This window comes from Megascapheus bottae, chromosome 5 (assembly GCF_031878675.1).
Source record: "Megascapheus bottae isolate mThoBot1 chromosome 5, mThoBot2.hap1, whole genome shotgun sequence".
Classification (NCBI taxonomy): Eukaryota; Metazoa; Chordata; class Mammalia; order Rodentia; family Geomyidae; genus Megascapheus; species Megascapheus bottae.
The window spans coordinates 59436374-59580552 of record NC_143513.1 but is presented as its reverse complement, the minus strand read 5'-3'; the positions used below and the strand labels follow the sequence as shown (position 1 = coordinate 59580552).

General features: G+C 37.8%; 2 protein-coding genes, 2 long non-coding RNA genes and 2 pseudogenes across 7 annotated transcripts; 3 read left to right on the top strand and 3 right to left on the bottom strand.

The window, feature by feature from the left end:
- Positions 1-4898: 4898 nt before the first annotated feature.
- On the bottom strand, positions 4899-5282 carry LOC150063469 (small ribosomal subunit protein uS8 pseudogene; annotated as a pseudogene).
- Positions 5283-25948: 20666 nt separating this feature from the next.
- LOC150063468 (uncharacterized) lies at positions 25949-46668 on the top strand. 2 transcript variants are annotated; one of them, XR_016535430.1, is made up of 4 exons: positions 25949-26044; positions 26349-26453; positions 44444-44619; positions 46397-46668. It is a non-coding gene; the product is annotated as an uncharacterized LOC150063468 (long non-coding RNA). The 2 variants fall into 2 exon arrangements; XR_016535429.1 differs by lacking the exon at positions 26349-26453.
- A 36532-nt stretch (positions 46669-83200) lies between these two features.
- LOC150063467 (splicing factor 45 pseudogene) lies at positions 83201-84419 on the top strand (annotated as a pseudogene).
- Positions 84420-85450: 1031 nt separating this feature from the next.
- On the bottom strand, positions 85451-117347 carry Cav1 (caveolin 1). 3 transcript variants are annotated; one of them, XM_090333185.1, is made up of 3 exons: positions 117241-117347; positions 115178-115342; positions 85451-87633 (listed from the first exon to the last, which is right to left on the bottom strand). In XM_090333185.1, the coding sequence occupies exons 1-3, from the start codon at positions 117268-117270 to the stop codon at positions 87292-87294; spliced, it is 537 nt and encodes a 178-aa protein (XP_090189311.1). In that variant the 5' UTR covers positions 117271-117347; the 3' UTR covers positions 85451-87291. The 3 variants fall into 3 exon arrangements, with proteins under 3 accessions (XP_090189311.1, XP_090189312.1, XP_090189313.1); XM_090333186.1 differs by lacking the exon at positions 117241-117347 and adding an exon at positions 116970-117046; XM_090333187.1 differs by lacking the exon at positions 117241-117347 and adding an exon at positions 115457-115537.
- On the top strand, positions 104690-120116 carry LOC150063465 (uncharacterized). The gene is made up of 3 exons (XR_016535546.1): positions 104690-104867; positions 118898-119094; positions 119548-120116. It is a non-coding gene; the product is annotated as an uncharacterized LOC150063465 (long non-coding RNA).
- An 11853-nt stretch (positions 120117-131969) lies between these two features.
- Cav2 (caveolin 2) lies at positions 131970-140355 on the bottom strand. Its single transcript, XM_090333184.1, has 3 exons — positions 140045-140355; positions 139500-139687; positions 131970-134438 (listed from the first exon to the last, which is right to left on the bottom strand). Exons 1-3 carry the CDS (start codon positions 140192-140194, stop codon positions 134288-134290), a joined length of 489 nt encoding a protein of 162 aa, XP_090189310.1. The 5' UTR covers positions 140195-140355; the 3' UTR covers positions 131970-134287.
- Positions 140356-144179: the final 3824 nt, after the last annotated feature.

The window sequence follows — 144179 nt, the reverse complement described above, 5'->3', positions numbered from 1 at the left end:
GCCCAAGGTTTCTACTGATTAACCACTAGAAAACTGGAAGTGGTGCTGGGGCCTAAGTGGCAGAGCACTAGCCTTGAGGTGAAGAGCTCAGGGATGGTACCCAGGCCCAGAGTTCAAGTCCCACAACTGACAATTAAAAAAAAATCATTCTTGTTGGAATATTCTTTCATCTTCCTTTCCTATTGCAAGTTTCTTAAAGGGAAGTACCATGTTTTGCTCATCTCCTATTTCCTCTGTACTCAGATGACTCAGTGCTAAATGAATTTCACCTAACACTTGTGTGGACAAAAGTCTATAGTCTTATTTAGAAAAAGAAAACCAAACTTGTCTACTATGTGTAAGAGGGTAGGTATATGTGTGTTTCTTTCAAAAAGCACCATCCTTGAATCGATCTCAATCTTTTTTTAAAAAAAAATGACCATCATATTTTCTATTCTAACCTTTGTATTTCAGCATGTAGACTTCTCATGTCTACCAGGTTTTGAGGAGGAGATACTTTTGTGGTTAGGTAAGCCATGAAATCATTAGAATTAAATTTAATATCTTTTGGGAAAGCAATCTCGGCCTCTTGCAACCAAACAAAATAACCTATAAAGGTTAGACTATTAGTTTTAAAATGGCCTTGATCAACTAGCTGACTTAAAGCACTCTAATGTTTTGAGCATGTCAGTCCATAAGAAAGGGTGAGCCAGGTGGATAGGAAGCACAGATTTTCCTCTTTATGAGTCTAGCCAGGGCAAATGTCTTAGGACAAGTGTTCCATGTTTTTTGAGATTTGAAAAACCAGCAGCTCCAAAAGACAGTTTAAGAGATTATCTTATATTTAGACTTGATATTGTTCTCATTTAAAGGTTTCAGAAAAGCCTGTTTAGGGAATGTTTGGGAATGGTTTTCTGAAGGAAATGTGATCTGAAAGTCAATGGTTCATATTTCATTAGACCTCATGCTTCCTGTCAGCAGTAAATCTCGCACTGGACACTTGTTCATTCCTATGAAAACAGCACTCTTACTTTTATTTCCAGGTTTTTTAAACTTATATTAAGCTGAGACCTCAACCTTATGCTTCCAGACAAAATCTGATTAGCAGAAATAAGTACAATAGCTTAAATTCCCACTTAGCAACTGAAATACATTTATCTTTCTACAGGGCTATGGAAAATATTGTATATTTGGAAAGCTCCTTGAACATAGGAGACATATACAATGAATAACAATGACATCAAAGCATTAGACTTATATTTCTTCAAAACCAAATTCTAGCTACCTTAGTCCTCTTCCTTAGAAGGCTATAGCTTAAAGCTCACTTGGACAGAAAACTCTGCACGATTCCATCTCCAAAATAACCAACTAAATGACAGGATGGAGGTGTCTCCGAAGTGAAAGAGTGCCAATAAAGCAAGCACTCCAGTAGTGCAATTCAGAAATTTGTTATTCTGAGGAGCAAACCCTGTGCCTTGTGCATATTAGGCAAATGCTTTACTGTTGGGATACATCCCCAGCCAGATCTTCATTTTTTGTCACAATATGTTTTATTCACATCAAAACAGTGTATTTACAAACACTCATTTTCACCTCATTCAAAAATTATTTATCCATTACAAACACTCCAAGTTAGAGTCAGAAAGTGCATATAATATGCATTCATACATACTTTATTATTTCATTCAAAGAAATCTGATATGTGTTATCTTTTCTTGGAACATGAATTTGAATAGCTTTTATTTAGCAGTTGCTTTCTTAAATTTAGTCTAGAAACAAATGGCGTCAAACTTGGTGCTAAAAGTCTATCTGATAAAAGTCTTTCCAATTTTATTATTGTCTTTAGATTTAAACAGAGTACACATCAATCATTTTTAAGTTGAAATTGCATTCCAAAACAAAGGCTTTTGCTTTCTTTTTGTTTTAGTAACATGACTGTGGTTATGTTGGCCATAGGACAACAATTACTTACCAGTAGCTCTCCACGCTGGCCAGAGGTATGGCTCAGTGAGTTCCACATTGCTCACTTGTAACATTCATCTGGCTTCCTGCCATGCAAATGGATGTATTAATACATACTTCAGGAGAGTACTATGAAGTTTAATTAATATTTATGAAAGCTTCTTGAGATGGTCTTCTGAAAGATATTTCAAGAGTTAAAATTATATAAAAAGCAAACATGTAAAGTACTCTAGAAATTGTTGCTTAGAAAAGATAAAAAAAAATGCCCCACTGATCTATTAGTCATGTCTGAATCAATGACTTCTGGCTTAATTTATGACTGTACTTTATGGCTAGTGCATAAAGATGACTTAAAGGTACATCATCTCTTTTCACAGTGCAGAAGTCTTTATGAAATTGTGGTCAGAGAGGTTTTTGCAAAGCATTTGTCTGGTGGTTATTCAGGCAGAACATGCAAATCAGGGATCTCATAAGAAGTAAATGTTAGGTGGTGGATGAATTCTTGCTCCCAAGTGAACACACCTCATGGCAGGCACTCTGGTTGCCCAAGAGCTAATTTAAATTTTTCTCTTATATCAATAGAATACCTAACTATGTTTTATTGGACATATGGCCATCATGAATAAAACTCCACATTGTCTGCTTTTCTTAATATGTGGGTGTTGGCCAAGGTAACTAACCTGGCCAATGGGATATGAGTAGAATTGATTTGTGAAACATCTAGATTGCACGCTTAGAGACAGGGGCATGCACCTTTCTCCTTTCTTTCATCCTTATGCTTGGAATACAGATGTAACAATCCTTGTTGATTATGAAAGTGAAGAAAATAACAGTGTAGCAAATTAAAGCAGTGCTGGTCCCCAGACAATTCACAGAGCAGAATTCATAGAAGTCCTAGGAACTGTGAACATGTGAATCTTGGTTAGAAACAACCAACTATATCTTAAATTGCCCTGGTTGCTTCAAAAAGTAAGGACCAAAGGAACAAAAGGACATTGTGTTTGACATGTGGACCTTAGATCCAAACAGTACAGAGCAATGACTCAATATTCAGGTACCCAAGGTTATTGACACAGTGTCAGAGATACAAATTTAAGCACATAGACATAAAAATCTATGATGGGATATACACTCTACTGACATAATGTTATATTTTATAGATCGATATGTACCTATTACATACAAAGTCTCAGCTTAATTTTAATTATGTTTTAAAATTTATGTGCCAGTTATTATATTTAGAGATTCCATTTTTGAATACTTATTTGTTAAAAATGGCATTTTTAATATGATGTAAAAAATCTGTGTTAATAAAATTTTTTAATAAAAAAGCAAGGTAGGGGATGTGACTCAATTTTCAGATCTTATGTCAAATTATGCACTCCTGAACCAGGTCTTTTTTTGAAAAATAAGCTGTCATTTTGGTTATGTTTTCAAATGTAATTTTATTCTAAATTCCTAAAGTATTCATACATTTCTCAGAACTAAGGTGTTGCTGCTATAACGGGTACTTTTTCAGGTGTCATTTTTCTTTATGTCAGCTTTCTGAATTTTATTTTTATTGTAAAGGTGATGTACAGAGAGTTTATAGATACATAAGTAAGGTAATGAGTATGTTACTTTTTGAACAGTTTTTCCCTTTCCCTCATTTTCTTTTGCTTTCCATCTCTCCCTCCCTTCCCCCCCCCTATAATCACTGTTTCTGATTTTGGTACCTGTTGTTTTGTATATGACTTTATCTGATTTAGGGAGGGGAAGGGGAATTATAGAAATGGAGGGACAAAGAGTGAACCAATGTAACAGCAATATTCACTAGGCACTACATTGGAAATGAACTTGTTTCTTAAATTTTTTTTGCTTTCACATAAACAGAAGATACACATTCGACAATTGTTTGATCAAACATTGTATTGGTAACCTTTTACACACAACTGTTATTATATAAAAATTCATATAAATATAGTTCTGTATTCTTACACTAAATAAAGACAAATGATAGTTATAGTATATTCATTCTTCACAACTTTGACCACTAAGAACTTATTTAGAGTGACATTTAATTAAAGTATTACTTATTTTTTTGGACTGAAAAGAATTGTTTTGGCATTCTACCGCTGCTAAACAAATCTCAGAATATAATGACCTAAAATGACCTAACAATGGTTCAGTAGGTGGCAATTTGCTGCTTGCTCTGTATCGGAGGTCAGCCAGTGCTGTAATCAGGCTTTGATTCATTTCCTTGTTGGCTTTTCCACTTCCTTGTTGGCTTGAACTTCCTCCCAACATGGTGGTTACTTTTCAATGGCATGTATTTGAATAGACAGGAAGAGGAAACGTTTCTTAAGGTCTGGCACAGCACTATTTCTGTTCTATTGGTCATTAAGTCATGGTGCCATAAACATACAAAAATGCAAAGGACATGAAATTACCTCATAATTTGAACATGTCAAAACGTTGATGGTCATTTTTAATCTACTTCGGATTAAACACTTTCCAGCTAATACTGAAGACATAATAATGGAAGTAGCTAAGAAAATATACAATATCAGTCACTCTTCTAATGAAAAAGTGATAAAACACCCATAAAAAACCAATAGAATGGATTGAGAAATGCTTTAGAAATGTTTGGATTCTGGTAATCCAGTGACTCTAATGTTTTTGGCTCTTGATATCCAGTATTATATCAGAATATTTTCTTCTTTTTCTTTTGCTAGTCCTGTGGCTTGAACTCAGGGCCTGGGCACTATCCTGGGGCTTTCTCAAGGCTAGTGCTCTTCCACTTCAGCCACAGCACCACTTCTGTTGTTTTTTCTTTGCATGTGATACTGAGGAATGGAACCTAGGGCTTTATACATGGTAAGCAAGTACTCTACCACTAGGCCATGCTCCTAGTCCCATACTAGAATTTTTTCTTTTGGTCCACTGAGGTATTTTTATTTATATGCATGTATTAATCCCTAGAAAAAGAATCCCGGTATTTTCGCTCCTGTGTGTTTCCATCTTGCTTCTTCATGGTCCACGATGCCAGCTGAGGTGGTCAGTACAATGAAGTAAAGCTAATGAGGTGGGGGCAGATTATTCTGCCACTTTTCAAGGTCTTTAAGCTGCACATCAAATCAGAGGCTGATTACTCCACATTTGTTTAACTTGCCTGTGAGGTTCACAACAATTTTCCCAGCTCTGTGATCATCTGTGGTTTCACATCCACCAATGTAGCCATGGTTCATCATCACAGTGAGAAACTGGATGATGACTTTGGAGCACGTCCTGATGAGGACCTGGCATTTGCCTCTCTTCTCAGCATTGTTGATGCTCCTGAGGACATCGAACAGGACGTTCATGCCCCACTGTGATAGCGACACTGAAAGATGGAGGAAAGTCCAGAATTTTTTCGATAGTATGTTGTAGACACTGATGATTGCCTATCCATTGTTCACTGCATTATTCATTTCTAAAAGGTTTCTAAAAGATTTATTTATCTCAACAATGTACCTGGGGAAAAAAAGCTTTGTGTTTTGGGTCCTTTGCATATAAAAAGTCATTAGAGATAGAGTTATGGCCAATGCATTGCAATAAAAATTCATTAAGTATATAATTCCAGGAAAATGCCTTAGGATGATTGCTTCTTTTTCATTATCCATTCTTCCCCCTACTTTCTGCTTGGATTATAATTATAATGTGTACAGTGTGACAAGCTTTGATCAATAGGTGCTCACAAGGAAGAAAGCACCATGCCAAGATTCTGAGGGAAGTCTAGGTTATTGAGAACACTATAGAATCACTATAGCTATCTTATATATCTACTTAAAATTTCTTGAAATATGATATAATAATTCTGTATGTGGTCGAGCCACTGAAATTGGGTTTCTGTCACATAAAGTTAAATCTAATCTCTAACTCAATTAATGCCCTAAAAAGTCAGCAGTAGTTATAATTACTGTTAGATATTAACAATATATCATAGTATATATAAAAACATCAGCAGATTTTCTTTTGTCTACTGTATTTCTGTAAGAATAGAGCTGGTGTTCCTCTAACTTCCCTCTTTCTTATGTTCATGAAGCACGTTTTGGCATGCTCAGTAAGTAAGGGCTCTCAGTGCCAGCAGGAAATTGCAACATACATCTTACCTTTTATCTACAGCATATTAAATATATGTGAGAATGGGCAATAAGGATCACTGACTAAGCTCCTTGTTATTAGAAAAATAAATAAATGGGGTGTAGTAATATGTTTGCTGTGGATAAGTTATAGTTTATTCTTATAACCTCTGAGTTATACTTTTCTATAAGTTTAGGAGGTATACCACATCCTTTAAATGGCTTCAATCAAATAATGAAGTCAAATCAATAGATGGGTATATATTTCAGGCAAAAAGTATAGATTGGAGTGCTTTATTAGAATTAGAAATCATATAAGAATGGCTTACAGATGACAGAGTTTATGTTTTTGTCATGTGACAGTCTGAGTGGGGAAGTAATGGGAATGTGCTCGGTGGGTGAGTGATAAGGAAGAAAGCAGCTGTGGTTCACTAGAATATTCAGGTACCATCTATGTCATTATTATGTTATCGCCTAGAGTGGTATTTTTATCCACTCATCAAAGTTTCCTCACTACCATTTTGTTTTCTTAGAATTCAGGAATTGGAAATAATCAAAGAGCTAGAGTCATCTATAAGGCCATGGAGCAGTGTTTCTATAAGAATCTGTGTAACAGTCTTATAGCTGAATAGTTCTTTGATTATTAAGCCCATATCCTATAGGTAACATCTCATCGAGCATTTGTCTATTGAGAAATATTTCTATTGAATCTCCATGTTCCCAGCAGCAGATAAAAGAAGTCCTATAACAAAACGAAGAGGAAAATGGATGGGAAGTGATAATTAGATGTCTCTTTTACCTTGAATCTCTCAGTTTCTGAGGAGCAACTTCCTCTCATAGAAATAATATTAGACTCTTGGCTTTTAGAAGGGGATGTCAAAGTGAACATTCATTTCTCTGGCAAGCCTATGGACCTGCCTTCAATCAACAATGGCTTTTGCCCTGCAGCTGTTCTTTATACCAGATGCCTTAAAGTCTTATGACTTCTTTATTGTTCACTTCTGGTTCTCATGACCTGTCATCATCTCATCTTATTGACATCTGGATAAACACTTCTTCAATATATGTATTAAAATATCCAAAACCATTATGAGATTACAAAACTTACTGAAGACCAAGAATGGTGGTAGGTGACATGGGATCCCTTCATGGTGGTTTTGGCTCTCCCTCATCTCTATTACCATCTCAGCTCTTCAAACTACTCATATCAAAGCTTATGTGGGCCTCCAGGTTCTTTTCTTCCATTAGGCAAACTGTTTTCCTATTTGTCTTAAGCCTTTGCAGCTCTACTAGATCCAGAGAGGGTTTCACTTTTTCTCCAAAAGTTATTCTCAGAAAATGTTGTTTACTTCTAAAAGGAATTCTTGTACAAACTGTTAAAATAATGTCCCACTTCATTATAAAATGAAACCAACTCCTGCCTTTGTGGTCAAAATGTTGAGGGCATTGTCCATTACATCATTTGATTTCCTCTCTATAAAGCTCCACATCAGAAAGTTTTATATTTCAGTGCCAGAAAAAAACTATGCTTTGCCTAAAGTATACTTCCTCCCTTCTGTTAACAGGAACTCTATAACTTATCATACTTTCTGAACTATGTAACTCAGAGGCAAATTTGCAGTTCTATCATTGCAATTATGTTAAACATACCATTAGCATATTGGTAATTTCCCTGTTGCTTGGACCATTTTATATGCCTGTCATATTGCTCTGTTTTTAGTTATAAGCTATTTCTAATCATTTGAAAAAAGCCTCAATGTACATTAGTGGATATGGTTGTATGTATACATAGTCAACCTATTTGAGATGCTGGGGCAGGAAGATCACTTGAACCTATGAATTCAACGGTAGACTCTGTCTCAAGGTATAAAAGGTCAAAGTCAGCTACTAAGTAAATAAACATTTTAGGGATAACCTAAGGCAATAGCATACATTGCTTTTGCCTTCCTCAAGCTCCAGCTACCTTGGAAAGACAAAATACCCAGTGGGCCATTGACTCATTTCAATTTTCCAAGGGAAAAAAAACAAATCAGTAAACAAGGCCATTTTTATTTATTATTGTATTTTTGTAGTTCTGGGGATCAAACATACGATATTGTGGATGTTAGGTAAGCACTCTCCATTTGAACTAAACTCAGCATCTAACATGTTATTTTTAAAGGCAGAATAGGAATGGATTTCAACGCTACTAGATTTCACTTGTTTCCAGGAGTCTGGTCACTTCTTTCCCTCCAGCTGCAGCTGTAGTAACCAAACCGGTGAGGGCTTCAACTGACTTCAAGAGAGCGCAGCATCCCTTCATATGCTGTACCATTTATTGCTGCAGTCTACTAGGTACATTCTTGCTGATAATGAGGAGGTGAGACTATGTAATCTACTTTGTATCCATACTTTTTGCACCCTAGAAATAAAGAAGAGCTATCAACCCATGGGTGAACCTATGACTACTAAGAGTCAAGTTGATCTCTTCCATATCCTGAAATTCGGAGTTACTGTCTTCAGATACAATCATGTATGTAGATTCTTGGAAGATGGTTTTATGTAAGATCTGAGAATTCATTTCACCTGATGCCCAGTGGTGATCAGCTTGGGAACATGTCCTCATTTTTCAATCTCTTTTGTCTCATTTCTATCATTTCAAGCCCTGGAACCAGCAAGAATAAAAACAAAAACAACCAGCAATAATGGTTCCATTGCAAGAACAATGATAATGATAAAGGGATAGTTAGCTTTTGGGGGAAATATTGGAAGCTAATCAAAAACAGCTGTAGGATCAGCATATCCCATTTATCATGTGAAGTCTATAGTCTTCTCTGTAGGTTTAACAGGTACTGTCAATTTCTGTAACTGCAATATATACTATACAAGACCAGTATTTGATTTTAAGCAAAAGATATTCTCTTGGAATAGATAAAAATGTATATATTAAAAATGAGTTAAATTTCTAACTCCCCAAGAATGTTACTTTATTTGGAAAGTTCACTGCAGTTTTTCCTGAACCAATATGGTTGGCATGTTTATAAGGAGAAGAGAAGGGGCGGAAATACAAATATGCAGAGGGAAGTGCCAAGTAGCACCAAAAGTAGAGATTACAGTGATACATCTTCAAATCAAGACTGCCAGAGATTTCTGGTGAATAGTAGAAGCTAAAAAGAGGAAAGGAATGACTTACCACAGATTTCAGGGATATCATGGTTCTATGAACACTATTATTCCAGGCTTTTGGCATCTAGAACTGTGAAACAATATATATTTCTGTTCATTTAAGCCATCTCATTTTGGCATTTTGCTAGGACAAATCTAGGCAAATTATGTCGAATTTTATTGCATTAACTTGCCAATGGTTTCATTCTGTGGCAAAGGATTTACAATTATAGGCATATATCAGTGGGGTCCACTGTATTACAAGTACCGCCACCTAAGGATCACCCATCAGAAATATAGAGAGCTTTCACTTAATACTTGAACATTTTTAGCTCAAATTATGAAAAACTTTCCCAGAAAATGTTGCCATTTTTTTGTGCGCAAATGTTAAACACAGTATCAAATAGAAAAGATGGCATAATTTGTAAGAGGTGTCATTGTTAGAAAGTTATTTAGGAGGTTTTCTTTTTTTTTTTTTTTTTAAAATTCCCCAAAGGAAATGGATAGCAGAACATACAAGTAAACCAAAGTTTCCAAGGAATTTAAGGAAAAGAGTTAGAGGATAGCTGTTTATTGTTAAGTGAATATCCAAGAAGAATATTTATTAGAATTAACATATCCTTCTAGCAATTCAAGATAAAAATCTTTATTTTTAGTACATATCCCAAAGTAGATGAAAATGTTTTCTAAAAATTGACTTAAAATTGCATTATTGATTTTTACCATGTCAAAAGACATTATTTACTGCAAGTTTACCCAAAGTGAATTAAATTTATAACCTAGATGTAAAGTATGTAGAGGTACCAAATTCAGGAAACTGGAAATTTTTCTTAAAAGGTACTATTCTTTAATAGCAATATTATCCAGACATGCTTCCATTGATGGAAATATTTGGAATATTGCTCTAAATTCATGTTTAATTACTTTTCCTCTTGACAAGATGAAATATTTCATTTTTAATTCTTATGGCAAATCTTTACAAAAATGTATTCAGGGTCCTCACTGTCACAATAAATATGAAAAGTACATCAGTCTTTCTTTAGCCAATAAAAATCTCCAGGCTCTGAGACATTGATTTTTCTGAATGTCAATAATCACTGCCCAGTCATAGATTGGGATGAATGTGTATGACTTCAGCACATAACTAGGGAATTGATTATCTGAGTAAATCCTTGACAAAAGCTTCCTTTGTCAAGATGAGCATTTTTTTCCTTGCCCACAAAAATAGGGTTCCAGCCATGGTCTGGGATTGGAGTCTTTTACTCAGACATGTTCACAGTTACACTTGTTGACGTAAGTTTATCCTGTAATGTTGCTGGGCTTTCAGTGAGAGTAAGAGAGTGCTGAAGCCTGGTCCATCAGCACACAGTAATTAATCTCACAGTGCATAGCTTAAGGTTGGGAAAAGGATGGGAAGAAGAAACTTGGATCTGGAGATGCCACTGATAAATCTGGTATATTTAGCAGCCTATTTCCTCTATCTCAATCTGGCCTGATTTTGGAAGTAGAAGTTCAAACAATGTGTAGGACTGCTGAAAACAAATGATTATACCCAGAGGGTTGGTTTTAGGAGACTTTGTGTAGGGTTTGGGTATGATCAGGAGATTCAATCCGAGGTAGAAACGAAACATTAGATGTTTATATTTAGGGCAGAGTTCCAGTCCTAAAGGGAGAGAAGAAAATCTAAACAGTATCCTGGAGTAAACTACACAGTAAAATCAAGGCAGAAAATTCCATCAGCACAGTAAAAGGAGATGACCAGAGAACCATCTATTATTTGTTTCAATACAGAAACATTGAAAAATATACCATTTTAAAAGCAGATGGAAAAGCTTGAAAAAAAGGAAGTCACTAGTAATAAATAAGAAGCAGCAGCATGAAGCCAAATCTCCAAGAAACAGGGAAAATTATGGGAATTATAGGGATTTCCCAAAAAAATTGTCAAAACTGTCTCAGATCTGAGACAGAAGCCATACCAGTGTGAGATAGACACTGCTTCAGAGTTTGTAGCATACATGAAGTTATGTATGAAATGGAGATACAGAAATTCTACACTTTGGGGCAGGCCTGGGAGAGTCCAGATAAGAAATTGGCAAAGAATTGGAAATCTAAGTTAGCCCTGAGCAGGTGTGAGACCTGAACTTATACCAGCTCTAGAGAGTAAGAACGCCACACCGAAAAATTAACACTGCTCTGATACTCCCTGGAATCTGTGCTCCTCTCAGGTTTTTGGAAGAAACCAGAGTGGAACAACCCTGAAAGGATTGCTTCAAAGCACAGAGAATAATAGAATTTAAAAAAAAATAGAAAAAAAAAACCCTTCATGAGGAAGAGAAGAGAAAGCAGCTGCAAGCATTGAGAGAATTTGTTCCCCAAGACAAGAAGATTATATAATAATCTGAAACACAATAAGTACATTAAGAAGCTTAAGGAGATAATAAGAAAAAAAACAAGAGATACACAGTCATAGAGAAAGAAAAGGAAAACATGTTAATAGAATGTATATTGTAAGTGATCTTAGAAATTCAACAAATTAAATAACAGATTAGGCTCTGCATAAGAGAGGACAAGTGGACTGGAAGGTTCTGACATGCCAGTCAAAATATAACACATCCATGTAAAGAAATATAAAAGACTGATGAAGAAAGGTTATTAGAATATGACCGTCCAGCACAGGAATTCCAGAAGTAAAAAGCTAAAATAACAAGAGATTATATTGTTATAAACTTTCTCAGCCAGAAACAAACAAAAGCCTTGATTTGACAGAATATACTATGATCTGAGGGAAATAATAGCCAATACATTCAAGTCTAGGTTCTTCAAAAGTAAACAGAAAATCTTTCAGAGAGAAATAAGAGATAACCAAAAGGAAATGACAATTAGAGACTGAGGGCAATTTTCTCACAGAAAAACTAGATGTATGGAAATAATGAAATGCATTTGTCAATACTGAGTCAAAATAATCATCAGTTTAGACTTCCATATGTGAAGTATTCTTCAATCATTAGAAGTCGCTGAAAAGGTTATATTGTTAAAGTATTCACACCAAAGCTATAAACAAAGAAGCATCACATTGTATCCCGTGGCTTTTGTGTACCACTGACAAAACATTTGAGAAAAAAAAACTTAAAGGAGGAGCCATTTATTTTGCCTCAGACTTTCAGAGCATTCAGTTCATAGTTGCTTGGCTCATGTGCTTAGGCAGAACATCTTCTGGTAGAGGATCTTATTTGCCTCATGGTGGCTAGAAAGTAAGAAAGGATCTAATTAGAACTTTCCAAGTCATGCCCACAGGGAGGGATTCATTTCCTCCAGCTAGTTTTCATTTCTCAAAGTTTCCATAAGCTCCCACCAACTAGGGGCCATATTCAAACTATGACATAATCCATAAATATGTGTAATAATTTTTTGTTACTTAAAAATGAGAAATGCAAGGAAAAGCTGGGTGCCTGTGACTCATGCCTGTAATCCTAGCTACTCAGGAGGCTTAGATCTGAGGATCATGATTCAAAGCCAGCCGAACAAGGAAGTCCGTATGATTCTTATGTCCAATTAATCGTCAGAAAATTGGAAGGGGCACTGTGGTCAAGGAGCAGAGCGCTAGCCTTGAGCTAAAGAGCTCAGGGACAGGGCCCAGGCATAGAGTCCGAGCCCCAAAACCAAAAAAAAAAAAGGCAAAGAAATTGTTGCTGATTATTGTCATTAGCCCCAAATTTTCTGCCTCTTTGGACTGAATTACACATGCACTACTGCCTACAAAAGTGATGGAGTATGTTTCTCTACCTGTTAATTTTTGATTCAGCAATGTGATATGCACCAGGCAATAAACTAAGTGCCAGGAGACGTCATGCATTAGCCAATAAAATAAGGTGGAATTACCATGTTGTGGTTTCATACCTATGTCTAGGTTTGCTGGTGATTTGAATGTGAGTTTTGTTTGCTCCTGTGTCTTGATATCATTGCATGTGAACATACCTGTTCTTAGGATATGTGAAGAGACAGGAAGAGCAGTGTTAACTCAAACTAAATGTGGAGAGCTGCTGACCATCAGATGAAAACCCCGAGCTCTGTAGTGAATAAGTTTCCGTTTCTTATTACTACTGTAATAACTTCTCACAAATGTAGTGGCATTTAGAAATTAGTCACACAGAGCTAATAGAACTGGACTTTTTGTTCATTAGAGGCTGATTTAATGATGGAGGTATATGCATACAATTCTATATAGAAGTTAATATAAATGAAATAAATCTATGTTATATGGATAAATCTTGAAAGCATATTGTTGAATAAAAAAAGACTTGAAAAGGGTATGATACCAATTGTTGCATGGGAACAACCAAATTCAAGAAATATTGTGTACAGGGTATTTTTGCATAGTGTGTAGTTAAGATGTTAAAATGGAAATACATCCTGGTTGCTGGTGGCTCATGCCTCAGAAGCCTATGATTTGGTTAAAATCATAGTTCAAAGTCAGTCTGGTCAGTAAAGTCTGAGAGAGACTCATTTTCAATTAACCAGAAAAAAAGCCAGAAGTGGAGGATGTCTTGATTGGTACAACACTACTTGTGAGCAAAGAAAGCCAGGCATATGTATAAGGCCCTGAGTTCAAGCCCCAAGACCCTCACACATGAAAGAATGTAGTTCTACTCTGCCTTCATTAGTGTAGTGGTTATTTTTTAGAATGGAGAATAGGAATTAAATCGAGAAGGTTATAAACAGGGATTCCAGGATATCTGTGATGTCCATTACGAAATGATGGAAACTTTTTGAGTAAATTGAGGTCATTTTACAAAGTTATGCTCTTAAATTTTCAGAGATATCCATAGAATTTTATGTAAAAGAAAGATGATTCAAGGAAGATGACATGATCACCAAACTGCCCCAATATGGAAAAGGAATGGAGAATGCCTAAATGACATCCTTAACTATGCTAACTCTGCCTTTCGACACCCAAGTATGGTCCAATCATATTTTGACTGTAGACATTGAATAAGAAACTAGAATGTTCTAGTGGAGGTAGCATGAAGGAGATAACAACAGGAAAATATTAAGAGAAAAACAAAACCATAACTTAGTAGCAAGTCTCCAATAGAGAAGTTCAGAAAATACTAAATCTTCAAGATATATAAAGTAATGGTCCTACGGAGTCAACTATAAATAACAGCATCCCAACTGAGCTCAGCATTGAGGGTAAATCTATGAGTGCAGAGAAGCTAAGGCATTTGCAGGAATCTTTGCTTAGAATCCAGCAAATATACTTCTGATAACAGTCTCTTCTGATTCCAAAGTCCTCAAGTGACTTCTGTGGAACTCAAATTTTCTAAGATGTTATGTAAACAAGGGGTTTTATACTCAAAAATATTAGGATATGCCTTCTGCCATATTCAATTCTTAGAAATTCACAGGCAATCAATAAATGAAAACTTGTAAAAAAAGAAATCTTTGAGGCAGCTTCGCATCTCTCCAAATTATTTGACACCAAAATAAGTTAGGGAAGAGAGGGGAAGGAGTGTCTATAATAGACCTTAAGTGTTTTGTGGCATTCATTTTATTCCTCTGTATTTTATTTACACTATTATTTTTCTTACTCCTTTGAAGTAGCATATTTATAAAAGCTTTTGAAATTTGTTTTTTAAAATTAAATCTTCATTCTACTATTTCAAATCCTATATTATGCTTAAATGTCAACATGGGTTTAATAAAGTAATTACATTTGATTTTATGGGAAGAATTAATGAGGTTTTATGCAAGTTATTTTAGTGTTTCAGAATAACAAGCAGAGCATTTGTAATGGGCATATAGACCATAATAGTCTGGCAATCCTATTTTATGACAATCCTCCCTTTTTAATGTCTAGCATAATGCTTTTGAGCAAACTTGTCAGTGGCCTTAAATCAAACTACCATGTTAAAATATATTGCTGTGTTAAAGCCATTTGCAGCTAGCTATCCATTTAATTGCAACCTATAAAATGAACCAGGCGGTTTAAGTTTACAAACATAACATCTGAGGTGGTGTTAAGATTAGAGCTAAATAACACATGTAGTTTAAATTTGAAGGGCTATCAGTTTAATATACTGCTGAACATCTGATGCTGGGCATGTGAACCTTAATATGCCTGACAATAAATATTTTTCAGCATTTAGAAGCATACCTTTAATTTTGCATATAAGACTCATTTTCACATATTTATTTTTGCATCTTTATTGGAGCATGAGAATACTCAACTTGTATTGTCTCAATTAAAATAGTAATAAAATATTTTACTCTTTGGGATAATTCTTAGCATAAAGTAGCTGATCCAGGACTATTTAGTATGTGGCTGAAGTTTTTTTGATTATTATAATTTTTTGAATTTTATTATAATTCATTCCCCTTGTAAGTCTCAGTGAAAAGAATAAAATGTAGAATTGTTAAATATGAAACCAACTAACATTTGATAAAATTTGTTGTTAGTTTTGTTTTGAGTCTTACAGTTGACTTCCAAGTTATATATATTTTCATTGTAATTAATAGAAGGGTTACATTATATTCATCAGATAGAAGGTGCATTACTTCACAAACATTAATACCCTTTCTCATGTCTTGGTCCCCATTTCCCTCCCCCGACCCCAGCCCAGAAAATTCATTTAGGCATATGTTCTTGGGTCTACTGCTTATGAATAGTGTGACTTTCAGAAGTTGTTTAACTTTTGTTGCCTCTATTTCCTTGTCTTTAAAACAGGAATATTAATATAATTGTGTGGTTATTCATTTAATTGATTTAAAGTGTTTAGAATATATGCAAGCAGGTGCCACAGAAGCATGCCATAGATACTGGCTATTATTAGACAGTAGCTTTGGAATACTTTAAATGATTAATAATATACAACTTCCAATAAAATTTGCAATCTCAGTTATGCAGTCAGGTTGATTAGCCTAGAATAAAAACAATTAATATAGATTACATATTATTTATACTTGCTTATATGCTTTTTTAATGGAAAAATTTGTATAAAAGAAATTTAGGTACATGTTTTCAATTTCAAGGCAAAAGAGTATTGTAATAGGCAGACAATACAGATGCTAAGAAATTTCTCCTATTTATTAAATTGCGTTAAAGTTTGTGATTCATTTTAATTGGTTCTGTTAATAATAGCCTGCCTGTTTATATTTCCTTTACTATTCCTTTTAAACAAAAACTCAGACTTATTTTCATCATATACTTAATAACCATTTTCAGATTCTCTTTATTTCCCTACTGATGGGTAGGCAGAATCAACAAGCATTGGTGGTAAATGAAGATGTTGGTGTGGGCAAGGGCAAGGAATTACACTACTTAAAATTTTTCTCAATCTATTGTATTTCAGCTAATTCATTTGGATATATATATATATGTATATATATCAGTCCTGAGCTTGAGCTCAGGGCCTGAGCCCTGTCCTTGGACTTTCTCAAGGCTAGAGCTCTACCACTTGAGTCTCAGCACCACTTCCAGCTTTTTTCTATGCATGTGATACCGAGGAATTAAACCCGAGTCTTCATGCATGCTAGGCAAGCACTCTACCACTAGGCCAAACTCCCAGCCCCTGTATATATTTTTATACCACCCAATGTACTTCCTCATAAGTTTGTAAGCTAAATCTGTCTTTCACATATAAGGGAAAACATGCATCCTTTGTCTCTCTGGGCCTGACTTTTCTTCACTTAACATAATTTTTTCAAGTCTTTCTATTTTTTCAAAAGGTGTATTATCATTCTTTCTGATTAATGAGTAAAATTTCATTGTGTATATATACCACATTTTCTTGATCCATTTGTCCATTGAGGGGCATCTGGACTGATTCTATACCTTGGTTATGGTGAGTATTTTTAAAATAGCATCTTAAAACACTATATTCTACCATTGATATATTCCAAATTTTACTGTTTATGAAGTTAAATAGTGACTTTATAAAAAAAGACATGGTTTAGAAAACTCCTTGGATTAGGAAATGGGTTGCAATGTCTAAAATATATGGAAAGAACCACAAAATAATTTCTTTCATATATTAAACCTTATGTTCTTTAAGCTGGGAAAGACAAGATATAACTATCAGTAGAGTCCATAGTATTTACCTGCATTATGCACCAAATTGTATCTCTAAAGTTATAACTCTATATGCTGAGGTGTTGAAGATATTATCAGAAAAGAGCTTGGAACAAGAATTGGAAGGGATGAAAAGATAAATTATTCCAATTCTTATAGTTTGTTCACAACTTCAGATTTAAACATATGGAGGCAACCAGACTAGGGGAGGAATTCTAGCCATTCGTTCATATCTGTGGAGATTTGGTCCAGGACCCCCCCAAGGATATCAATCCATAGATGCTTAAAATAGAATGTATAGCATTCTGTTCTGTATACAATTTCCCATTTGCTTTAAATCACTTCTAGATTACTTGTAATAGCTAACAAAATGTACACAGTAGGTGAATTATTGTCATGTGCATTGTTCTGAAAACAATAAGAAAAGATATATATATATATATATATATATATATATATATATATATATGATTGGTATAACCAATCCTTCTCACTGGATCTTTTCTGTCTGTGGTTGGTTGAAATCATCAATGTAGACCTCATGACTAAGAAGTGTGAGCTGCAGATATATTGCAAAGTAGAAATCCAAGGACCTGCCGCTAAAGCACACACAGAATAAAATGAAGTAAGTTATCTAAGCTCTTTAGCATTTAAAAGATTAACTATTTATAGTGATGTAAGTTGCCAGTTTTGAAGCCAAACGATGGGGAGATTATTAAATATATATGTTTGTGTGTGTATCTGTGTGATATTAGAGTCCTATTTTTTTAGATAGGGATGAAGTATGCACACCAAAAATTCAAGTCATGGAGAAATACACATGCTGACTTTGTTGTACGTTGCTAACACAATCAATCCTGACTTAGGTTTTTGTAACCAAACAACTGACATTTACACAAAGTCCCATTCAAGCCCATTAGAAACTTGGAAACTGGATTCACTTCCAGAAGACACTGGGACATGAAGTGGTTTCCCTTTGACTTCTGGAGTACTAACAAAGTTCAAAACTTGTATTTTTAAAAATGGAAACTCAAATTAATATACCCTACACCACTGGAACATTCCAAATTTACTTTTTGTAAACTGAAATAGTGACTTTTCAAAAAGAACATGGTTCAAAGGAACGGTAAGTCCAAGTTCACTCTTTCAAACACTGGAAACTAATTTCCATGTCCAAGATAATGTTTCAAAGAGATTTCTCTTCAGCATGTTTTTTTTTTAGGAGGGCAAGATTTCAAAGAGGAATAATTAGCAAAGCAAGGTAACTGTGATGCTGCCATCTGGAGTTTTCAATTAACATTTCTGACTAATTCTTTGGCGAACTTCCTTATAAATATTTCCTGAATTGAGAAATAATCCTTTAGCACTTTCAGCTCTTATTTTAAGCTCACCAGGGCATGTAAAGCCCTGATGGAGATATGCAACTCCAGCTGAAGGAAGTTAGGGCGTTCTGTTTTTACTATTATCTGTAGCTGCTCATGTTTCTTATATGTCAAATAAAGAAATTAGAAGGGAAATAATTGGCCCCCAATTCTTATAATTCAATGGCTAAAGGATTATATATGCATAAATCATCATGTTGAAATAAACATACTAGACCAAGAGATTCATTAAAACAAATTATTATTGAGAGTTGATTTTTTAAAATGTAGTTTATTAACATGAACTACGGGAAGAACTGGAAAGAGCCTTACAAGTTATCTCTACCAGTCTCTCCTCATTTTACAAAAAGGAAATCTGAGGACCAAGGAAGCCAAGTAACCTTCCTGGGGTCACACAGAAAGTCAACTGTAGAGCTGTGACCGGTGCTCAGGTCTCCTAACCTCCCAGTTATGCTTATTTACCCGGAGTGCTTCCAAGAGTGTTTACCATGCTTAGTCACAGCTTGTCCTTTGATTAATTCTACATTAGCTTTTATTTTGGAGGGTGCAAAAATCACCCACACAGCTCATAGAACTGATTTCTACAAAGTCCTATTTTCTACAAAGCCACGTTGATAGGATTTGTCTCAGGTCAAACAGATATTAAGAATAACGACAAAGCTTTTACTATTTATAACTTAGGCTTATATATTTTTACATGTACATCTTTCTTTTATGTGCCATTCCACAATCTAGGAAGTTCTGAAAAGAAAATTCTTCTTCCATAAAGTTTTGACAAAATCCATTGATGAAATATTGGTGTGAACTTCTGTGAGGTTATCCAGATTTTGTGTGAGCCAGCAAGTGTAACCTCCCCATGCATTCTGTTTTAGTAAAGTAGTAGGTTTACTTGCAGGTGTTGACTTAGACTCTATGGAGATATGTCATTTTCTAGGTCTTATGAAATGAAACCCCAAAGTGAATGCTTCAGGTATAATTTCTCTCCTCCTCCCCTTGTTCTCTTATCTCCCATTACTTAACTTTCCCTTAAGGCCAGACACAGAAACTACAATTCTACTTGCTCAGATATGCTCATACATGCAGAAAAGCCAGAAAAGCAAACAGTATTGTTTTCCCTCATTTTTCTGTGTATGAACTGGTTATATTAAATTACCTGGCTTCCCTGATTGGTTGCAAGTCATGAGAGTCCCACTCCAGAAAAGAAGAAATGCTGTAAGTCAGGTGGTCAGGAAGAATCTGGACAGGATTTTCTGTGTTTTTTTTCCACTCAGTCTGTTTCCATAGTTCATATCTTATTTTGTCCAATCACAACTCTGTACAGATACCCATCAAAATCGCATAGTTTATCTGTAGGTTGTTAATCATGCTATATAAACTATTGTCAAGTAAATGCACAATGCATTTTTCTTCTTAACCCATTTTTTGTTGTTATAGGAGTACTGGCTGAGATCCTTTGTGATGAGAGGAAAGGATTCCCCCCCCCCTCTCTCTCCTTCCCTCCCTCCCTCCCTCTCTCTCTCTCTCTCTTTCTCTTTCTCCCCCCACAGATGACACATAAAATGGCTCCACATAATTGATCACATTTTTAAAAATTTTTTATTTATTTTTTATTGTAATTAATAAAAGGGTTACATGATATTTGCCAGATAGAAGGTGCATTAATTCACATATATTGATACCCTTTCACATGTGTTGGTCCCCAGTACCCTCCCCTCCACCCCCCTGTCTTGGTTTTCCCCCCTTCCCTATCCAATTTCAAATAACCAAATACAAATAAATCCAATATATCAGATAACATTTTTAAACCCTAGGTAATTCTCAATTCTATTCCCAGCAGTTTTGAATAAACAATTGTGCATCTCTAAGGTGATTTTATTACATGAGTGAAGATAATTTTGGCTTCCAACCATACAACTCAAGAAATACTTTATATATGCAGTTTTGGTTCAAAATATACAAACCAAGGGGAATTAAATGAGATAAGTGAAGCATGATCTTTTTAAGAGTAAATCTATAAAATAGGGGAGCTCAGCTTTCTCATGCTCTTGAAACCCCAGGATATGTTCTATGTTCAGTTGTGGTAACTGCCTTATCTCAAGTTTCAAATGCAGTCATCTGCCTCCTTATCCCTTCTCTCTCATTTTTTGCAACTTTTATTTTATAGCCATCTTTTTATGTTTATTCTATGCTATATATCAAATGTTAGCACATATGTGGAAAATGAGTTGAAGATTTTCTACCACAAATCTCTTAGAACTCTGTGTCCTGTTATTTGATCAGAAGTGATTTGATCAGTCATCCAATCTTTGAAGTTTACAATTTACAATGAGTATGCTGAGTAGGCTAGAGTACAGAAATTTGACTATCTAATATAATAGAGTCCTCTTTATTATACCCTTGTGTTTAATTACGGTTCAGATATGTACAATGTTCTGATAATTTGTGCTCAGATTTAACTGACTGTTGAAGCCACAAGTCTGGATTTAGTCCTAGTGTGACCTTAGAAGATAGAGAGAAAGGAGCAGCCTTTGGGACAAAGTCATACTAGTGTTAACCTTTTACATGCAGGAAGTTTCACTTGCTAAAATTCTGATTTTTCATCTACTCTCAGGTGAATACATACATAGGCAACCCTTTACCCTTCAGATGGGTGATTACTGAATAATTTACATTTTGCTTGGTCCTTATTTAGGATTATAAAAGTGAACCTTGTAGATTAAAAAGTTCTACCTTATGGCATGCATCAATTCCATCATAACTCTGGATTTCCCCCCAATTATAAACTCAGTTTATAGACAATCAGGTTAAGTGTGAGATGCTTTTTACAAGAGACACAGAACTTTTTTATATACTTTTTATTGTAATTAATAAAAGGGTTACATGATATTTGCCAGATAGATGGTGCATTAATTCCCATACATTGATACCCTTTCACATGTCTTGGTCCCCATTTTCCTCCCCCCACCCCAACCCCTCATCTTGTTTTCCCCCCTTCCCTATCCAATTTCAAATACCCAAATACAAATATATCCGATATATCAGGTAACAAAGTGAGATACTGTAACAATATGAGATAACCAAGGGACAGTAAAACAGATGAGAGATAACATAGTACCTTAAGAACAACAATCATTCATTATATGGCTTATGTTTCTATATCCTAGAGATCCTTTCATTTAGAGTCATACTATATGGCCTTTTGTATCAAGGTTTTGCTCTATTGCAAATCTCTGCTAGGAGAGCCCAAGGTTTCTACTGATTATGACAAATGAGGGAAACCATTGAGCCTAAGTTCCTTTGAGTCTGGCTTACTTCACTTAATATGATTTTTCTAAGACTTTCCATTTCCTAAAAAATGGGGCAATGTCATTCTTTCTGACAGCAGCATAGAATTCCATTGTGTACAAATACCACATCTTGTTGATCCACTCATCAACTGAGGGACATCTAGGTTGGTTCCATATCTTTGCTATGGTAAATAGTGCTGCAATGAACATTGTTGTGCTGGTGGATTTAGTATGTCCTTGTTTCTGGATGATTGGGTAAATGCCAAGTAGTAGAACTGCTGGGTCATAGGGGAGGTCTATGTTTAGTCTTTTGAGGAACTGCCATACTGCTTTCCATAGTGGTTGAACGAGTTTGCACTCCCACCAACAGTGTAGTAGTGATCCCTCCTGGCCACATCCCCTCCAGCATCTGTTATTATTCGTTTTCCTGATCCTGGCCATTCTAACTGGAGTGAGGTGGAATCTTAGAGTTGTTTTGATTTGCATTTCTTTTATGACCAGAGATGTTGAGCATTTATTCATGTGTCTATATAGGCCATTTTTGTTTCTTCTTCAGAGAAGACTCTCTTTAAGTCTTTGGCCCATCTTTTAATGGGATGGTTGTTACTTTGGAGATTAGTTTTGGAGTGATTCAATTTTTTGAGCTGTTGATATATTTTAGATATGAGGCCTTTGTCTGTTGTTTGGTTGGTGAAGATCTTCTCCCACTCTGTAGGCTTCCTGATTAGTTTACTAGCTATGTCCTTTGCCATACAAAAGCTCTGCAGTTTAATGCAGTCCCACTTAATCCAGCCTTTCTCTGATTTGTTGTGATTCTTGGTCCTTATTAAGAAAGTGTCAACTTGTGCCAAGGAGGCCTAGTGTATCTCCTATTGCTTCTTGTAAAGTTTTCAGTGTGTCAGCTTTTACCTCCAGGTCTTTGATCCATTTGGAGTTAATTATAGTGCAGGGTGATAAAGAATGATCCAACTTTAGTTTTCTGCAGGTGCTTAACTAGTTCTGCCAAACCACTTGTTGAAGAGGCTATCTTTGTTCAATTCTATATTTTTGGCTCCCTTGTCAAAGATTAGGTGGCCATAGGTCTGTGGGTTAATATCTGGGTCTTCAGTTCTATTCCATTGGTCTTCAGGCCTGTTCTTGTGCCAATTCCAAGCTGTTTTGGTCACTATAGCTCTGTAATAGAGTCTAAAGTTTGGTATTGAAATTCCTCCTGTGCTGTTCTTTCTGCTAAGAATTGTTTTTGCTATGCGGGGTCTTTTATTATTCCACATGAAATTTTGGATTGCCTCTTCTATTTCTTAAAGAATGACATTGGGATATTGATGGGTATTGTGTTGAATTTGTAGGTATCCCTTCGCAAGATTGTCAAGGGATAGCAACCCAGGATCATGAGAGGTTTTTTCATTTCCTCAGTTCTGCTTTAATTTCCTTTTTCAGGATTTTAAAGTTTTCATCAAAAAGGTCATTTACATTCTTAGTTAAGCTAATTCCTAGGTACTTTATTTTCTTTGAGGCTATTGCAAAAGCAGTTGCTTTCCTGATTGTTGCCTCATTCCTCTCACTGTTGGCATAGAGGAAGGCAGTTGATTTTTGAGGGTTAATTTTATACCCTGCTACCCTTCCAAAGTTTTGAATCAGCTCAAGGAGCTTGGGAGTGGAGTCTATAGGATTCTTTAAATACAGAATCATGGTGCCGGGAGTTTGGCCTAGTGGTTAAAGTGCTTGCCTAGCATGCATGAAGACCCGGGTTCGATTCCTTGCTACCACATACATAGAAAAAAAGCTGGAAGTGGTGCTGAGGCTCAAGTGGTAGAGCTCTAGCCTTGAGAAAGTGCAAGGACAGGGCTCAGGCCCTGAGCTCAAGCCCAGGACTGGCAAAAAAAAAAATACAGAATCATGTCATCGCAAAGAGGGAAAGTTTCACTTCCTCTTTTCCTATTTGGATCCCCTTTATGCTTGCTTCTTGCCTGGTTAGGAATTCTAATACTATGTTAAAGAGGAGTGGAGAGAGTGGGCATCCTTGTCTCGTTCCTGATTTTAGAGGGAATGGCTTTAGCTTTTCGCTGTTAAGCATAATATTAGCTGTGGATTTGTCATACGCAGCTGGAGGGCAATGTTCCTTCTCTATTGACAGTCTTTGTAAAGTGCCACCAGCTTGGACTGTATTTTATAAAATGGCAAGCAAGTCAAAACTTCACTCCTGACCAAACAGGAAGGAAATCTTAAAGTCTACTGAAAAGATAAAGGATTAGGAATGAGTTCCTAGCCGCACATTCATTTGGCCTCAGACAAGCCATCTGGGCAAAACTTCTTCCATGTGGAAATTTGAGGGCACTTCTGAGCATGTTATGAGTCTGAAAGTGACTGTTACCTCTTTTCTATTTTGGATCTTCACCAGGAGACAGCAAGGTTAATTAATTTCTCCCCAGTGTGGGACAGTATTGTGTTGCCTAGGGAGAAAATATTAAGCATGAAACTGAAACTGCTGGCATAGAAGAAATAAGCTTAATAATAAGCTCAGTTCAAGACACGCTTTTCCCACCCAGTAGCTACAGTCTTGTGACTGCTGAATGACGCATGGAGAGTAGCACAGCACATCACCCGAGCCTTTGACTCTGACTTGGCTAACTGACTCACTGGCTGACTTGGATTCTGAACCTCAGAGGATCCAAGAGAGCAGGAATTCTGATTTTAGGCTAGAGAGGAGCTGGCAGAGTGATTGGGTACCACCTCCTTAGGGCACAGTAAGTTCAGGTCTAGGATAGGCAGACAAGGAGGCAGAAGCACAGGCGTAGAAAGGGTCAAACAAATGATGAGCAAAAAAAAATTATGACAAATAATTATGAGAGATTAAATTCCTTTTAAGGAAAATCTCCTATGGATTGCATCAAATGTAATGAATATTCTTTAAGTAATGTGTAGAGATCTCCATCTCCAAATAACCAGCAAAAAGCCTGTGTTGTTGGCATTGCTATAGTTATAGAGTACCATCCAAGCAAGCTGAGTGTGCATAAGGCCTTTATTCAAATCCTGCAAAAGAAAAAAGCCACACAAATAAATTCTACATTTAGAATTGGGTCTTACTCCAACTTTTTCATTATTTCAGGGTAAGTATACCCACATGCTCCTGGTCTCAAGTATTTCAGATAATAAGTAGTCAACTATATTGCCATATGCTGGAAAGTGCTTTGTGTTTATTAGATCTTTAAATCATCATTACAACCACATGAAATAAAAGTCATTATTTCCATTTTACAGATAAAGAGGCTGAGGCTCAGAGGACTCAATCAATGAGTAATTTATAAGCTAATAAGTTCATAGTCAATTTTAATTTCATACAGATAATGGATGAGAGGGTCTGAGCTTTGAATATAATGTACTTCTATATTTCTTTTGTCTTTGTTTTGAGGGTATATGATACAATCTGTGCAATTTACTCTTTCTATATATCTTATTTTTCTCTTCTCTTTTCCACTTTCATCCATACTCTTCTCTGGTTTATTTCATTCTTTACTTTTCTCTTTCTTCTGTTCTTTAACCATACATCATAGAAAAGGTTGTTGGTGGTTGTGAGAGTAATTTTTCATATTTATTGGAGAAGACAATTACAGTATGTCAACTTTTGTGAACATTCTTAATAAATGATTCTAATAATTTCTCTGAAAAATGTAAAATCAAGATGAAAAGGATTGTTAGAGTCAATTAATAGAATGTTTATCCTGCATAAACTTCTCCATTATACTCTATTAATAATATTTATTATTACCTGAAAGATTTTCAGAGCTATAGGCCAAGGTTGACCATGATAATTATAGTTTTGTTAACTCTTGGTCCCCACAAACCAAAATTGCGATTGACCCTGTCATTGATATACGTGAGAATAAGCAATAGGTTGTTTTCTTCTTTCCTTCTGAGGAGAATGAGAATGATAGCTCCTCCCAAGAACCTTGGAACATCCCTGCCATCACCATTGTGACATGCCCAGTAATGACAAAAGACACTGTACTCTCCTCTGGAATCAGGCCATTCTGGTAAGGTATCTGAACTACCAGGCAAGACACTGGAGGTCACCGTGAATGCTCAAAAAGTGAGGCAAGATTGCCAGCCATAATCCTGTCTGAGGTGACAAATTACAGTTCTACTTAAGATTTTATAGGCTTCATTGCTACTGGAGCTGCTTTCAGTCTTTCATAGTACATTGAACTCAACAAGGAAAACCATCTTTTCTATCCTCTGCTTCCATTTCTCTTCATTCCCAGTTACTTACATTTCTTTAAAGAACTATTAGGGAGACACAGCCGACTTCAAAAAGGACACAGCTGGGTCTTCAAAACACCTAGAAATATTGTTGAGACAAGATGGTCCCAGATGAACGCACTGATATTTTTTTTTTTTTTTTTTTTTACTTTTCCCTCCATGTCCGAAGAGATTTTATTCTGGACCAAAGAATGTATGCCACCAGGAAACTTGGACACAGTTGTAATCTAGAGCACAGGGCAATTGGATGTCAACCTGAAGAATATTCTTTCAGGTAGGCCAGGCTAGATCAATCAGACCATCATTGAACTACAGTTTCTAAGAGGCTTGGAGGATGCTCTTTTTGCTGTAGGCTACTGAGATTTAAGGAGATTTGTTATTCACATTAATGTAAATATTCCCCAAACACTTCTGGTCTCATGCACTTAAGATAATGTATACTCAGCTGTATTGCCATATGGTCTAGAAAGTGCTGTGTATTTATCAGGCCTTTTAATCATCACTGTAACCACATGAAGCAGTTAGGATAATGCAAGTGTTATTTGCATTAATGTGGTAATTAGTGTGCAATTAATGTATATGATAATGTGGCAATAGTGGACTAAATATACCATGTAGCTGCATTCCCTTAATTTTTATCCTGAATTGCCTTCCTTTGGCTTGGTGAAACCAAAGGTAAAAGTCAGTAAAAGTCTTATGTAAATAGGAATTTTGGTGTTTTTTTTTAAAGCTTAACTGTCAGAAATAATAGGGTTCAATATTATGGTCTTAGTAGGATGTTAAAAAATTATTGTGATAGTTAAATATACATCCTTTTCTCCACTCTCTAACCCCATCTTCATTTCTGCTATTAAAAAAAGTTCCATTGTATCTCTAAAGCAGATGGATGCCCTTGGCCATACAAATGGAGGGTCAAATAAGATGACAGAGAAAATAAAGAAACACACAAATATATTTGAGAAGAGTATGTAAAGTTAGAAACTCTTGTACTGCCAGTCTTTGCTTTCTTCTGCTTTTGAACTCTTCTGTGCCAACACTAAAAGGTCCCTTACTCACCAAACTATGGTCTGCAAGCTAAATCAGGCCATCTGGTTTTCTATGATTTTTGAGTTGAGAATGGTTTTTACAGATTAATATTTGTAATTTGATGATTGGAAAATCTAACTTTGAACTGTTAAGTGAATTGTTATCCCCTGAAAAAGATTTATACTCTCCTTATGTAGATCTGCATTCCAAAAAATTATACTCAATTGTTATTACTGTTCTTTGAATCTTGGTAATAATTATTTTCAGTAAAATATTCTTTTTATACAATAATTCATGCATTCTAATTTTTTCTTGGTTCATAAACCCTAAAACTTGAACTACCTAGCCTTTTAAGAGAAAAGGCAAACTCCTACTCTAGTCAATGTCCAATTAGTATACTAAATGATAGTCCCCTGCTACACAGTATGAAGAGGAAAATGGTTATTCAACTCATCTTTCTATTGACCAATAACACTTTCTGTTCTCAAAAAAATTTTAGAGAAACATCCATGCCATTTTTCTTAAATCTCTGTGTGCCTTTTATTTTTCACACAATAGTTTCTTCTAAAAGCTCTGAACAGGAGAGTATGAACAGTAAACCAGGTGCTCATACTGGTATAGAAATTTTTCTTACTGTTATAATAAAATTAATGGGGACCCAGGTTAAATCAGGGAAACATATGCAGACAGCCAAGTCAGGCGTGATTCATAGCACTCAAGTATAAATAGCTTAGAGAGCATCTGAGCTAATCTGCAAGCAATTAAACTTCCTTACTTATATTTCTCATCATCTTAACATAACTGTAGGTAAGGTCTTTTAAGGCTGTGATATTTTTCTAATCACTATTAATATTTATATTACAGTTAGCAATGGTAATTATTAGATATGCTCAATTTTATTTGTTTCTTAATTCCCTTGAGTACTCCAAACAATGCAATATGTTTTGTTTTTATTTTTCAAAGCCTACACCAATACATTTAATGTATAGATTAGCTTTCGTTTGTGGGAATAGTTTTTACTGGGATGAAAGTAAAATATTTTTGCTTTTATTTGCAAATGTCATGGTTAATATTGTTTGAGTTGGTGTTAATATTGTTTGAGTTGGTGAATTTGCAAGATGCTTTCTTATGGATTATATTTTGGTTTTAGTTTTTTTTCCTCTTGATGTTATTATTGGTTTTTGTTATCTTTAAGTAGTTACATGAAGGAGTTGCCATTTAACAAAACCGTTTATACATACAATACATCTTAATCAACGTTTCCCTTTTCAACATTCTCACCCATGCCTAACCATCCCACCCATCCCTTCTCTTACTTTTCTTAATTTTGTAGGGTATATATAAAATTCTTGACTTAATTCTCTCCCTGTTCTCCTCTTCTTTCATCTTTGACCTCACTCTATCCCTTTCAAGTATCTGCTTTCTGGTGTTTACTTTGTTGAACTTTGACTTTGCCTTTATTAGGCAAATTACACTATTTGAGTTCTCCCTTAAATCTACTGTATTTCATTCAGTTAATTCATTGATATTTACCTGCAAGGCATCCAACATATTTACTTAAAAGTCTGCAAGCTAATTCTGCTTTAAACACATAAGGGAAAGCATGTATTCTTTGTCTCTCTGGGCCCAACTTACTCCACTAATGTAGTTTTTTTCCAAGTCTTTTCATTTCTTTTCAAATGATATAAACACATTCTATGCATGAGTAAAAATACATTGTGTATTTTCTTGATGCATTAGTCCCTTGAGGGTCATCTGGGTTGATTCCCTACCTTGGCTGTGGTGACTAGAGCTGTAGTAAACATGGTTGTGCTGGTGGTTTTACTGTATCCTGGTTTGTAATCTTTTGGAAATGTGTTTTGGCCTTTTTATCCTTAATTATGTTCAATTTTTATCAGTACTGGAGCTTAAAGTCAGGTCCTTATGCTTGTAAGACATGACTCTATCACTAGAGTCATGCATCCAGATGCTCTCCCTTTTCAGATATAGTCTTCAATTTTTGCCCAAGGCCAGCCTCAAACAATGATCATCCTCCATTTTGCCTCCCATGTAGCTGAACATCTGTTTGATAATAACAATCATACTTAGATAACATCATTTCCATCAAACCCTTCCATCCTCCATTACCCAGAGCTATAATACAGGCTGGGAACTCTACAAATGGTGCAGAGATTCTGTTTAGGGGACATTGAATGCAGTTGCTAAGACTGTTGGGATATTTCTAAAGGCCTCTAATCTGATTTAACTTATACATTTACATTTTTATGGTTATGTCTTTAAAACTTAGTACATCAGTAATATCTCCCATATTCTTATAGCTTTCCAAAGCCAGTACAATGCCTGCATTTTGTAATCAAATTTTGCCTCTTACATGCTTGTCATTTTTCATGAATTTGTAAAGTGTTCTGCATTAGGTGAAGATTATGAATATACAGATTAGGACATGGAGCCTGACATGCAATAAGTATTCATTAAATGGTAACTGTTATGAATTTTACTTTGTTTACAATCCCTCTGTTCTTTTACAGGACTCCATTGGGGCTATTTACAATGAAACTCCAATGTCTGGATATAAAGCCTAAAAGTGTGTTGTTTATAAAATGCCATATTTTACAAAACGCTTTACTGGTAAAGCCATTAATATCACTCTACACATGAAAGAGAGTTTTTCTGACAATTTTATTATAACCCCTGTAAGGATATATCCTTTCCTGTGTCTGTTTTACAATAAAAACAGGTTATTGTCTAAAAGCTACTTTATTAGAATACTTATTTTTTGCTCTCACTGGTTAGCAGAAATGTTACTGTTTTTTTCCAACATCTTTTATTAGCATCAATTAGTTGTACATGGAGGTGTTGACAGAGTGAATATTAAGTTTAGGGGACATCTGTGGTATTCCTGAAAGCTAGATAGAAAGATCTAGAAACAGCTTATGCATTTTGTATGTGATAGAATCTTACCCCTAATATGAAGTCAGGACTGGCATCCTAGCAACTCTGAACTTTGCTTTATAAACATGAGCTTATGTTGCTTTTCATGAATACCCTGGACTGTGGTTATGATTTAAAAAATCAAATTTTTATAATGAGTGATTGTTGTCCTTAATGTACTATGTTATCTCTCATCTCTTTTGCTATCCCTTGATTATCTCATATTGTTACAGTATCTTACTTTGTTATCTGATATATTGGATATATTTGTATTTAGTTATTTGAAATTGGATAGGGAAGGGGGGAAAACAAGATGAGGGGGTGGGGGTGGGGGGGAGGGAAATGGGGACCAAGACATGAGAAAGGGCATCAATGTATGTGACTTAATGTACCTTCTATCTGGCAAATATAATGTAACCCTTCTATTAATTACAATAAAATATATGAAAAAAATAAAAAATCAAATTTAAAGTGCATTTTCAAAATAGCATTTTCATTCCTGAATTACAAGTTCAAATAATAAGCTCTGTAGGGATGATTCCCTTGGAAATTGCCATTGAGACAGAATTTTTATTATCTTATCGATGACTCTATTTTGAGGAGCAAATGTTCCTCTGATTCCTTTTGATTAGTAGTTTACTACTGCAAAGAGAGAGCAAGTCCATGTGTGGCTTCACCCCCATCTCTGCTGCTTTAGTGAATGTAAATTTGTTCAAGTCTCATAAATTTCATGAATCTCTTGAAATTGCCTCCAGGAAGCAATTTAATTCATTTGGAATTTAATATAGGATATTTATTAATTTAACAATATTTATTTAATTGTACTGCAGTGGGGTTAGGAACATTGAAGTAAAACAAAAATCTTTGAATTGTAGAGCTTTACATGTAGTGTTAGGGTGAGCTGTTGCATAAAAAGTGCTGTGAATGAGGAGGCCAGGGTGGGGGGTAACCCTTAATGACTTTTAAAAAATGGTTCTCCTTGATTACTGATTAGGTCCCAGTGTTATATGGCTAGAGCACTGGCCAGCCAGCTCATACAGGCTTTGAATGTTCCTAGGATTATGATTCCAAGTGTGAGACTCAGATAATATGCCCAAAGTTTGGTGAAAAATAATTGACTGTGCCAGGAGTGTGACCTAGTGGTAGAGTGCTTGCCAAGCATGAATGAAGCTCTGGGTTTGTTTCCTCAGTACCACAGGGACAAAAAGAAACAGAAGTAGTGTTGGGGTTCAAGTGATAGAGTGTTCGCCTTCAGAAAGGCTAAGGACAGTGCCCAGGCCCTGAGTTCAAGCCCCAGTACTGGCACAAAAAAATGACTGGACTGGTAGATGACAGAAACCAAGAAAGATAGCAAAATGGAACTACAAATCTTATGGGATCAGGGCAAGTACTCCCATTGATGGTATCTTCCAGTTTACATTGAGAGGGTTTGGCTGGGAAGTGGAAGGATGTTTCTTGAGGAGGCCAGTGCAATTTTTCATCCATGGAAAGAAGTTCCAGGGTGTCCCCACAGATGGAATAGGAGAATAGCAATAGATAGTGCAGATGTGGCAAACAGTATTTCATGAGTGAAGAGAGAGAGATGATTGGAATAATTAATATCTTGGATTGCAACTAAGGTTTGCAAGAATGTGAGGCACAAGAACAACTCCAGCCCCTTTGGAAACACTGGTAAGTCAATTGAATGGTACTTTTTTTTTTAAGACACTGGGTGATTGGAACCTAGAGCCCAGAGCTTAGTAAGCAAGTATTCTAGCAATGGAGCTATGTGCCTCTATTCCTCAGCCCAGGCCCTGAGTTCAAGCCCCAGGTCTGGAAAACAAACAAAGAAGCAAGAAAACCCTGCTATCATTAAAGACAAAAAATGAAATAAACATCAAAGCTAAAAAAACTGCAAAACAAGAACAGCAGTCAAACTATCAAACTTAGCATAGAGCTAAGATAGTAACCAGCAGCTCGAAGGTTATCTGACTCTGTCATGCTCTGTGCAAACTTCCTGGGATGCTCAAATGGTTACTCTGGAGTGAATACAGAATTAGAGCAGATTTGTGTAGCTCCAAGTGCCCCACATCCCTGCTGACCCTGTGTGTCCTTCAAGTTTATGTAGCCCATGTCGCCCTACTGTTAGAACATCTCTGCTGTGGGCAAAAGCGGAGTCTCTCAGCATCGACTCTGTCTCTATGTTCTAAATTGAGTTTTTCATGTTTCTGTCTTGGTTTTTTTTTTCCTTTAGTCTCTGGAAATGGAAAAAGTAGATTCCATGCTACTCAATCACTAGAGCCATGGTGAGATCAAGGAAACCCTTGTAACTTTCTCCCTCCTCCTATCTTTGGGTGTGATTTGGCCCAGCAGTGATCTACAAAGCTTTTCTCCAGTAGCTTTGGCATGGCAGGCTGCAGAGAAGTAATTTGAGTTCCTGAAGTATTGGCTAATGAATATGCATACTTACCAGTCAGCTCAGGATTTCTGATAATAATAATAATAGTGCGTATGACTCACTATATTCTTTTTATATTGTAATGTATAAAGTGGTTGCAGTTATATTCAATGGAGAGTAGGTGCTTACTTCTCACACATTGATACCCCTTCTCATGTTTTTGTCCCCATTTTCCTGCCCTCTGCCAAATATTTTCTTCCTTTCCCTTTCCTATTTCAAATAAACATATATACAATATGCTAGGTAACAAAGTCAGATATTTAACTATAAAATTAACCAAAGGGCAACAAAAGAGATGAGAAATAACATAGTACATTAAGAACAAAAATCACACTATATAAAACTCTTGTTTCCATATCCTGGAGATCCTTCCATTTAGCCTCATGCTATATGGCATTATGTATCTAGGTTTTGAGCTATTGCAGTCCTCTGCTAGGAGAGTTCTAGCTGTGTACTAATTATTACGAATGAGGGAAAACATTGAGTCTATGGTCCTTTGGGTCTGGCTTACTTCACTTAATATGATTTTTTTCCAAGTCTTTCCATTTCCTTCAAAATGGGCCAATGTCATTCTTTCTGATGGTAGCATGGAATTCCATTGTGCATAAGTACCACATCTTGTTGATCCAATCATCTACTGAGGGACATCTGGCTTTCCATATCTTTGCTATAGTAAATAGTGCTACAATGAGCATCTTTGATCTAGTGGCTTTAATATGTCCCTGTTTCTGGACTTTTGGGTAAATGCCAAGGAGTGGAATTGCTGGGTCATAAGGAGCTATATTTTTAGTCTTTTGAAGAATCACCATACTGCTTTCCATAGTGGTTGAATGGGTTTACATTCCCACCAACAGTGTAGTAGCCATCCCTCCTGCCAGCATCTGTTGTTATTAGATTTCTTGATCATGGCCATTCTGTAACTAAAGGGAGGTGGAATCTCAGAGTTGTTTTGATTTGCATTTCTTTTATGGCCAGAGATATTGAGCATTCCTTCATGTGTCTCTAGGCCATTCTTATTTCTTCTTCAAAGAAGTCTCTCTTTAAGTCTTTGGCCCATATTATAATGGGATGGTTGTTTCTTTGAAGATTTGTTTTGGAGAGATTCAATTTTTGGGGCTGTAGATATATTTTAGATATGAGGCATTTGTCTGTTGAGTGGTTAATGAAAACCTGTTCCCACTCTGTGGGCTTTCTGTTTAACTTGCTACCTATGTTCTTTGCCATACAGAAGCTCAGCAGTTTAATGCATTCCCATTTGTCCAAATTTTCTTTAATTTGTTGTGTTTCTGGGTATTTATTAGGAAAGTTTCAACCTGTGCCAAGGAGACCTAGTGTATCTCCTATTCTTTCTTATAAAGTTATCAGGGTGTCTGCTTTTACCTCATGACTCAATATATTCTTAATGTTCAAGGCACAGTTCTAAGCATTTAACTGTAAGCTAAGTCCTGTAGAGCTTTTTTTTTATTTGCGTATTGTTGTACCTCAAGTACTTAAAACTGTACTTGCAACACAGAAAGCAATCAATATCTACCAATCTATCATCTATCTGTCTCCTATAATCTACCTTGTTTGCTGAGAAGGTTTTGTTAAATAGCTCAGATGGCCTTGAACTAATGATTCTTTTGCCTCAATCTCCTAAGTCCTAGGATTGTAGGGATGCATTACCAACTCTCCTAAATCTTAAGGGTAATGTTATTGACAAACCATCACCACAATCATTCAAAATAGTTCCTATTACTGTATTCACTTTATGGGTGAGAAAACTGGGATACGAGGAAGATCAGTGGCTGGCTGAGATTGTACAGCCAAACAGTGGCAGAGCTAGGTTTTGAAACTGGCAGAACCGCTAGCTTGCCCAAATGTGAAAGCAGTTTACACAGTAATAACCAAAGAAAATTTGGTTGTGTCCAAACAGCATGTCCTTGGATGACCTCAGTTTGGGATGATCTAGCATTGATTTTTAAAAAATTGTATTCTTGCTCCATGCTGAGTTGACTTACTAGCCTTAGTTGATGTTTTTTTTTCTTTCCAAGTCACTAACATCTTATGAATTATGAGCTATTTTTTGTCCCGTAAGAATATACCTCATTTTGTTGATCCAGATGGTATTTTTTGAGACTGACAAAATACAAAATATTATAATAAGTTTAACATCTCATTTTAAAGAAAAAATCTCTCTCTTCTGAAATATCTTTAACTCAAATTGTAGAACGCTAAACATGTAAGTCTTTAGCATTTTCATCTTTGGTCATCCGATGAACATATTCCTACTAAAAAGTATTGCATTCTGAAGCACACACTTGATTTCCAAAAATGTGGAAATGAAAAATTCCATGATATTTCACATTTAGAAGAGCCAAAGGGTATATACCATAGCAAGTGCTGCAAGAAGCTTTATATGTGTGATTTAATGACTCTTCTTCATAGGTAAAATTAAACATTGAGTTTAGCTTGCTCTTGTGTATGGTAGCTGACAACTCAGTTCTAGTACTGCAGAGAATAATATAGCTTTCAGGGCAATCCTGCCATCAGATTTATTTGAAGCAACTCAAAAGGTTTAGTAAAAATAATTTTATCATCCCTGAAATTATCTTAAGAACAAATGGTGGGTACTTATCTGTAGATGAAAATATGAGAGCTAGTGCCTCATGTATTTACATAGTTAACGCTCATCTGAAGGGGAAACAGAAAAATGGAAAAATGTAGAATATAAATAATATCAAGCAGGTGCCGTGGCTGTGGTGTGCAGGGCATAAGAAACAGTGAGTGGCTTAGGATGGGGCTTCTCTAAAGGTTCATTAGAAGAAGTGTTATTTAAACTGAATTTTGAAAAAAAAATCTAGATTTTTCCAAGAGAGTCCAGGTCAGGAGAGTAAAGTGATGTCAGGAGCTGAAGCAATGTTTTATTTTCTCCCTGCATTTTCTTCTTTCTCTCCCAAATTCATGGCTACCGCATACTGTGGGATAATCTCTTTAATATAGTGAGACAGAAATACTGGAAAATATGTAAAATATAAGTACGCAACCAAATGGGAAGCTTATACCAAAAATCCAAATGAATAATAACAAGATTTTTTTTTAACTCAGACAAGAATTCTTTAAACTGGAGTGGAAATGATGGGTCTAGGTGATGGAATGGAAATGGAGAGATTAATCAGTCAGAGTATAGCCAAGTAGAAGAAATCACACAATGATTTGAACAGGGAAATCTCATCTGAAGAAATATAAACTGGAAACATGGGACGCACTGCTAATGGAAAAAGAGAAGTGGAAAGAATACAGAAAGAGCACAACAGGCAAGCATGGTTCTGTAGTCCAGCCATGGTGAAGATTGCTGAGATGCTGTAGCCTAAGGCTAGGTTGCTGATAAAACTTTCCATAAGATTAGCCTCTGTAGATGCTTGGAAGGTTGTCTGGAAGAAAGAATGTGGCAAAACTTGCTAGGAGGTCCCAGCAACTAACTGCTGGGAAGTTGTTTGTGACAAGAATCTGCCCCTGGGAGGAGAGAGCTGAGCACCTCAAAAGCTGAATGCTACTGCAAGTCTTTTACACTAGGTAAGACATAGGAAGGGGACAAGAAAACCTGAACCAAAAGAAGAAGCTCCCTTCTTTCTGGTCCTTCCCTTCACGAACAAAGCTTAACTTTGGGCTTGTGGCAAAGGAGAAAAGTTTACAGGGCCCCACTACAAGACTGGGAATAAGGCAATGAAGGGCAGAGTTGGAGCTTGGAGGCTGTACATTGATAATTAGTGAGTGATTAGTGGAACCTTTTAGACTGATTTCTATAGTCTGACTGTGTGCTCCCAAATTCAATTTCAGTGTTTAAATTGTAACTCCTAAGGCAGCAATATTGGGGTGATTAGGTGACTTGGTCATGAGGATGGGCCCTTGTCAATGGAATTGTTTTTCTTGTAAAACAGACCTCTGAGGGCTACTTTGTCCCTTTCTGTCATATGTGCTCAAAGCAGGGACTTCACAGCAGGTAATGGGATTTTACCAGATACCAAGTTTGCCAGTGCCTTGATTGCAGATTTTGCAGCCTCCAGAATAGTAAGAAATACATTTCTCTTATTTATAAGCTACTTGTTTGATGCTACTTTGTTTTAAGAAATGGGCTAAATGCAATGAACTCCAAGATATGGAAACCAAGGATTTTCTTTGCGGTTGTTGTTTTTAATGTACTATATGAAGTTATATTTTTTCTTTTATTTTTTTCCCTATGGTTTATCTCCTGTTGTCACTGTACCTGATTTTGGTACCTGGTATATTGTATATGTGTTTATCTCAATGAGAGAATGGAAGGAGAACAACAAAAAGGTGAGGTAAAGGACAAAGGGTGAACCATAAGACAGCATGTTGAAAATGGACTTTACACCTTGGGGTGGGGGGTTGGGGAAGAGGTAAAGAGGAAGACACTGGTAGGGAGTAACAATGTTTGATAAGAAATATACTCACTACCATATGTATGTAACTGCAACTCCTCTCTTCATCACCATGTCAAGCAAATTAAATTGAAAAAATATTAAACATTGAAAAAAATGAGCTAAGAAAATGACTTGTTATTATTGGTGTTATTGATGTTGTTTTGTTGTTGATTGCACCATCCAGTTTAGGTGGATGTTTTCACAAACCAGAGGGACATGAACATTGATAACACCAATGTTTTAGGATTAGATGACTAAAAGGTCTCTACAAAAGAAACTGAGAGGAGAGAGTCTAAATGAGGTAGAATTAGGAGAGGATAGTATTATAGATGCCAATGAAAGAAAAAAAAAGACTTAAAGAAAACAAAGGTGAGCAGTTTTTTTTTGATATTTTTTATTGTAATTAATAAAAGGGTTACATGATATTTGGTGAGCAGTTTTTTAAAGAAAGAAAACCAAGGTGAGCAGTTTCAGATGTTGCAGAGTCTAAATGAAAATTAGAGCTGAACTCAGGGCATTATATGGGAGCTATGACCATGAGTGGAATTTTTTATCCCATGCGGCCTAAGTGTAAAGCATAGATAGGGAGTAAGAGAATTGAATCATGTGACTTGAACAAGGCAGAGTAGAATTTTGTAGGATAAAGGGATGTATACAATACTATGCCAGTTTTCAGAGGACTAACTTTAAATTAGGATAAAGCATATGCAAGTGATTTCAATATTACAGTGAACACAGTCAAGAAGTGGCAGAGTCCAATCATGAGCCCAGTCTCTGGGTCAGGTTCTTCTATATTACAGTGAACTTTCCTTGGGTTTGTCTTCCACTGTCAGCAAACTAATTTGTAATTCTTGGTGACAGATAGTCATATCCTATACTGATTGCTCTTCAATTACAAAGGATAAACTTGCTCAATTCAGTTAGAATTTGCTTAATGAATGCATAATGACTAAGAGAATTGAAGAAAACTCCCACATTTACCAAATAAATAGGTATTTGTACTTAAGAGAATGTAACTGTTAATCCAGTTGATTTGAGTATGGTACTAATGAAGTCAAGGTCATAAGTATAATTCTCCCGTGGGTCAATTCACTTTGCAGTATTTTCACACACTCAATCTTAAACTGACTTTTTGACAAAGGAAAATACATACACTTGGTCCCAAGTGAACCAGAGAGAGAAAGAAAAAAATGATTGAGTATAATCCAGTTATTGCTACTGGGGAAACAAAACAAAACAAAAACCCCAAAACCCCTTGAATAATATTACTTAATTCTGGCAGGTTCCTGGCATTATTTATATTTATATATGAAGAATTTCTTATAATTATGGTATATCCTGGTTGAGTTTATTATACCAAAGCACATATTAATATATGTTATATCCATTAAACATAAGGAGACTTAATAGTTTAAAGAAAATAAAAAATTAATTCCAAAAATGTTGAAATTATTTGCAAGAGTTTTCATTGTATAAAAAGGCACCCCTGACTCACTTAAAATTAATTTGATTTATATATATGGAAAATTTTTATAATTCAGTGACATTTTCTGTATAGTGATTATGATAAAGGAAATTTGCTTTGGGGATAAAAGATAAATTGAAGGGAGGATTTTTCCAGTGATTTAAATGATGATGGCTTTTAGGAGCACCTAGGTACATTCTCTGAGTTTGTGCACCCTATGAAATTGGACACCTTAATCCAAGTACAGGTAGTAAAGTCTCTGGTCTTATCTTACAATACCTACAGTTATTGTCTCAAGAAATTAATGAAACAAAGCATCTAACATACTGGTAGAAAAGAAGAAAGAAACATGGTTTAGTGCCATTCTTCTCTTTCCATGTTTTCAAAAGTTGAGTGTGTTCTGAATTGTCAGTAATGTAAATAGAGAAATTATTGTGAAAACAATGGTTGCATTTTTAAAAATAGCTGTATTAGAAGACAAATGATAGACAAATGTGTTAGAGGATCTTCACATGTGAAAATAGAACAATGAAACCCACTAAAAATTGCTCAAGTGAGAAAATGCTTAACAAAGGTTGGAAAAGGGGACAAGAAAGAACAATGGGGTAGAGTTTTATTAAAGCTCATTATATAACACAATAAACCTCTTTGTGTAATCTATATATAGTAATGAAAATCCTTGTTTTGGGCAGTATTGGAATTTGCACTCAGGACTTTGTGCTTGCTTGGCAGGTATTCTACCACTTGAGCCATGCTTCCATCCCTTTTTATCTATCTTACCTTTTGAATAGAGTCTCGCATTTATGCCTGGTTAGATTAGATTTTGATCCTTCTGTTTACCCTTCCCATGTAACTGGGATGATAGGCTCATGGCACGGTATCCAGTTTTTACTAGTTAGCATGGCATTTCATCTAATTTTGATCCCAAGATGTTATCATTTTAATCTCTACATTGGGATTGCTACATTACAGATTACAGGTGTAAGGCACCATACTTTGCATACTTGTTTTTACATTAGCAAAACATATTTCTCTTAAGGGGCTAGTTATTTTTTCCAATACATTTTTATTTTAGTTGGTACATGTTCTCTGTGTAACTAATATTTGTTTGAGAAATAAGGAAGTCCAATTTCCTGTAATAATTTTGCTTTTCCTTTTGGCAGAAGTGAATTGTTTTGCTACAATGTGATCAGCCCTGTAATTTGAATGGTAGCTCCTTCGCAAATAACAAGTCTTCTGGAGTAAGACTTTGAAATACAGTGATCTGATTACACTGATGCTGGAAGTATCATCTTTGTGAATCATTCTGTAGCACAACTTTAATTGCTTCCATGTTGATAAAGAGCTGACTCTAGGCTCAGGTACTGTGTTATTTGCTGGCTATTGTAATATCAATAACCGCTTCAACCAGCAGGAAAATTGGCATCTTTAGAAAATTAATTTGTTACAAACTCTAAAGGCAGGGGGAACATACGAGTTAATGTGAGATGCAGTCGTTGCCAAAGGATCATAGAAAAGAGTCAGCCTTCAACATCTGGATATCCATCTCTCTGTGCTTTGCCGTGCTTCCATTCTACAGCACACAACACACATTGTGCTGACTCTAAGTATCAATTAATCTCTGTTACTCATTTTCCCATTTTTGTGACTGATGTTGCTCTAAGGACATTTAGTACAAAAGAAAATAAAAATATTGTCGGGGGGAGGAGATGGGGACCAATACACAAAATAGATGGAAGAATCCAGATAAAAGAAACCAAAAGGGAAACATTAAGATGAAGAATTTATGTGGTACAATTTGTCATGAGTTGTATTGACCACTAAAGAAAATGAAAAGTTTGTGGATTAATATTTTAAACTCATACCCTGAATTAGAAGCCAGCAAATCAATGCCAGGAACCAACAAATGTACTTAGTAATTAGCAAGAAGAAGTGGATGGGGGTGAGGGGGAGGGAGCTAGTTAATCAGCTTCAGAACCTACCTTGGTTCAATTTTACATTCTGACCGTGCACTTTCAAACTAGTTGTCATTTACTTTTAAAATGCTGGTACCAGGAGTTTTCTGTAAATAGAAGTACTAATTGCATAGATGGAGCCAAGCACACATACTTCATGCTGTGTATATTTATCTTTCATTGTACAGTCCTGACAAACAACCTGCTCCTGCTGGTTCCTACTCTTTCCTTTCTTGGACACAGCATATCTGTTTACTAAGTGTGTATATAGGTGTAGATCTATGTTTCTTTGTGTCTATTTATGTGCATGGATGTGGTATGTGTTTATGTATGTTCTTATATATAAATAATAGCATGCAAATTCAAAAGCACTTTTTCCTGGGTTTTCTAAGGCTTCAAGTCCAATTTTTCCAAATGGGGGGGGGTCTATCATGCTACCCCCAAATGAAGCACTTCTGTTTTGTTACCATCTCATTCTTTCATATAAAGTTTTGCATCTGTGCAGTGTTTTGATTCCCAGGGAAAGTATAAATGGGATGGCCATTACCCAGCTCTGTATCTCCACCTATGCAGGTTCCACCTTGTCATTGAATCACTGAGCTTAACCCAGAGAGCCTTCATGCTAACTTGATCGAATTGCTGATAGTTGGGGATGGGTAATGTCTGATATCAGGTTGGTGCAAGATTGAAAGTGGTGATGAAAATAAAGTCTGTAAAGGGTATTCATAACTATCTCAATCCACCTACAAACATACTTCCAAGAAATTCTTGATACATTAATTTGGTAAGTTATGAAAAGAACCATCAAGATATAGTTTACACACACCATAGACGAACTGGCAAGTAGTCATATTGGACCCTCCTCTGTTCTCCTCTCCCCTGCCTTCTTCTCCCTTTCCCACCCTTCATCTTTTCTCCCTCCCCCTTCCCTCCTTTCCCTTCAAAGCTTTTCCTATCATGGCACCTCTTCTCTTTCTCTCCTTTCCTTTTCTTTAAATTCACATTACTGAGGACGTGCTAACACCTAACATTGTTTTGATAATAAAGGAGAAGGTATTCTTGCCTCTCTATTCCTTCATTAATGGAAAGGTTAAACCTACAAAAAGAATTCATTTGTATTTATTTCAAAAGGAATGCATTTTATCATGATGTACAGCCAGTCAAGATAAAGCTCAGAAGTCAATATCAAGAGCCCACTATTCAAAGAAATCAAAATGTGATGACCACATATTTAATTTTTATTTTGTGTAGGTCTCAGACATCATGGAGATTTCTTTTTCATGTATATGTATGTACTCTTTAAATGAACTGAGTCTAGAATTAATCTCTGAGTTGTGGTGACATTGATACTGTGACACGACTTTCCTCAGTTAATTGTATGTGTTTTTCTAAGTTGATTCTGAAATCACAGGGAGACTACAAACCAATGAACTCTTGTCTAAATCCAGAGAGAAAACTGGGATTTTAAGATATGCTTTTGCTGATCTCATCCTTGGTAGCTGTTGGCCAGTATCCCACAACCTCCAATGAGTAAAGAAGGAACATAGTCACTTTCACATCATGTGCTACTTGCTAGGCAGAAGGATGCAGTTAACCCATATGTCTGTGAAACCTGGGTGACACAATCATCTTATGTATATTCTCATCTAACTGGGACTGCTTAGGCAAACCTTTTTTGTGTCCTCATCTCCCATATAATTAAGTATTATCTGAGACTTTTGGGAGTACACTGGAAGAGGAAATTAAGGTTTAAAACTTAAGTCTCTCCATGTGAACCTAACATGTAATTTGCACATGAGCTCAGTCATGTATGCAGAAGGGACAGATGGCCTCTCTCCCATCAGACGCACTACCAGTTACTGGTGGCTCAAGTTTTGAGTTGCAATTGAGATGTTAGCAGTTGGAAAAAGTTGAAGCTGCAAAGACATTCTCTTTCTTAGTCTTTTGGGGACTGTGTCTCACTATGTAGGTGAAGCCAGCCATAAATTCACAATCCTTTCAACTCAAATTACAAGTCTGCACTACAACACCCTGTGCAAGAAGTGAACTTAAAAACAAACAAGCATACCCAATGCTATGGGCATGGTATTGGAAATATAAACACAACTACATAGACATAAAAATCTATGACTCTATAGACATAATGTTTTATTACATAGATTAATATGTATCTATGACATACAAACCCTCAGCCTAATTTTAACTATGTTCTAAAATCTAAGTGCCAGTAATTGTATATAGAGATTCCCTTTTTGAATACCTGTTTGTTAAATGTGTCATTGAAATATGAAGTAAAAATCAACTGCTAATAAATTCTTCAATTAAAAAAAGAAAAAAAACAAACAAGCAAAAACAGTGGGAGTGCTTTGTGACTCCAAAATTAAAAGTTAATTCACTCTTTACATCTTCTTTTGGCCATTAGTTTTTACCTAGAATGTATCATTTGCTTAGTATAGTGTTATCATAGCATCGTCTGACTTATTTCTCCTTCATTGCCCTAGCAGCAATAGGAAATTGTAAAAACTGGTCTGGAAGGACCTAGAAAGAATAGTTGTGCCTCTTCCCAAACCTAAGACCTGAAGAAATGCATACACAAGTAGTGGGGGATGTGTGCAAACGAGGCCTTGTTCCCAGTTGCTATGCTAAGCTGCTGGTACCACGCAGTCTAACTTATGCAGATGAGACGGGATGGTTTGAAGGGAGCCTTAAACTCCCATACTGTCAATATTTCCAAGTTACTAAGATTAAATGTAAAGAAAAAACCCATAAAATATCAAGTTTTGGAGAGAATGTGAATCAACAGCATCTCTACTATCATGCTATAGGGAAGTAAATTGATAAACCATTTTGGAATTATCTTGTAATGCTGAAGGTATTAAGACTCTATGGTAAGATCAGCAACTATATTCCTAGATACATAACCAAAGGAGATAATAAAGGAGAACAAGAGTGGGGAAGAGAAAGGAGAGGAAGAGAGGAAAAGAGAATAGTGAAAAGAAGCAACGAGGAGAGGATAGGAGAGGGAAGAATAAATGGCTATTAGTGAATGAATAAGCAGCAATGAAAAATGAATTAACTGTATTTATGTAATAATTGTAGATGAATACTAATGAGATAATGTTGGTAAAAAGGAAAAGGACAGTCCCGGTAGTTTACATGAAACTTTGTTACTTTCCAAAATGATTTTAAACAAATATTGATATAAAACAGTAATAAAGTTTCATGTAAACTACCAGGACTACCATACATAATTGGTAATCCTTGTGTCAGGAAAGAGGTGACTAATTTATGGGTTGATAAATAAATAAATAAATAAATGAGAAAATAAAGTAGGCTATGATTGCTGGCAACATGTAACAAATAAGTATTATGCTTTGTCTAAAGATGTACTCCTAAAGCCTATTAAAAATGAACTGAGGGGCCAGGAGTTTGACCTAGTGGTAGAGTGCTTGCCTAGCATGCACGAAGACCTGGGTTTGATTCCTCGGTACCATATACACAAAAAAAGCCAGAAGTGGTGCTGTGACTCAGGTGGTAGAGCTCTAGTCTTGAGAAAGCCTAAAGACAGTACTCAAGCACTGAGTTCAAGCCAGTCCATGGCTGACAGCAGTTAAGAGAAAAGATTAAGCTTTCATATGCTTAGTCTCTACCAAGTTGAGATTTCACAATGTAATAGTTTCAAATGCAATGAACTATACCCAGTTTCACATTTGAAATGGAGCCTTCTTATTTACTACCATTGCCTAGTCAAATATTTTTACATCATAAGTCATGGTTCAATAGATAATGAAAATTATTTGGTGGCCTACCCTTTAGTTTCGTACTTGAAAAGGTATACAAAGTAGAAAGAACTAATGGGCATCACACATGGGGTAAGTAGTAATTTTGTGAGACTAATTATTCTCACATACCTGTATTGAATGATAATGTAAGTAGAAGTTACATGAAATTAAAAAAAATAGTTCGTGTCCAAGTTCTACGAGTCTGTAGTGAATCTGTTTTCTCTTTCCATTTTCACTGCCTCAGCTGTAGACACTCCATCTGAGTACCATGGCCTTCTAACTGATGGCTCAATTGCAGATCATCATCTCTTCAATTTGCCACAGCCAATGGAAGTGTCTAGCTAAAACCTAGTTCTTATCATCATTTTTCTGCTCATATTACCTGTTGAAGTCAAAGGAGATGTCCCACAAACCCTGATGGTAAAAAGTCTACCATATCTAGACAGTCATTTTGGCAGATTTATCTACTACACTACTTCTTGAAGCCTCTGTGTATCACTTACTTCCCATCATTCTTGTAGCATTTCCACCTTTTATAGTAGTAGATCACAAACATCCTGTTCTAGTAATTTAAATTCATGTTCTATGTAAGAGAGTGTTTGGAAACATAAATACTTATTCACATGAAGTATAGAATACTTCAATACAAACTCAGAGATTTACTTACTTATATAAAATATGAAAGCATTCTTAGCAGCTTTATTTATTAACCAGATGTACAGCAATAGAAGAATGCAGACAAAAATCCTTATATATTTAAGTGATGAATTGTTTCTCAACATCAAAACCAAACAAACAACTGGTACATATGACATTGAAGATGAATTGCTGGGCTAAAAGACACAAAAGAGAATAGACTCAATAATTCCATATTCAAGATCTGTAGAGAAAGGATACCACAACTGTGGTTGCTGCTGATGGGCAAGACAAGAATTGGTAAAATTGAAGCACAGTAGACCTCTGGGGTGATATCAACAAGTTTTTGAAGAACTTCAGGTTACACATGTGGATATATTTGTCAAAATTTAATTAATGATACATGGAAGATTTGGGTATTCTGCTGTATGAACTTCAAATCGAGAAGACTCATAAACAAATAATGCATTACAATAATTACCATAACTTCTATAATGCTTGGAAAAATAATATTGATATGTGCCACCTATTTTGAAGATGCACTGCACAAGATGAACAAGATGATAAGGAGAGGAGTACAGAAAAGATATAATTGGAGTACTACGTTAATGATAGAATCCAGGTTGTATAGATTTTAACATTACATTTAAAATTTATCTGTAGCTTGAAAGGGTATATAACAAAAAGGATGCATCAGGAGAATGGAAGTAGTACAGTTTTAAAAGCCTACTAGTTTATATAGTTCCTTATTAGTAATTGATTTTTCTCTGTGATGAGTTTGTGCTTAATATTGCCAAGGAAGACTGCAAGACATGATGTAAGAATAGTCCTTTCAAACAGGCAGGGGGAGGTGTGAACAAGAAAAGGAAAGGAAAGGAGGGAAAAATGCTGGGAGATACATGGTGAGGATGTTGAGAGAAATACATCAGTCAGGGCTCCTCCAGAAAAGCAGAAATAGTCACACACACACACACACACACACACACACACACACACACACTTATGCATATGTATACATACATATCTATACATGTGTATGCATGCATTTACTCATGAATGTATATATGAATGAGAAGGTTTATTACAATAATTGGCTTAGGCAGTTGCTGTCTGAGCAAATCGGATATTATACTTTGAATGTGTCCTCCAATATTTCCTGTGTTGAAAACTTAGTCCACAAATATTAATGATATTTGGAGGTGAGGTGTTGGGTGGTAGTTAAGTTTAAATGAGATTATGAAGTTGGATCCCTCATTCCCCTAAAATAGTATTTGTGGCTTCTTTAGTCTTTAAGCTAGCAACATTTGTGTGTGAACGCTCTCTATCTCTGTCTCTCTCTCTTCCTCTCCCTCCCTCTCTGTCTCTCTCTGTGTCTGTTTCTCTGTCTGTCTGTCTGTCTGTTTCTCTCTCTCTCTTTCTCTCTCTCTTTCTCTCTCTCTCTCTCTCTCTCTCTCTCTCTCTCTCTCTCTCTCTCTCTCTCTCTCTCTCTCTCTCTCTCTCTCTCTCTCTCTCTCTGCTTTGCTCACTTGCTTGCTCACTGGCTCATTCTTATGGTTTTCAGGTTCACACTCTTCCTCTCCATGTGATGCTCCAGCCAGAGTATGAAGAAGCTCATGCCAGATTCATGTCTTGGACATCTCAGTTCCCAGAAACATGAGTAAAGCAAACCTCTGTACAAATGGCATATAAACTTCTCTGTAAACTGTTTTTAGTTATTTTGTTACAGCAATGGAAACTAGACTGAGAGCTGGTCTTCAGGGAAAATAGCAAAACTTTCTAACACTACAGTCCATTGATAAAAAATTTTTTTTAGATTTTGGAGTCTTAGTTAAAGGCAGCTGTGGGAAACCTTTAAATAAATTAATTCTTTTATAAATGTTCACATTTGATTTTTACACAATTACATTGGTTTGAGTGCAAGTGCCACCTGATTTTATTAAAAGGAAGCTATTAAACACAGAAAAACTATACCTATTGGGAAAATAAACTGAAGAAACAAGACAAAAGTTACTAAAAAGGTAAGCTCTAGAATATTTTAGGTGAAATAGCATTTATACTGATAAAGCTGTTTCTTTTAAATGTATATTCACTGACGAATTAAACATATTTCAAAAATCACTGTTCTTTATTTTGCCTAAGGGAGAAATAAGTACAATTTTCTATTGTAATGAAGAATAAAATCAATTTTTTTGTTTTCTTAGCAGATGGCAGTAGCATAGTCAAATCACACAAAATATAGATTGTACTTTTTCAATGAAGTAGTTAAGAACTAATAAGGACCAAATAGTGCCTGGGTCCTGAGTACAAGCCCCAGTATCAGCACTAACAAAGAAAGAAAAAGAAGAAACAAAACGAAAAACTAGGGCTGGGAGTGTTGCCTACTGGTAGAGTGCTTGCCAAGCATGCACAAAGGCCTGGATTCCATTTCTTGCTACCACATACATAGAAAAAGTCAGAAATGGTACTGTGATTCAAGTGGTAGAGTGCTAGCCTTGAGAAAGCTCAAGAACAGTGCCCAGGCCTGAGTTCAAGCCCAGGACTGGCAAGGAAAGAACAAGAAAGAAAGAAAGAAAGAAAGAGAAAGAAACAAAGAAAGGACAAAAGAACAAAGCAGAAAAAGAAAATAAAAGACAATTGAATGTATGTAAAATCCTGTCAATTTTCAGCTTAAAATTAAGGCCTACAATTGGTCAATTTATTTTCTATAAAATAAGTTAAGGTTATAGTAAGTATGACTTTACATTTTATGTAAAATAAAAAGATTTGTATTTCAATTTATATGAAAAATTCTGAATAGTTTCTGGGCACTGGCTATTTTTATAGAGATAAGAAATCATTAGCTACCCAGTCTTCATTGTGTATTTTGAAGAAGAATAAACATTATTGAGCCTTTGGCAGGTGTTTTTACACAGACATTAATTTTTTCTCAATTCTATTTTATAGGCCAGCCTATAAGTCAAGCTATTTCAGCTAATGAAATTTGCTTTGATCAGAAGAGACCCCATCATTCTTCAAAGCACTGTTGTGTTTTGAAATGCAAGCAAGTGCCTAATAAATTGAGGGTTCTGCAGCAGCAACAGATCAAAACAGAATGAAACAGATGTTTCATTAGGTCACATTAATAGCTGACAAAAGAATAACTCCGTATCAATAGGAAGTTCTATACCATGCTAGCCATTGTGGGAAAAGGCCAGAGGGGAAAACTCCTTTTCTTTCTGTCTGTTCTCTGTTGCTTCTTTTCAACCTTCCAGCTTCTGTACCTGTACATTCCTTCTTTCTCTCCTCCTGCATCCATTTCCCAGTTTATCTCAAGTGTTTATACTATGTACACTCAGTGCTAAGCATTGCAGGGCTACTAAAATAATGTTAAAGTGGTAGAGTGCCTGCCTAGCATTCAGGAAGATCTGGGTTCGATTCTTGGGTACCACTATGGTTCATTTTGCCTAAAACTGAAGCACAGACAGGTATAGTGACTGGCCCTTGACTTGCGTATCTAAAAACCCAAGAATACACTCGTTTTGTGAATAGAAATTTAGTATGGTAGTTTCAAGAGCTGGTTTGGTATTGGGACGTCTCAATTTGCTCATCTTCTAAGCAACCATGGAATTACATCTCCCAGCGTTTATAAACAGAATGCTATTTAATAAATACTTCCTGATGATGACCACGAGGGAGTTTTATGGTTGCCTTCTGTCTGAAGTATAATCTGTAATGGAGCAAGAATTTTCCTCATAGGCTATTAGACTCTTCAAGTGAAAGCTGGTAACTTGGACTGTGATGAAAATGAGTCTGTGATGACAGTAATTTAACAAGGAAGTTACTTGGGAAGCCAAATTCCCTTAAAGCTGCTTTAAATTTTACCTTTATTGCCTCATTGCTTTTTACATCTGAGCTTGGCAGTTAATGGTCTCTGTAATAAATTCAAAGCAGAGTGAAATTTCGCTTTTGTGTATCTTACATAGGCTCATCAGGCTGTTATTACTTAGGTCCTGCTTGACTAATCCTCACCAAGTTAATTCTTTCATTTTTTTAAATCATCCAAATAAAAATATATTCATTGGAATTTGTTTTGGGTACTGGTAGCAGAAAGCAATTTACATCCCTTAGCTCAGTTTCTTGTTTGTCACTACTTTTACAAGCTTCTAAAACTTTAAGAACTCCAAATTCAGGTAAGTGACTCATATCTAGAGTCGCTCGTATTGTAGTTACACCCAACTGCATGTTCGGGGCAAGCAGGAATGACCTTAGAAACATTTTTTACCCCATTAGAAATGCTTTAAATCTTCTTCTCTGCTCAAGAAAAAGTCTTCATTTTCAGTTACTCTGTACCTCATAGTAATGTTCAATCCCTAAACCTTTGCCACTTGTTCCATGATTTCTTCCCTGCACAGCCAAGCATGAAATTGGAGGGAGAGACAAGGCAACTTCAGGTCACTTTGCATCTTTCTTGACTTTGTCTGTTGACCTTCTAAGACGATATAAATAGCTGAGACTCCTCTTTGAGGCCTCTCTCCAAATGGAAAAATCTGGCTACTCTCTTTTCACTTTCAAGTAAACTTAATTTTTTAAGATATAAATAGATTCAAATGTACCCCCTCATCCCCCTCTCCCAGCACACATAGCTTTTTTTCCTTCCCTTTATCTTCTTTGTGTCAGTCAGTAGCATGTGAGTAGACAGCCAGTTAAATTTTCAACTTCACCTCAAATATTGACAAAATGAGAGTCCTATTTAAAGAAAACAGCATTACACAATTTAATGAAAACAAGGACAAATTTCTCAGACTACCTTTAACTGATTCTTTCCCTGGAAAAAATCACTGCAATGTTTTGTCTTTATTGGATTTCTACTTACAAACAAGTGCCAAAAAATTACCTTGCAAGCATAAAGTGATGTGTTCAAAACATTTAGCTTGTTTGGTTAAAGATGCAGCACAAATCAAGTTGGTCATTACTACTGCAGTCAACACAATCACCTGGCTGAAACCTGGTGGAGCCAATGGCGGTGGCTCTAAGTCAAGAGAGCTATCACATGCCTGGTGCTGGAAGCATCACTGTGGGTGGTGTATGCAGCATTAAAAAAATCCTGGCTCTGAAGGACCTTTCTGGAGAGACCTGTGCAAGCTTTAATCACAACACATAAATCAAGCAAGCATTAAGATGGGATGCCAAAAAAAATTGTTTGGCATTGGTACATGATTTACCAGAGGCAGGCAGAGACTGGAAAATATCTCAAACAAAAGGCATGAGTGAGGGCGCCAGTTTTTCTGATTCAGGCAAGGTGTAGGGTGTAGACATCTCTGTTTACATAACAGAAATCAGTTCACTGGCCTGATGTCTGGTTTGAGAGAAGTGGATGTTGTGAAATTTGGGTTGTGTTTTTATGACACTAGTCTGTGAAGTTGGTATGTAACTTTTATCTCTGTGAAGTTTATTTTGTCAATATTTGAGAGGGGGATGTACCAACGTTCAGGACAACATAAGCCTACAAAGGGAAAGGCATGGAAAGGAATGAAACATAGGAATTAACAAAATTATAGAATATTAGGGCTTTTGAGTGCAATGGGGCAGATATGATGTCTATCCTTTATAGCCATCAGTCTATCCATGCCCATCTATCAATCCATCCATCCATCTATCCATTCATCCTAAGGAACTGACTTACAATTATAAAAGCCAGTAATTGCAAAACTTTCAGAATAGGTAGGCTGAAAAGTTCTAGAATTATGGAAGATTTGGTATTGAATCTTGAGTCTGAAAGCTTCCTGAGGGAAGAATTCATTCTTCCTCTGGAAAAATCAGTCCTTCCTTTAATAGAGCCTTCAACTAATTGGATAAAATCCACTTTCCAAATGAAGGACATTCCTTTATTTTTTTTCAAAATCCACTAGCTTAAATGCTAATCTCATCTACAAACATCTTCCCAGAAACAATTAGAAGGCAGCCTGTCCCAATATCTGGATATCTTGAGGCAGCCAAGTTGACACATAAACTAACCATCACCCCTCAATTTGCACATTCACTCAACTCCATTAAATCCTATGAAGAATTTGTTGATTATGAATCAGAGTCCTGGTTAATCATACCTCAGTCATAGGCTCACTTTCCTTTTAAGGTAAGGTAAGAAGAGGGAGGCTTTTGTTTTCCACAGTATGAAATCTCAATGCCTTCATTCAGGACTTTCCTTTAGAGGGAGACCATGATGCTCAATATATAAGTGGGATTCGTCTCTTCAAAACAAATCTTCAAAGAAACAGCAATCCCATTAAAAGATGGGCCAAAGACTTAAAGAGACACTTCTCTGAAGAAGAAATAAGAATGACCTATAGAAATGCTCGACATCTCTGGCCATAAAAGAAATGCAACGCTAAGATTCCACCTCACTCCAGTTGGAACGACCATGATCAAGAAATCTAATAACAGATGCTGGTAGGGATGTGGTTACTACACTGTTGGTGGGAGTGTAAACTCATTCAACCACTATGGAAAGCAGTATGGTGGTTCCTGAAAAGACAAAACATAGAGCTCCTGTATGACCCAGAAATCCCAATCCTTAGCATTTACTCAAATGTCCAGAAACAAGGATACTAAAGCCACTGGATCAACGATGTTCACTGGGGCACTATTTACCATAGCAAAGATATGGAACCAACCCAGATGCTCTTCAGTAGCTGATTGGATCAACAAGATGTGGTACTTATACACAACAGAATTCCATGCTGCCATTAGAAAGAATGACTTTTCCCCATTCGTAAGGAAATGGAAAGACTTGGAAAAAATCTTGTTAAGTGAAGTAAGCCAGACCCAAAGGAACATAGGCTCAATGGTTTCCTTCATTTGCAATAATTAGTACACATCTAGGACTGTTCTAACAGAGGATTACAGTGGCATAAAACCTAGAAACATAAGGTTACATAGGATGAATTAATGTACCTACTATCTGGAGAATATAATTGTAGCCCCTCTATACATTACCTTGATAATCAAAAAATTAAAAAAAGTGGGGCTCTGGCCAGCAGAAGGAAAAATGCTAATTTTCATTTCCTGGGTGACCCCATCTTTCAAAAAGTTCCTTATCTGAACTCTCTTTAGTCAGAGACCATCAATGTTGTTCTTTATATACTTGCTTATTTAATAATTCTTGATAAAGTGAAGCATAAGGAAGCATAATGAATCTTGTTTCTGCTTTCTATCACTTATCTTTAGTACAAGGGACCATGCCTGAGACATCATTGGTGTTCAATATATTTTTCTTTGTTGATAGATGAAAATGTGTTTGATGATGGCAGAGTATGGCCTACTTAGGTTACAGCTCGTTCCTAAGAAAAGGGCTATCAAACACTTCCTTCTTTTGAACACTATTGGTTGCTCACACCCCCAATCTTAGCTACAGAGTAGGTTCAGATCTAAAAGATTGCAGTTCAAAGCTAACCTGTACAGAAAAGACTGAGAAACTCTATCTCCAGGTAACTCCAAATTGGAGGCATGGCTTAAGTGATAGAGCAACAGCTATGTGCAAGAAAACTGGGAGAAAGCATAAGGCCTTGAATTCAAGTCCTGATACTCACAGAAAAAAAATCATTCTTGTAGTTTATCTTCCAGAGTCAAGAGATTTAACAGTAGAACACTCATAAATACATACACACAAACAATCTGCATGCATGATATACATATGCTGAATTTGAGTTTTCTGGTGTTTGCTTTTTAAATGTAAAATGAAAGTCAATCCTATATTTATAGGCCTTTATCTTATACTTTGGAGACTTATCTAATCTTTTCTGCTATTTGGAGGGCTTATCATCTCTTGTGCATTATTATCTTCAGAAAAGGGACTGTTATTAAAAGTTTCAAGAGTTACCCAGTCCTATGAGAAAATTTTTTTCCTCATAAGAAAATCAAAAGTCTCAGTAAAACATTGATAAAGCTTTTTCCAGACGATGAGTGTTTTTCACTAAAGAATGTTTTTAATATTTTCCATGACAGAGAATTCCACATCAAAATGTTCCATTGTTGCCCATAAAGGTTTTCCCAGTTCCAGTAGGAACAATGTTCAGCTGACGATAACCTAATAACATGTGCAATGACCTTCAGTCAAAAATTGTAATGTGGGATACTCTTGCACATCTGTGGTTTCATGATGGAATTAGCTCCCCAATATTTTGATGTTATTTTTCTTAGGAGGACCATAAAACCTTGGGGGGGAGTTTGCTTTCTTGGCCCTTCGGATGAATTTGTCAGGTTATTTACTGCACTATGACAAGTCACACCAAACTGACTGAAGGCAAGAGAGCAGCTTGTATGTGCTGATTCTGTGGGTCAGGAACTCAGACAGGGTATGCATAGAGATGACTTCTCTTCTCTTTGCTAATGGGGATCTCATATGGGAAGATTCAGCCAGTTGAGAGTGGCTGAAATGACTGTAGGTCCATGATTAGAGGCTGGCATTATCAGGAAGGTTCATAGCTGGGACTTGAAATCATTAGCTGGTACTCTAGTACCTATGGGTGGCTTGTTCATGTGGCTTGATCGTTCCAATATAGTATCCAGAAAACTTCTTGGAGGGAGGAAAACTACTTACCATTAACTACTTCCCATTAACTCCTTCCCATTACTCCAATAGTTAGTGTTTCTTAGTTTAAAAACTTACCAGATTAGATTTTCAGCAGAGCCAGCAGACCGGCATAGGTGACATGACATAATGATATGTATTGAAAAAGAAGACCAGTGGGTTGGTGAAAATCATTGCCTGAGAAAGTGAAGGGGAGCTTTTTTTTCACCTTGGTAACTATTTCTGTATGAACTTCTCAAAAGGCTACAAAGTAAAGCCTGAGATACGTGATCTTTAAGTCCCTTCTACCAAAATTTTCAGTAGAAGAAGGGAGGGCAGATGCCTTCTTCTCTTGGCAGAATGTAGGGATGGGAATGTGGCAATGGCAGAAATATGACCATGGAATAAGCAGGTCTGATGATGAAGAGGGCTGCTGTTCTCTGGCTGTGGAAAATGCTTTTTTTGTTGCTGTTCATTCTGGCTCATGAATGATAACACTCCAGGTGCTTTGGTTAACTCTGGAGAGAAGTGTTTCTGGTGTCAAATATGTGATTACTCAGGGTTACTATACATTTCAAGTTGTAGCCCTAGAGAAAATAATTATGAAATACCTTATATCATAACTGAAAAGCCACTGAACATATCAAGGAAGGGGTGTGGTGGTGGTGGAGAGTGACAGATTGTTGGTTAGTCATGTCCTGTGGAACACTCAAATTCTCACACACAAAAAATCTGCAGTTCCATAACAAAAATATATTGTAAGAATATAATATCAAAAATGCATTCTCATATAATATGCCTAGCATACAAAAATTGGCCTATATCAAGAAATACAGTTAACATTTTCCATTTCTCATCTCTACCTTCTCTCTTACAGGGGAAATATATTTTGGGTCAGATATTTGAGCTCTGGTTCATTTATTAGCAAGTTGTGACCCAGAGCCAGTCTCCTAACCTTTCTGAGACTTGGGTTCTGTCATTAGTGAATTGATAAGACAAACATTCATTCACTATTCAGAATTATTAAAGCTATAAACACTGGATAAAGTGGTATAAACATTTCTTTTGTAAATCTTCTCCTCTCTTTCTTTTCAACAAAAATCTGTGCCCAGTTTGTAGCTCCAAACATCCAGGGGAATTTCACATGCATTTCTCTCTAGCTTCCTGGTTGGCATTAGCCTTCGAAAGCACTTCTTTCCTACACTAAAATTCCCCCCCAAAGCCTTGACTTTCCACCCATGATCACTTCCTTCCTTTATTCAAGGATCACTCCTGCCAGTTTTGGAATGAGTCCATTTTAGTACCCCTCTTCCTCCCTTCTGCCTTTGTGTTTACTCTTTGACTTCTACCAGAGACTCTAAGTTAAGCTTGGGTTTTTCTGTATCAATAGCGAAGCAGTGGGTGGGGTTGGGACAGAAATATTATCTTCAGGACACTAAAACAAATAGGCGTCTCACATGGGACATTTAAGTCCTCATCCTATGCCACAGTCATATACGTGGCCAGGAGATGAACGTTACCTGGTGATAAAGGCTTCTAATAATCGAAATCCTTAAGTTGAGGGGCCAGGATAGTCCCATTGTTCCTCTGGTGCCAATTTATCTACGGAGAGCACCTCCACTCCAGAATCAGTGTCCCAGAGAGGCAGAAAATCTATTCTGGCATTTACATTCTCTATCTGGAACCCTTGGGGAGTTTGAAGGCTTTCTGGAGTTATACTACAGTTGACCAGGATTCATTTTTAGTGTTCAGTGACACTAATGGACATTTAACCTGTGTCTTTTGTTTTAGCTCTGGTGTAAATGCAATTCCCCCCAAAGATAGTGTGAACTGCTGATTTAGGCAAGCAATCACTGTCTTTCATTTTGTTGTTTGCTCTGGCATTTCCTATGTGTTCAAATAAAATGTTGTGATGCATAAAAGTCATGACATTGCAATGATAGACACTCCCTTGTATGGTAAGTAGGTAATTTCATTATCTGGAAACACTTTCTAATTTTTTCTTATAATCATAGAGCACAGCTATTGGAAAGAAAAATAATTTACACACACACGCACACAGAGAGAGACAAGGAAATTTGCCTACTTTCTTTCATCTTACCTTATTGTGATACAGGAAACATGCTTTACAGGTTGTTTTGGAACTTTCATAGCGAGTAAGAATGATCTGCTGAAAGTCTCTTAGGAATGCAACAGCTAGGACCAAAGAGATATTTTAATTTTTTTACTCTCTACAGGTCAATTGTAACAATAATACTCAAAGGCTGTGAAATAGAAGAGTACTATTTCCTGGAAGAGATGGCTTAGTTGGTGCAAGGAAATTATGTTCTTTGCTTTCTTCTCAGGATAATTTGATAAGAGAATCAGTAACCACAAAGGAATCAACAGGCAAGAGTAATGACCCAAATTCCATCACATTATTTTTGGGTTCAACTACCCACTTTGAAAAGGGCTGGATTGAGTAGATACATCTTAGTAGTAACATGTCTGAGAAACCCTTTTGTGTTCATAAGCATGCTAATGTGGCAGCCATATAGAAAGCAAATTAATTGGCACTGATGCTAACCATTAGCAACTTGGACAAATACAGGCATGAACACTAAAACAAGCATCAAAAGGATAATTAGAATGATGACAGAAATTATGGCTGCTTGAACAGGAAAGAGGAGACTCATGGACATGTGAGGTCCCAAATGGGAGGCAGAGAATAGAAGGAACTTCAATGCGGAAAATTTAAATTGCCTTATTCTGTTTCTCTCCATGTGGGTCACACTGAAGAAGAGGCAAAGCCTTAAGAAACTGTTTGCTTTAAGAAAATATGTTTTATGCCAGGCACCAGTGGTTCACACCTAGCTACTCAGGAAGCTAAGATCTGAGAAAAACCATTTGAAGCCAGCCTAGGCAGGAAACACCATGAGACTCTTATCTCCAGTTAACCATCAGAAAATGGGAAGTTGTAGAGTGCTAACCTTGAGCAGAAAACCTTAGGGTCAGTGCCCAGGCCCTGAGTCCAATCTTGGACCAAAAAAATAAATACTAGTGGCTTACACTCACCTGGAATTGAAGTATTTACACCATGAGGAGTGGCAAACATTACAAAGTGAAAACATTACAACTGGGCAATTGGTACCCTCTGGGGAATGAGTTGTTACATATTAAGTGTTAGAATCACCAGAAGAACTATGTACTGTGATATGAACTTTAATTTGTACAGTCAATAAAAGAATGAAGCTGAAGGAATGAGTCTCGATACCCCCCAATAATTCCCTTCATTACTGCTTGTCGTTCCCCATAAAAGGCTCGAAGGGACCACTGTGGCACCCAGCAATGCCACGGGACTTTAAAACCTCTGGAAAAACAAGCCTTTCAGTTCACACAGTATGATTGTATTCTTTTTAACTATTACTTCCCTTTTCCTAGGTCAAGGAATACAGACATAAAACAGCAGGGCTTCCCTCCCTTTCATGAGATTGTTTTCAAATAGAATGCCAGAGGGATCAGTTTGAGAACACTGGAAATCTGATTCCTATAAATACAAGAGGAAATGCACATAGGAAACAGTGAATGTCTTCACTTTGAAAATGTTCTTAATGGAACTGTGAATTTTTTTCCTCTTGTTGTGATACAGAGTCAGTATTACATGTAGTCATAACATTGTATATAATAGTGATATCCCACCCAAACTTTTCCACTAATAGACTATCATTTGTTTTTCTTTTTGAGACCAAAAATCTTCTTAAGGAAATAAGATTTTGTAGGAAGTTTTAAAGTATGGAGGGAAAGCTATGTAAGAAAAGTTAAACCATCAACAGATTCTCAATAGATTGCTAAAGAGACGGGAGGCATTCAAAGGGTTGGAACCAAGGGCACACTTAGTCCACTTGTTTTTCTTGTGGTACATGTCCTGTTTTCTATAGTTTCTGAAAATGACTCTCTAAGGCTCAGTAGGTTGACAGGAAGGTGGAGAAGAAGTTCAGTTATCTGGCACTAAATGCTTGATGGATGTTAATGATTTTTAGATAGACATTAGTTGAAGGATAAAGATCACAAATAACATGAATACAGCAAAACTTTTCAAGTCCTATAAACTGTTATTACTCACTGTGGAATTCCTATTTTTCTAAACTCAGCACACACAAACCCACACACTGACACACACAAAGAAATGATGTCATGTATATGCATTGGTTTGATATTTTCATCAAAATTGTGGTGGTGCTCTGTACTTTATCTGTTAGCCCTCTTCCCTCCACTTCCCATTTGCTTCAGAATTCCAATAGGTTCTTTTCTTTTCAAGGGCTTCTAATTCGCTCACCTCTTTCCTTGACTTTGTCCTGTGATTTCCCTTGAATAAAGTTTTCATCTTCATAATGAGTGGCAGAGTCATGGCTGACTAGATTGTGGTTCTTATCTCTCTCCACACTGCTTCCTGTTCTCTTCTGTTGCCAAGCTTTTCTCTTCCCTCTGCTCGCCAGCTCCTGACTTGGCTTTGGACACAGTGCTTTCTGCCATGAGCCATTCATATCAGAACCCATCTCCTAATCAGCATTGCGAGAAAAACATTCTTTTTCCTCTGCTTAATTCCTTCCCTTGTCTCTCTTCTTTCAGACTGCTGTATTGTCCTATTCCAGCCGGAGTTAAATCTCCATTTCTTGTCTTCTCCCTTAAATCACCCAAAACAAAGAGGTTTTATGTTTGTGTTGGAGCTAAGACACACCTTACCGACCTTAGGCAAACATCACAAGATGAAGTAAAAAGTGAATTGCCTCTTTAAGAGATGATACACATTTCATTTCTTTCAAATGCAAGGAAGAGTAATTTAAAAATGTCCTGGAATAATGAACAAAGTCAATTAAGCCTTATGAAAAACAAGTGTTATTTCTTTTTAGAAGAGATTCAGAAGAGAACAGAAGTAGGGACTGACTAATTATATTGCTTCAATCAACAGGGACATCCCAGTCAAATATATCCTATCACTATGTCATGTCATTTTGTAACGTGTTGGGAAAATGCATTGCTTTCTTTTTTCCATATATTTTTATTGTAATTAATAGAAGGGTTACATTATATTCACCAGATAGAAAATAAATGCATTGCTTTCGATTGAACACCTTTTCAAGTCTGATGACCTGACACCTAGTGTTAATTTTGAGTAGTGAATTTTGAGTAGGGTTAATTTTGAGGAGCATACATGTTAAAGAGAATTGTCATTTTAAAAAACACACAAAAAAAACCCTACAAAGTTTCTTTATAAAAGTTGTGAGACAATGGAATTCTATGCTGCTGTGAGAAAGAAAGCATTATCCCATTTGTAAGGAAATGGAAAGACTTAGAAAAAAATCATATTAAGTGAAGTAAGCCAGACTCAAAGGAACATAGGCTCAATGGTTTCCCTCATTTGTCATAATCAGTAGAAACCTTGGCTCTCCTAGCAGAAATTTACAATAGAGCAAAACCTAGATACATAAGGCCATATAGTAAGACGCTAAATGAAAGGACCTACAAGATATAGAAACTAAAGCCATATAATGAGTGATTGTTGTCCTTAGTGTACTATGTTATTTCTCATCTCTGTTGCAGTCTCTTGGTTATCTCATATTGTTACAGTATTTTACCTTGTTATCTGATATATTATATATATGTTTATTTGGTTATTTGAAATCAGATAGGGAAGGGGGGGGAACAAAATGAGGGTGGGGTGGGGGAGGGAAATGGGGACAGAAACATGAGAAAGGCTATCAATGTTTGTGAAGTAATGCACCTTCTATCTGGTGAATATAATGTAACCCTCCTATTAATTACAATAAAAATATATGAAAAAAAGGAAAACTACACAGAACTACCCTAGGATCTAGCAATAGCACTCTTGGGCATTTATCCATAATACTAAAATCCAGGATATTGTAAAGACACTTGAAAAAAAAAGTAGTGAGATTGAGTCAGCATACATTACCAGTTAATGTTCATAGTAAACAATGGGACGTGTCGTCAGAAAATTGGATTCTAGTATTGTTCAGCTGGCTCCTATGATCTAGTGAAAATATTTTCTTCCTTGCATTTGAATGTCCTCATTGGTAAAATGGCCGAAATGTAATATATGGAATATCTTATCTATGTCTAGGACTTTACCCTCTCCAGTACCTTTTTGAAATAGAAGTGATATATATAAAGCCTGGGATATGTTCACCCACACCCCCCAAAAGCAGTAAATACAGCATTTTTTAAAGTTGGAGGTGTATGTCTATTGTTTCACTAAGAAAACTTACAGGATAAGTGTTATGCTATATAACACAGATTGGATTATGATCACTTATTTTGTTATTACATATTAGAGCTAATGTCATCTAATAGAGTCTATAATTATACCATAAAATAGCCACTAGCTACAAGTACTACTGAACACTTGGAATGTGGATAATGATACTGTAGAACTTAATTTGAATTTTATTTATGCAACATAATTGATTTGAATTTACAGTCACATGTGTCTAGTGACTTCTGCTTTGGAATACAGATTGACACAGGATGTAACTGAGATTTCCTAATTAATCTGAATTTGTATAAATATCAATAGTGCACTATGATAATCAACTCTATATTATTAAACTTATTACTTCACATTCACCAGTTTCATGTTTGTCTGGGCTCAGTATACATGTGCTTTAGAATTTGTTCTATAGTTATGTTCTCTTGCATGGTTTCAGTTAGGTTTGTTTAATTTGGATATAGGGAGAGATTTTTGCATGTTTTTTTAATTCTTATTTGTGAAATAAATGAAATATACAAAATCAGCAAGAACATGCTTTCGTACTTGGTAAATTTGAATGTTTAGCCCTGGGAAGTTTTTTGTTTTGGAGGGTGGGAATTGAACTCATGACCTTAAACTCTTGCTTGTCTTTTTGCTCAAGAATAACACTCTACCACTTAAGCCACACATCCACATTTCTTAATTATTTTAAATTTATTTTTCTGCATTCAGAAGTCACATTTGGAACATCCTACAAGTCCCTGGAGATAAGAATCTCAAACGGCTTATTTTAAAAGTGAAAATGAATTTATTTTTAAAAAATGGGGCCATATTATTTGAGATTGGATTAGGGAAGGGGGAAAACAAGATGAGGGGTGGGGTGGGGGGGAAGGAAATGGGGACCAAGACATGAGAAAGGGTATCAATGTATGCGAATTAATGCACCTTCTATCTGGTGAATATAATGTAACCCTTCTATTAATTACAATAAAAATAAAATCTATTTATACCTCTCAAAAAAAATGGGGCCATAGTTTGGCCTAGTGGTAGAATGCTTGCCTAGCATGCACGAAAAGCCGGGCTTGATTCCTTGGTACCACATACATAGAAAAAAAGCCAGAAATGATACTGTGTGGCTCAAGTGGCAGAGTGCTTGCGTTAAGGAAAAAGCCCAAGTACAGTGCTGAGGCCCTGAGTTCAAGGCCCAGGACTGGCGAAAAAAATTATGCCAATTCTGGGGTTTGAACCCAGAGTCTGGGCACTGTCCCTGAGCTTTTCTGCTCAAGGCTAGTGCTCTACCACTTGAGCCACATCTCTACTCCTGGCTTGTTTTTTATTTTTACTTTATCCTCAAATCTGTTTCTTGAGTAGCTATGATTACAGACTTGAGCCACTAATATCTGGATAACATTAACTTTTATTTAACTTGTAACGTAGTGCTCTTAAAATCTACTACTCATGAGGCTTGAAGCCAGCCAGGGTATGAAAGCCCATGATTTTTTTTTTTTTGGTTGGTTGTGGGGCTTGAACTCTAGCCTCGGTGCTGTCCTTGAGTTCTTCATCTCAAGGCTGGTGCTACACCACCTGAACCACAATGTCACTTCCGGTTTTTCTGGTGGTTAATTGGAGACTTTTGTGAACAGGTTGATTTTGAACTGTGATCCTCAGATCTCAACCCCCTGAGTAGCTAGGATTACAGGTGTAAGCCACTGGCACGTGGTATCATGAGACTTTTATATCCAATTAACCACCAGAAAACTGGAAGTGGAGCTGAGGCTTAAGTGGTAAAGTGCTAGCCTTGAAAACAAAAAGTTTTGGGACAGCTTTGGGACATATATACACAAAAACTTACTCATGAAATTTTATAGATTTATTTCATTTCCAAATAATTTATTACTGAATATGTTTTCTTTGCTGCTCTTAAAATTAGAATTAAAACTGCCATCTAGTTCTTTCATTTACATATATCTTGCTGTGATTTCTTCCAGTAGATTAACAGAAGAGATTATATGCTACTTCCAGATGAACAACTTCTCTTACAATAATACACACACACACACACACACACACACACACATTCAAATATATAACCTGTAAGAGCTATGTTACTTGGGCTTATTACATCGTTGTTGAAAGCATCGCTAAAGTAAGAGTCATATGCATGAGGAGCAGGTAGAAAGCTCAAATACCTAGATTTCTTAAAATTTTTAATCAAAAAATATTTTTAATAATGTCCCACAATAATATAAAACTTCATACTGCCCTCTAAAATAAAGACTACATTTTTATAAGAATTTTATCATTGTGAGTTAGGTTGAGTTCAACTCCCTAAAATTGATAAGTTTTTTCTGTTCTTAGTTTGAAATAACCGAAAGTTCACACGCCTACTCCTGTTTCTCTGCAGGAAATCTGAGCTATCTCTTCTCCCTTACCACAACAAAGAACTAAAATTTGAAAAAACAATCATTCTTTTAGTATAAATAAATAAGTCTGTATTCAGCAAAGGAGCAAATGTTTCTTGCCACAAGGAATAAGTATTAGTAATGAGGATTGTGCCTACAGATTCTACTTATTTATTTATTAAAAATATCTAAGTAACCTAATGTCAGGGACTCACACCTATCATTCTAGCTACTCAGGAGGCTGAGAGCTGTTTACTGCTTGAAGCCAGTTAGTGTAGAAAAGACAGTTAGATTATCCAATAAACTACTCAGAAAAAGCTGGAAGTGGCACTGTGGCTCAAGTGGTAGAATGATACCCTTGAACACAAAGAGCCCGGGAAACAAAATCCAGGCCAGCCATTTGAGCCCTACAACCAGGAATAACCTAAGCATACATCTTATAGAAATGAATGATACCTATAATTTACTTCTTTTACAGAGTGACTTACAATAAATGCCCAGTAGATGGCAATCTATGCACTAGAATTTGCAGAACATCCTCTTATACAACCTTCATCTGCATGAGATTGGAAGTTAATTTTAAACTATTGCTTCATTTTCAGCCTGAGACACAAATGGAGCACATATCTGATATTCTGTTTGATTGTTTTTAGAAAAGATTTTGACACAATAAAGCCAAGTAAATCGTTTACTTTAAACATCCGCATAACATTGGAATAATAAAGGCAATGAACCAATTTTCTGTACATTTTCTTCATTTGTTAGAAAAGAACAGATTGGGTGATAAGATTCACAGCCAAAATAATGTCCTTTGAATATAGCCGGCAGCATACTAGATGATGTGCTATTTTTCTAGAAAACTAACATTCAAACAACACATGGTGACACAGGAAGAGTTATTGCTGTGACTTAGATCTGGCATCTCCCCTAGACACGCATGTGCTAAATGCTTACTTAGTCTCTTGCTTGGCACTCATTGCGCACTGGAGGAACTGCTAAGATGTTGGGGTCTAGTGGGAAACCTTCAGGTAACTGGGGATTGTGAGAGCCTAGCCTTTCCCCTCCCTCCCTTACACTACCTGGTGGTGATGTTTTGCTCAATTGTGAACTTCTGTCATAATGTGTCACCATGGGTCTGGAGCAATGGAACAAACCCATCATGGTCAGAAAAGTCCAAAATTGTGACCTAAATTGTCTATTATTGTTAGATATTGAAAAGTAGCTGTTATATAGTACAAATTCATTAATGTGTGTGTGTGTGTGTGTGTGTGTGTGTGTGAGAGAGAGAGAGAGAGAGAGAGAGAGAGAGAGAGAGAGAGAGAGAGAGAAAGGCAGAGACACAGAGAGAGACAGAGACAGAGGCAGAGAGACAGAGAGACAGAGCGAAAGAGAAAGCGACAGAGAGATGCACTTTGGCTGTATTACTTAAGGAAAAGGTGCCTTTTGAAGGGGTTTATCTTTTGGGGTTATTCTTTTTTTTAGTTGAATATTAACTTTTATTTTTTAAACTGGTCCAAAAATTAAATACTAATTATACACTGAACAAATCATATTAGATTAAACTGGAAAGATAAAGTATGATACATTCTTGCAATAACAAGTTAATAGTGGGTTTTGGAGTGCATTATATCAACTCCAAATATCAAAACTTTTGGGGTTATTCTTAAGAATAACGAGCCAGATAAAGAACTTACCTCCATTTGGCTGAAGATTGTTAAGGGGAGCAGGGACTGGAGCCATCCTGAATAACTAAGAGTTCCCCACTCCATTGTGGAAGGTCAACAATGGTAAAGCAACCCAGCCATCTTTGCCCTTCTAGGGAGGGGCAACCGGTATCCCCACCCCCCATGAGGTTGGATGGGATATCAGCTTGGGTGGGGGAGGGGCCTGCTTTTTGTGGAGACCTGCCTGATTTGAGGGCCAACTCCAACTAAGGTGATAGGTAAATTCAAACACTGGGCTATAACCCTATTGGCTACCTGCGTGTGGCTGGAGCTGGCTATGGTCCCTCTGTGTATGTGACAATCCCATTGGCCACCTGTGTGCGGCCAGGTTTGACCGCATGGGTTTTGCCCTTAAAAACCAAGCATGAGAATCGCTCCGGGTCACAGTGTCAGCTCCCGAGTCTGCACTGTGTCCCTGGCCGGTCAGTTCACTGTCTATTTCCCCAATAAATTCACCTTTTTATATGAGACTGTCTCTGTGTGGTGGACTGTGGTGGGACATGGAATCCCAACCTGGAGGGATGTGGAATCCACTCCTCCTGACCCCATAACAAAGATCAGACACAAAGAAATGCTTTCCACAAGTTGCTGCATTGGAGGCCCACCTGGGCCTTTGTCAGCCAGAACTTACTTAAGTATGAGGAGTCAAAGACGAGAGATGACTGAGTTAGGGATCAGGAATGGATCTTTCCTTTTCAAAGGGTCAGGAAAGTAACAGCTGTAATCTCTAATAATTGAAATCTAAGTGAGACATGTCATGTTGTAGAAGAGCAGCCTGTACAGAACAAGCAAGAGATGGCACGGTTGGACGACGTGGAGTCTTCACACACATGCCAGTGGTTTGGTTCCGAGTGTTCTTCTCCCCTCTGCTTTTCTCTGGGTTACCTTGCTTTTATCTTCAGGCCTGAGCCTTACCATGGTTATTTCTTCAGTAAATAAATGAATAGCTGATAATGCAGATACAATTAATATACTGAGCTCAAGAATTGGGAGATGCAAAGGAGGCAGTAACTAACTACAGTAGCAGCACAAGGAGGTAAGTACTTCTGCAGAAATGTTAACACATTCTGAGAAATGCCATGGAGTCTCTGTGGCTACCTGCAAGGAGGAAGAGAAGTCAGGGTGAGTACTTAAGAGGATGTTAGGATAGTTTCATTCCTGGGGAGTGCACCCAGAAGAATTGAAATTACGGTTTCTGAGAGATTCTACCTACAATTTAGGGTTTTTTTTTTGTGGAAGGCATTAAAAAAACTTTTAGTTTGATCACCCTCATGCTACCTATGCAAGCTGGGCCTTGATCTTTATTGTTGATAGCTTACATTGGTACTTTTGTGTGGGGTGGTGGGGGGGATCATGGGGCTTGAACTTGGCCTGGGTGTTGTCCCTAAGCTCTTCAGCTCAGGTCTACTACCCTACCCTTGAACTAAGACCTCTTTCCCATTTTCTAGAGGTTAACTGGAGATAAGAGTCTCAGATCTTTTTGTGCGTGAGCTGGCTTTGAACCTTGATCCTCAGATCTCAGCTTCCTGAGTAGCTAGGAATACAGGTGTGAGCCACTGTGCCCAGCTACATTGGCACTTTGTTAGTAGAGTTTTTCTAGCCCTTAAAAGGCACACACTTGGTCAGATGCCTCCAAGGCTGGCGTATTGCCTTGCAGTCCTTTCTCTGATATCTCAGTCTAACCTAGGTTTCCTGCTGACTTCCCAAAAGATAACACCTTCTGAGATATCTCAGTCTAAGCTTCATTTCCTGCTGACTTTCCAAAAGATAACACCTTCTGGCACTGATATCCTGGACAATCTGATACAATGTGTGACCAAATGTATCAGATTATTCAAAACTGTTCGAGTTTTAGAACCCAAATTCTGATATATCCTTGGAAATTCCTCATCACATGCAAATTGAGAGAGCTGGTCACCCTATCCTACCCTCTGTTTCTCAGTGTCTGACATTTCAGTATCAGTCTCAGGACTTTGGTGTGGTTGGTTGTAAATGATTCTGCCCAGGCTTATAAATACTCAGACACGAGTAGTTACAGACAGTGCTAAAAGCCATGTGTAAAATATAGGACACAGGGTAAGGAAAAGCTAAGTATTTGGTAGGCAAAAATAAATCAACACTAAGATGCCCAGAAGAGGAAAATTGATGCTAAGAGCTAGCACTTAAAAATAATGCAGATTTTTTCTAAATTAATCCATTTAATGCTTACAATTTATAAATTAGACATTGTGACTAACAGCTTTAGATTATTGGGTTGGGTATTGGTACTTTTTTAAATATACTTTTCAGGTTATTTTTCATGTGAGTCTGCTAATGCCTAGCTGACTTCCTAATAGCTACTGAAATTTGTTTTGCATAAAACTGAGGGATCAGAAGACCAGCTGAGTTCAGTGAAGTGAAGTGAAGAATTAAAAGCAAAAAAATATAGAACTATAAAGGAAAAGGTCTTCAATGATTCCTACCTGTATAAGCCACATACTTACAGCAACACACTGTTGCTTTATTCCATTGTCTACTCATCAGTGATGAATGAAACTGATTTAGACAAAGTTGGTCAGGACAAATGCCACAGGCTGTTTACTGCTTCTTGATGCTGTGGTAGACCTTGTCTGACTTGCACATGAGGCTGGGTGTACCTACCAGACTGTACCTACACTTTAAAACTGAACTACATCAAAATGAAGCCCGGTCTTTTATAGAATTTCTGCCTACATTTTAAAAATCAACTGCATGATGAAATGATTCTGTATTTAAAGAACCCTATAAACTCAACTCCCAAGCTGCTTGAGCTGATTCAAAACTTTGGCAAGGTAGCAGGGCATAAAATTAACCCCCCAAAACCAACTGACTTTCTATGTACCAACAATGAGAGGAACAAGGTAACAATTAGGAAAGCAATTCCTTTTGTAATTGCCTCAAAGAAAATAAAGTACCTAGGAATTAACAAGAATGTAAAGGACCTTTTTGATGAAAACTTTAAAACCCTGAAAAAGGAAATTAAAGCTGAACGGAGGAAATGGAAAAACCTCCCATACTCCTGGATTGGAAGAATTAACATCGTGGAAATGAAAATCTTGCCAAGGCCTGTCTACAAATTCAATGCAAAATCCATCAATATCCCAATGTCATTCTTTAAGAAATAGAAGAGGCAATCCAAAATTTCATGTGGAATAATAAAAGACCCCGCATAGCAAAAACAATTCTTAGCAGAAAGAATAGCACAGGAGGAATTTCAATACCAAACTTTAGACTCTATTACAGAGCTATAGTGACCAAAACAGCTTGGAATTGGCACAAGAACAGGCCTGAAGACCAATGGAATAGAACTGAAGACCCAGATATTAACCCACAGACCTATGGCCACCTAATCTTTGATAAGGGAGCCAAAAAATAGAATGGAAGAAAGACAGCCTCTTCAACAAGTGGTGCTGGCAGAACTTGTTAAGCACCTACAGAAAACTAAAGTTGGATCCTTCATTGTCACCCTGCACCAGGATTAACTCCAAATGGATCAAAGACATGGAGGGAAAAGCAGATACACTGAAAACATTAAAAGAAAGAATAGGAGATACAGTATGTCTTCTTTGCACAGATTGAAACTTTCTTAATAAGGATCCAGAAACACAACAAACCAGAGAAAGGCTGGATAAGTGGGATTACATTCAACTGCAGAGCTTCTGTATGGCAAAAGAGATAGCTAGCAAGCTAACTAGAAAGCTTACAGAGTGGGAGAAGATCTTCATTAACCATACAACAGACAAAGGCCTTATATCTAAAATATGTCAACAGCTCAAAAAAATGAATCACTCCCAAACTAATCTCCAAAGAAACAACTATCCCAGCAAAAGATGAGCCAAAGATTTAAAGAGAGTCTTCTCTGAAGAAGAAGTAAGAATGCCTTATAGACACATGAAGAAATGCTTGACGTCTCTGGCCATAAAAGAAATGCAAATCAAAACAACTCTGAGATTCTACCTCACTCCAGTGAGAAAAGACATGATCAAGAACAACAAATGCCGTCAGGGAAGTATCCAGTAGGGATCACTACTACACTGTTGGTGGGAGTGCAAACTCATTCAACCACTATGAAAAGCAGTATGGCGGTCCTCAGAAGACAAAATATATAGCTACCCTATGACCCAGCAATTCCACTACTAGGCATTTACCCAACTGTCCAGAAACAAGGACATACTAAATCCACTAGCACAGTGATGTCCATTGCAGCACTATTTACCATGGCAAAGATATGGAACCAATCCAGATGCTCCTCAGTTGATGTGGTATTTATACACAATGGAATTCTATGCTGCTGTCAGAAAGAAGACATCTCCTCATTTGTAAGGAAATGGAAAGACTTAGAAAAAAATCATATTAAGTGAAGAAAGCCAGACTCAAAGGAACATAGGCTCAATGGTTTCCCTCATTTGTCATAATCAGTAGAAACCTTGGGTTCTCCTAGCAGATTTACAATAGAGCAAAACCTAGCTACATAAGGCCATATAGTATGATGCTAAATGAAAGGACCTCCAGGATACAGAAACAAAAGCCATATAATGAGTGATTGTTGTCCTTAATGTACTATGTTATCTCTCATCTTTCTTGGTTATCTCACATTGTTACAGTATTTTACCTTGTTATCTGATATATTGTATATATGCATATTCGGTTATTTGAAATCAGATAGGGATGGGGGAAAACAAGATGGAGGCGAGGGTGGGAAGAGGGAAATGGGACCAAGACATGAGAAAGGGTATCAATGTTTGTGAAGTAATGCACCTTTTATCTGGAGAATATAATGTAACCTTTTTATTAACTATAATAAAAATAGATGAAAAAATCACTCTCTTTTGAGGGCCGAGAGTTTGGCCTAGTGGTAGAGTGCTTGCCTAGCATGCACAAAGACCCAGGTTCGATTCCTTGGTACCAAGTACATAGAAAAAAAATCACTCTGTCTTAAAAACTAAACAAGACAGCTGGGTGCGGTGGCTTATACCTGTAATGCTACTCAGGAGGCTGAGATCTGAGGATCAAGGTTCAAAGCCAGCCTAGGCACAAAAGGACATGAGACCCTTATTTCCAATTAACCTCTAGAAAAAATGGGATGTGTGGCTTGGCTCAAGGGTAGGGTGGTAGCCTTGGGCTGAAGAGCTCAGGGACAGCACCCAGGCTGAGTTAAAACAAAACAAAAGAAAACAAACACAAAAAAACTAAGACAAACCAAGACAAAACCCTTTTCGATTCAACTCCATGTTTTTTGCCTGTGAAAGGAACCACAATGAAGACCCAGATATTGAGGCTTCTGTTGTGGATTTGCAAGAGTTCACCATTCCTGGAAATAAGTATTAGCAATATATGCTTTTGAAATATTTAAAAGGTGATGTAAGCCTGTGAATCAGATAGGAATTTCCTTTTGTTACTTTTCCAAAGAACCTCAACCAGGTATTACGAAAGTAGAAGTGGTCCATACTGAGCAGATGACTCAACCATCCATTAACCTTGGTGTTTGTTACTATATCTGACTGTTACCTGGTGTATTGTATATATGGTTACTTGTTTATTTGAAATAGGGAAAGGAAAGTTGGTAAAAAAGATGATTGGGAGAGTGTGGGATCAGGAAATGGGGACAAAAAAATGAGAAAGGGTATCAATGTGGGAGAAGTAATGCACCTAGTATCTGACAAATGTAACTGTAACCTCTCTATACCTATCCCAACAATAAAATAAAAATTAAAAAAAAGAAACAATGGAGTCTACTGGATAACCATCTTTTTGAACACTGAACTCTGCCTCTCCTGGGAAACAAATTGCATGTAGTAGGCCCAGAACATGAGTTTTTCATTGAGTAGGAGAGGGATGAGAGGCTAAGTGGTTCTGGCTGGCGGACAGTTAGAAATCCAACGTTATCAATCCTAGCTTGGGCTTCAAAGTTGAGCATTAGCAAACTATGACCACTAACTATATTGACCTGTCACTTATTTTAATTTAGTGAAACCAAGTTGTGCATCTTTTTTAAAATATTGTGTCTAACTGCTTTATACTAAAATGACCATGATCACAAGTTGGGCCAAAGACTATATATTGTGCAAAGCCACCAAAATATTTTATTTATTATTTGGCTCCAAAAAATTTTTTGCTGAGACCTGGAGCAAGTTAGTTATAGAATTAGGATGAAATTGATTGAAAAATATACAATATTTCCTGATGTTTTTGAGGTCATGACCTGAAGTCAAACTGGCCCCACTTGCTGGACTTGCATGATGCATCGTGCAATTGAAATTCAGTTTTTCAAAAGCTATTGGCAGTGAGAGCCACAACTGGTATCTAGTTGGCATTTTAAAAGTTTTTCATTTTTCAAGTAGGATTGTTTCCAGAATCCAGTGGAACTTACAAACAAGTACTAGGCGCAGTTTAGTTTTCAGTTTAGTTTTGTGTGCTGGTTTGAGGAGTCTTATTGGTAGGATTCTAGAAAACTTTTCTGGGGCCATGATCTTTTTATTCTAACTGCAAGAATGCTCCACTGTGTTTTTCTTCTTCTCTTCATTCTTCTTGTAGTTATTTTTTAACTGTTAATCCATTGGGCCTTATTTTTCATGTACATGCTTTTTTAAACTGGTGAGTCAGAGCCCTGATACAATGAAGAAAAAAAAAGTTCAATCTCACAGACCCTTGCTATCATGAGAGATGGCACTAAGGTGCAAACATATCCATGCATGAACTAAATATAAGCCTAGACATTTCTGTTGGAGGAGTGCTGCTGCACACCAGAAGCCTCATTCTCTTTTTCCTTGCCCAGTTCATTTTATGCTACTCTGAGGAATCTTTTCTCTCAGGGTAGGGCTGAGGAAACATTCCTGAATTCCCTGAGGGCACATGAAACACAGTTGAACCCTTTGCTGGAGGAAACTAGCTGGTCTCAGTGACCAAATGAAGAGGTGGGGGCATTAAGATACCTTCTCCCAGAATGTCATCTTTCCCAGGCTCTAAACTAATTTGCTCTGCATCTGGGTGGACACACTTTGCTGCTAAGTGCTGTGACACCTGCAATTTGTTTCTTTGTAGACATGAGTTGTGCAATGTTAATTTGCAGATTAAATAGTAACAAGGGTACTCTGATGGGATAAAATCATTAGGGAGTAGGAGTAAAACCATACTATATTTAAACCAGAAAGAGATTATCCAGATGATTTTAAGTTTCATTTGTTTCCCCAAAGGTACAATCTGGAAGTCACAACACTCTGCAATATTGACTGCTTATGACCCTAGGAAAGAAGTTAGATTTCTATTTTGCTGAAGAAAAGGGAGGCTAGAAATCCTGGCTTTGTCGTAAATCATTGTACAATCATGGAAAATTCTTTACAAAATGTGGAACAGTTGGCTTTTCCCTGAAGAAACATCTCTTGGGAGTGCTACCCACCCACCTTCTCATCCTATAGGTTTAGGCCTAAGAAATGTGGAGGAAAAAGAGAAGGAATAAGCTACAGAGATCTGGGGATCATTCTCTTCACTGCTTGCTTCCCCTTTGTCAGAATTTCAGCAACTACAACAGATAAACCCTGAAATTTTGTAGCTCAGATCAATGCAAATTTCTTCCTCACCTAAAAACCAATTAGTGGTGGAAAGTGGAATGGGGATGGGGCTGTCTTCTAAATAGTCCTTTCAAGACTCATCCTAACAGATGCTTTTCCATTTCAACATGTGGGATTTACAGATGTCCTCAGTCTAGATATCCATCTAATAGAGTGGAAGTTCATGTGTAATGTTTTTATGGATCAGGTTTGGAAACAGAGCACATAATGTCTGCTTAAATTCTCTACCAAATGTGAGGCATATGGCAAGTGTTAAGAAAGCTGGGAGAGTCATTCTTGACTGTGTCTCAGAGGGAAAGTACAAGATTCATACACAAAGTAGTCGGTTTCTGCCAGGATCCATTGTGGCAAATATTAATTGTAGGTCCACTACAGGTGCTGACCAAATGATCTCAGCCAAAGCCAGTTCCAACCTAGGGAGAAGCAAAAGTGGTCTTGGGAATTTCAAGTTGGAATCTGGGTTGATCCTTGGCAATGTAATACAACCCACACCAGAGTGATAGCCCTGCTATTTAGATTATAAACCACTCTGTCCAGCTCCTTCCTAAAAAACACTAGGCAGGTATTCAGAAATTGCGACAAATGCCTTGCTTTCAATCATAGGAAAGTAGGGAGAAATATGATTTTTCTTTTGAAACAGTATGTGAGTAATTTTATATTTCTTTCCTTTGTCTAAATAAATCAAAGATGTTCTCAATCCCCATTCATGCTAACTAGTGGGAAGACCAAGCTTTATTATGATGATATCCCTTACTGTGCTTTGTAAAGGCAGTCTTGGTCCCCAAGAATGTAAATTCTCAGCCTTCAAAGCTGGGCTGGGGTTATCCTTCCTGAGCACTGCCATCATAGCCAAAGTTCCTTTGCAACTCCAGTTGACTCTTCTGCTGTCCTGTCACAATCTGAAGCTTTGGGGACCCCCCACACACATACTTTTGCTGTTTCCTAGTCTTAGAGAATGCTCCCCAAGTTCTAGTCTTGCTTTTCTATTCCTTTCATCTTTGAAGGTTTTTCTACATTGACTCTTCCAAGAGCATACAGGAACACAATGTGAACTCTTCCCCTCAGAGGAGTGGCTGGGAGGAATAATAGGCCAGCAATACCTTCAAACATGCCCCTACAATGGAATTTGCTTATGCTTTAGTACCAGAAAATGAACACACAATCAAAATTCTAGCAGTCTGAAGCTTAGAGCTATTTGGCACAGTTCAGGTTTAGGGAGGCAAACTGCATGTGGAGTCATTCATTTGCTGAAAAACAGTAAGTTCTTTTTAAACAATACTTTTTTTAAAAAACAACTACTAGGATATGTGCTCAATATCATCCTGCTGTGTTCAACATAGTAACCATTGATGGTCCAAGGATGATTTCACTTTAAATTAATTGAAATAAAAACACCATCTCATCTACCTTCTAAATGCTGCATACCTAACCATGACTACTAGCTTTCATTGGACAGTCTTAAAGAAAGAAATATTTTGCGAAAACTTTTCATTTTTATAATGGAGACAGGGTATTTTTTATTGGCAGAAGAAATTTTGTTCAATGACACTCTCCAGTTACAAGGTTATAAGATATAAAGTTATCCTTCCACTTAAAAAACCCACAAAGTTTGTGGCTAGAATTATACCAGAAATCTAGAATCCCTGTTATTTGAGAGAGAGCATTAGAGAATCATGGTCTGAGGCTCCCCTGAGCAAAAGCATAGAATTCTATCTGAAAAATGAACTGAATGAAAACAAAATAACTAGGGGTGTGGCTCAAGTGGTAGCATGTTTGCCTAGTGAGCATAAGGAGAAAAATAACCTCCCCTCTCACTCCTTGAAACACACACACACACACACACACACACACACACACACACACACACAGAAAAAGAGAGAGAGAGAGAAAGAGAGAGAGAAAGAGAAAGAGAGAGAGAGACATAACTCTAACAACAAAAAACTTGAAAAACTTGCTATAATTGTAGCCACAGAAAGAAGTTATTGCTGCAACAAAGTATTTTCCATAAAACATGATTTCTATAATAGGGTATCAGGTTTGTTTAGCAGATAGTTATTATAATGACCATTATACTACATTCTATAGAAACAATCATGCCTAGAACTAGGTCTCTAGCTCCCAGCAAGTTACAGTTCAATAGAAATGAGACTAAAGTGTCTCAAAGCTCAGGGACCCAAACAACTTTCTCTTTCTGGGAAAGTTACCAGAGGAAGCACAATTCTTTCATCTGCTCTATCAATGTGCATGCCTTGTTTCTTGAATAACATGGAAAACACTTTAATAATTGTGTTGAATAATGAGCAATTATTGCAATTTTGCATTGATATTTTCAAAGCATTGAGCTTCTTTTGCTCTATTTTCCAAATGAGTGTGGACCACAGAATGGGAACTGTGACAACTACTAAATTGGCTTACCAACACTAATCACAGGTTAGGCAATTAGACTTCATGCCAACCATGTTTCTCATTGCGTTCTGCTGCTTAAAGATGAGTGTGCCTCCCTTCCAGGTGGTGTTGGGGAGAGAGTCATGCTTCATAATGGCCCCATAGTTCGAAGGGTGCCCAGTAGGGATCTTTTGTTGAAACTTCTGGCAGTAGTTGCTTTGTGCCTCTTCTCCCTTGGCATGTTTCATTTAAACTGCACAGATAATGAAATAGTTACGCCCTTTACAGTAAAATAACTCAGTTAGTCTGTGGGCAGTGGATGAATATTAACTGCCTTTTCTGAGTCTTGTATGAAAAAGACATCTATTTTTTGACTGAGTAATGGGAAGCAGAGGGAGTTCTCTGTTGGCCCCATCAATGCTGGGGCCAAGGATTAACCCTCAGGCATTCATGTTTGTTAGTCTGTGAGAAATGCACTCACCCATCACTGCTCAAAGGATGGAGACAAGTCTAGCAAAAGAAGACCTTCATAGTATTGCAAGAACAGGTGTCTGGTGGGCAGGGATTTTCTAGGTTATTACAACAAGGAATTTATCTGGCTGAGTGAGGTACCAGCTCCACTCCCTTCATTGGCTGAATATTACAGAGTTTATGTTCCCTGCTAAACGTTGGCTAAGTTATTTTATTTTGTTTTGAACAATGGAATACATGCTGAGATTTTAGAAACAAGCTTGGGGCTATTTCCATCTCTTTTGGTTCTGTTGTGCCAGAAAGTTTTTTCTGGGTATGTGTTTTCTGACAAAGATACTGTTTCCATACATTTTTCTCATTTTATTGAGGTCCACTCTTCCCCTTGCTAATCAGCCCATGCTAATTGGTTCTGTTCATATACACACTGAATATGCATGAACATCACATCCATTATTTATCATATCATTATTAATAGCAAGTAAGCTACTCAGGCAAATACCTTGTCTTGAAATGAACCACCACTGATTTTATTTCTAATAAGTCTACAAGGAAAAGTTATATAGAAGTAAAAGCATGATTCTGTTGAGACAGACGTCTATCAAGGTAGCTAAGGACTCATTAAAGATTGTAGATATGTGTCTGTGCTTGCCTCTGCAACTATCAGAGAGAGAGCATTTATTGCACTTGTGATACATTTGAAGATTTTTCAATCTTAATTGTTAAAGAGAGACCAGCCGGCCTTTCTTTTTAACCTATAATCATGTTTGTTCCATTTGTAACTTAATTAATGGCCTTGGGTAGATCATTTATCCTTGATGGTTTTCTCTTTCTATCTGTAAAATAGGAATTATACCTCCTTTTCTGCATGGGAATATAGAATGACAATTTTGGGAGTTTGGAAGATTACAGTTTTGTGGAGCTGTAGACTATGTGACATATTTTCCAGTCCCATCTAATTTCTAGTTAACTTCTTTACAAACACAGGAACTCTGCTCCCATAACTGCCATTGACAGGAACCAGAATGGGCAACAAATATGGAACATATCTGTTTATAAGAAAATCACAGTTCATCAAATATCCTGTTAGGGGCCCTAAATACAAGAACACAGAAATTAAAGTAAAACACTATGAAGCAAAAGAATAGGTAGATCTGGCAAATTTTTGACTCAGTCGATGCTTATAAGCACAAGAAGAAATCTAGTTTATAAGGAGGGACTGGAATCTGGATGTGGTGGCTTACATCTGTAATTGTATCTACTTGGAAGTAGAGATCAGGGTAGAGATCAGATTCAAGCCAAGACCCCAACCCAAAGGGAGCACAGAAGACTCCACCTCAACTAATGTCACAGTGCAGTGGCACATCTGTCATCCTAAGTGACCACAGAGAGGCACAAGGGAAGAGAGATAGAAAGAGACAGAGGCACAGAAAAAGACAGAGATAGAGACCAAGAGACAGACAAAGACAGAGAGAGACAGGAAAAGTGAAGAAAGGCTTGAAGAAAATCAGGTAAGTGGACAAGTGGGCTGGTGTGGTGGTAATTAGAAGGCAGAGATTGGAGGACTATAGCTCAAGTCCAGGATGGTCCGTGAACTGCATGGGAGGCAGAGGTGAGAAGATCCTGATTCAAGGAGAGGTCTTTGGAAAAGCATGAGACCCCATCTGAAAGTACCCAAAGCAAAAAGGACCAAGTGCATGGTTCAAGTGCTAGTTTAGCAAGCACAAAGTACTAACTTCAAACTGCAGTACTACCAATGGGGCATGTTAGGCAAGGAATCCTGGGACTTAAGGAAAGGTGAGGGGGTACCGGAAACCTTTTTATTCACATTGCACTCTAAAGATAGGAAGTAGCTGATTTACATAGTGTACTCAGTTGTATGACCTTTCACATAGGTGGCTCTTAAATTGGTTTATGATTTCATTATTGTTTCTTCTCTCTGAGTCCAAAGATTTTTCTGCCACCCAGTGACTTATTATTTGCTTTTATTATTATTTAAGATTGAAGTTGAAATGTGAAAGATCTAAAGAAACTTATAGACCTATATAGAAATGGAAGCTTGATACTTTATTTGTGAGTTGCCTGAGCAATATTTACAGCATCCCAGATATTTGTCTTAATGCCAATAACCTCGCTGTTAAATTCATTTTCTCATCAGGAATGTAAATGACACCATTGTATTTTCCTACTCAGCTCACTCAAGCCATTATTCACTTCTGTTAGAACAAGACTATGAGAGTTTATAAGGATCTCATATATTTTAATTAGTGTTTACTCATAGTTTTGATAGATATTTCTGTGTTTGGTCATCTACTATATAAAGCCTGGACCTTCACAAAATATTATTAAAACATATTTGAGTAGTGATCATGAAATCAAACAACAGCTTTTTTTTAGGATCTAAATTTGTATAATAATATCAAACCAATGAATGCTTTTAAATATATTTTGTAATGAGACTACATGACTAAACAAAAAGTAATTCTGAAGATTAATATGAAAGCAAAGACACTAAAGCAGAACTTGTCTGAGGCAGAGTGGTAGAGGCCATTTCTTCTGTTCTCACTTTTATTCCACTACTGTCAATATAGGAAGTTATATGAGGCTGAGTTTAATAGAATTTAACTGGATTAAACTATGATTTATTGTCAACAATTTTTATATTATAAAAAGTTACTTTTTAAAAAAAGTTACTTTTTCCACAGAAAATAGCAAGATATTAATTCTTCTTGAAGATATTAATTCCTTCATAGATGTTGAGTTTCACTGAATTATGTGAAGACAAAGGCCTTCATTATCTTCCTATTTACTCTAATACCAAATAGCAGTTTTATAAATGCCTGTTGAGGGAACAAAGGAAACTACTTTGTTAATAGAACCTTAGCCTAGAAAATACAGTGTTACATGGCCTTTGGCCATTTGGTCTTCCCCTCTCCCACACTGATGACACATAATGCTGGGAAACGGTGCCCCCATTCTGCATATTTTCCCAAGGGCATGGTGAATTTCTTCATAAAGAAAAACTCTGAAGCTAACAGTCATGAGTATTATACTTATTAGGTAATCTAGAGTAGGTTAAGTAACATCTCTGAGTTTCTATTTCTTGGTCTCTAACACAGAACAATGGCATCCAGTTGATCTAGATAATGACATTTAATGTATAGTATCTTGTTGGTAATATTTAGAAAACATAAATATAAATATACTTAAGAATATATGTCTGATGTATGGCATGCACTCAGTAAACAGAAGCTATCATGGTGTAAAAGCAATACGAAGGAAATATGACAAAGAGAAATAAATCCACTGTAAAAATGCACATGTATTAAGCCAAATAACAAACATTCATGTGCCTACTATGCTAAGCACATCACAGAGTGCTTACCTGTGTTCCATAGTCAACACAGCTTCTTGACTTAGAGCTGGCAAGTAATTAAATCTCACCTTTTCCATGAGGCTGTGAAATATGATAGGTGGGTTAAAGAAATACCCACTGAAAATGAGTGTTGACGAATGCCTGGAGTAGTTGACAAATGCCTGGAGTAGTCATTATCTCATTAATGGTTGGCATCATTTGTACAGCAGTAGGCAGGATATACTTATTTGTTGGCCATTCGTAGAGTGGCTTAGACTGGCAGCTGTTGCCTTGTTTTTGAAAAAAAAAAAGAGCAAGAAATGACTACTTTCTTTCCTGTTGCAAATGCACCACCCTTTGTGCTAATTTTCACATGTCTCTCAGTGGTTTTGTTAAAACATCAGGTAGTTGATTTATTTTTTCCTTTGAGATGTAAATCATTCAACTTATACCATATCAAATCCCTCCTTCAATCTGAGTTTATTCCCCACTTTCTCCATGGCTAACTCTCCTGACTTTTCCTTTATTACATTAAAAATAATTACTCCTTGAAGCCATGTGAAAGTTAGGGTGACTCATTTCATAGTGGAATTGATGAAATCAACAGCTGCTGGAAAATATGTTTCCTCTTAATAACTCTATCAACATGTGTTTGCTATTATTCAAGTAAGAAAAAAATATGAAACATCCATGGAAGTCCTTCCTAAAATTATCTTTGGTGAAATTCATGTTTTGATATAATAAACTGAATGGGTATAGCATAGGACATTTTCATGGAGACCAAACTCATGGAGAAATCAAGCTCCATGGGAGAAGAAAATATAAACTGCAAATGTGTGGTTGGTAATGCTATAATTTAGTTCAGACATGCATAGAAGACCTTCTTTATGACATTATTAGTGGTAAGGAAGACATTTGGCAGCTCATGCCTTTAGAGTTCCTGGGAAAATATGAACAACTGATTATGCATCCATGCAACAAATTTTAGATAAAATACCTGCCTCAGGGAGTCTCAAATATAAAAAGAAAGACTAAAAACCTATAGTCAAAAGGTTGATATATGCATTAAAGAAAAAAGTGAGAGACTAAGCTAACAATTAGGAAGGAGGGTCTTACCCCAGTGAGAAGTGGAAGACCTCTGCAAGGGTTACAGTTAGGCTAAAACCTAAGAGAAGCAGGTATCAGTTTCAGAGGGGCTTCTTCACATGTTCCTGTGACTTTATATAGGGCATGGCATGATGTGTGGACTAAAGATCTGGAGCCCAGAGAGTGAAGATATGTTGGTACAAGATGAAGCAAAAGAATTGAGCAGGGGTTGAATCATAATAAGACTATGTAGGCTTTAGTGAAGGGATTTGATTTTATACTGAATATAATGAGATGCCACTAGAGAGCTTTAAATGTGTGTGTGTGCGCGCCTATGTGACAACTTGAAGAAAAGAATCAGAAAGACCAGCAAGGACAAGACAGTGTTCAAAGAATAGTTACTCGTACTAGCATATCAGTTAAAGACAAATGGGGAAAGAGAGCAAAGGCATGAAAGACATCATGTAGAGGGAATTGACATAATCAGTTAAATAATCAGGTACACAAACTAATGACAGAAAAAAATTCTAGGGGCCCTTCTGGGTTTTGCATATACAATTTTACAATTCAAAATGATATAGATGATCTAGAATATTTGCTATGTGGAAGAAATATCAACAGTATAGTTTGGGATGGGATATGCTAGAGACATCTGTTCCTTGTCAAGAAAAGAAGAGATAGTCTACTAACATGATAGAGAGGCAAGAGAAAGCTTTTGGATGGAGCATCCAGGTATTTCAACCTCCGTGGGTCATGTAAAGGACATTGGTGAAGTAAACTTTTTCACAAAGAGTAACAAAACTGGATGACAAATAACTCTGGAAGCAGACACACTAGAACGGAAGGCCCCAACGTTTATGTTTTCTAAAACAAACATCCTAATTTTGAAAAAAATGTATTAATCACATGCAACAAGAGAAGTTATTCTCACGAAGAACCATTGTAGACTATTCAGATCAAAAGGTTGGAATAACCGAATAAGAGTCACTAAATGATAGCACAGCCACAGCTAGATTGTGTCAGTTAACTGAAAGAATTGATAGAAGAATGCTTCTAGAAAGAAATTTAAAAAATGTAAAAATTCAGAGCAAGAAGGGGATAGAAGTAACAATTTCTAGATATTCTAAGAACTCCTGGAGGATAGAATGCATAAATGGGGAGAATAAATATTTAAAGAAATAGGATATTTTCTAAGGAACAGTCACATACTGAAATTATCTAAAGAAAGCCAAATGAAAGATGTATACGAAGTCATACAGAGACATTATGCTAACAAGTAATATCAGACTTTTCAACAGGGACACTGAGTCAGAGACAATAGTCTTTTAAAAATTCTGAAGAGGAGTAAGCAGAGGTGGGACCACCACCACTGCCACCACTACCCCTGGACCCTGAGCACAGATGGGCCTGGAGCTGGGAGTGGGGCTTGGAGGGACATGTAGTCTCTGACACAGGGGAAGGAGAAGCAGCTCCTGCAGGCAGTGGCTGTGGAACTGAAGTCCCTGGGCTTCCTGCCCTAGGTTGGGCTGGCTGTGTGTTCTTTTGGGAGAGGAGCAGTCCTGAGTGAAGCTGCTGTTCCCAGCTGCCTGATGGGGTATTGTTTTCCCAAACCTAAATTGATTGCAAACCTGGAGCAAGGTGCAGAAGCGTGGATAGGAGAAGTCTCAGAAAAGAATTTTACAGGTGTCCAAGAAATGGTAGACATAATTAAGAACTGCCAGGAAAATTCAGATGAATGCCTACGTGAAGTAGCAGTCCTAAATAGTTATACAGTGGAAGAAAGAGGGAGTTTAAAATGTAAGGCACAGCTGAGTAGGAAAAATCTGGATTCCTTAGGCATGAAGACTGAAGAATTCAGTGAGTATCAGAATATGCTGCTTTATAGTGAGCCTGATGATATACATGCTGCATACACACCAGGTTTCTCTCCTGTAATTGAAGAATCCTTCAGATATTCAGAGCATATTATACAAAAAATTGAGTGTCCTAATGAGCTGTGTATTTTGAATGTGGTGAAGAAGGGAATGTATTAAACTCAGAGCATATTTTTAAAGCAAAATTGTTTTTTGTGTGACAGTCTGCCAATAACCATAATGAGCACAAAGAAAACTATGATCAATCTACTCACCATAGCCAAGCAGTATTTCAGAGAGGGAAGAAAAAACCTGAATATACAGATGTGGAAAAACATACACCCAGAAATCAGCTCTTAGAAGCCATTGGAGGATTCCTACAAAAGAATAGCCATATGAATGCAACAAATGTGGAAAGTCTTTCACCCAGAAGACAGGCCTTAATAATCGTCAGAGAATGCACAAAGGAGAGAAACCTTATGGATGCAAAGAATGTGGAAAGTCTTTCACCAGGAAGGCATACCTTCCTATGCATCAGAGAATACACACAGGAAAGAAACCTTATACATGTAACATGTGTGGAAAGAATTTCACCGGGAAGGATCACCTTACTACCCATCAGAGAATACACACAGTAAAGAAACCTTATACATGTATCATGTGTAGAAAGTCCTTCACTGTGAAGGAAAACCTTTCTAGGCATCAGAGAATACTCACAGGGAGAAACCTTATACATGTAACACATGTGGAAAGTCTTTTTGCCAGAAGATAAAACTTACTACCCATCACACAGTACATACAGGGGAGAAACCTTATACATGTAACATGTGTGGAAAGTCTTTCACCCGGAAGGAACACCTCACTACCCATCACAGAGTACATACAGGGGAGAAATCTTACACATGTACCATGTGTGGTAAGTCTTTCAGTCAGAAGTCAAACCTTACTGTTCATCAGAAAAGACACACAGGAGAGAAACCTGATACATGTAATACCTGTGAACAGTCATTCACCAGGAAAATAGACCTGACTCTCCATCAGAGAACACACAGGAGAAAAACCACACAAATGTAGAGATGTGGAAAGTCTTTCAGAAAGAAGTCAAACTTCATTTTGCATGAGAGAGCACATTCAAGAGAGAAACCTATTTTTTTCCTGTTTATCTGTTGGCTTGAACTTCCAATTTTCTGGTAGTTAATTGGATATGAGTCTTATGGACTTTTTGTGCCGGGAATGGCTTTGAATTGCAATCCTCAGATCTAAGCCTACTGAATAGCTAGGATTACAGGCATGTGCAACCAGAACCCATCAAGTTATTTCAAGAAGTCATACTTCAGTTTGCATCAGAAAACACGCAGGAGAGAAATTGTATGAATGGAACAACTGTGGAATGACCTTTACTAAGAATTCATGACTCTGTACTTATAAAACACACAGGAGAGAGAAATCTGATTTCTCTAAGAATCATGGAAAAGTTTTTTGCCTCAGTGTTTATCAGAGAAGTGACTTGCAAAGAAGGAAAGTAGCAAATAGAACAAATGTTCAATGACTTTAATCAGCCAAGAACACAGAAAGCATCGATTTCTCCACAACTCCCCTAAAGTATCCCACTCTATGTTTGGTCCATGCATTATAATAGTGACATAATACATTTAGTTCAATTTTTGAATGGAAGATGCAATTCCATGTTTATTATATAATTTGAGACAAAGTCAAATCTCTCAACACTTTTTTTTTGGTGGTTCATGGAGGTTGAACTCTGGGCTTGGGCACTGTCCCTGAGTTCTTCAGTTTAAGGCTACCCTACCCCATTCACCTACAGCCCACTTCCCCTTTACTAGTGATTACTTCAAGAAAAGAGTCTCTTGGTCTTTGGTGGTCTTTACTGCCCAGGCTGGCTGTGAAAGTCAATCCTCAGATCTCAGCCTCCTGAGTAGCTAGGATTACAGGTGTGAGCCACCATGCCTGGCTTGTGTTAACAACTTTTATTCCCTTGTTAGTTCCTGAAACATTCAGAGAACATGGAAGGACACACAGTTGGGTATATATTTTCTGTGTGTTGATACAAGTCTTGGCAGCTTGAACTTGGGCCTGGGCATCTTCTTAAGCATTTTTGTTCAAGGTTAATGCTCTACCACTGAGCCACTGCACCAATTATGGTTCTTTGGTTGGTAAATAAAGAGAAGAGTCTTTAGAATTTTGATGAGTAAGCCCAAAATGACTAGTTTTGTCCTTTATTTTCAATTAATCACTAGTGATGTGTTGCTTGAGAATGTTTACTCTTCCCATTTCTTTTCTGAGTTATAATAAAACACCGGTGTGGATGAAAAAAAAAAATTCTGAAGAGATCTCTTGCAAAATTTAGTTTTGAAGCTGTGATGGCTGTGTCACCAGATAATAGATTAGGGCTTTGCTTACTTTCCCAGATTCCATACAAAATCATAAGGCTTTCAAATGCATGTGGGAAAAGCATTTCAGGGTATCTCACAAAATGTGAAGTCACAAGGTAAAAAAAGTTTTAGTAAGGATTAGTAACAAAGTTAAAGGAAGGAGAAAGAGGAACCTCTCCTGTTCCTCAAGAAGAAAATGGAAATTAAAGACTCAAAATGGGGAATGCCCTGCGGACTCGACGGAGAGTCAGCTCCACCTCGGGCCTTCAGCCTTCGGGCGGCAGGGGGGACTTGGGCGGAGTGCGGGTGGGGTCCCATCCGCCCGGAAGGCCCGCATTAAACTGAAAAGATGTCCCTGTATGATGACCTAGGAGTGGAGACCAGTGACTCGAAAACTGAAGGCTGGTCCAAAAACTTCAAACTTCTACAGTCTCAGCTTCAGGTGAAGAAGGCAGCCCTCACTCAAGCAAAGAGCCAAAGGACAAAGCAAAGCACCGTCCTTGGCCGTGTCCTTGACCTGAAGAGGGGCGGTTCCTCAGATGACCGGCAGACTGTAGACACACCACTGAAGGACCCTGTTCCCGGTGGGTTTTCTGCAGGGAAAGTTCTCATCCCCCTAGCTGAAGAAGATGACCCTATGTTTCCTAACGATTACGAGAAAGTCGTGAAGCGCCAAAGAGAAGAGCGCCAGAGGCAGCCAGAGCTGGAAAGACAGAAGGAAATAGAAGAGAGGGAAAAGAGGCGTAAAGACAGACATGAAGCTAGTGGGTTTTCAAGGCGGCCAGATCCAGATTCTGATGAAGATGAAGATTATGAACGAGAGAGAAGGGAAAGAAGTATGGGCGGAGCTGCCATTGCCCCACCCACATCTCTTGTAGAGAAAGACAAGGAATTTCCCCGAGAATTTCCTTATGAAGAGGATTCGAGGCCTCGGTCACAGTCTTCCAAAGCTGCAATTCCCCCTCCCGTGTATGAAGAGCCTGACAGGCCCAGGTCTCCCACCGGGCCCAGCAACTCCTTCCTTGCTAACATGGGGGGCACAGTGGCGCATAAGATCATGCAGAAGTACGGCTTCCGTGAAGGCCAGGCGCTGAGCAAGCACGAGCAGGGGCTGAGCATCGCATTGTCTGTAGAGAAGACCAGCAAGAGGGGCTGCAAGATCATCGTGGGGGACGCCAGGGAGAAGGGACTCACGATGCATCCAAGAAGTCGATTCCAGTCCATTAACAGAGATACTTAAGTGCCTTACTGGAGTGGTTCTGCTGAGGAACATGGTCGGTGCAGGAGAAGTAGATGAAGACTTGGAAGTTGAAACCAAGGAAGAATGTGAAAAATTTGGCAAAGTTGGAAAATGTGTGATATTTGAAATTCCTGGTGCCCTTGATGATGAAGCAGTTCGGATATTTTTAGAATTTGAAAGAGTTGAATTGGCAATTAAAGCTGTTGTGGATCTGAATGGCAGGTATTTTGGTGGACAGTGGTAAAAGCATGTTTCTACAATTTGGATAAATTTAGGGTCTTGGATTTGGCAGAGCAAGTTTGATTTTTAAGAACTAGAATCATTCCTGATGATCTTCAAATAAGCTACTGACTGAGCAGAGAGAAAGGCCTCAGCTCCGTGGCTGCTGGACACTGAGAGTCTTGGAAGGACTTCTAAGGGACCTATTGATTGATCCTTTTTTTATTTGGTGGGTTTTTTTTAATATAGTATAAAAATCCTTTTAAAAAAAGACTCAAATGGGAGCTGTAGCCTGCTGCCTTTATGCTTTCTGAGCTGAGAAAATACATGTCCTTAAGTTCCCTAGTAACCCCAACCAGTAGACAATTCTTCTAGAGGGCCAAGATGGATGTTGCTTATCATAATAAAATATGGAGATACTTCCAGGCTTATCTGAATAATAAGTGAGCTTTGGTATCCCCCCCCCTTTAAGATAAGCTTCTCTTCTGACTGTTGCTATGCATTTTCAGAGAGTTGTCAGATTATCATTATTATGCAATGTTTCAAAGGATAGGACAGCTTGAAATAACACCTTTAGGCCTCCAAGCCCCTGTGACTTAGCATCTAGAAGGAGGTACTGCTTCTCAGCCACTTTACTTACTGGTTTGAATACAAAAGAAGGCTGACCCTCCTTCTGGTTTGCCAGTATCCAAGTGGTTTTTCCTGCAATGAGTTCAAGTAGAATATTGGCTTTTTAAGGGTCTGGACCTGGACGGCCTATGGCATGGAACTATACTACCAGTCAGTTTTCTTGGAGCTCCAACTTTACAAGTGCAGCCAAATTCTTCTTGTGAATCTCTAGTCCTCTGTTTTAGTTGAGATTTCTGTCTTTATTGCTCTCTCTGTCATGACAGTTTTGTTTCTCTGGAAAACTTCTAGAATACAGAAATAGTGTGTGTAAACTTTTTCCAAGGACAAGGAAACAGATTACTTAATAAAAAGGTTCATGAAGGCACAACAGAAATTAAGGCATTACTTCCTGAATTTTGTACACAATAGGCAAATGCTCCCAACATACACACCCAAACACACACACAAACACACACATTTGGGGAAAAATTAAGGGAAAAGTGGACTTTTGCTGTTAAACACTTTTATTGTGCAGATTTGTAATTTTTTATAGGATGTGCAGGATAAAAAAGTGTAAAAGATATAAGTAAGCATATAAAATCTCAGCAATCTTTTGGACCAGCAATTGATTTACACAAGGAACTAAGCATCTAGCTATATCAGACATGTCTTGGATTATATACTTCACAGACTGAATTACAAAGCCATTTACCAAATGATCTTTTCCTCATATAAAGATAAAATATCTTTACATTAAAAAAATATGCAGTATGGCACATTTTCGGTTATGTACACAGTTTAATAGTAAAACTATGTCCATGCCAGTGTCTGTTTTAAATTCAAACAATCAAAAATAGGTACTAAACAAGTTGTTGCTAAAGTGTCAGCAAAACTGGAAAACAGAAAAAAATAGCAAGCAGGGTCCCAATAAATGAGTAAAATTAAGACACAAGCCTAACTGGAGTATTTTTTTCTTTTTAAATGGTCCTAAAGATAAAATCTCAGCAATAAAAGCAGGAGGAATTAAAAGCTTTTGGATGTACCAGGCAGCTTTCAGTATGACTCAGGTTTACAGGTGAAATTCCTCAGTTTGAGTTCAGAAGAACTTGGAACTTATTCCAGCGAAGTTACTTCAATTTTTTACTACTGCCCCCATGGCTTGTCAGAGTAAAATAATGGTGGGATGAGGTCCAAGGCCCCTGGTAGAAGAAAGGGCCAAGTGTCACAGCATAAAAGAGAGTTCTAAGAACTTTCCTTAGGAGAGCTCATGTTTGAACCAGCTCTTGACATGGTGTCCAATTTGATAGCTCTTCTCCAAAGGCCCCACTGATCGGCCTCAAAGGAAACACCATGTTTGGGCCACAAAACCATCCCAATGACAGATGAGCTTGGATTCAGGAAAGCATTTTTATTCTTGATAAATAAAGGGAGTTCAATAGACATGCTGACCTCATTCAGCTGCGGAGAGAAAGGGAAAGTTGGGTTCCACTCCTGCTAGCCAAGAGAGGGCTGAGATGCAGCCTGGTACTTTAGCTCATTTCATTGATGCTGTGTGATCACATTTAGACATGTGTTATGCTAGATCTTGTATCTGAGTCAGAAAAAATGTATACTTTCTAATTTGGGACTTTAGGGAGGTTACTGCCCTAATGAAAAATGATGAATTAGACCTTATTAGAAATTAAGAAAGTGAAAAATAGGAAGGCACTTAGGCTTCATCTGCACAAATTTTCAGGCATTGGATGTATTATTGGTTAAAATATCCCAAGAAGAGTAAGGCATTAGTGGGGTTCTCTGAATACAGACTACAATGTCTAACTTGATAAAGACCACTGGATTATTAAGGTGAAAGATAGCAACTCACTAGCTCCTCAGATAGAGTGGGAAAAATTTTACTTAATATCTGCCCAATACCAGTATGTGGTCATAGCTGTATGCTGGAAATTCTTCCCTTTCTGTCATATCATCATTTTAGAGTAGACAGATGAGGTTATTAGTTCTTTTCTTTTCCCCTCCCTCTTCAGTTCTTTATAGTTTTCTCAAATTATCTTTCAATAATTATGTTCACTATCTCAGCCAGTAAAGTAATGATCCACAAGCAAATGAAAAGGTAAGTTGGTATGGATTTTAAAAACTTAGGTCACTAAGAATAGATACAATAGCTCTGTTGTATCAAGTAAATGAAGACAAATAATAAAGGCTGAGAAAGTGATTCCTTTGCTCTGAACCAAGAAAAACCATTCATATACTGTTGCTGTATTAGCAACTTGAAATTTGATATTGGCACCAAGAAACTTAAAAGGAAAAAAAAGTAGAAACGGGAATTCTTCTATCCTTGAAATGTCACTTATATTTCTTTTTGCATATTGATGCGGATACTGCTGAATACTTTGCCAATAGCTTCAAAGAGTGGATCACAGAAGGTGTGTACGTAGATGGAGTAGACACGGCTGACACACTGAATCTCAATCAGGAAGCTCTTGATGCATGGCACAACTGCCCAGATGTGCAAGAAAGAGAGAATGGCAAAGTAAATGCCCCAGATGAGAGCCATCGGGATGCCGAAGATCGTAGACAGCAAGCGGTAAAACCAGTATTTCGTTACAGTGAAGGTAGTGAAGCTTGCCTTCCAGATGCCATCGAAACTGTGTGTCCCTTCTGGTTCTGCAATCACATCTTCAAAGTCAATCTAAAAGAAAAACAACAGCAGAATGTATATGTGAACAGAAGAGGGAGAAAATAGTGAGGATTCAGACACACGTAAATGAATGGACCGTTTCTGTGACGGATACTTAAAGGCAACCAGCTACTGCTGCAGGCCATGGAACACACTGAGAATTCTAACTCATTCTCCAGGTGTTGTTGTTTCTAACATGACAAAGTTTGCAAAGTACTGCTTTAGAGACAACCAAAGGGGTAGGATTCTTTTTTTGTTTGTTTGTTTTCTACAAATCAAATCTGAGCAATATGGAAAAGGGTACAAGTTTCTCTAAAACATTTAAAATGTGACATAACTTAACTGCCTTCTGTGGCAACTGCACATACACATAGTGCTTATGAGTAGTTATTCAGACTTGATTAATGACATCAAACACAATCAGTAGGAAATTGAATGTGAGGAAATTAGAAGCACTGAGACGATTTGTGGGTTGATGAGATGACTAGGGTTAGGAAATGGGGTGTGAATTTGGAAAAAGAATGGCTCTGGAAATGTGAGCTTCAGGAGCAAAGAAGGGTGAAGATGGTGAATGTTACTGGCGGACAAGACAAGCATGGTCCAGGCTGGAAGACAGGTGGAAGCCAGAATGTGTTTCATTTTCCATACAGTGGTGGGGAGGAGGATATCTGCTGAAGATGTTACTCAGGAGAAGGAGCAGCCCACACTCAGCACTGCCTGAAGGAAAGGGGAAGGAGCCCAAGGCAAGAAGACCATTGCCATACCCAAGTTGGAGATGGTAAAGCTGGAAAAGTAAATGTTACCAAAAAAAAAAAAAGGAAAGGAGAAAAGGAAGGAGAGGGAGGGAGAAGAAGCCAAGGAGGAAGAAAAGATGAGTACAATTATAGGGATATTAATGGAAGAATCCTCAGGATGTGGTTTCCTGAAAGATGGAAGGGAAGAGAATCATAGACGAGGCTTTAAATTTCTTATATTCTAGCTAAGGTTAGAGAGGTGACATGAAGAGCAAGAGAAAATTAGAAAGAGAAGGAAATACTACTACCACCACCACCACCACCACCACCAATAATAATAACACCACCACCACCACCAATAATAATAATAATAATAAACCAGGGAGAGCTTTGGTTTTGAATTAAATTGAAAATTCTAGACAATGATGGACACAAGTACCATTGATCAATATGAAATGAAATCCCTTCAGAAGCCATTATGAGGAACCAAATGTCTTCTCATTTACATAGTGCTTTACAATCACCAAATGGGTTTCCATACATTATGTCTATGACATATAGGTTTCACACGTATCTGGGACAGGTTTTTAAGAGAAATGAGGCAAAGGCAACTTGTCAATGGAGGGGCCTGAAACAAACCTGGTGCTTTCTCAGTAACAGTCTCTCCCAGGTGTCTGCTTATCCACCAATATTTCTTAGGTTTATTTAAACCAACCAGAAGCACAATGTTAAAACTATTAACAGAAAGGTAGGACCAAATAAGCTCAAGTCTTGGTGGTGACAGCTAAATGAAGGGGTCTAATGTAGCTTGAATTTCAAATGAGTTGATGACATTGAGCAATAATCTGGCCAGATTTGGGATTAGGGAATAGCACTTGTATGATTCCATGTAGTGGCTAGGTGCCTAAGAGCCACCTTTCCTTCAACACAATAAAAGGTCTTGGGGGGGGAAAGTACATGATGCTTACCCATTTTTAACATTAATTTTCCAGAACATTCTGTTTCCTGACCTATTGCTCAACGTCCTAGTAGTGTAATAGATAAAAATGGTATGGTTGTAATTCTGTAAGTGAAGTTAAATCACTTATGAGGGTTTTTTTTTGTCACATTGTAGAAAACCTGTAGCAACCAGATGAGCCCTTTAATGAGATTTTTTGTGCAATTTATTTCATTGTCTATATTATGTTTTGCACTGATGTATTCCTCCCAAATATATGAAAAGTAAGGGCTTGAGTTTTGCGCATTCATTCAACTGACAAATTCTACCAATTTTTAACTTTTTAGATGTCCTTATTTTGCAGGAAAATTTGACAGAGTAGAAGTGAATGTACTAGAGCAGGTGTGTTTAATCTGGGATGAAGGAATAAGCAGTGGTGGTCCACAAATTCCCTAAGTTGAGTACACACATTTTGAATGTTCAAGGGAAAAACATTCTATCACTTTTATTGGAAAATAAAGCCTATTACCAAAGAAGGATATGAAATAGTTTACTGGGAAGAGAAGAATTCTCCCTTGTCCAGAAGTTTGCCAAGACCAAGCGTAGTTCTTAACATTTGTTGGCAGACTTTTAAGCTTAACTTTTCTCATGTATGTCCCCAAAACTCTATGACATGTTATTCCCATTTCATATAAAAACATGATGCTTAGAAATGTTGAAGAATTATGTGGGTACCTAGGAGACTCGTCTGTAGGAAACCAACTCTTACTTTCATACTGCACTACTTAACAAAAATTTGTTCCTGTGAAAACAGTATTTCATAATAATTATAGATATGCTAGTAAATGAAGTTTGTTCATAACTAATAATTCCCCAAGTATGGGCTCTATAGATAGCATTTCACTATATGAATATTCAGTGAATATTATTGAAAACTGTTGGGCTTTCTTTCAAGTCACTTAGAAAATTTTTGGTGGCTAGATTTTTCAGTGCTTTCTAGAAACTGTGATTTGGCATGACTTATCTTCAAAAATCAAAGTGAATTTACAGCAGATTTCTAGATATAGATATCAACAGGCCCAAAATAACAGGGTATATGTCGATATTCTGTTAGTTTTTATTTAGTCTAATATGTGGCTTCAGTGAATGTGAAAAGCATAACCAGTTAAAGTGTAGCTGAGAACAAAAAGCAAGACAGGCTAAGGAAATACAATGGAGCTAGAAGAACGGCTTAGTTTCCCTCTACCAACTCTTCCACCTTTGTGATACATGCAGTTTTTGTGAGAAGCATATGAGACAATATAAGGTACTGATATAGAACACTTCAATAGAGTCAATATTCAGTGAGGAGTAGCATTAGCAAATTTCTGAGTGACCAGAAATCTTAATGGACAATTGCAATAAATTATCAGGTGCAATGTATGAAGTATAGCTGCTGTGAATTCAACCCTTCCCACTGGATCAAAATAATTAACTTACATTTGTTATCATTTTCTTCACTGTCCCATGAGATACCTGCCACTGTGCCCTTTTCATAGATAAGGAAACTGAACAAGTCTAAGAAATTATACAAGGTCATTCTGAGATGGTAAAAGGTGACGCTTTTCCTTGTTTCTGAATCCCTGGACTTACAAGGCTTAGTTTGCACTCATATATTAATGGCTTGTTAAAACACTCACATTTCGATTAGTCTTGTTAACATTGCCAGTTAAGTAAGGTTATCTGGTAACTGGGGTATTTTGTATTTGTGGTACCAATTCCATTTTTATGGCTCTGATCTCTATGTTCTCACAATCCTGGGCGTTCAGCCAGGACTCTAATGCTGGCTAGCAGAGACATGGAAACTGAGGCACAGAATGATTAAAATTAATCAGACATTCCTCTGGTCAGTGGAAAAGCTGAAATTAGAATTCTCACTTCATAATTCCCAGGCTAACATTCAGCCCTAAGCATCACAAATCTTCCCAAAGACATTTTATCAATCTTCAAATGTATCTTCTCCACCTACTCTGTTCATGTCTCTAGGTTTCCTTACATGTCTCATTGCCTTCTAGGGAACCTGCATACAACCAGGAGAAATGTCCCTTTTATAACATGAAAATTTTTTGTATATCATCTTATGAAGAAAACAACAAAGAAGTTTTTTGAATCTTCTTTGTCCATTTTGATTTGTACTCAAAATGAACTTAATCCCAAAAAAGTTCTGCTACCCAGTCACCCAACTGGATGTAATTCACAATTCCACATCAGTCAAAATGTATTTTTCCAGATTCATGTATTTTAAAGCTATGAGGATTTTTAAATAGACATTCCCTATGATCCCGCCATACCACTCTGGGGCATTCATCTCTGCACTATTCACAATAGCCAGGAGATGGAAACAATCTAGATGCTCTACCGCAGATGAATGGATATAAAAAATGTGATACACACACACACACACACACACACACACACACACACACACACACACACACGAACACACACAATAGAATTCTACGTAGCCAACAGACAAGACAAAATAATGGCATTTGCAGGGAAGCGGATGAATCTAGATCAAATCATGTTGAGTGAGACAAGTCAAGACCAAAGGAACAAAAGGCCCATGCTATCCTTAATATGTGGCTGTTAGATCCAAACAGTACAAGAGCGAGGACTCAATATTTGCATACCCAATGCTATGGACATGGTATTGGAAATATAAACATAACTACATAGACATAAAAAGTTATGACTCCATAGATATAATGTTTTATTACATAGATTAATATATGTATCTATGACATACAAACCCTCAGCCTAATTTTAATTATGTTCTAAAATCTAAGTGCCAGTGATTATATATAGAGTTTCCCTTCTAGCAAGTATCTGAACCAAGGTACCTTCCCATCTAATGGCAGATGTGTGATTGGAACACATACTCAGGATCCACTTCGACTCTTGAGCTACTGCTGTATCAGTTCGCATCCTGTGTCAGGCTGGCCACTACAACATGTGGCCAATGGGAAAGGCATCTAGTCTTGCCTCTGAACTTAAACACTGAGTTGCTCCCGAGAAGCTCTAAAAGTCCACTTGTTAAATGAATGACATGGAATCTCTCCAGTCTCTAATGTGCACATTGTACTCATGCAACATCAAAGTGACAAATCTCTAATCAGAAGTCATTCTTGTGTTTACTCATCCAAATTACCACTGTACATACAAGAGCTTGCCTTTTGAATAGCTAGAATTGTAGGTGTGAGCCACTATCACTAGGCTAGGATTTTTTTTAAATGAAACAACCAGAGAGAAGTAGATATCATATAATGTTTTAGAATGCGCTATTTCAGGTATAGTTGAGGGATTCCTCTAAAGAACACAGTTTGGTTCTGTACTCTGTGGAACAAGTTGCCCTTTTTGCAGGAATAATCATGCAAACCTAAAAATCAAAAGCATAAATGTGCTTCAGTGTTATTTCTATGTCTCAATGAATGTTTTATAAAGTCACAGTTTATATTACTAGAATTTTATAAATAATGCTAAATACCTTTGTGCAGCATTGGCTTATGATGCTTTAATTTCAGAAACATAAGCTAACAAAAATCTAGCAGCAGACATCAAGCTAAGCAATCTGTCTTCCTGTGTTTTGATAATACTTAGCTAAAGTGATAAATCTCAATAGTTCATCCTGTGAAATGTATCTGAAGGCAATATTTTTAAAAAGCCATTTATGTATACACATGATTAAAAGAAGCTCAGTCTTTTTTATTTTAAAATCTGGATATTTTATTTCTGAATAAGAAATATTCTAAGGGGAAACTAAAACACATTTAAGATTTCATATGCAGTGATGATTACACATTCTGTCAGTGGAAATGTATTGGGACATATGAAATGTATTAAGATTATTAAACATTTGAAAATATACATTGAGAAAATAATTTTTAAAAGAAACTCTCAAGATGCTTTCTGAAGATTTTTCTGTTGTCTACTCGATATTCGTAGCCTCACTCTGCACCAACAGAATTCTAATAGGTTCGGGTAAGTGGAGAATAACTCTTGGATCTCAGAGACAAGTCATAGTTGGCATACACTTAGCATTGTCATGTTAGTCTTGGATAGTAACTGGCTGAGGGTAGACATGTGACTCAATTCTAACCAATAAGACGAAAGTAGAATTACAAGGGGCCTTTAGAGTCTTATAGGGAGACCCATTATCCCTTTTCTCCTGCTTAGCATTAGATGCATTGTCTACATAAAGAGAAATCATCTTTAGACCATGAGGTAATACTCATGTATAAAAGGACAAGAGAATAGTAAAAAATGTTGCTCTTACCATTTTCAAACCACTGAAACAATACTAGCAGTGCTGACACCTTGACTTTGTCTATGTGTCACATGTATATTCTTATTTCCTTTAGCGTCTTGGTTACATATGGTAAATCCCATTCCTAAACACTATTTCCTGATGATTGACTTAGTGACATATCTGTTCATTTAGGAGGAGCTCCATTTTTGAGTAAAACTTTTCCTTCCAACATGTCTAGATCTATCCCTACAATGTGTTGCCTAACATGTATCGGGAAAGTCTCTGTTACATTAATATGAGTTTAAACAAAGCATGAATAGGATGATGTATTCATCATCATTTAATATGTTTTCATTTATAAAACTTACACTTAGATATAATAGCATCCAAATAAATCTCAAATGACACCCTCACCCTTACTGGTCCTAATGATCTTCTGTAATGATCTCCTTTGAGTTCTTACCTAGAATTAGTGATTTGCTTCTAAATAATAAAACATGGAAAAAGCAATTGACCATCACTTCTAAGATGAAGCTGTTAAAGACTGTGGTGTCTTGTTTGCTTGCCTTCCTGCTTACTCTGCTGATTCAAGCTGCAGGGGTGTCAGCTAGCCTGTGGAGATGCCTGTGTGGTAAAGAATTAAGTAAGGCAGTGGCCATCAGCCATTGAGACACTGAGATCCTCAGTTGAACAACCTGAAAGAAACACAATTCTATCACCAACCGTAGGAGTTGGTATGTGCTTAGATTGGCCTCAACTAAGCTTGGGATGACTGTCGTCCAAGTCACACTTTGATTCCTGACACACAAATAGTATAAGATCTTCATGTTTATCTATGCTGCTAAATTTGGGGGATTTGTTGTCCAGATAAGGACCATGAATTTCATTCGATGATAAACCACTTTAGCAGGTTTGATTATCACTTCCTATTTTTGACTTTATGACTCTTTTCCCTTAGGATATTCAATATTTATATTTAAAGGACAAAAATACATACAATGAATGTCTGCTCCGTTCCCTGAAATTTGGTCCTTCAGCATGAGAAGTAAACAGAATGTTCAGTGTTCCACAAACTGAGAAGAAAATTTGCTTAAAGTCTATCAAGAGTGTATGTATACCATCAGTTCTCCATATAGTGCAACTGACTTGGGTTGGTAATTAAATAATGCATCCCAGACTAAGAGCCACCACCAAATCTGAACTCTTAAACATAGTATGCTGAATGCACTTGCACAGGGTTCTGACTTCTCAGAAATGAGACTTGTCATACTGTTCTCAGCAGGAGCAAGACAGCAAAGATCAGCATCTTGGAAAGGATGGGGGATAAGATGTAGAGTCTCTGGTCCCTGTTGGGGCTCAAATCAGATTTTTTTGGAATAGAGTCTCTATTTTAAATAAGACTTCTCCCTTTTATGATATAACTATACTAGAGTATGGCATGGCTTCTTGGATTTAATGACAGCTCCCTTTGCCCAGCTTCTCTTTCTCCTTTAGGCTTCATATCCCTCTCCTACTCCCTCTTCTTTCTGGGAACATCTCATTGTTATATGGCATCTGGACTCTAGTGGGTAAATGGATGGAAACACTCTTGGAAAAAAAACTTTTCCTAATTTCAACCTACAAATATGTGTTGTTAGACAAGAATAAAAATGATTACTTATTATGAAAACCAGACAATAGAAATCCTGATTTATTTGCCTTACTCTAAACCCACTATAAACAAATGTATCTTTTAAAAACCAAACGCATATTTTTGAAATCCTTATGTATGTGCCAAACCCAGTCACACATGGAAAGGATGAAGACCAACTTCCAACTCTCTTCTCTGTTCCCACACATATTTCCAACATGTTGAGCTGCCTTTGAAGTTAGGGGAGTAAATGTTCTGCATGAGCGTGTGAGTGTAGAAAGAGGGTTGGGAAATAGCACAACTAAATGTTACCAGAACACTTGCTCTAATACCCATGTGTTTTCTCAAAAGCAATCTCTACTATTGGGCCAAACTGGCCTCATCATGGAAGAGTCTGTAAGGCTCTTGTAGCCAGCTGTGAAAGCTGAAGGGCTGAATTGTGCTATAAATGCCCATGATGACATGAATTCCAGTGTGTGATCATAGCTTTAGAGGAATATAAACCTGGGATATCAATATCAATAAGTTCTTGACCTTGAAGGTGGGCTCCTTGGAGTGGTGAGTAAATGACAATTTACAGAACGCACAGAACTGCCCGTCAGAGAGGCAGGAAGAAGGATGAATTACTAATCAGGGTTTTGATAGTAAATGGAAAAGTGAGCATTCACACACCTGTGTGAGCAAATCAAGAGTTTTGGGTGTTATAAAGTGACTAAAAGTGCCATTTTGATTTGGATTAATTCTTTTTGTCTGGTTTGTTTTGTCTTTTCTATTGGAGGCTAGCATCAGGCTTCATCACCTCTTGTTTTTTCCTGGGAGAAAATGTGATTTATTCTGGAGTACTTATAACACTTCAAGATTTTATGCTGAATCTCTCTGCTTAGGTAACAGATACGCATGCTTAGTTTACATTCTGTTATGAGTTGACAGCATAACTCTTCAAATTGTGTTGAAGTCCTAATCCCTAATCCCTGCAAATATGACTTTGCTTGTATGCAGAGTCCTTACAGATGCAATTCATTAAAATGACATCATATTGAGTTGGACAGGCGCTTCATCCTTCATAAATGACAGCCATATAAGAAGACAAGTGGGGAGAAAACATCATGTGATGATGGAGACAAAATATGTGGAAATGTTGTCAGAACCCAAAGATTGGTGCTACATCTCTACCATGCAAAAACTTCCAAAAGTTGCCATTAAGATGCTGGGAACTGGACAACAAGAACTGATTCCCTAGAGGCTTTAAGGGGATCATGGCCTTGCTGATGCATTTGATTTGGACTCTTACCCTTCTGAACCATGAAACATTAAAGTTTCCTTGCTTTAAGCCATCCAGTATGTGACATTGGTTAGGGAAGCCCTAAATAAAAACAAACATATTCCCTTTGAAGTTGTTGACGCATATCCTCAATGGTAAGAGGATTCCAGAGCATTTTCATACTTTATGTCCATCCTTTCTTTAGATGTTGCCCCAAAGCACACTGCATGTAGTCAAGAACATGCTCTCTACCTTGTCTTCACAACTTCCCACTTTCATAACTACAAAAACAACAACAGCACAACAGCAAGAACAATGCCATTAGTTGTGTGTGGTTGCATACAAAGCAGGGTATGTATACATCTCATTTTCTTTTTTTTTTTTTTCCTCCTTGGGTTTCTGGTATCCATTTGGTAGCACTTGTTGATGCTGAGTGTCACCAAAAAAGGTGACATAGAACAGAGAACAGTGTAAAAATAGGCCAGCTAAGGGCCTGAGATAGAAGCCTGGAGAGTAGAGGATTAGTGAACTTGAACAGGGAGAAGTGATAGCTTGGAAGATACCATTTGTGAGGAGGAATAACCACAGCCTTTCAGAATGTTGAAACCTTCTGTCCCAGGAATGAAGTCCTACCTCATTGAATGCATTTTGGAAATTGTGTTTTATCCAAACAGGCAATTAAAGAATTCAGCCAGAGGTCTGGCTTATTAAAAAAAATTCTGTGTTTACACTTGGGAGTTTGTTATTCTTTAACCCTCTGGGTGTGTCATGGGACAGATATAAATGATTACCATGCTAAAGAAAATACAATCTATTTATCAAAGACAAGAAACGGAAATATGTTCCCCATATCCAGGCTATGCACTCGTCCACAAGCATGTTTGTTTGAGCCAGAGCTTTTAAACACTAGTCACTTCTTTTCAGCTTCTGCAGTACATTTCCTGGTGGCAAAGGTTGCTTCCTTCCATTCAGTTAAGTCAAGTGAGGGTTAGCATTGGTCTTACCTCACTGCTGGGATATTTTCCCCCTCTACTGCTTCAAGTCTGTTTATTAAACACATAGAAAATGAACGAAATAAATCACTTCAGGTCTGAACACTGCTTGGAAAGTGAGAGAGAGAAGATACATGAAGGTTCTTGCGAGGTCATGACTATTACACAGAATTGTCTGACACTATGGAACTACCTTCCACTCTCAACGTCTGCAACAGTGCCCCATTGCCTTCCCTATTGACATTTTAGCCAGATAATTCTTTATGGTTGGGATAATTTCAATGTACTATAGGATGGTTATCAATATCTCTGGCCTCTTATCCACTAGATACCAGTATCCTCCTACAAATTGTTACCAGTGCAAATAGCTCCAGATACTGCAAAATATAGCCCCATGGAGAAGGAGTAATCAATTGCCTTCCCCTAGGATTGTTCTCAACAATCATAATACCATGTAATGAAGCAACTCCTCAAGTTTAGACATGTGTGGAACTTAGAATGTGTGCTTATTTTACAATAGGAACATTTTGGTTAGCACTTGTGAACTTGTGAGTTCATTCATTCATTCATTCATTACATAGACACACCCACCTCCATTGTAAGAATAGAATAAATGAAACGAAGAAATAGGGCCAGGTCAAGAGCTAGCTATGCATCGCTGAAAGGAGGGCAGTTCAAATAAAACCCACATGACTGCTGGGTGCTCAAACTCTCAGGGATTATTACCATGGCAGTGGAGGGGAGTAAGACAGAGGGAGAATGTTCTTCTGGTATGCGCTCCTTTACTTTTAAGATCATAGGAAACCACTTTTTGCCTATCTCACTAGAATACTGGATTCCAGAATTGTGACTGGGATATTGAATAATTTTTCCCAGGACAATGCCCCTAGTCCTTACCTATTACAGGACTTTCACTGGTTGGCTTTGCTTGAAAAGTTCCTGTCCCTCCTTGCCTGGTTAATTCTGAGTTCTTCCAAATACCTTTTTCTCACCTGGACCTGTTCATCATTCAGCTCCTTATTTAATTTTAAGATGGTGGGTGGGGGGAGCAGTTAGTTTTTTTTTTTAAAGAATAAGCTTCTGAAAATCAGGGGTAGAAAGTGAATATTAGCAAAGTACATGAATGAGTTAGTGAACACAGACATTTGATAGATACATATTTTCTCCTCCTATATACAAGGGCATCATCCCATCTCTTCTTTAGGAAGAGAGTCTGGATGTTATTATCTGGCTCAAAGGATAGCAATTATATCTGATGAATACATTTATTTTTTTTGAAGCCTGGAGTAAGAGTAATTTTGGCCAAAGTATGAACAAAAGGTGATGAATTACAGAAAAGATAGACTCATTATGCTGTTTTTTTTCTACTTCTGTAAGTTCTGATTCATACCTACAGATTTTGAGATAGCTTTGCTAAGGAGAGCTGATGAATTCCCTAAAAATGTACAGGTGATTTGGAATTCAAACAATTTCAATTTTACCTTTGAATACAACTGAGATGCTAAGTGATGGCATTAAAATCCTCCAGGGCCTAAAATGCTCAACTTTATGTGGGTGAGAGAGAAACAAACTTTACAGCTGTTTTGTGGGAAAATGTGACTCAAAGTAACAGTGCTTGTGCCTTGTAGCTGTTAGTCATCTGATCCTATTGCTCACAGATGGGTTGTACAAACACCAGAAACATGGCCACATGAAGTAGGTGAATATGACAACTGTTGGTGCTCAGAAAGTCTGAGTACTTTCTATTTAATTAGACCTTTTTAAAGGCAGTTATTCTACCTCATGTCGCAAGTAATTATGCATTTCTCTGTTGTGTAAAGATAGATGGTTGAAAAAAGAAAGGAAGAAAAAGAACTCTAAAATTTCATAGCCAACTTTGGAACTAATTTCTGGCTCATTTTGGAACACAAACAACAAATTTGGAGGCATAAGAAAGTAAAGACTGAAGCATACCAAACCCATATCAGAGTGGGGAAATGGATTCCAGCTCTTGATCATCTTCAGTACCAAATGTTTCCTTGTGGAGCATTTGCATTCAGTAGGCCATTTGTAAACTCAGTAGTTTAAAGACAATTTTATTAATTCCATAGTCTCAACATCTTAAGTGAACATGCCAATTAGGGAAATCTAAGAAAAAGTATAAAAGTACTAGAGAAATTTCCCATTGCTCCATCTACCTGAGTTATAAGCAATTTACAATCTTCCACTTTTTATGAATACTAGTCAATGGGAATCACAGAACTTTGGACATGAAAGTGACAGATTATCTACATGTATGTTTATGTAATAGATGAAGAAAGGGCTGTGCACAGAATACACTTGGATACCTAGAACTGTTACATAAGGGTTGAGGGATGCCAGATGAACATATGTATTCTTCCAGTTCTTTTGAGTCTTTAACTCCCATTGCTTGCTATGGAGAGTATGAAATATTTATCTTTCTCCTCTCCATTAAAATCCTTGATTTGACACTTCATATTTGTGTGTGTGTGTGTGTGTGTGTGTGTGTGTGTCCTTATTTGTTCAAGATACCAAGAACCTGTGACATTCATCTTTGTGATCACCGTTTACTGGTAATACCTGTAATCTAGCACCACAAAACTTTGCTTCATCATCAGAAGAAAAACCAGTGCACATCGTCAGCTCGAGATCACATCAGCTTAGCCAAGAATACAAGTAGGAAAAGAAAGAAATTCTATTACTCTAAGCAACCAGCTTTCCTCTTGGGAGAGAATGGAAAAGACAAATAAAGGAAAGAAACAAGAGATTTAGATTATGTGACATGAGCATCATTCCACATACTAAAGATAACTCATTTAGTTGTTTAAGTGGAGTTTCAAGAAGTATTACCCCTATATGGCCATTATGGCCAGGAAAATATGATGACACTTAGATTTATGGTTAAGAAATCCTGAGAGATTGGGAGTTTGGCCTAGTGGTAGAGTGCTTGCCTAGCATGCACGAAGACCCGGGTTCGATTCCTTGGTACCACATACATAGCAAAAGCCGGAAGTGGTGCTGAGGCTCAAGTGGTAGAGTTCTAGCCTTGAGAAAGTCCAAGGACAGTGCTCAAGCCCTGAGCCCAAGCCCAGGACTGGCAAAAAAAAAGAAAAAAAAAGTAAAAAAAAGAAATCCTGAGAGTCTAAACAAAACTCAATTCTGGCTGTACATTAGCAGAACTAAAAGTAAAGAGTATATAGGTCTAGACTCACTATAGACCAGTTAAGTTAAATGTAGAAATAGGTATGCAGTGTCTGAAAATACTTTCCAGATGATTTGGAAGCAGTGTAAAGAGCCACTGGTCTGAATTCACTACTGACTGTGGAAGCCATACTGTCTCATGGTTTATATCACAATGGGAGTTTATACAATTTGCAAAATCCTCTGAATATGCCATGTGTAGGAGGGAGTGGATGGGCAGGCTTGCCATAAAAATAATGTTTCATGCTGACCTTTTATTGCGTACAATACAAGCATTTTGCAGTGTTCTGCTTTCAGCTAGTTTTTGTTTGCATTCTGAAACACTTATTTCAGTATGTGCATGCACATGTGCCATGCACATGTGCACATGCGCATGTGCACGCACACACACACACACACACACACACACACACACACACACACACACCAACTCTTTGCCCCCAAACTACTATAAAACCACCTCTTGCGATGAACAACTCTTATTAGTTGGAAGTATTTCTACTCTCTAATATGGCACAATAATAGCACTGTTTTTGAGCTAACTAAACTAGTAATATCCATTATTTCTTGGATTGAATGGTGGCGGTGTCTGAGCAATGTTTTTGTGAATGTCTTGTGATAACTTAGCCAGAATGAAAGGTAATTTATCCCATGTTTCCTTCCAACAAATAAAAAAGATAGTTCCTCTCTGGCCTCACCTGGGGAACGTTCCCCCCACCCCTTTCTCTCTCATCATGGGGCTTGATCTCTGGGCCTGGGCATTTTGCTCTGAGCTCTTCAGCTCAAAGCTACAGCCCTACCCTTTAACCTACAGCATCACTTCCAGTTTTATGGTTGTTAACTGGAGATATGAGTCTCATCGACATTAGTGCCCGGGTTGGCTTTGAATCGCAGTCCTCAGATCTCAGCCTCCTGAGTAGCTAGGATTACAGGCTTGAGCAGTTGTATCCAGCTTCTCTCTCTTTCTGATATACACCATTTTTAATTTGTATGTTTACTGGGACTGATGCTTCTCTCTCAATGCTGTTGCTCTACCACTTGAGCCACATCCTCACTTCCACTTTTTCTAGTAAATCAAAGATAATAGGATCATGGACTTTTCCACCTGGCTTTGAACAGCAGTCCTCAGATCTCAGGCTTCTGAATACCGAGGATTACAGGTATGAAAGACCAGTCATTTAAAAAATATTTATCTAATTTAGTTGTACTTGGTTATTTGAAATTTGATAGGGAAGGGGGGAAAACCAAGACGGGTGGGGGGGCGGGGGGTAGGGTAATGGGTACCAAGACATGTGAAAGGGTATCAATGTATGTGAATTAATGCACCTTCTATCTGGCAAATATCATGTAACCCCTTTACTAATTACAATAAAAAATTAAAAAAAAGAACACCAAAAAATATTTATCTATAAATAATGGAAAAATACAGTGCATCTTGAATTTCTAACACCCTCACTTGTAAGACCAAAGGGGGATTCCTTTTTTAAGCAATAACAAGTAAGATATCATCTTGGATGAGACTTTCTTTTTGTGATAGTTCTACACACATGTCCTTTAAATATCTTCAAAATATTATAAAAGTTTTCAATGTTTTGTGATAAGCAACAAAGTTTGACTCTCCAGATATCCAAGCATCTGGAGTGTGGTTCATTCAAGGTGAATCTTAACCTGGACATCATAGACCCTGGGCTGCACTATTATGGGAGGGTTTCCATTTCATTATGTTCACCAGGCATCTTGGGATTCTACATCACATGTTCCTTCAAAACAATGTTACTTCTTTAGTTTGTGGGATATTTGCCTATTTGTTTCTTATTTGGTATCTATATGTTTTATTTCTACTTCTACTTCTTTGATATCGTCATGCTTTGCATTGGTACTTATTTTTATGGGCTATTTGTAATTTATCAAAGTCACTTTGATGTTATTTAGACCATAGATGTTTAACAAGGTCTTTATAATTGGTGTCACTTGTAAGTTGAGAGTCCTCTTAACTTGCTCACTTCAGTTGCTGATAAAATGTTAAATGTGCTATGACTGCAGTACTGGCTATGTGTTAGATACTGAGTCACACTAAAATTCTCATTACACATCATCACTCATTTTTATGGCTTCCTCCTAGTCATGTTTGTTCTTAACTGAATTATGATCCAAATATTTTCTATGTAGCACATTGATAGAATATTTGGGGTCAAACTGCTAAGTTTTCCTTTATGTGATAAAAACCATCATCTATCACAGGACACAAAAGACTGCATTTCAGGGAACATCTAACCTGCATTTCACTTGGCCCAGACATCAATGACAAAATGATATCTGACCCTTTCTAGGAAAACTTAAGCAGTTGGCATGTTTGGTTTTTCTTTTCTCTTTTCCTTCTGAGAAGAGATTTGAGATCTATAAGAAAACATTGCTGAGGTGAAAAAGCAACTTCTTAGAATCGTAGATGAATAGCCACTACCTCCTAGTGAGAAAACCCCCAGAGCTTTGGGTACTTGGCTCTAGCAGCAGTAAAGCTGAAGAGACTCAAGCAGAGGTGACCTCAAGCCACAGCCCATGGCATCCTGGGAATGTGCCTGCCAGACATGTCAAGACAGTCATGATAACCTTCATCTTCCAGTGCCCCAGTTCATCTCTATAAGATTCCTCCTTTCACTGGAGATCTAAAAAGATCTTAAAAATGGGTTTTAAAAAATATGCAATATTAGAACACTGTATCTCCTTTACCGCAAAAGAGTGCCTGGTCTTTTTTTATAAAAACATTTTTATCATGTTTTGGATATTTTTTCCTTACAAGGCTTTCAATGAGGTCAACGTAGAGAAAGGCAAAGGAAGCCACTAAATAGCGTAATCCAACCATGTCTTTTCATTCACAACAGACGTTAAATCACTTCAAAAGGAATTTCAGATTGTTGATTCAATTTGGCCTCTTTGTTTTTGATGGATGACTCAGTGCAGGGCTCTAGTGTCCTCCTGAGGATGCTGGTTAGTCACAGAAATGAAGGTCCTGCTCTGAAGGGCATGGGCCAAAAGTGGAGACAGAAAGAGACAGGAGAGGGAATAGTGAAGTACTGTGATCAGTATTATAACAGTGTTCAAGAAAAATATAGCTGGAGCTCACAGAAAAGTCAACTGATTGTACTATGCCCTGGGGATCTGAGGGCAGCCTTGATGGACAGCTCAGGCAGCTCAGGTATGACTGGTCTACAGGATCCCTGATGTGTTTGTTCCATGCCTGGAGGGGTGTTAGCCAAAGCCTCTCTAAGGAAAACATGATATGAGAATGTCTTCCTCTCAGTCCCTTATAACCAGAGGCACAGGAGGAGTTACACAAAATAGTTTGCTAGGTCAATAGTAATTAGTTTTTAGACTATAATCTCTACTGAAGAGCCTGGCTCTGAGGAATAAGTTTAGGAAGAATGCTCTGTTGAATTAACCAAAATAAGTAGGAATAAACCCCTTTGCTTTGACATATTTTGTTCTATCCACATGTTATTGCTAATATAGAAAGTGAAAACATGGACAGAACATTTTGTGGTTCTTTAAGACATTAACGACATCTTGTAAAATGCATGACTAAGTCTGTCTTTGCTTCTGGCATTTGTTTTCTTGAGAACAAATATGTACTCCTTAGGGAGGAAGTCTCAGAAAAATGACTTGTAAGGTTCAATAGGCGTTTCTCCCACTAGCATAAAGCCAAGGTTTTGCTTAATAGCTTCCTGTTTTTTACAATGTATGGTCTGGTGGCACGTATGTCTGTGTCTATAGAAGTGGAGCAGGCAAATTGGAGACTTCAAAAAAACTGTTTAGTGCCTGTTGAGACCTGCTTCTTCATTCTCTCCTACCTACCCCTCCCCATATAACTGAGATGCAACCCAGGTCCTCTGACCAACCTAAGCAATCAGGTATCTTTTCAGAGCTCGTACAACTCAACATCACTCAGACAGACCCCTGTTTTGCATTCTGATTCTAGAGTTTGGAACTTGTGCTCCCTGCCTTCCTAGAAACCAGGTCAGCCTCTACTTTCCTTGAGGTTGGGAACATCTAGCTGCCAGGAACTGGAGCCTGATCCTATACCCACGGAGCTGTCACTCCCAACACAGGTCATGGTTAAAATCCCCATTAACATATGCTATTCACCCAGGCTGACAGTACCTCTACCTCTTTCAGAAATCTGGTGAAATCATTGCCTTCTGTGGCCTGGTAAGTTATGTAGAGGAAGGGGATATTAGAGATTAAGAATCTAGGTTTTCAATCTACACCATCTGGGTTGAGACACTCAACTCTTTCACTGCCTACCTGCTGAAGTCCAAGTCTTTATATCAGCAAGATCAATATGATGGTAGTCCGTTCATGGAGCCAAAACTCATCCCCTGCCCCCAAACCTCTCTGTGAGTCACTGCTAACTACACTAGGACAAAATGCCTGCACTAGGCAAAGAAGACCCTGTTGATCTGACCCCTGCTTGCATCTCTGGAACTGGCCACCCATGTCATGGATGCCTAGAATAAGTTAGGTATGCTCACTTCTCTTAATGTTCCTGCTCCCCCCCCTCTCTTTCTCTCTCTCCCCAGACACCCTTTTATTTGGGAATATGTTTGGGAATTCATTCCTTCGTGACTGAGTATGTCTTGTCCCTTTTCTATATGAGTTTGCTCAGACCTGCTTACATGTCTATTCCTCCATTAAATTCTAAAACCTTTAGAAGCCTGGGTTCAACTCCTCAGTCAATGTTTGAGCATGACCAGGTATTCAGACACAGCTGTACTGTGTAAAGAACTGCATATGGAGAATCCTTGAGTTGGGTACATCCCTATATAGAGCAGGTCAGAGCAGACCAGAACTCGGGGACCTTGTGAGACTTTCTTCATCATTGCTCCTTTACCTCTCAATGTCCTACTTCTCTACTACTCATTCCATCTTTCATTATTCACTATTCCATCTTTCCATTATTCACAGAAAATGAGAAAATATAACTGTGTTTGATGGCTGCAATAAATATGGATCAGCCCAATATTTAGATACACTCTTTTAACACAGAATCTATCAATGTCCACCTATGTGGTAATGTGCTCACTGGGCTCAGGAAAGGTTCATATATTAAATGTAAGTCTTAAAAGCTTCACTCTTAAATTTCTTTTTTTTTTTGCCAGTCCTGAGCTTGAGCTCAGGGCCTGATCACTGTCCTTGGACTTTCTCAAGGCTAGAGCTCTACCACTTGAGCCTCAGCACCTCTTCTGGTTTTTCTCTATGTATGTGGTACCAAGGAATCAAACCTGGATCTTCGTCTACCACTAGACCAAACTCACTCTTAAATTTCTATGACACGAAATGAGGCACATAATACTTGCTTTCTTCAAAATTACAATCACCTGGTTCTTAATTGGCCCAATAATTAACAATGGTGAAGTAACAACTCATGTCTTTTTGAGTATGTACTTCCTCTCTATAAAATAATGCCCAACAAGAGACATCTACTCAAGGTCCAATAAAGAACACAGATGTCTTTGTATCTGAAACATCACCTTTGTCCCCATGAGAGGCAGGAAATATGTGTTCTGTGCAGGTGGAGATCTGTTCTACCAACAAATTCCCTTAGTAGTTGCATAGTACATGGATCATGCAGATTTCCTTTAAGACAAAATTAAAAACACTTCCCCCACCCCTAACAATGGCTTCTATGAAAGCATGCCATTTTATGTTTCCTGGACAAAATGAAAAATAGTTAAAAACAGTTTTAGGCATTTTAATCTTTGAATAGCCAACAAAATAAGGTTATGGAAGGTTATCAGTTTCATTAACCCTGTGTTTCAGGGAATGAAACAAAAGGCTAAAGACAAAAGAGATAGATGTTATTTCCTCTTCCAGAATACAGCACCAGAGAATAGTGTGTGTGTGTATGTGGTGTGTGTGCATGTGTGTGTGTGTGTGTGTATGTGTGTGTTGTGACATACCTGGAAAATTTGCATCTTCTACTAGAAGAGAGCTTGAATAAGGATTTCTATGGCATTCTATGATAGGTCATTCCCAATACATTTATGATTATGTTATTTTTTACCAAACTATAAGAGTTCTAAGTAGACAGTAGAATTTTTTTTAGAAATTCCTCTTAAAAATATTTTATGTCAGAGCTGGGAATGTGGATTAGTTATAAAATGCTTGCCTAGTATGCATGAAGCCCCAGGTTTGATTCCTCAGTACCGCATAAACAGAAAAAGGCAGAAGTGGTGCTATGGCTCAAGTGGTAGAGCACTAGCCTTGAGCAAAGGGAGGGTCAGGATAGCATCCAGGCTCTGAATTCAAGCCCCAGAACTGGCAAAAAATATTTCAAAAATAAGCTTACATTAATAGTATGTGAGGGATTCATTGTGATAATTCTGAGCTGCATCTCCTGTACTTTGAACAAGTTCATCTCTCCTCCATTATATTCATATATTCCCTTTTGTAAACAACGTTTCTTTTCTCTCTTCCCCTTCTTCTAGCCCCTCACACCAGACAATCTCTGAAAGGCGAACCATTAACAATTGTTCAGGACTGAGTGGTATTGTGTGGTATGGTACACATGGTTTCCCCACTCCTATGTCACTCTGAGGCTATAATCTTGAAGGTGACTCTAAAGCCCAGATGGCTCAAAGGGTTATTGGGTAAGGTTGATTTGGAAGTATTGCCTGGTATTTCAAAACTCTCTACTACAATTTAAAATGACCAGACCCTCAAATAATCTGCTGGCAAGGAAAATGTCTAGAATAAACTTTACCATGTGACTCAAGGTAGACATCAAGTATGCATATATATATATATTCTGTGCCAGCATTGGGCATAAGCAATTTTAAATGTGACTTCACAGGCCATTATTTGAAGAGTCATCATTTAAAGCTCAGAAAAATATAGCTACTCAGACCTGGCTTCTAGATACTTTGATTTAATAGGTATCTGTTAAATATAGAAGGGGAAGGTTCAGGCGTCTGCATTTTAAAAGTTTTTTCGTTGGTGCCAGTGTCTCATGCCTATGATCCTAGCTACTCAGGAGGCTGATATCTGAGGATCATGGTTCAAAACCACCCCGGGGAACAAAAGTTGGAAGAATCTTATCTCCAATTAACCACCAGAAAACTGGAAATGGTGCTGTGGCTCAACTGGTAGAATGCTAGCCTTGAACTGAAGAGCTAGGGACAATGCCCAGGCCAACGTTCAAGACTTATGAACAAAAAAAAAAAAAGAGAGAAGAAATTTTCCCTGGTGATTCTGATGCCTTTCCCAATTTGAAGATCTTCTTGGGTTTATGAAGAGGGGGTTGAGTTATAAAACATCTTCAAATATTTTTTTTCAGTAGGAAAATTAGAATTTGAAAGTACCAGAAGAAAAAATATTACAGAGGAACTGCAGTATCTTCCACCCTTTTAGGGAACTAAAAGAGAGGCAAATTGTTTAAAGACCACTATTTTAGTACAATAGTCTACCCACTGGGTACCTATGTGTTAGGTAAATTTTGTTTTAGGAAATTCTTTCCAAAGAAGTATGGTTTGTAAATATCTACTTCTTGAGTATTAGATGGTTTTACACACACACACACACACACACACACACACACACACACACACACACACACACACCAGTATTCTGAGAATGGAAGAAGAAAGAGGAAGAGTCTTGACATAAGCCATCTTTGTTTGAAGACAGCAGCCCTGATCTCTCTCCATTGTGAAGACAGCCAAGGGGATCATGGAAGGCCCAGATCCTCACAGTGTACAAAGCTCCCTATTTCCAGGGACCAGCTTTCTTCCATCACAGGAAACTGATGTTTAGAAGTAGGGCACACTAAGGATATTCATTTGGAAGACAAAAGTGTGTGCTATTTTATGGACTGGAGGGACAGAACACACAGGCAGGTGGCTTTTGAAATTACTATAGTTCTCAGGTGCTGGTCATCATTGCTGATTTCATACTTCAACCTTAAAAATGTAGCCCACGGGCCAGGAGTTTGGCCTAGTGGTTAAAGTGCTTGCCTAGCATGCATGAAGGCCCGGGTTCGATTCCTCAGTACCACATACATAGATAAAAGCTGGAAGTGGTGCTGAAGCTCAAGTGATAGAGCTCTAGCCTTGAGAAAGTCCAAGGATAGTGCTCAGGCCCTGAGCTCAAGCCCAGGACTGGCAAAAAAAAAAATGTAGCCCACAACTGCTCATCATGAAAAAGCATTCTACAGTTTCATGATTCAAGGACCTTGGGTACAGCTTGCCTAAAATTTTAGCAAATAATATGCAACTTTCCTTAGTTTAAAGTCAAAGTTGAATCAATTTTTTGGTTTAAGGAATGGAAAAAGAAAATAAAAAAGAATGTTTCTTTTTTTTAAGAACATTTCTTTTAGTTGCATGTTTAAGATGCATATCACTGTTGGCTGAAGTTGAAAATGTTTCAGATGTTTAATAATGAATAATCTTTCCCATTTGAGAATCATTCTTTGGTTAGAGATGTGAGAACAATTTCCTACCAAATATAACCATACTGCTATTTCACAAGCTGTAAAATCTGAATTCCATGCATCACTTCCTATATGGCAAAATAGTAATCATCATTTTTTGAAGTTATCTCTTAAACAAACAAGCAAAACCAATACCAGTTCCAGCAGAATAGAAAATTTCATCATGGTGCTGAGGGCTTGGAGACAATTTGATTTTTTTCTTTTGTGTTCATCCTGGGGCTTGAACTCAGGGCCTGAGTGCAGCACTGAGCTTTACTTATTCCCCACCTCCTCCTTTTCCTCCTCTTCCTCCTCTTCCTCCTCTTCCTCCTTCTCCTCCTCCTTCTCTTCCTCCTCCTCCTCCTCTTCTTTCTTCTCTCAAGGCTAGTGCTTGAGACACAACTCCACTTCTGGCTTTTTTGGTATTGATTGGAGATAAGTTTCTGAGATTTTCCTACTCAAGCTGGCTTTGCACTGTGATCCTCAGATCTCAGCCTCCTGAGTAGCTAGGATTACAGATGTGAGTCACTGGCACCTGGTGACAATCTAATCTTTTAAATATCATGATTTTGTTCTATGTATATCAAGTAAGTATATTGTAAGTATCCTTATTTGATAATTATACATCAACAATTCATCAATATATAGAGTAACTCTAACCATAAATCACATTTAATAGTCTTCACATAGCTGACAGGCATATACTGCATCTATCTTTTATTGATTATATGTGGAGATTTTATGAACTTTTTGCTGAGACTGGCTTCAAACTCTGATCCTCTCAGTTTCACCTTCCTGTATGACTAATCAGAAGCAGGAGCCACCACATCTGCTTATATCTATATATTTAAGAATCTTTTAAATTCCAGCTTCAAGAGAAAAGGTAAAAGGTGCATTTTATTTTTCAATAAAGACCTGATCCCAGATTTTCTGATTTACCTCGGTGCTAATCTTGGAATCACCAAGACTCCTTTTCCCCTTTGAAACTAACTCACTTCAAATCACCTATTTGTCTAGTCTTCCTAAATAGTTTATTTCATAATATCTGATTGAAGCACTATTTAAAACACAAATATTACATTAAACTTTATTATTCCTTAGTTTCTTTGAATGTCATAAAAGAGGAAGTGAAGCCAACCTTTTAACCAGTTTGTTTATAATTTTGGTGTTTGTGTTTGTATGATTCTATTCCCAATGCACATACCATCATCTTCATTTCACATCTGGAACATAGTAAAATTACAGATGTTCCTCAAATTACCATGGAGTTACATCTTGATAAGCTCAGAATAAGTTGAAAACTTGGAAGCAAAAACTGTATTTAGTGCATCTAATTCTTTGAATGCCACAGGTTAGTTATACTGTACTTTTTGGGATTGTGTGACTGGCAGCTAAGTCTTGTGATACTAACTGGGTCTTGAACTCAGTCCCTGGTGCCATCTCTGAGCTTTAGTGCTCAGCCACTAGAGCCACAACTCCACTTTATATTTCTGGTGGTCCATTGGAGATGAGTGTCACAGACTGTCCTGTCCAGTCTGAGTTTGAACAATGATTCTCAGATCTCAGCTTCCTGGTAGCTTATACACATGAGCCATTGGTACTTAATGAAAGATTTTTTTTTTAAAATCAAAGAACACCCTAGTTCATCACTGTCCAACCCAGATTTCATGAGAGTTTTGAGATACTGTACAGTATCTCAACAGAACATTGTATTATATATTACTACCCCAGTAAAAGGCCAGAATACGAAGTATGATTTCTATGGAATTTTTAATGCTTTTACTCCATTATATCTCCCTCCCCCACCCCATTGCCAAAATAAACACACTAATGGTCTTCACTTCTTGTATCTTCCATAGTTTTTCACTTCTGTCATGAGAAAATCCAAACTTACCAAGACCACTGGATTAACAACTCTGCCATTTGGCCAGGATCACACCTTTCTTTGCTATCACTTGAATCCTGAAGTTCCAATCAAAGAAGTCTGTTAAAATTTTCCTGTGTGAGACTTTCTCATCTCTATTTCTTTTTTTTTTATCTTAGATTGTCCATCCTTCATGCTCTTCTCTATTAACATATCTTTGATACAACTTTCTTCTATGTATCTGTTGCTCTGACCATAATACTACTCACTACTAAAATTAATTTTTGTCATACAATATTCAATATTATTTACTTTGGATTTACTTTAGCATCTATTTTATATTTCCAAAACAATCATAAGGCTCTTCAATAGAGATCTCATAAAAGAGCATACCAATTTTTAAAAGGTAGGAAAAATGCAAAACAATGTGTTTGAGAGACAAAGTAGCAGGATTTGATAACATTTAGAATCTATGTTTTCTCCAAGCAAAATAAAGGATCCAGTAGGTATCTGGTTGTAATTTAACCATCTGGTGATGTTAATTTTTATGATTTAAAACATCTATATGAACTTCTTACCAACTGTGATTTTGAAATGGTTGGGTTTATTTTAGAAAACAAATAGCAAATTGATTAGCTTAGCATTTTACGATATCTTAATAAATTGGTGATGAAATTTTGAAGTCATTTCCTCTGTTTAGAAATCTAAATATGTAAATAATCAACATATGAATATAAATGTGAACAAAAGAGAACTTAGAACTATCCAAGAGAAGTCCAGCACCAAAGGCTCACGCCTGTAATCCTAGCCACAGATAGGTTGCGATTTGAGGATAGAAAGAGGTTCAAAGACAGCCTGAGAAGACAAATCCCAGAAATTCTTATGTCCAACAAATGAGCAAAACATAGCAAGGGGTGTCGTGGCTGAAGAGGTAAAGCAATAGCTTTGAGTGGAAAAAGTTAAACAAGAGCACAAGCCTGAAAATTCAAGCTTTAATAACAGTGTAGGCATATGCTACACCAATATGTGCGTGCACACACACACACACACACACACACACACCAAAGATAATAGAGAGTTAATAGAAGATCTGAGAATGCAAGCATTAGAAAAACACAGAAAACTTTCATAAATACAATTTTAGGTAAAGTATTTTGATTTATCATAATGTGGAACAGCACAATGTATTTCACTGGAAATACATTGTACATTTAAATTTATATTTATTAGTAGTAGAATAGTTGATAATACACCTTCTTCAAATATAAACTTATAACACAGATAAATGTAGATGCTCCTCTTTAACTAGAAGTTTTATGGTACTGAAAGAATATATACAAATAGTATGTTTCTTCACACTTTATATCAATGGTTCAACTTTATTGTAGAGTTTAACAAAAACTTGGATAGAAGTGTGTGTGTGTGTGTGTGTGTGTGCCAATTTTGGGTCTTGAACTCAGTGCCTGGGTGCCATCTTTGAGCTTTAGTGCTCTGCCACTGGAGCCACAACTCCACTTTCTGTTTCTTGTCATCCATTGGAGATAAGAGTGTCACAGATTTTCCTGTCCAGTCTGAGTTTCAACAATGATTCTCAGATCTCAGCTTCCTGGTAGCTTATACACATGAGCCATTGGTACTTAATGAAAGATGTTTTTTTTTTTTAATCAAGGAACACCCTAGTTCATCACTGTCCAACCAGATTTCATGATGATAGGAGTTTCTACATTTCTGTATCTGTGCTTTCCAATTGAAACTGAAATGTTCCATTGGCACCCTTGCCCTTACATATGGAGCACTTGAAGTGTGGCTGGTGTGATTAATAAACTGAATTTTGAATTTTATTAAATAGCTCTTAAATAAAATTAAAATTGAAATATTAGCCACAAGTGGGTCATAATTACAGTGCTGTATGGAACAGCTTTTACCAGACTACCTGTTTCTAAAACCCACCTTCCTCTCTTGGTTGGTACTTTAGTAACAGATTCCACTGGTGTCTCCACTGGGTGAGGCTATAAGCTGTCATGCTCTCTCATAAAAGCTTTGCTTACATTTATTATTTGAAGAACACTGCACTATCCAAAATGAAATTCAGAGAAATTTGTTATTTACTGTCATGGCAACAGGGAGAGAGAGGATCATTCCTGTTTCTGTCATTAGGTTTTATACTGGGACTTAAAACCATTCCAAAGGGAAGCGTCCATGAGCTGGAGGGAGAGGTGAGTCAGCACTGTGAGAACAGAATTTGCATTTCCAGTGAGATTCTCTCCCAGCAGAGCATTCTCCAAAGTCCTGGAGTGGGGCTTGGGAGGGGTGGAGGAATCTCATCAAGTGGTCCTGCCAAATTCTTGTCAAGGTGGTTTCCCTCCTTTGGCATTTTTGATTTGCTCACAGTTCTAAGGTCAAGTGGGCAGAGTCTGATTTCCTTAAGGCCTCTAGCCTTTTATTTTTTTTCCTTTTAATTTCTTTAATTGGAGGCTCTTTGAAATGCTGTTTTTCTCTAAGGCTGTCATGCTTTCCCTCCCATCTGTGTTGGAGACTCTTTTTTCCCAAGGGCCTTTCTTTCTCTACTTAGTCATGCTATGTGTAGAGACCCACATCCACATGGTTGGCCTTTCTGACTCATCCCGGGAGGTTCATTTGCTCTAGGGAATCCCGCTCCCACTGCAGGGGAACAACAGGGAGGGTCCAGTGAAGCGAGCCCAGTCTGAAATCTGCCTCTTTTCCTGGCAAATTTCCTTTTAGTGCAAAGCTACACATATGCACACACACAAAGTCCCTTCCCTCTTCAAGGTAAGGTAGTGGTTTTCATAAATAGGTTTTTTTTTTTAAAGCAAGTCCAGTTTATAAGGTATCTTTGTTATTGCTACTGCTTATAAATATCCCATAATCTGGCTAGTAGAAAAACCTGTCAATGCTCCAATTTTTTTTCCACAACCAGCAAGCCAAGAGAATCCATTCTGACAGCCACACTTTCCTTCTAGTTACAGCATACACTGCTCTTCGTTTTGAAATGCATTATTCATGAATGTGAGCAGTTACTGAACCACAGCTCCCCTTTCCATAGATAGGAGGTGGGCAGGTGGGAATGGCTCATCCATCTTCTTGGCTGCTCTGAGTTTTACTCTGTCACCCTGGAGGCCAGGGTTTTCCTTAGTCCTCAAGGCTCCTCCAAGAAAACCTTCTGCCAAAGATGACTCAAGTCCATGATGACCCAATCCAGATAGGTTCAGGCAATAAATTCATCCAACATTTTTGCTAAAAGGGTCAGAGTTGAATAGCATAATAATTATAAAAATAGGACTACTGTGTCAGATTTAACTTTGGCCATTAACCCAGGAAATTAATCTATATGCAATCCTGATAAACATATCCTAAAAGTGCAACAAAGCTGTTCTAACTTGAATGTCTCCCTATCACAGAGGAGGCTGAACTAGTGAGCCAATACAGACACATTCACTTTTTCTGCATCTAACTAGAGGTATCTAGAGAAGAAATCAAGAGGTACGCTATGGTTTTAGTTTGCTTAGCTCCACAAAATGCCAGGTTTTTCCTAGCAAAGGCATCTTTCATTTACATATGTTCAATATATGTACTATATACGTGTTGTATATATTATATACATATTGTATATAGTACGAACGATATATGTATAATACATAGGGTATTGCTGTAGTACGTACATTATGTATATAACATGCATGCACACATACATAACTAACCACCGGTCTTAGACATTTCCACTTCTATTTTTTAATTATTTGTTAAGAAAACCACATAAGATCATCTTAGCTGGGGACACATGCCCGTTTCCAGGGCTGATTCTCACCCTTGGCAGGAAGCCTGACGAAATTATTTTAAACACCTTAATCCCATGTGCATAGAGGGAATGGGTCACAGCCATCGCCCCGTCCCAGGAAATGAGGGCTCCTCTATGGCCGAGTGGGCAAGATGTTCTCTGGCTTGCAAAGTTGCATAAACTCCTCGGAAACTCATCTGAGTTAAATTCCAGCTGAATTACCCAGCTGGAGAGGGGAGGGGGATGTGACACACCAGTCTCACAAAATGTGTGTGTGTGTGTGTGTGTGTGGTGGCGAGGAGACAGCAGGATGCACAATTGCGTGCTGGAGAAGGGCCTGGGGGCCCTGGCAGCGGGCACACGCCCCGTCGTCGCCCTCCGGCTCCTCTTACCTTGACCACGTCGTCGTTGAGATGCTTGGGGTCGCGGTTGACCAGGTCGATCTCCTTGGTGTGCGCGTCGTACACTTGCTTCTCGTTCAGCTCGTCTGCCATGGCCTTGTTGTTGGGCTTGTAGATGTTACCCTGTTCTCGCACCGGAACCGTGTAGAGGTGGCCCTGCGGAGGACAGCCGTCGTCGGATGGGGGCGGTCGGGAAGGTGACAACCGCCACCGAAAGAAAAAAATTCAAAAGAAAAGCAAACCAACAAAAACCCCACACACACGCCAGACCTCAGCTCAGCCGGGGCGGCCGGGGAGCAGCGGGGCCCACTTGGAGCTTCCCCTGCGAGGGCTTCGCGCACAGCCAAGTCCTGAGCTCCGCCAGCTTTTAAGAGGACCCAGAGGACACCACACCCCTCGGTACCAGGCCGGCCGCGCCGGCCTCCCCCGCCCGCCGCCAGGGGTCAGGGCAAACCCCGCCACGCGCCCTCCGGCCCGCCCCGCGCCCCAGCCCCCGGGTCCCGGGACCCTCAGGAGGACCAGGCAGCTCTCCGTCCTCCCTCCCGCCCTCCTCCCCGCAGCCCCACACTCGTCCGCCCAGCTTCACCTGATCCGATGTCCCATTCCGGTCCCCTTTAACCCGATCCCTAGTCTCCCTCCCAGTGTTACTTTTTTCCTTAAAATCCAGCGAAGACCCCCGGGCCCACAGAGCATCCTTATTCTCCTTGCTCCTTGGGGCTCCCCTTTTTCGCACCTGCTGGACCCCCCCCCCCACCTTTCCTCTAATTCCAATGTCTCCTACTAAGGCTCCTTGCCACTTGCTGTGGTGGTCACAATGCCACACTCCCATGTTTGGGAGGAGAAACTACCTATACCTGCTCTCACCTGCTGGCCTCGAAGGACCCTCCCCCAGGATGACCCCAGGCTGAGCCACTGCGAGGCCGTGGTCGCCTGGGTGCCAGGATTGCTGGTGACCTGAGTTAGTAGAACAGCAGGCAGCCAGGGCCTATACAACTTGCAGGTAGCATGATAAACTGACGGAGTAAAACCTGCTTGACAAGGCCTCGGGGGCGAGGAGCTACAAAGGGACATGGATAAAGGAGGAACACCCCCCCCCCAATCGTTGGCACTACTACCTTACAGAACACAGAAGGGACACCCACCAATCAGAAAACCGACATCAAGCTCTCTCCAGCCACTTCATTTAACCCAGCGCCAATGTCTGTAACCCAGGGCACAAGATGGATAAGATGTCCTCTTTCTCTGTCCTCTTTCCTAATAAATTTGCCTGTCACCTTTACTTGTGTTTAGATCTTTCCTGAAGTCTTCTCTTGACAGACCCCAGGACCCAGGTGTCTGTCTCTGTCTCTGTTTCTATCTCTGTCTCTCTGTCTCTGTCTCTCATCGTCTCTCTTCTCTGTCTCCCTTAGATTCCCACTACATTGGTAGTGGTGGTGGTAGCTGGGGAGAGGGACACACACACACACACACACACACACACACACACACACACACACACACACACACACCTCAGAGGCAAGAGGGGTTCTTGAGATGGCCCAAGAATTTAGGAAGGCACAAACAAGCGGGCACCACCTCTAGCACCAGCGGTTGGTGGCAAGGACTGGGCTTAGGACTGTGGGCAAGCGACCCGCCATCCCCCCATTTCCCTCGTCCCCTGAACTCGGAGTTCAGCTCATGGTCTCCCAGAAAGCAAAGGATGGGCCATACAGTCCCATGACACCGACACCTTAACACCGTGAATCCACGGGGGGAAAACGAGTCTGTGATTGGCAGACCCTACCCCAACACCCCGAGACCCTCTTCTCCATGCTCTTCTAGCTCAGGGACTCTTCCTCATTCCCCTGCCCAACAGGAAAATAAAAAGCATTCCTGGCTCCTCTTCACCTCCCCGCCCCGGCCCATTCCTCCGCGGTGCCAACTGGAGAGGAGGGCCGCAGCAAAGTGGAGAGAGGGCCGGGGCAGCAAAAGCAGTCGGAATATTTGGAGTGGGAGATAGCAGAAGCGGGCACTCCACGCGCGCGCCGACCGACGCGCCCCCACCGGTAGCCTACCTCGGAATCTACGTATTTGCCCCCAGACATGCTGGCGCGTGGCGCGATGCAGGCTCAGAGGAGGTTTCCCTGGGCTGTGATTTAAGGGAACTGAGGAAGGAAGATCTTGTATTGTATGAGGGGGAAAAAAAGGCGCTGGCTGGGGGGCGGTGGCTAGGAGGGAGCCCGCTGGCCGCGCGCCAGGGGTTTGTTCTGAGCGCTGTGGGCTGGGATGCGAGCTGAGCCGAGTCTAGGCACATCCCCAAGGTTTGGGGCAGCAGAGGGCGGGGAGCTCCCGCGGGGAGCCAGTGAGAAAGAGTTCACCAGTGCTCGGCTGTTAGGCAGATATTTTAGGCCTGGGGCAACATTTTCCCAGCCCTAAACCAAGGAGCTGCGCCCTGAAGAGAGCGCATGTTTCCCCTGTGTATCATCACAGCAGGGGTGGAGGGGGCCGGCCGGGCTGCCCAGATGCCCAGTAAGGCATCAGGGGACTGCTAAAACAATTCTCCCTTGTCTTAAGTCATGTCTTTCCCCCCCACAGCCTGTATTCCATTGAGGCCTAAATCACATTAGTCTCCCTATGTCACATGAGAGAGAAATCCCAGAACTGTGAGGTACATTTTACATCCACACTCAAAGAAGGAATCTGTGTGGGTGTCTGTGTGTAGATCTGGGTGACACTCGTTTACATCCAGTAGGTGTGGATGGAAACTTGGAGGCAAAGCAGGAAGAATTCGACGTTTTCCCACCGGCTCTGAAATATCTTCGGAAAGCTTTGAAATAGAAACTAAAGGGGGAGGAGGAATTAAGGAGAGGGAGGCAGAGGCATGCAGGGCAAATAGAGAGCTCACGTCTGATGTTCATTTGTGAAAATGGAACTAAAACCTGAGGGACTGAGAGGCCGAGATAAATATGGAGAGGAAATGATGGAAGCGGTGATACAAATCAAGATGCATCTCATAATACATTAACGTATCAATTGAAACTCTTGTAGAAGTATTTTAAAGATAATAAAAAATTGGGGGGTTGAAAACTTTATTGTAATATAAATGCTTTAATCGTTATTGTAAAGGTGATGTCATGTGGGTAATTTAAACATGACAGAGAATGGCTCGTTTTCTTGCTCGTTTTCTTTTTTTTTTAATTGTCTGGATAATGTACAGAGAGGGGTTACAGTTACATTTGTCAGGTAGTAGGTGGATTACTTCTCACACTTTGACACCACTTCTCATGTTTTTGTCCCCATTTCCCTTCCCCCACCTCCTCCTAATTATCTTGTTTTCCCCCCATTCCCTTCCCTATTTCAAATAAACAAATAAACAATATGCAATATACCAGGTAACAAAGTCAAATACAGTACCGACATGAGATTAACCATAAGGGCAAAAAAGAGAAGAAAAATAACATGTTAAGAACAAAAATCACAGAAGATAAACCTCTTGTTTCCATATCCTAGAGCTAATTTCATTTAGCTCATCCTGCCTGAATTTTATTTACTACAGTTGATCTTTAAAGGAACAAAAGAAATTTATGTTAATGAATTATGCCACCATTTGAAAACACATTGAGTAGGTGCATTTGTAGAAAAATTTAGTTAGAACTTCAGAGAATTCAAACATATTAATATCCATGCATTTCTGAACTGAAATATAATCAGTCATTTTATTTTTTGCTACAGGCAGTCAAGAAATGCACCCTCCAGATTCACTATCAAGTATGGATCCAGATGGATCACTTATGGTCCATGTATAATCTCTCAAAAGTCTGAAACTGAACTTTAAGAAACACAGATTAAATTTAAAGTGCTATCTGAATAGGAAGAGGAATAAAAGAGATGAAAACAGAATGGAACCCAAATAACCTGACCAAGAAAAAGTATGAGATCAGAGAATTATGTTTTGAATCAAATCTAGAAGAAAACTCCATTAGACTCTTATCTGCAATTCCAAAAGCTGGAAGTGGAGTTTTGGCTCAAGAGTAGAGATCCAGTCTTGACTTAAAAAGCGAAACAAGACTGCAAAGCCCTGAAGTCAAATGCTCAAATGCTGTTACTAGTTCTCTCTCTCTCTCTCTCTCTCTCTCTCTCTCTCTCTCTCTCTCTCTCTCTCTCTCTCTGGGGTTCACTACTATTGACTAAAATGGGACACATATTCATAGCATATGGTATGTTATTTTAATTGCATGGGCTGATTAAATCAGGGTAATTTGAATAAGCTTTTGGAACAGAGCAGCTTCAATTTCAACTAGAAATGGTAGGGAAAATGTTACTGTGTGATGTGTGTTGGATGAACGTATTAATTAATTTTGTTTCCGTTAAATTGCCTCTAGAAATTCTTGGGACAAATTGTGTGTGAAGAAACACAATAGATTAGGAAAGGATGCCATCTGGTTCCATGTACATTGCCTCGGTCATGTAAAATTTCCTTCAGAACTTTTTGCTGCAAAGCAATTGGGGTTTTTGGTCTGTGGAAAAAAGTGGAAACCATTTCCCATCTATTGTTACTCAGTGTTCAGCTGTGATGAGTAATCTTGACTGTGAAAAAGTCAACAGGAACAGGGAGAGCTCTTGCTGCATTCCAGCCAAGAAAGGACTATGTGGAGAGGCCCTGAGTGAATGCTTAACTACTACTCAGTGGAGGGAAAGCCATCACTCAGGGGACATCCATCTAACCAAGTGAAATCAACAGCATCACCCAGAACCATAATGATCAGTGAAGCGTTGTCAATGCCAAAATGAATTTCTAATGAGCGGAAAACCCACACACTTCAAGTAACTTGCCTCAACAAGACGCTGGCACCAAAAACAGATCTTATTCTACACTTAATTGGTGACTTGAACAAAGCAGTTCTGACTTCATGGGAATAAAGATGAAGAGTCTCTTCTGTTTTTTTTTTAAACATAGGAACAAGATTTAAAATAAATAGATGAGGGAAATAGCTGGGTTCTGTTTTGTTTTCAGATACTCCCACAGATAAGCTTTGGCTTGGAGGCAAGTTAATCATTTTCTCCAAATCATTCACTAAGAAATGGATACATGGTTACTCATTTTCTCTATGCATATACCATATAAACCAATCATCTTAGAAGTACAGAGATGGTAAAAAGACAAAAAATACTTGTCCTTAAGAAGTTTTGTTGGGGGTGTGGCCTAGTGGTAGAGTTCTTGTGTAGCATGCACAAAGTCCTCGGTTTGATTCCTTAGTACTACATACACAGAAAAGGCTCAAGTGAGCACTAACCATGATAAGGCTCAAGGGCAGTGTCCAGACCCAGAACTGGCAAAAACAAAATATTTTATTGGATGATAAAAACTCCTAAGATTGATACATGGCTGTAATATTAGTTAATTTCTGGGATATGGAATTCTTAAGGGTAGTTCGAGTGTGCTCTTGGCAAAATAAGGACTTAGTTGAGTTTTGTGTCCTCATCGTCTTCTCTATATCCTTTCTCCTGAATAGCTTCCTCTTTCCAGCACTGCCCCGATGTGTCCCTTTCATATTCTCAGCTTTTTTTTTTAAATCTTACTTACTCTCATTTATTATTAGGATAAAACCAGTGACACTTTATGGCTGCTCTTGTACCTATATTAAGGATTCTGAGAAAATCTGATGAATCCATTTGATAGGCCTGACAGAGTGTCATGGATCCTCCTCCACGAACATGATGTAGAGAGCAGAGGTCACTTCCTAAAGTTTGCCATGGTCCAGAAAACCTTCAGAGTGTTGCTCCCTGACCACAGCAGTATCCTGGCTCTCTGAGACTCCTAAATTATCTGGGCACAGGCTTAGCTTGTACAAATGCATGTACAAAATACTACTTTGCATTCTTTTCTAAGTTTATTTCTCTTTCAAAAGTGTTTTACATACCTTGACTGCCCCAGAACCAAGACTTTGGAAATGAAAAGTCTTACCTCTACTTTTCTGCTTTAACAACTTGCCCTTATTGCATAAGCCTGAGTGTGGCAGGGAAAAATTTCAGGGACAACCAAAAGAATCATCATTTGACACTTCCTAAGTGCCATCCTGCTCTAGTGTTCTTTTCTCTCAGCCAAACTCGGTTAGGATTTTGCAGGTAACTTCTCTTAACATCTTTTTAGCATTTTTGAATGATAATAAAACCCTCCAACTCAGATTCCAAATGTATTGTAATTCTTCTGCCAAGATTTATATTTCATTGATAGTGTCACTTTCTAATTAACTCAAAATACTAATAGTGCAATAATAATTTCATGTTTTAGTTTACATTACCTTGGATTATAAACTTTTTAATCAAATATTTTGTTGCTCAATTACGAACCAATTCGATTGGTTATCATTAAAATAAGTTTTGAGAAGATAAAAATATCAAGTTCTGTGCAGAAAATGAGTAAGTTTTGTTGTTGCTTACTTTTCAATGGTAGTGGGTGTCGCAGTCAGGGCTTTTCACTTCTAGGAAGTGAACAAAATAACAAAGGCTTTGAACATGATCCTCCTAGTTATGCCTCCCTCCTACTACTTGAAATGACAGGTGCACATTCATGGATTAGTACAGCTTCAAGCAGAGATTCTCCCAATATCTGCTTGCAGATAAGCTGGCAATATAGGTGTGAGTCATCAATGCATGTGACTAGTGAGAAAGTGAGTTATTTAGCTGGCCCGTGTGGCATGTGCCACCCCACAAGTGAAATAACTTAGTCTAAAGTCAAAGGCTGGGTCAAGTTAATGCTACCAATGATGAGACCATGTCAGAGGTGTGAATGAAGGAAACTGGGAAGAGGTTGATTTGTTTGGTGGTTTTTATTTTTGAACAGAGCCTTTATTTTTAAGATGAGTTGAAACTGTTGTTTAATCCTCTTAAGATGAGTTGAAACTGTTATTTAATCCTCTAGCCTCAGACATTCCAGTGTTGGGATTATCTATTTTCAAGTTTTAATTTTTTATTGTGAATCCTTTTGGTACATTTATTTTATTCACAGACAAATTTATGTAATGTGTTAAAGATCTTTTTCATTAAACCCATTTGGCTTTTAGTCAGAGCTCTATTATTCAACAAAGGAAATTCTCTTTCCTTTTGTTTTTTTCCCTTAGTAACTAAACTGTTTACCAGAAGTTGCTTTACCTGGGGAAAACTTATTTCTATACCACTTCCTTTAGGGTAACAATGTGTTGTTATAAGGAGTTTCACTCCATAAGCATATACCAGTATATACTTTAAACAGTATTTAGTTATGTACACCCATATGTGTACACACATACCCATATATACCTATATATGTGTATATATACTCACATGTACATGTATATATGTATATAATTTAACATTAATCATCAATGGTTCTGATGTTCATAGAAATTTTATTTATAATCATATGAAAAATTTTCCTTCTTTACTTAATTCTAGGACAAACGTACACCATGGTAAAATTATGTTTTGTAGATAGTGAAGGATGGGGTTTTTGTATTACACAGACACCCCCCAACCAAGAATGCACAATCCCTAATCTTAATTTCAATGTAAACTTTTATTGGAAGGTTTTCAAATATAATAATTAACCTAGGGCCGCAGTAAGGGAATTCCAGAGAAATCACCATCTGTGGCCTTGGCTAAAAGTACAATGTGCTTTTTCAAAATAGTTGACTGTTTATCTTATTTTAAAAACCCTACCCATCACCTCTCCTTAGAATTTCATTTGCTGGAACCTAAGGGCATGATTTGATCTTGGTAAGCTACAAGTTAACCGTTTTCTATCTTATGTGTTTTGGTATTTTCTGACAAAGGTTATTCTTCCAGAAATTTAATCTTCATCTCTCTGCCTTTTCAAGAAGAGCTGGTGGATCACAGGTGCTGCAGAGGAACTCATCTGCACCCAAAGGTGACGGTAATCCTGCTCCTCCTCTGTTCACTGGACGCTCCTCGGGGACAATTCCTGAAACTAGTGCTGAGAAACTAGTTTCCAGTGGCAGAAAATTCTTGAGCTAGTCTCCTTTCCTTTTGTGATGACTGAAAATGCAGCTCAATTCTGTTCCTACAAATAGATGTCTCTAGATTATAGTCTTCTTTATTCTTATTTAAAAATATTTATTCCTTGAGGTATTTTGTCACACAAATTCTATTTCAAGTGAAACAAATATTAGCATAAAAGTAAATCTATGTCTGGGAAGAATGCTAAGTGATAAGTAAACCAAATATCCCCAAGGTCTTGAACTTGTGCTTCACATCCATGTATAACTTCAAATTCAATGGGTTACCTTTTCATGATTATTTAAGGAATCAAATGAACTTTCATGGAAGTGAGTGACTTATTACTCCAACTAGTTTAATAACTGCATTATTATAGCTCTGTTATTATAGTCTTACCAAAGGAATTGTCCTTCTACCCTTTAAGACGTGAGGCCTTGGCCCAAACACTATTATAATCAAATATTAATTCCAAAGATATGAAATTACAAGTATATACATACTTGAATCATTTTTGAGCAGATTTTTAGCAATAGTAAAAGCAAAAGTAACTCACAGTTCTGCTTAGCCAAAAATTGATATTTATTACAAGTAAATTGAGTATAGAAAACTTCAGAATAATGAAAATCACATGGTAAAGCAAGTTACTATGCTATATCTAGTTGAGAGACTAGCACCTTTAGCAATGACCACATTTCCTTGTGTCAAGCAAAACAAACTATGACTAGCCTTTGGAAAAATGGCATACCAAAAATGTTATTCTACATACAAGCGCTCTCTCTTAAACCTAATAGTATACAAAATGTAAAGTAATATATGAAATAATATAATGTATACCTAAGATACATGCCCTTTTTATATGCTAGCAGAAATGTTTAATAGTCTTCTAGAGAAGCACACACTTTTCAAAAATAAAGAATTAAGTTTTAAAAAAATCCATTTCATTGACTACAATGAAATGATAAAGAGTAAAAATGATCTTAGCTCTTAACTACCACCACCCTGTTGTAGGAAGTATCAAACGTTCATATTTTTCTAAAGCTAATGTAAAAATTTGGGAGGAGTCCTCTACAGAAGCTCTTTGTTTTGTAACCCATCTGGCTTTAAGTCAGCACTCTATTATTTAACAAAGGAAACTCTGTCCTTTTGGTCTTTTCCCTAGTAAATAAACTATTTGCCAGAAGTTGCTTTTACCTGGGGAAAATTAATCTCTATACTGTTTTATTGGGCCAATGACATTTAATCGCAAAGTATTTCATTCTTTAAAAAGTATATATTATAAATGAACAAGGTAGGGACAAGAGAAAGAAATTGAGAGATAGCAAGGGAAAGAGTAACATTGTTCAAAAAGAAATGTACTCATTACCTGACTTACATAACTACAACCCCTCTGCACCCCATCTTTATAATAACAATAAAAATTTAAATGGTAAACTATACTTTTAAATTGTATAAATATATGCGTGTTTGTGTATATGTGTATGTGAATGTATGTGCATAAGGTATATGAGTACATACATACATGCATACTTTGATCTTCATAGTGAACTTTACAGGGTTTTACAATGATATTGTAAGGGTTTTTTTCAGACACAACATACATTATAGCACTAGCTTGAGTACATACAGATGGGTGGGATTTCATTTTTTTACTGCTGCCTTGATCAACTCTGTTTACTTCAGAGGAAATATGAAGGTGATTTAAAGGAGCTACAGAGAATTATAGTTTCTGAACAGGGCAGCCTTTAGTACATTTTCATGGGACCAACCAAATGATCTGTTTTTATCTTGTATTCTTTGCCTGCAACCATGTTTACTACTCAGAATCTGGGCCAGAGACTTGCAGCCCAGGCATCACTTGGAAACTTGATCAAGATGTAGAATTTCAGGACCAGTCATGGATTTACTAAATCTGAAGTAGTATTTTAGCAAGGTCCTCAGATAACTCGCATATATGTTATCCTTGAGAAATAGCCAGTTAGGAAAGCATTAAACCTCAAGGTATTTTAAGAGGCAGAAGTTATCCCAGCAAATACCACATGAACAAAGCAAAGGAAAGAAATACAAAGCACACACACACACACACACACACGCACACAATGAGCTTGTACCACATAGAAAAAATAGTAGAAAAGCAGCCTAGATGACTTAGAGGGAATCCCAGCTCAACCAGAGGAAGTAACAATATTAAATCCACATTTGTAAGCCAATTGAAGGAAACATCATTTTAAGGGGAGCCTAATTGGCCAGGCTGCTTGCAGGGAACTGGCAGTTCTCATTTCTATAAACTGAAAGCCTCTTGGAATGTGAAAGTAGGAATTACAGACTGGACAGCAGCCAAGATGACTTCTTCTGTGGAAAGAGCCTTGCTTTGCTGAATGCTCATGTTAACCACACCTATGAGTTGTGGGGTAGCACCTGCTTACTTATTGGATCTTACCTCTGAAATCATGTATCAAACTTCATTGAGGAGAGAATTAAAATAAGGTGCTTCTCAGGGCAGAAAAATGACATGATTGAATGATGATGGAAATGCTAATAGGCTGAAAGGAAGGAAAAACCATCAGAACAGGCACGCAACATCCGAAGGGAAGTAGACAGCATCTCCATAGTGATTAAGAGTGTTGATTTTTTTTTGTCAGAATCTCTTGGCTTAAATCCCATCTTCTAGCATGCTTGAGGCAATTTCTCAATTCCAGAGTATTAATTTCACCATCTGAAAAGTGGGGAGAGTAAGTGAGACCCCATAAGGTTGCTATTCAGATTACACGAGTACTCAGTATAACTTGTGGATGCTCCTGTTGTTGTTTGTACTGAGAACAGAATTCTTCCAGTGACTCAACACATAAAGGATTAGACCCAGTTTTGTCTTCAGTGAAATAAGTGTGCTAATCTTTACCACTTTCCTCCCTAAGAAATGTTGTGTTCATCTCTGCAAATTGACTCCTTGTTTCGCTGTCCCAGTTAGCTGAGGCAGCAGTTGGCTAGAACTGATGTGCTATTCAGTTAGAGAAGCAGGGCCTGCTAACTTCCCTTCTCTCCCCTTTGTTGCTGGTTGGTGCTCAGTGACAAGTGTCTGGGAGGCAGGGAAAGAAAAGAATGCTCCAGAGATGACCTGTTGCTCTCATCTCTTCCTGATCCATTTATATATGAGAGAAATATTTGCCCTTGGCTACGTGCTGTTTCCCACTCTGAGTCATGTCTCTTCCTCATCAGCTCCCCACCCCTACCTTTTCCTATAATGGCAAAATGACTTCTCCAGCCGTGCGGACAATTGGAGTGACCTAACACGTCCAAGTGCAGGCCGATAGGTGTCCCTGTCCTATTTTTGGCTAATTGTTGAAGTGGTGTCCTCTGATTTCTCTGACTGCTCTGTGGTCTCCTTTCTTTTCTACTGGCACACAGCAGCCACCAGTAACAGAGCAGGGAAAGGTGAAAGAGACACAGGTGGTCATAGTTATAGTTTGTTTTTTCATTTTCAGGTTTGCTCACTGCACTCTCTGTAGGGTACATGGTTCCTGCAGAGACTGCATGCCCCATTCTAGGGCCTTTTAGTTATTCAATAAGACAAAAGCAATTTTACTTTGTGGAGAAAAATAAGTCTTTAGTTTACTTCAACTCTCTACATCCTTGGTCATTTCCATTGACTCTTGCTGTAGGAATTTGACACAGGAGTGTCTGGACAAAAAATAAAATTGTGAAGGGTAGATGTCATAGTCGGAGTTAATCTGTTTGCTTTTTTCAGTGCAAGCTTTCTCCTTAGTGGTATCTCTTTTAATCTGTGTCTAGTGTTTCATGTGGCAGTCAAGGAACCCCATACATAAATCTCTTTATGAATTGTTCAAAATTCCATGTAGAATATCCATTTAAAATAAAGCAAAATATGACTGCTAAGCAGCTGAGTATGACCCATGTATTTTGCATGAGGATGTGAGATTTCTCCTGCTACATTTCAGATGAAAGTCAGAGAAAGAAACTGGTGATTAATATAAAAATGAATTAGAAACAGAGTAATTCTTTATTTGTTCATTTTGCTATTTAAGAGTGAACACACAAAAAACTTTGGAATAAGCAGATAACAAGACTCAAAACTATTTTCATAATTAATACATTCAAGCCATCAGACACTCATATACGTCCTGTGTGCCTGGTTTATCAGCTGTCCTACATATACCAATATACTTAAAGAGACACAGTAGCAGTGATTAAGGTTTCATTGAAGTTCTGCCTACTTTTTGTTTCCTTGAAGTAATATGTAACACTGTAAAAATTCTCTAAACTCTTGTTATCTTATGTAAATTTTCTACAATAATAAGGTTCCAAGCTAATGAAATCGAGCCATTGTATGATTTCTCTGTTGTTATTTTTGTACAGAGATTCAAATGCAACAATTATGATTGTATCTTCTAAAATGTAAAACTTGATCAAAACTATGCTTTAGCATTGTATATTTCCAATTGTGAAAAAGGGGTAGTAAAAATGTACAAGTATGTTTTCAAATGAGGACCTTTCTTCCTTCCCTCCCTTAAAAGCCCTTTCCTGGATATTCAGAATCACACACAAATTACCTTTACAGTTCAAGTTAGTCTATACATAAATAATTTGTGTTTTATGTTTCCAGCTAGGATAGGAACTGATTATAATATTATATAAAATGATTATAGTTTAATTAGCAGCTTTTTAACATACTAAGTTGCAAAACCTAGGTTTTGATTTTGGATTTAAGCCAGTCTTTAAATATAATACAAACAGTCCTTAAGTTGTCACATCATTCATAAGTGATATTTGCTACTTTGTATACCATAGTTTCTCTAAGAAAATGAAGAAAATGATATGCCATGAAAAGCAAACTTGTCTGGTTGAACCAATGACTCAATAGTTGAACTAAGGACTACATAATTATACAAGACAGTTACACAAAAATGAGTAGTTACCTGGCAGGTTTTGTTTTTATTAATAACTGGTTTAAACCATAAACCTGTAACGAACATAGTTTCACTTCAATATTATCTTTGTTTATAATGATCCAATAAGGAAATGATAGGAAGTAGTTGAGACTTATTAAAGATTTTATTTTTTATTTATTTAGGAAAACTTGTTTCTAGGGTCTTTGAGTGCTGGATTAAAAAAATTTTTTGTCTTTCCCATCCATGGCAGCTAAAAAATATATATCATTCAAAATATTCAGGTTTACATGTTAAGCTCTCTCTCACAGGGAGCCACCATACCTCACAGTTCAAAATGTATTCTATAAATCAGTCAACATTGTACTGACTGACATGTAATTGCAATTTGCTATGCAGCAAAATGATTCAAGAATAACAACTCTGCTTTTAACATTGTACTTCAATAAAATGCTCATGTATGTATAGGAATGTAACAGTGCAACATGCTGCTAGCCCAGGCACAAAGTATTAAAATTATTTTGTGAAGATAAAAAAAGACAGTTACACAATTTTTGGAAGATTTTTATGATTTCTGGTCCATTACAATGAACTGTATATGAAAATGGTTAAAAATTATCTTCTTATGATTTAAAAAAATTCATGGAAGCTTTGAATTTTCCATAAAACCCCTTATTATACCTTGGAAATGCTCAAGATCAAGCAGATGAAAATGGATTCTTCTACTTGTAAATTTGGGGGGTTTTTTTTGTTTGTTTGTTTTTTTGCCAGTCCTGGGGCTTGAAGTCAAGGGCCTGAACACTGTCCTTGGGCATTCTCAAGGTTAGTGCTCTACCACTAGAGCCACCGCACTATTTCCAGCTTTTTCTATGTATGTGGTACCGAGGAATAGAACCCAGGTCTTGTGCATGCTAGGCAAGCACTCTACCACTAGGCCAAATTCCTGGCCCCCTATTTGTAAATTTATAGAAACTATGAGTATTAATCGAATAAAACAATAAAATAAAATGATATAAAGACTGAAGGTAGATATTTTACCCATGGGATGGGAAACACCTGATACTGTTTAAAAATTTTTAAATTTTCCTGACTTAACTATTTTATGTGTGAGAAAATATGAGAAGGAAAATTTCATGGAGCTGAGTATATGTCACATTCTTTGTGCTAAAGGAAAACAAAGGAAATTGGAGTCTGATTGTTAGTCCAAGTTCTGCAATCATAAGAAGTATTCTTCAGTTATTTATTCCTGTAGTCACTTAGCTTACAATATTTTCATATTGACTAAGGTGATTCCATGCTGGTTATCACTTCAGGATTTCAGAAGTAAAGATAGAGATAATGCTTCAAGATTTTATAATTGTGGGGTTGGGAGTTTGCCTCAGCAAAAGAGCCCTTGCCTGGCAAGTGCAAGACCCTGAGTTCGGTCCTCAACTCTGGAAAAAAAAAGATTTCATAATTGTAACTAGCAGTCTAATGGACTGTAGTTAACAGAGTTAGTTTTATTGAGTGATAATTGATCATAGAAGCTTACATATGATTTTACATAAAGACACCAAAAAGGCACTCAATGTTGAGCAGTTTGAAAAACAGGAGGAGCTTTAATGGCAAACTTTTCTGACAAGGGAAAGGGGGGGGTAATAACTTGGGGGAAAACAAAATTTTCAATGAGGCCACGGAGAACTGCTGCAGGTCACAGTGTTCTGACAGAATTTAGATGCCTGTTCATTTTCTTACAAAGAAAACAAAAGTGTTGGTAGAGAATGTTGAAGGCAGGGGATGAGGCCAGTAGGAGGCTTTGATGAATAGAGAAGCTAGAGCTGGTGATGGGAATGAGGGTGTTTCATGCTGAAACAAGATGCCTGAGACACTCAAGTTAGAAAGTTGTATTTGCGTTTACAGTGTTTGAGGTTTCAGTCCATGACACTTGACTGTTGCTTTTGGACTGACATGAAACAGATCATCATGATGGATGTATATGATCAGGGATACTGCTCAAGACATGGAAGCCAGAAAACCAGTAGAGACAAGGAGGGTGGGGTCTATTTCTTTCACAGCCACATCCCCAGTAACTTGACCTTCTCCAGCTAGGTCCCAGTTGCTAAAGGTTTTATTACCTCCCAATAGCACCACAGGTCTTTAACATTTGGAAGATAGTTAAGATCCAAATTACAAATGGGGTTGCATAGAGCTAAGCAGGATGCTTACTGGTACGCATAAGGCCTTAGAGTTGATCTTGAGCCTTCTATCGTATCTTCCCCCAGACCTAAGCCATAACAGTGATATTCCAGTAATTAGTTTTTGTTATGGAAAATCTTTATAGATAAATTACTCCTAATTCATTTAAAGCATAGAATAACATTATTTTAGAGAAATATAATAACATTAGAACATATTAAAATCTAAGAGGACCAGGAGTTTGGCCTAGTGGTAGAGTACTTGCCTCGCGTGCAACAAGATTGGGGTTCGACTCCTCAGTACCACATACAAAGAAAAGCTCAAGTGGTAGAGCAGTAACCTTGAGGAAAAGCCCAAGAACAGTGCTCAGGCCCTGAGTTCAGTCCACAGGACTGGCAAAAAAAGAAAAGAAAAGCAGAAAGACCTAAAATCTAGGAAATCTTGTTATGAAGAATTATGTACAATTACACATTATAACAATCTAGAAGAATAAATAGTACATTCATTATTTAGCACATCCTTAGTCTGTCCACCCTGTCCAATGACAGGAAGTTCACTGATTTTTTAAAAGTTTCAGTTCCGGGGCCGGGAGTTTGGCCTAGTGGTTGAGTGCTTGCCTAGCATGCACGAAGACCCGGGTTCGATTCCTCAGTACCACATACATAGAAAAAAGCCAGAAGTGGTGCTGAGGCTCAAGTGGTAGAGCTCTAGCCTTGAGAAAGTCCAAGGACAGTGCTCAGGCCCTGAGCTCAAGGACAGGACTGGCAAAAAAAAAAAAAAGTTCCAGTTCCATTTTCAAAAGGCAAACAGCAAGACTCTTCAGAAGACAGAACACCAGAACTTCACCCCACTGAAGTGATAGAAAAGAACAATATGATAAGGTGTTGAGAGATCTTTTCCCCTAGAGCTTTCAATAGATTCAAGAAAATGGAGACCCAGAGCTTGGATGCCTGGCTTCCAGGGAAGGCTCTTCTTACTACCATCTGACAAATTTCTAAGAAAGACAAGGAAATGAGACAAGGCATGTGAATGACTAGGTAAAAAGGAGACTTTGAATGCTCTTTGAAGCTATAAAGACCATTTAAAAATCCAAACACCTGCTTTTCTTTCTTTTTTCTTTTCTTTTTTTTTTTTTTAGCAGGGAGTGGTCATTTTCCCAGATTGTCCACAAGAAGATCTAGGCCAGTATCAACAATTACTTTTCATATTCCAAAAATAATGTCAGACTTTAGTTTTGCATTAACATTCAAATATCTAAGTATATGTGATTTATATTATTACTTTCATTTTGAAAATCAGAAGCAGAAATTTCAGTTTACTTAGTGTTAGCCAGAAGAAACTCTGAAGAAGTTGAAGCATGGTGAGTTTTGGAACAAGTTACTCTAAGTGGTAGAAAAATGTATGTACTAGAAACATAAAGAATGAAGTTAATGTTTTGTGATTTTTATCTTTTTTGGCAAATATATTGCAAAATTATAATATAATAAGTATGTGCAATACTATATATTTTTACTAAATTTTAATAAGTTTTTAGTAAGTTCAAATTTGTTTGAAGAGATCCTTACTGATCAGCTAGATAATTCATAAAATAAACAATAGAAAGGAAAGACATTGATCAAGGGGTGACATTGTATTCATAAACTGATTCATTAAATGGCAGCTCCTTAAAACTAGCACTCCCCATACAAAACAATAGACAGGATGAAATGTAATAAAAGCAATGAACACATTCATGAAATTTTAGAATGTTTATTCTGAATATGATGAAAGTCTTTTTGCATCCTACTACCTCTTGCTCAAATAAAAGAACATATTTGCATAAAAACTGTTTATTGTATACAAAAGTTGAATCTTTAAAATTAGATTACTTCTAGAAAAATCAATAAAAATTCATTTTGAAAGTAACCTAATCAGAATTAAGGAAATCATGCATTTTAGAAGTTAAAAAGTTTCGTTACATGAATGTGTATAATATAGTCTTTAAAACTTATTATCAATTTAAAAAGGTCAAAACATGATGTATGAAAATAGACATTTTATTAATAAAACATGACTAATCAAATAGCTAATAAACATATACAAGTATTCCTTTTTAAAATTTTTTTCTTTTTTCCCAAGTGTTTTAAAAACACTTTAAATACATAACTCTAAGTCATAAACATAGCTATAAAGTCATGAGACTGATGAAATTTTAAACAAATACAATCAAATCTATATAGTCAAATGAATGGTAATGATTTAAGGTAATGATCATGTATTTTTAAAGGATGCTGTAATTTTCAAATATCATTTTTGTGACTATTCAAAAGGATATGACTTTCCTAATTTAATTATTCTCTTGATTTAGCCCCCAACAGTATTTCAGTTTAATCATTCCTGTATTCAGCGGGACTGACAATCTTGAAAAATTACATTATTTTTCATTGAGTGAAGATTTATTTTTGAGCATATGCAAAGAAATATTAACTCAGATTCTGACAGCAAAGCACTTTTTGTGTGCCTGTATTAAGTATGAGCTTGCTTGGCTCTTTTCTACTCAAAGATGGTATTCTACCACTTGAGCCACATCTGCACTCTGGATTTTTGCTGGTTAATTAGAGTTAAGATTCTCTTGGAAGACTAGCTTAGGCTAGTTTTGAACCACTACACTAAGATATCAGCTTCCTATGTAGCTAGAGTTAGAAGCAAGACTCATACATGCCTGGTTGAGTTCTTTTTAAGATATATAAATTGTAGTAGATATGTAAATTGTAGGCATTCTTTCATATATGACTATAATTTTTGAATAATGAATTTTTTTAAAGCCACAGTAACCAATAACACTAAAAGGAGATTTTACTGCTCAAAAATGAGAATAACTGCATGATGTTATTATCTATATTAGAATATCTTAAAATTTCACAGCTGTTAGTTTTTAATATGTTCATATAACAGTGTCATGGACCCTCAAATTGATAACCATCATTTTAGTGCCTCTACATGTACTAACAGTACTAAAGTGTCTGAAATAACCTTTACCATAGAATGCAATTAAATAGCACCAATATTACTTGAAAGTAAAGTGAAACAATTATAGGAATGTAGAAAATAGATTCAGTTAATAACTCTAAGACAGTAAACACTACCTAGACAAAATACCAACCAGACATGAATTATATTAATATTATAGCCAATAAATACCAATCATAAAACATTTCAGAATTTTCACTCTTTTATGTTTCATTTCCCGAGAAGCTATGTTAATAATTACCTAGTCAAGGCAGCTCAACCTTACCCTTAACAGTGGAATTATACAGTGGGAGACACATTTACTTGTTCTATATATTAGTACAACATAGCTGCAAATACAATAAAAAAATTTCAAAGCACATTTATATTAAGTACAAAATATACAATAAATTGAAACATCTTGTTAAACAGGACTGGAGCTGCCCAGTATCTTAAAAAGAGCCTATTTTCATTATCTCTTTTCACATTTGTTTGTTTTTATTGTATTTCTGAGTTGCTGTCATCACTGCATGATTTGATACTTCAACATCTAGCATCCTGATACCATTTGTCTCTAGGTATTCTTACACTCATATCTGTGCAAGGAATTTTAGAAGTATTACCCAGAGTAGAAGAAAGCAAGGAATTCCATACTGCCCTAAGCAGTTGTGCTTAAAATGATTGAGGGAGCACTCCCTTGATCATTATCAATTCATTAGTTTGAAATGTTTACCTTTTTGTGGTACTAATCTTTCTGCTTGCTAGGCAGATGCTCTACCATGAGCTGAATCATGCCTCAGTCCCAAAGGTATACCTTTGTAGTAAAGCGAACCTGTCTGCCTTGTCAGTGTATTGTATAATCTTGGTTATAAAATTAAATATGAAATCCTGGGCTACTAACTGGGAAATATTGGAAAAGATCTTCCAACAAACCATGTTCAGTGTAGATGCTCATCCTAATTTTCTTAATTAGGACAATTGGGGAAAGAAGAGAACAGTAGTGCTTTAATCACGTAACAGCAAAGGTACAATATCCAAGTCTCTGGATCTGTGGTCTAAGCATTCAGTCGTGGCTCATTTGCAAACTGACAGAAGAGAAGCATCTCCCCACACTTGCACACAAGGGGCCAATGACAACATCTGTCACACTCTTCCATATTGTCTGCACTGAAGGCAGGACCATAAGGCATGTCTTTACAAAAGGCATTAAAATCCTGGAATGTAAGATGAACAATGTGAAAAGGATTGTTAGTGTTACTCACTGAGGTCCAGACTCTCTCACATAAATTGAAAGACATATCATGATTTAATAAACTTAAATTTAATCAAATAGTTCAACACACATAGAAAATGGACAGAACGATAAGAAACACAAAAGACACATTGGTAAAAAAAAATAAACAAACATCAATAATCAATACAAATATTCTTGGTACAGTAAAACAAAAATTAAAAAGAAACAATATATTTATGTATGTACTTCTTCCAGTAGTCATTAAACTTAATAATTGCTCCCTAACATTCTACTTCCTGCCTACCATACCTATTATCTCACTCCAAGTGCCGCTCATCTGGCTAGGCTAATTTGGATTTCTTTGTGCTTCTTTATTATTGAAACAAACGTCTTTATCTTCTTGTTTAACAAAAAGTATCATAAACAAATACTTATATTTCCTTCCAGAAAAGATCTCTAAGTGAATTTTATATAAACATATGAGTGCAAACCAAGTTAGAATTCTGTCATGCTTTCTTGCTATTTCCTGTGCTTTGATTTTTATAGTAATTATTCACACTGAGAAGGGATGTCTGATACAGTTCAAGGAGCTCTGCAAATGGTACTGAAATTCTTAGAAAAAGAAAAGTCACTCTCCTCAAATTATTTTTTGGCATGCCTTTTCTTAAGAAAACGTCATAGCCTTATATTCTCCAGGCTCCTGAAGTTTGTCTGTGTTCCTCTGAAGAAAGTTCTCTCTTGCTGTCATTCTCTTTGATCAAGGAGGAGGGTTGTGAATTTGTGGCATTGCTGGTGGTCTCAATAGGATCTTTATTGTCACCCGGATAGGAGCCAGGCTTGTGATTAAAATGAAACTTAAGTAAAGGTCTGTAGTAGTTGGCCCAAAGAAGAGAAAGTGTCTGACTGGTTGATATATTTTTAGCATACTGAATTATGTATATTGCCTCTCTATACAGGCTATATTTATCTTGTGCTTTTTTTTTACAAGTGCTAAATATTTGAAGCAATTTTATAAGATAAGTAATTATGGGCTGCTGCAGAGCTAATCAGTTCAGTAGAAGGCTGAGTAGTGACAGCTTTTACTTATCACTTTATATCTCAATTGACTTGTGGCCTTTTCCATATTGCTATGAATTAAAGGGAAAGCAGGAAATCTTACAGATCTAGTTATTAGGTCCAACACATTACTAATCATCAAAATGTCCACAGGATGCTGTCAGATAATGAATAATAAAAATGGCCTGATTTGAAATCAGAATATTAATGAAAACAATAACAAAATATCCTCCAATTGATGCATTTACAAGACTGGTTAAGAAAGTTTCCTAACCAGTCTACTTCCTGCTCTTCTCTACCCCGTAACTCCCCAGATGTCCATCTAAGGGGACATTGGGCACCTGTCAAATTTGACTTTCCAGTTAAGCAGAAAGCAGTTGTCTGCATTTAAGAATTGCAGTTCATTGGTTCTGAGGAACACATTTTAATTTTATTTTCTTTAGGTTAGTATTCTTCCATTTTAGATCAGAGAACCCATGAATACCAAAATAAATTATGGTTTCATCATTGCATGGTTTATCTTCTTAAACGACATACAATTTGGAGTAACCCAAAAGTTGATGGAGGCTTCTTATGCAAAATTTATATTGTAGGCTGGTAGTTTGGCCTACTCATCGAGTGCTTGCCTAGCATGCACCAAGACCTTGGTTCGATTCCTGGGTACCACATACATAGAAAAAAGCCAGAAGTGGCAGAGCTCTAGCCTTGAGAAAGTCCAAGAACAGTGCTCAGGCCCTGAGCTAAAGGCCCAGGACTGGCAAAAACAAAATCTATATTGTACAAAATTATATATTCCTCCATTGGCTAATTCAGCTCTCAGAGAATTTTTAGTTAGCTTTGTATCATGAAAATTTCATTGTCATGAGAAATTCGTTATATTAAAGATGTCTTCTACAAATGAGATCACCACTACATTCCTATCAGTTACTTAGGCATCTTTTTGCATTGCATCCCAGTAAAAATAAGGACAGATGTTTCAGTTACATTTCTGTGGTTATCATTCACTTATGGCCAAATGGAGGTTCTTCACATCTGACTATATCATGGAGTCAAACTGATGTCTTGATCCTTAATGACCAACACTCTGCCCTAAGGAAAACCAAAGTTCTGCCTTTTATTTTTGTTGCATTTATTTGTTTAAAGAGTATAAAATCAGGTGATGTATAATATTTTCCCCTTGTAGTTCCAGCTACTTGGGAGGGAGGCTGAGACAAAAGGATTGCTTGAGCCCTAAGTTGAGGGCCAGTCTGGGAAGCATAGTAAGGTTCCATGTCAAATAGATTCCTCTCTCTCTCTCTCTCTCTCTCTCTCTCTCTCTCTCTCTCTCTCTCTCTCTCTCTCTCTCTCTCTCTCTCATTCTCTCCCTATCCTAACTCAAATGTGTGGTGAAACTATGACTTAGTTCTAGATTTCTTTACTGTGAATATTTTTTTCCACCTTGTCACCAACTTCTTGGTAAAACAATAAATACTATTTAAAAATATAGAACAAAAAATTTTAAAAGAAAAACACACGACTTAGTTAAAAAAAAAGTTTGCCCTTCTATAAGGTTTCTCTTTGATCGGTTTTATATTTCAGGGACAGATAATCTAGTAAATGATAAATCTACTTTATAAAGGTATAAACTAACATCTGAGTATCCTAATTTTTAAAATTATTCCTGAACGTGCCATTATAATTTCCTGGTGACAACTATACAACAATTAAATATTAATGTTCTATGTGTGTGCTATGTGACAAATAAGCTGCAGTTAAATAATGCATTTTCTGTGGCTAAAAAGGCAGAGCTGATGACTCACTAATGGAAACCTACACATGAAACCCCTCTTTTCTCCAGAAAGCCAGGTGAAGAAAGGCATCATTTGGTCCCTTGCAGAAAGACTATTTTCTTCCCCCATTCAGTAATTGTAAACTTACTGTTTTCCAATGTGCACAAAAGCTTCAGGAAAGCGTAGCTTTTGTTGACTCTAACCATGGTGTTCTCTGAATCTCAGTAGCATTCACAGAAGCTATAGGATACTTAATTTTGAAAGTGAAAAAAACCTCCCATAGAGGTTATGAAGATTGGATGCAGTTAATTAGGACTCTGTAACTTTTTGTACCTGTATAAACATCATTCTGTGTGCATACAGTCAGCATATTTGATAACTACATTCCTGGCCCTTATGAATTTATATATGCATAAAGGTGCAGATTTTTCATTGATCTGCCAATCTTTCTATACTTTCTACACCATTATTTAACAACCTTCAGTGATCAAATCTGTATTCTTTGTTTATTCCTTATCTATCCAGTGGATTTTTAATTATTCCTTAAACGCATTTTATAAACCTCTTTTCCACAAAGCCTTCTCTGTTCTTTTCTCTCTCCCTTTACAGTTAGCTGTGTATATGTTCATTCTGAACTTCTGGAGCCAACCAGTGCTACCCCATGTACTGTGGTTTAGAGGAAGGAGAATCTCAAATCCAGTATCCAGAATAAATGAGGCACTCAATAGTGCTAGTTTATCGAAATAAACCACCCAAATAAACAACTGATTAAATTAAGCCAGTCATCGTAAGGAATGAATAATAAGTTAGTAGCTTTTAACTGAGCACTGAGTAGGTACTGGGGGTATGGCAAATCCTATAAAGTGATTCACAATGATGTGGAGGAACCTAGGACCATGCATTTCACCTTCAACCACCCTGAGGCACCAGTTTGACATCTGTCATATGAAGGACAGTTCTTCCTGCCAGAATCAACTGGATATCCTGTCCACCTCCCTTCCAGGGATTGAATTTAGGTCCTCCGGTTGGACAAGTGCTATACCACTTGAATATACTCCCAGCCTTTTGCTTTCAGTTAAGTACTTCTGATAAGGTCTGGAGCTGGTATGTGTTCTGCTTGGCCTCAAACTTCAATCCTTCTCCTCCTGCTTCTCAAATAGCTGGGATTACAGGCAGATCCAGAACATCTGAATTATTTGTGAGGCAATCTGGCTAAATTTTACTCCATCTGACTTTCAGTCATGATCTTCCTGTCTTCATCTCCCACTTAGCTGGCATTACACATGTCCACTGTCACTAAGTGAATATTTGTTAATACAACAATAAGTCTTCTTGGTAGACTAAGTTGCTTTCCTTAAGAAAAACAACGTTTAAAAGTGTTTCAAATTTTATTCTGTCTTGTTTCCAGGGGCATGGGTTCTCACTATGTAACCCAGGGCTGTCCTAAAACTCTAAGGCTTGCCTCATACTTCCAAGTAGTGGGATTTACAGGAACATTCCACCATGTCCAGCCTCCAGAATCTTAGGATGCATCCCGAGTGTGCCGAGTGTGACTACAGCATCCTATCAATGTCCAATGGGTTCCTCTGGTTTTGTTTTTCCCCCCTCCTTTTAACTAGAAGCAACTCTTACTTGTGACTCATGGGCACAAAAATCATTGAATGGCATCAGAGTTCATTATTGCCCGGGTGTAGTTTTCATTCCTGCACAATGGGTCCCCTTCCCCTTGACAGTACCCACCTCGCCCTTGCCATTGGCCAGCAGTGGAACTGGAGGTACCCCTTCCCGCAGCGCTTTCTTACCAGGCCTCACATCCCTGCCTAGACATATCGCCTGTGGCATTCTGCTCGGAGATCACTTTTGTTTTACTCCAAACACAGGTGGTGACTAAATGTAAGGCAATGAAAGAAGGGCCTTGCCCAGAACCACAGGCACATGTCTTAACAGGGCCTGGGAGGGAGCAGCCTGTGGCAGACAGCAAGCTTCCAGGTCCCCACCTCTGCTCTCCACTCAGCTCAGCTCTCTGAAGGGAGGGAAACAAATCACACCCAGGAGAGAGATGCATTCTTCTTTTCGTTTCACCTCTCAAGAAAAGAAAGCACGCAGCCTTTCAAGGCTGATCTGATGCACCGTCTTCCCTGGGAAAAAGGAAGGGAAGGGCAGGTGGGCGGGGGTGGGGGGAAACCAGTCCACCCAGTGCCCCACTCCCTTCTCACCAGATGTGCAGACAACTGAGGGTGGCGAAGAGAATCCCCGCAGCGAAGGCCAAGGGGACGGCCAGGAACACGGTCAGGAACTTGTAGAGCATGTACTTGCTGACTTCGAAGAGGGCATGGCTGCAGACCCACACTTTGTCAAAGGAGTGTGTCGTTGCCGGCTCTGCAATCAAGTCTTCAAAGCCCAGCTACAGGAGACAAGACGCAGAGACCAAAGCCAGCTGTCACCCGAGTGATCACCAAGCACCCCTCCCCTCTCACCCTCCTCCGCCCTCCCCCCCCTCCCCAATCAGGGAAAGCAAGAAGGAAGAAGGCTAGTTGCCTGTGTCCCCAGGTTCTCTTAGAGTCACCCAGGACGCACAGGAAGTTGGCTAGGAATTCCTTGCTGTGCGGGGGACCTAGTACAGGTGTGGTAGGGGCAGTGTCCCGAGGTCCTGGGCTACCCGAGGATGGGCAATGGATGGAGAGGAGGGGTAAAGGGGGCCCGCAGCCCGCGATGGTGGCAGGCGCCTCCTGTCCAGGTTAGCGCCCGCCATGAGCTTCACCTGCAGATGGGAGTTGAGCCGGTGCGGATCCCGATCATAGCTCGAGTCCACAAACTTCTCCGGGTCGCCGTAGTCGACGCCGCTGTGACGGCTGTAGACGTCGTCGTCCATGAAGAGCTGCACGTCGGCCTTCTCGGTCTCCAGCCCCATTGCGCTGTCAAGTGCGCGGTGGCTGCGGCGGGGCCCGGGCAGAGCGGCCTCCCCTTCCAGTCGTGCCTGGCCCCGCCCCGCCTCGCCGGGCCTCGCCTGGCTGCGCGCACAGCAGCCGCAGCAGCGAGGCGGGCGGTGGCCGCTTCCCGGCCGCCTCTTCCCCACCTCCAGGCCCCACCACCCGAGTTCCGCCCCACCCTGCCAGGCCTGCGGGCTGGGAGGACACCTCTCCCGCGGAGTCCAGTCCAGGGTGCGCGGGGAAAACACTCCATGAGTCACTTCCTCGCCCTGCTGGGAGAGGCCAAACGTGCCACCCAGGGTCCAGAAAAGCCTCCTGGACCGGACAGCTGGACGCCGGGACGGCGATGTATAAGGGCATCCCCCAGAGCAGGGCCGGCCTGCCAGAAACGCTGGGCTTATGTGACAGAGGGAGCAGCCAGTTTAGGTATGGGAGCAGAAGGTCCATCCTCACCCTCTGCCTCTGTTTACCCCGGATAACTTGGTCCAGTCGGACCACTAGAACTGTCTAATGGGAATTCAGTGTCAATTCATGCAAAATCCATCAATTGTCTCCAACTCAAAATAAGCTTCTGAACCTGCACTGTGCTTCTCCACCATGAATCCCGGAGTCACACACCCTCAGACCCCTGCAGAAGCTCTTTCACTGTCCCAGAGTGCACAGGGTGAGTGCTGAGCCGGCCTGAGGCTAGTGCATGTGGGGTATGTGAGCTGGGGTAAATGAGACGCCTGTCTTTCAAGTAGGCACCTTTACTCCAAGAAGCCTGCTTTTGCTTCCACACCACAACTCTTGGTTTTCCATTGACTCAGACATTGGAAAGGCTTTCACAATCTCTAAGGTGCAGACACATCTGTAATTACCTTGTTGGAATCAGGTAAACGTAAAACCATAGGGCCATAGGTGGATCAGGCCACTGACCATTGCCTGACCAGCTTCAGAATGGAGGAGTTTGTCGGTTCATCAAAGGTTTGTGGTTGGGTGAACTCAGAAAAAAAAAGGTTTTAGTGGAACTTTGCCAAAAGCAAAATAATGGTCCTACACTTCGAAGGTTGCCTGCAGCTGACACAGAACCCAAGAGGTAGAGACAAACAGCAGGTATTGAAATACAGTAATGGAGTCTGTTGCAATTGTCCCTGTGATGTAACTGGACTTGAGGATTTACTGCCTTAGAAAAAATAAGACTAGGTTTGAAATGATAAGCATTATAAAGGCAGCCCCCCTTGGCTCACATTTATAATCCTAGCTATTCAGTAGACTGAAATCTAAGAATGGCATATCATCACAATCAAAATAACAAAATAAAATAAATAACCCAAAAGAACAAGAAGTGAACATGAAAATTGTGAACTCAAAATACAATATTTCTAATAAACTAAAAGTTTACCTGCTACCGGCTGAAAGCATAGTATAGAATTCTTCTTTTTTGTTTTTTGTACTTATTTTTTTCAGAAAGTGAAGATTGAAAGCCAACCAGAAGATGAAACTAATATAGGCGTAACAGGGTAGTTTATGTTATAGACTCATTTGTAACATGATAGATATTTATATAAATGGTAAGAAAGATGTCAGCTAAATGAAACTCATCTAGATTTTGTGTTTAAAGTATAAATGTAAACTTACAAAATGAGGCTATTTATTTGACTATGGAATTACAAATTCTTATTGAATACTACCTATGTCCATTGATTGGGTATATGTGGCTATTTGGATGAAATCCTGTCCATTTCACCATCGTAACCAATATGTTATTATTTTTCTTTACCTTATGTTTGGCAGAGCTGTTCACCAATGCTTAGGCAGCAGCAGCTACTGTTCTCAAGGGGCTTAAACCAGAAGGATGCCCACAGCAAGAGCATCCTGTCCTTATTATGACCATTTTTCAGAAAAGAGAAAATAAAATATCATTTTGAGGTAAATGGCTGAGCATACTTTAGTATCTCTGAGACATCAGAGTATCTCCAATGAAACTTTTTTAAATTTCCCTATAACCAAGGACAGTAAAAAAAATCCTATAATATATTATCTTTGGATTACTATTGTTTTTTTGTTGGTCATGGGGCTTGAACTCTGGGCCTGGGTGCTGTCCCTGAGCATTTCAGATCAATGCAACTACCCTACCCATGGGCCTGGGCATTGTCTCTGAGTTCTTCAAATCTAGTGATTAATTGTAGATAAGATAATTGAAGACTAAAGTGCCCGGGCTGGCTTTGAACTGCAATCCTCAGATCTCAGCCTCCTGAGTAGCTAGGATTACAGATGTGAGCCATGGAGCTTGACTGGTTTTAGTATTAGGATTAGGATTAGCATTAGCATTTTTGAGTAGGATAGTTTAAAATCATTTTCCTTCCTGTATATTTTCTCATTAAAGTGTTAAAGAAAGACATTTGTCCTGGCTTGTTAAAAATTGTAGGTGAATATTGAGATTCCATCTCACCCCAGTTAGAATGATCATTATCAAAAAAAAACTAATAACAGATGCTGACAGGGATGTGGCCAAAAGGAAATCTACTGCACTGCTGGTGGGAAGGTAAACTTGCTCCATCACTCTGGAAAGCAGTATGGAGGTTCCTCAAAGGACTAAATTTAGAGCTTCCCTATGACCCAGCAATTCTACTCCCAGGCATTTATCCAACTAATCACAAACCAGGCCAGACTAAAGCTACCAGCACATCTGTGTTCACTGCAGTATTACTTACCATAGCTAATATACGGAATCAAACTAAATGCTCCTCAGTAGATGAATGGATCAAGAAAATGTGGTATACATACACAATGAAATTCTATGCTTCCATCAGAAAGAATGTCATCACCCCATTCATAAAGAAATGGAAAGACTTGAAAGACCAAAACAAAACAACAAAAACATAGACCATATGGCTTTCCTCATTTGTAGTAGCTAGAATACGTCTAGGATATTCTCAGGAGAGGACCACAATAATTCAATAACTGTGCACGTATGACCATATAAAATAATGCTAATCAAAATGAACTCCAAGAAATGAAAATAAGACTTTTTGATGGTACTGTATGAGATTATCCCTTGTTTTCCTTTCTCTTATTTCCTTTGGTTTAGTCCCTGATGTCACTGGTTTTTTTTTTTTTTAACTTATGTATTCTTTGTCTTGTATATAAGTTTATCTTTGGGGAAGGGAAGGTAAACTCCAGAAACAGTGGGACAAAGGGTGAACAAATGCAACTGTGATACTCACTAAACACCATGCTGGAAATGAACTTTACAACTTGTGGGTAGTCAAGGGGGGAAAAGTGGGAGAAAATGAAGGAGGGGAGTAGCACTGTTCAAAAAGAAATGTATTCATTACCTGGTTTGTGTAACTGTAACCCTTCTGTACAATAAAATTTCAATTTAAAAAAATTAGGTGAGGCAAATATAACTGTAACCTCTCTATTAATTACAATAAAAATATGAATAAAAATTGTAGGTGAATGATCTCATGAATAAAAATGTTTTCCCCAAATCACAAATATGTGATCACATTCCCTAGATACTTTATATGAAATTTTAATCAGGGTCTAATTTTCAAACTGTCTTGGTACTAATTGGTTATTAATGGAAACAATAGATTCTTGATCCAACCATATGATTTATTAATACATATAACATTTAGTTTATACCAGGGTTTTTCAACTTTGATACATTTGGGGCCAGACCATTCTTTGTCTGGTGCACAGTACAATGTTTGGCAACTTCCCCGACTTCTGTCCCATTATATGCCAATAACACACCCCAATTGTGACAACAAAAATGTTTCCAGACATTGCCAAATATCCCTGGAGAGCTCTAAGTCACCTTTTCCCTCCTTTTTTGGGGCTGAGGACCATAAGAATAAATGCTATAGAAATGACTTGTAAAAATAAGCTCTGGCTGTGCCATTATAAGCTCCTGTTTAAGATAAAGCTGAGGACAATGATACTAATTTATTAGAAACTCCAGGGCTTTTTGAAGTT

What these genes read in the sequence shown, in the direction of transcription:
- Cav1 (XM_090333185.1), bottom strand. Translation starts at nt 117,270, where the DNA reads ATGTCTGGGGGCAAATACGTAGATTCCGAG. An exon ending in GCAAATACGTAGATTCCGAG is followed by an intron (nt 115,343 to 117,240) that starts GTAGGCTACCGG and finishes TGTCCTCCGCAG; the next exon opens with GGCCACCTCTACACGGTTCC. An exon ending in TCAACGACGACGTGGTCAAG is followed by an intron (nt 87,634 to 115,177) that starts GTAAGAGGAGCC and finishes TTTTTCTTTTAG; the next exon opens with ATTGACTTTGAAGATGTGAT.
- Cav2 (XM_090333184.1), bottom strand. Translation starts at nt 140,194, where the DNA reads ATGGGGCTGGAGACCGAGAAGGCCGACGTGCAGCTCTTCATGGACGAC. An exon ending in GGCTCAACTCCCATCTGCAG is followed by an intron (nt 139,688 to 140,044) that starts GTGAAGCTCATG and finishes TGTCTCCTGTAG; the next exon opens with CTGGGCTTTGAAGACTTGAT. An exon ending in CTCAGTTGTCTGCACATCTG is followed by an intron (nt 134,439 to 139,499) that starts GTGAGAAGGGAG and finishes CTTACATTCCAG; the next exon opens with GATTTTAATGCCTTTTGTAA.